The sequence below is a fragment of the Tympanuchus pallidicinctus genome, unplaced genomic scaffold (assembly GCF_026119805.1).
Source record: "Tympanuchus pallidicinctus isolate F22 unplaced genomic scaffold, pur_lepc_1.0 scaffold17, whole genome shotgun sequence".
In the NCBI taxonomy this organism is placed as follows: domain Eukaryota; kingdom Metazoa; phylum Chordata; class Aves; order Galliformes; family Phasianidae; genus Tympanuchus; species Tympanuchus pallidicinctus.
Window position 1 is genome coordinate 6,332,555 of NW_026294690.1, and position 115,019 is coordinate 6,447,573.

The 115,019-nt window shown below is 45.0% G+C and overlaps 3 protein-coding genes and 1 long non-coding RNA gene across 10 annotated transcripts; 1 reads left to right on the forward strand and 3 right to left on the reverse strand.

Annotated features, from left to right (window-relative positions):
- Window positions 1-1,331: 1,331 nt before the first annotated feature.
- Window positions 1,332-43,158, reverse strand: LOC128078484 (uncharacterized). The gene is made up of 3 exons (XR_008205674.1): window positions 42,684-43,158; window positions 42,493-42,579; window positions 1,332-4,911 (listed from the first exon to the last, which is right to left on the reverse strand). It is a non-coding gene; the product is annotated as an uncharacterized LOC128078484 (long non-coding RNA).
- Window positions 22,474-40,597, forward strand: NINJ1 (ninjurin 1). Of its 2 annotated transcripts, none has more exons than XM_052678740.1 (4): window positions 22,474-22,673; window positions 31,205-31,439; window positions 35,645-35,806; window positions 38,258-40,597. In XM_052678740.1, the coding sequence occupies exons 1-3, from the start codon at window positions 22,602-22,604 to the stop codon at window positions 35,788-35,790; spliced, it is 453 nt and encodes a 150-aa protein (XP_052534700.1). In that variant the 5' UTR covers window positions 22,474-22,601; the 3' UTR covers window positions 35,791-35,806; window positions 38,258-40,597. The 2 variants fall into 2 exon arrangements, with proteins under 2 accessions (XP_052534700.1, XP_052534701.1); XM_052678741.1 differs by lacking the exon at window positions 22,474-22,673 and adding an exon at window positions 22,744-22,925.
- A 1,335-nt stretch (window positions 43,159-44,493) lies between the features above and the next one.
- CARD19 (caspase recruitment domain family member 19) lies at window positions 44,494-65,605 on the reverse strand. Of its 5 annotated transcripts, none has more exons than XM_052678626.1 (6): window positions 65,486-65,605; window positions 57,538-57,680; window positions 56,020-56,173; window positions 52,307-52,366; window positions 50,271-50,342; window positions 44,494-48,873 (listed from the first exon to the last, which is right to left on the reverse strand). In XM_052678626.1, the coding sequence occupies exons 1-6, from the start codon at window positions 65,499-65,501 to the stop codon at window positions 48,761-48,763; spliced, it is 558 nt and encodes a 185-aa protein (XP_052534586.1). In that variant the 5' UTR covers window positions 65,502-65,605; the 3' UTR covers window positions 44,494-48,760. The 5 variants fall into 5 exon arrangements, with proteins under 5 accessions (XP_052534586.1, XP_052534589.1, XP_052534585.1 ...); XM_052678629.1 differs by lacking the exon at window positions 65,486-65,605 and adding an exon at window positions 64,248-64,393 and having other exon boundaries at window positions 52,325-52,366; XM_052678625.1 differs by lacking the exon at window positions 65,486-65,605 and adding an exon at window positions 64,248-64,388.
- A 3,583-nt stretch (window positions 65,606-69,188) lies between these two features.
- On the reverse strand, window positions 69,189-94,134 carry SUSD3 (sushi domain containing 3). 2 transcript variants are annotated; one of them, XM_052678805.1, is made up of 5 exons: window positions 93,996-94,134; window positions 81,161-81,349; window positions 79,559-79,706; window positions 76,758-76,925; window positions 69,189-69,580 (listed from the first exon to the last, which is right to left on the reverse strand). In XM_052678805.1, the coding sequence occupies exons 1-5, from the start codon at window positions 94,078-94,080 to the stop codon at window positions 69,367-69,369; spliced, it is 804 nt and encodes a 267-aa protein (XP_052534765.1). In that variant the 5' UTR covers window positions 94,081-94,134; the 3' UTR covers window positions 69,189-69,366. The 2 variants fall into 2 exon arrangements, with proteins under 2 accessions (XP_052534765.1, XP_052534766.1); XM_052678806.1 differs by lacking the exon at window positions 93,996-94,134 and adding an exon at window positions 82,334-82,593.
- Between the last annotated feature and the right edge of the window lie 20,885 nt (window positions 94,135-115,019).

Below are 115,019 nucleotides of genomic sequence, written 5' to 3' on the forward strand. Positions count from 1 at the left end.
AAACCAACGTCCAAATTATAAGCTGGAAAAGTAATTAAAGCATGGGGCTTTCAGGTCACACATCAGCAGATCAGAGGGGCGCAGTAATTAATTTTTGGCAGCCTTTGACAACGGGGCACGAAACATTCTTTAGTTCACTTCGGGTTTGAATGAACTTGAAAAATAGAATACTTTGTACAGAATTTCCACTGAACTGTTATAGACGAATTCAACTTACTTTTTTTGTTAAATAATGTAGGTGTTTGCTAAAAAAATAAATAAAACCAATTATAAAAATATATATTTTTTAATTTTTAAAACAAAATCCTCAGTCTTCCTTTTTGTGCACTCCCCAGCTACAGCTGAACCTTTGCAATTTCATTTGTGAGGCAGATTTCTCTGTATAAGGCAGTAAAACAATACCTCAGTGGGGAATTCTTCAAGATCTTTCACTTGAGCATTTTTATTCTCTAAAATGTTATTCCAGTGCTAGCAATACAGTCCAACTTCAATAAGTAATTGAAACAGTATCTGTACTCAGTAGATGGACATCCCTGATCTGCACCGCAGGGAAAGAAAAATATGCCTCTGTTCTCTGCACTGAAACCTGCCCATGGAAGCTGGCCCTTCTTGCTGAGCTCTCAGTATTTGCATCAGGATTAACTGTTCTGTGCCAAACCCTGCTATGGGGCACAGATCCCTTTGGATTAATTACTAAATAATAGGACTGTTGGAAAAATAAAAGATTCCAGTGTTATCTATTGAAAGATACCTGCTTGTCCTGAAGATTATTTGCACCAAAAGAGTTCATGAAGTAGATGCAGGGGACTCTCACTGCAAGATCACCTCTGCTTGGACATGCATTTTCCCAGTGTGACAAGTACTTGTTTTTTCTTGGTTTTTTTTTTTTTTTTTTTTTTTTTTTTTTTTTTTTTTTTTTGCTAAATCATAACATCATAGAATCATTAAGGTTGGAAAAGACCTCTAGGATCATCTAGTCCAACTGTCCAGCTACCACCAAAATATTGCCCTCTAACCATGGCCCTCAGTGACGCATCTCCACATTCCTTGAACAGCTCCTGGGACGGTGACTCCAGCACCTCCTTGGCAGCTCGTGCCAACACTCAACCACTCTTGCAGAGAAGTTTTCCCTGATACTCAACCTGAACCTCCCCTGGTGCAACTTGAGGCCATTTCCTCTCATCATATCAAATAACAGCGAGAAGGAGTGAGCCCCCTTCCTCCCTGCCCTGGGCTCCCTCTCCCACCCCTCAGCAGCCCAAGACAAGCAGGCAGAGCTGGCAGAGCTGTGTGTTGCTCAGCCCCCAGCCATGTGCCATGCACCACGGTGCAGCACGGTGCCCTAACAGGGGAGCAGGCAGGAGCTTGTCAAAGGAACGTCACGAACAAATAAGTGATGCTTTGCAGGTCCTGGCCTGCTCAGAGGGATGTGGGCAGTTAAACACAAACAACTCAGCACTCGTATGAGGGGACAGCTGGAGCTGGAGCAGCAATGAAAGAATACAAGGAGGTGGGGATGCCATGTGGGGTGCATACAGCAAGGCAGTTCGGTCCTGCTTGGGGAGGGAGGAGATTGCTGGGAAAGCAATATTCTGGCACAACGCGGATGCCCCAAAAGAACTCTCTGCTTTAATCAATGTACCCCAAAACATCTTAGCTGCACTTGTGTGGGTAGTTGCATGATATCAGGCTTTGCTTTATCAGAGCAATACAACACAGGCTTTGCAGAGCCGCCTGTTCAAGGAGATGCTAGATAACAGGCATTGCTCATGCAGTATGGGGAGCAAGGCAACAGTAAAGGCAGAACCTTTTGCAAGTACATAGCTGGATTCAGTGCCTCTTCAGACACTTAAAATAGCTCAATTTGCTTTGCTTTTCTTACAACAGTGCCTTCACTCCCATGCTGGAGCGGAAGAGTATTTTCTCACTTGAATAATGCCCCTCTAGCAAAATGAATTATAAATAGATAGAGAGCAAGTGTTGCTGAAGTGTAGAGGGCTTAAGTCTGTCTGCCACTTCTGGTTTCATAACCACGAACACCCTGCTTTCCAAGATTTAGCCCTCCTCATTTCCATTCTTCTGACTCAGAACTGGGCCTGTGTTAGATCCTTTCATAACCACCATATGGTGCCTAGAAAGTCTTTCAGATATTTACAGTTCCCCAGGGCCTGCTCTAGATTCAAGACATGAATTTGAGGATGACAATCATTCACGCCAGGGCAAGCAATTTTTAGAGGGCTTTTTCCCACTTCTCCAGTGCTCAGTGCATTTATCCAGAAAATGGGCAGCATCTCAAGACAAGCAGATCCTCAGTGAAACACTTCCCAACAGATCAGATGTTATGTCTTCTGATTTAAGATGTTTGCTCTTGCAATAGAAGTATATGGAAGTACAAGGTTTCTCATTATTTCTCTAAACATCTTTATACATTCCCTTCTATTCATATTTTTCCTACTTACCATTTTTCTGACATTTCTTCACCGCTTTTCTCAGCAAATTATTTCCAAATTCCTTCTGCCAACAGAATCGAATGCTGTCCTTCAGGTGAGGGTGTGTTGCTGATCTCAAATATTACATGGTCACATTTGCAATATTACTTATCTCAGCCATTATCCACGTTTTACCAGTTTATGAGTTGGCCATACCATCACACACTGATCAGCTTCCTTTAATTTCATCCAAACAACGATCTCCTCTCTCTGGTGACCAGTGGCAGAACCCAAAGGAACAGTGTGGATCTGTGACAGGGAGGTCAGGCTGGGTATCAGGAAGAGGCTGCTCAGAGCAATGGCCATGGCACCAAGCTGCCTGATTTCAGGATGTGTCTGGATAACACTCTCAGTCATATGGTCTGATTTTTGGGTGGTGCTATCAGGAGCCAGATGTTAAGATCCTCGTGGGTCCCTTCCAACTTGGGATATTCCACGATTCTATGGCTGTTATGTTTTTAGGTGCTCCGAGTCTCTCTTCATTGTGGTTGGTTTTAATGACCCTTAGTTCTATCAACATCATGCCTAGGTTTCTTAGTCTTATCTGAAATATTTAGGTTTTCCATTTTTCTAAATCTGCAAATAGAAGCCTCCTCTTTTGAATTACATTCTTTTTTCTTGAGCTTTTTAAAATGGGAGACATCCACATTTATTTCCTTGTCCTCTGTGTTTTAATAGCTTCTATAATTTCTTCTATTCCAGACAAGGATAATTAGTAACCAGTCTTGGATTTTATAATTTCATAGTACTATTGTTGCTAAAACGAATGTTCCCATTCTTCTGAAGGCATTTGGAGACAGCTGGAGATGGGCAAATTGATCTGAAGAAATAAACAACTGATGTTTCCTACAAAAAGATCAAAGATATACTTTGAAACTCAAGAAATGAATTTGTTTCTTCATGTTCTTTCTGAAAGTTCCACTTTCTCTCTGGTTTTGGCCTCCAATGGAAGCAGAAATGCTTAACAACAATTGCGTGAGCCAGCTTCCTTAAACCACTTAAATCCAAGGAGATGCTGCAGATGATGCAGGCAGGTGGTTTTGGGGAGATTTGTGCCTGTGTTATTGTCCCAGGAGTTTGAGCAGACTTTCTCCAGGTGTCTAATATGTTGCTGTCATTAGTTACAACATAAATGAGCACAAATGAGATTGTGGTTTTGCTTCAAAAATTGGTTAAGCCAAATACAGCAGCAGAAGTGATCTAACCTCCAAAAGCCAACTGATGGGATGAAAATCAACGGAGTGCTCTAAAGAGCATGGACTTACTGGAAAAAAAATTGGAAGCAGAGATCTTTTGCAACAAACTGGACTCTGGAAGTCATATTACATTTCAGATGCTAGTTCTGGAAGAGGCTTGGCAGCTCTCTAGCTTGGTTGGTTTTGCATAGCCAGGTTTAGATGCAGAGACCAATCAACTCTTGGACAAGGCCACCATCTGGCACACAGGGCTGTGGAAGTGGCTGCTGGTTGCAGAACCTCCTGGGAGCCAGGTCTGCCAGGAGTGCCTCACCAGGACGGCCCCAGTGAGGAAATCTGAAGCAAGAGCCACCTCTCATCTGCCCTTATTAAACGAATGCATAGGAAATGGCCTGTTTAAAGCATGCACCAATCCTAGATCATGAGCTGCTTTGCTGTTCTTCACTACTGTGAAAAATACCATGAACCAATGGCGATGGGAAGATGCAGCAGGGTCTTGCAGCCTCGCTGCCAAGTATTATTTCATAGGGAAATATGGGCAGATTCCAGCTGCTCATTCTGGAGGTGAAGTTAATGAACATAACAGCAGGAAAGAACAGCTTCAGATATGGAAAAAAAAGGAAATGCAGCATGGAAACACACGGGGAGGAATAAAACTTGTTGAAGCACACTGTGGCATTATTTCTGCTGACAAAAAAAGGATGTGCCTTAACAAATAGAGGCAGCAAGTGCCTCAGCAGACCGTTGTTTTCTGCTAGAGCTGGAAAATGATTCATGCTATTCAAAAAACTGCTTTGTGACATCAGTAATAAACAACATAGGGCACTTCCTTCAACGCAGTTCTATTTGTCAGAAGTTCTCTACTTTGTTCTATATTTTTATAGTGGCTTACAATGGTGCACAGCTTTATTCATAACCCATATCAACATTCTTCACACCTTTTTTCTGCAATTCTTCTGTCATTTCACACAATAACCCAATGGTAAGAGTTAACAGACCAGGTTATCAGGGAACCATCTCCAGCATCCATCACAGCCGAGGTGTGAAGTAAGCTTTGTGCGTTAGCTGTGCTTCCTCTACACAGATATTCCTACAGCATTTCCTGAACCCAATGTATAAAATAGCTGAATAACACATGTGCCATGAGGTTGCTGTATCTGTGAAGTGACATCAGTGGTTAGTCTGCTCCATTGCCTTTTCTGGGAGATGCACTACTCATACAGAATCTGAAACAGAAAAACTTTACTCAGAAACATAGGATAAGATTGTGCAAACACAAACATGTATGAAAAAACTTCTGCAGGCACTGATTGCCCAATGCTGTTGTTCTTGGGCTTAAAACTGGAAAATCTCCTTTGTCACATTCATAACCAATTGTATCAGTCCAGGTATCATGCCATTAATCAAATAACTGCTGATAAATTGATTTGTAAGAATGTTCCCTTATTGCTATTATTAAAATAAGACTGTATTAACACATGCAAAATAGCAAAGCTGAGTTGATTAATAATTGTGCAAGGATTTTTTTATTATTTAGATTAGATAGACATTCTAATTTCATGTCATTATTTTATGTTGAACACATTTTTAACAATGATGGGATACCTTACTAAGGATAAGAAGAGCTGCCAGCAGTTTCCATTGAATACTGTGACATTTCCAGAGTACTCCAAATGATTCCAGAAATCAAAGAATGCAATCACTTCTGGGCAAAATCCTTTTTGTACTGTTACTAGCTAACGATGGCTTACAAAAACAAACAAACAAACAACACTTTTTGAGGGTTCAATTGCCTTGAAGGGGAAGAAGAGAGCTGTGTTTTTGCTACATTTTGACCCCAGTCAGCCAAAGCCTGAATCAGGCCAGCTTCCTGATGAGAGCTCATGGGTTTGGGCAGTGTGGCTGGGGATCCTCTCCATCCTAGCTGTGCCTCTCAGGAGAGAGGGTGCTGCAAAGCAAGGGCTACAGACTGCTTATCTGCACTAAAAGATAGAGGAGAAAAGGCCAGGCTTGCTGTCTCCAAGCTCTTACTCCATGGGCCTGGAAATGCCTGATTCTGCTCTAGGTAATCTTTCGTTAGACAGTCGTACTCTGACCAGCAATTCAGCTTTAGAGACTGAGCTCTCCTTTATGCCAGATCTCTGACCCTTGAGAGCCCATGCATAGAGCACACAAGTACAGCCCCATGGCCAAGCATTCCTCCGTATTAGCATCAATTATATCACTTTGCTGCTGGCAGATTCTTGCTCCACAAATAAAAAGAGAAACAAAAATGGAGAGAGTTTTGATAGCTGTGCTTGTTTGGAGGGAGATTAACAGCACAAAAAGGGAAATAGAAAGTTTTTCCATCATAACTCCTGATGTATCAAAGCTTAATCGGGTTCCTTTGAGCTGGACAGAATGTATTTAAACAAGGCACTGCAGTAACATAACAGCACATCAGCCACTTTAGATGCTGTATTTCCCAGGCAAGAAAGGCCCCGTATAACTTCAGCCATTTTAAGAATCTGAAAGACTTGAAATTAAATTAGAACAAATTGCGATGCAAGCTTAAAACAAAGGATTTTCATTTCTGATGCAAACTCAAAGTACCATAAGGGCATGCATCAGTTTGAAGAGTTCTGTGATTCAGGGTTTCCTGGAAGAGATTCAAATGAAATTGAAGTGGATGTCAAAGGACCCACATGGAACCGAGCTAAGCACCTCTGTGTTCATCCATGTCCTCTGCAAGCCAAGGCATCTCTGCTCACCTGTTCAGCCACACCTAAGCTTGGAGATAGGCTCCAGGAGTCTCAAGAGTATGTTTTCATGAGAAAAGCACATGTTCTTTATTTTTAATATCCTTCTAGGAGTTGCACAATCCTCTCTGCTTCTACAGCCTGCCCCTGGGGTCTGTGTCAGCCTCAAGAGCCATAATATCTGAGACAAGAATGGAAACAACAATTTTGGGGGACAAACCTTTAGGTCTACTTGGAGACACGTTGCTTAGCTACGTGGACATTTACATCTGTGTCACTTGTCAAGCAAGACAAAAAGACTGCTATATTGGATCAGTAGGAAAACAAGCACTTGAGGGGAGGTCATCCATCCACACTGGTGCTCTGGGTCAGGCTCGCGGAGGCAGATAATGCTCCTGCCAAGTTCCACAGTGTTCCAGCCTGTTCTTTAAAAACCTCCAGTGGTGGATAATCCACGTCTCACAATGTGGGCCAATGGCCAGAGCCTTAGCAGAGGATGATTCCCTGCGTGAACAATGGTCCCTTCTATTATGTTTTGGCAAATGCAGAAAGGAATTTGCTCTATCTCGTAGATCAGGCTAATTCCCTTGCCTGGCTAGGTTCTGTCAGCTGAGCTTTGAAGATACCCAGTAATTTTAGTCCTAGGAGAGCATTATGAGCCGTTCTCTGATGAACGCATCATCAAGGACAACACTGTAATGGGTTTTTAAATTGTTTCCCTTAGTCATAGGCTTAAAATAAAAATTAAAAAGAGGCGGAAGAAATAGTACAAGCATTAGACAAATGTAACAGGAATGCTTAGGCACTGTGAAAACCAAGGGAGAACATAATTACAGACCATGTTTCACAAAGTGTGAGTCACTGGAGAAGAAAAAAAAAATGCTTTACACTTGTATACGATCAGCTGTTCGGCTGAACAGTCTGGAGCCTTGGGTACCTCTGATCCCTAAGCCCAGGAGCACAACCTTAAGCAGCAATGCTGGGAGTGCTGCTAGAACCACAGAGCATGCAGGTGGAAAACACCTGCAAACTCAGAGCATGGTGAGAGGAGCAGGCCAGACACCATAGCACATCATATTTTTAACTACAGGAACGGCTTTAGCCTGAGATATCATTTAGATATTGTGAAGACTGGGAGAAATACTATTTTTCCAAACATGCAAGAAATAGCACATGCACAGAAGAGCAGCATGGTTCAGATTTTTAACCCAGCTCCTAACAATGGGAAAGAATGAGCAAAGAGTAATATTAAGTGTTGGAAGATGGAAGTCGAGGTCAGAAACTTTGAGGCTAAAGCAAACAGCTGTCTGGAAAAACTGCCCACATCAGCACTCATACTTTTGCACAAGTAGCTCCTACCCTGCTGACTGCAGGGCAAATCCTCAGTGCCATGCTCCTGTCTCATGCCTCCTTACCAACTGCAGAAACATGAGCACATTATATTCAATGCATTACTCCAGTCCTTGTGCTTGGTGTGCTCCACACAGTTCACTAACTCAGCTGCTGCCAGATTGCTTGCTTCTCTGCTGATGGCCTCTGCGGGGGTTACATCAGTGTGTAATGCTGTCTGATGCAATCTGTTGCAGATTTGCATCTTGGCCAGAAAGTTATCCTACAAAACTTGCAATAGGGCTCCATCATGCCAGTGGCTGTGGACAACACTTCTTAGGTATGATGAAGACCACACATGTATACCTGTATGCAAATACACAGACCTGAGCAGCCCCAGCTGCACTGAAGATGCTAAGGCACCACACTGTGTGGGGCACAGCAATCCCTTGTGGGCTGCATTGCCCACCCCTTAGGAGAGCCTGGAGGATGAAGGAAACGATGTGCATGGGAATCAGCTACAGAGCTGTGAAAAGATCCTCCCCACTATTGCAGCCAAAGATACTAATCAAGTCCTCAGCCCCCTCAGGGCAGGCTCACAGAGCAGGAAAATGTAGCAGCAACCCCAACATACCCGACCTCCAGGCCACAACTAGTCACAAGGCATGGGCTCCCTCCTAAGTCCTTGTGCAGAAGTCTCCTGGAGGCACAGTTCTGCACAGCAGCTGAGGTCAGTTTTGAGCTAGCTTTGCACAAAATAAATTGGCAGATGACCACTTCAAGTTTTGTGCTTTTTTTTTTTTTTTAATAAATAAATAAGAAATTATATTAACATTACTTTAATAACTTCATTTAGTTGCACAATAATCTATTCCCTCCCTAGCTGCGTGCCAGAACTGGCTGAGACGTCACAGAGGTAAGTGATATAAATGCTGCAGCCATCTCTATGGAACTGCCTAGAGATATCTGACTCATGCTGTTCCATGCAGTTAATTCTGTCTTCAACCGCTTTTTTCTTTTTTTATTCATGGAAAGAAGCTTATGCATTAATTTCCTAATTAACGCCATTAATATTCTATGTAAATGAAATGCCTTTCTTTCTGTGTATTTACATGATATCTCAGGATGTACTACAGCAAGCAACAGACCAACCACTACCAAGGGTATAGAGCACTGCCTGGTGTGCCTGTAGTACATTCAGCATGTGCCAACACATCATCTACATTTCAGATCTTCCATTAAAAGGAGAAAAACTTGCCACAAAGCATACCAAAGTTCTACCTGCTTCTTGCTGTCTGCTGTACAGCTCAGCCAGGATAGACTCTGAACACACAAAACTCAGTATCTTAAAAAAATATATTCCCACTTACACTTTAAATTGTAGGATTGTTTATGTAGTCAATGCTTCCCCTGGCCTGGAGGCTGAAATTCCTGGTTTGAAATTATAGCTCTAGTAAGGGCAAAAGGTAATGTCAGCTTTGGGATCTTACCATGCCTCTCCCTATCACTGAGAAAAGTGAGGCAAGCAGTGATGACATCCAATCACTTAACAGGGCCATATTCCAGGTGGGTTTACATGGGCACCCACAGCCACACGTATGTTGTCTGTATATGGATGCAGACTGGAGATACACGATCCTTGAGTAACATAACAGCACATGAGCCTGATCCTTCCAACCTTGGCATGCATACAGCATACATATATAAATGTATGCACGGGTTAACTCTCTCAGCTATTAAGACCTTTCAGCTATCAGCAATAACTCAGAAAAGCTGCTCAGATTGCTTAAATTAAGTCACTACCATTTAAGCAGGAGTTACCTTCCAAGATTTTTTATTATTATACATCACTGTAACAGCACTGCAGAAGTCTCATGGCGTTCCTAGAAAGACATCACTGTGATGGTAAAACCTTCAAGATGCAGAAACCTGTAATTCCCTGCATCCCTCAGGTACCATTATTCCATGCGGAGAATGTTTTTATAACGTAATGGTAACTCGGTGGTACTGTTATTGCGTTTTAATAACACATGTTCAACTATGTAAGATGATGGACATACGTGCTGTGAAAAGCCATGGCACTGTAATCGTATTCAAAGCAACTACCCTCACAAAAAAGGAAGAAACTAGAAACCTGATTTTATGTATGTTAATTACAGTGGGGAAAAACTGATGGCAGGCAACAGAATAGTGCAGCAGTTAAAGCACAACAGTCAGGCAAGGGAAATTACAGATTTCTTTTAAAATTAAAATCAAACACCGGCTCTAGACACAAAATATGCAAATATCCCTACTGAAATTCAGCTTCTTCTCAGAACCAAATCTCAGGCTCCTCTTTGGAGCACTACTGCAGCAATCCTTTGTGCGTTTGCCTAGCAACAAGCCTGCTGGTGCCCGTACTCTCAGGAGTGACACTATTACCAAGACAGTCAGATCTCTACATTTTCCTGTATTTTTTTTCTGATGTTTCATTTATTTATTTTGAGGCAGGGCAGTGCTTGAATATTTCTCCTCGCTTGTTCCACCTGAAACAATGAGCAAGCCAGCATGCAGTGGGGCTCTATGCAGCTGATGCTGAGGTGTGTTTTTCACCTGCAGTGTCACAGAAGATATTGTGATGGAGGAGTCAATGACCTTGAACAAGCACTGTCTGCTCTACTCATGCTTTGGGCCTGAGAAGCCCAAATGCAATTCACGTAACCTGTAATTTGTTATACTTTTGGGAAAAGTAAACTGTAAGTGAATCCCAGGGTGGAACGTGCTGATTCTGACTGGGCCTGCAGCACATTGAGGAGGTAGCGATGCACACAACAGCTTCACCTGAGCAAATACAGGCCCATGCTGTGCTGCACAAACTCCTTGGGTGCAGGACATTCTCAGCCAGATCTCTCACCAAGTTCTCATGAGAACATCCTTTAGGAACAGAGTTGTTTTCTTGTAAGGAAGTCATCTATTAATCATCTAGAGTGAGCAAAAGGGAGAGCTTCTCTCCACAGAGAGGATCTGCTCTGCACAGTGCACTGAGGGAAAGTCTTTTCTGGGCTCCATCCGATTCCGCATGAACACAGGATGCTCGACATCTAAAGATGTAACATTTGTTCATGTTCTATACTCTTTTCATGTCTTATTAAAGCAGTTATCTCATTAAGCTGTTTGTTGTCAGGCCTTTTTATTACCGAGGTTCAGAAAGAACCCTGCACTGCCTCTCTTACCTCCTCACCCCCTGCGCAGGACAACAACCAGCACAGTGAGGAACCAACTCCTTCCAGCCCTCTTGCTTATGTTGATTTAGCCACTGTACATATTTACCAGAAAAAACTGAAGCCAATTTTTAATGTTCTCTCATTGTACAGTTCTATTCACAATTACATAATCTAATACATGATGTAAGCATGTTTACTGGCAAAAGCTGTTTTTTAAATGATGACCAAGGCACCTTATGGCTTTAATTTATTTATAGCAATGAACAAAAGATTTAGATACAACTCTTGTTCTCATATTGCCAAAGGCAATCATTAAATTTTAATGGACAACTTGAATCTGCCCCAAGAGATATTTCCTCATCCCTTCCACAGACTTGCAGGGTCCTGTTCCCTGGACCTGCCTTCTACTCACCCCGAGTTGAGAAGTGCACATGTAAGCACTAAGATTTTGGCCAAGCTTGATTCAAACCCTAAGTTCTAGAAATGATGAGTAATGCACCAAACCTATGTCTGATCCAAAGGCCTCACATCTTTAAATGATGGATTAGAATACTTGGGGCAGATGTTGTTCATTCCCCATGGGTAGGATTTCCAGCGATGCATTGCGCCCCAGTCTGAGCACAGAGAATCCTTCACTTACTGTCTCTGACAGTCACGAACCTTGTCCTTCAGCAGATGGGTTTTGAAAAGTTCTGCAAGGAAAGATCTTCACTCATCAGCCAAAGTGACAGCAGAACAAGCCTGCCACTAGAACCAGGGTTCTGCAAGGCTTCTAATGTAGGGTGGGACCTCTGTGGCTTTCCCTCAGCAGTGGCAAGGAAGAACCTGCAGAGGACAGCACACCACACACCAAAGCCTTGGCCCTGTAAATGTGCACCTAGCAGTACATCCCCAGACCATCACTGCCAGAGCTGCCCATGTAACTTTCAGAACACACATGGGGCTGCACATTGCCACACTGAAGCACTGCCTCCACGAACCAGTATTTCTGTTAGAAAACAAATGTAACAAAAGTGGCTGTCGTGATGTTATAATGTATTCTGGTGACCGACACATCCATGTCAGTACAGATCCAGCCATAGACTACAACTGATGCTTCAGAAGTTGGAGTGTTCTTTTTCCACCCTCTGCACAAAATACATGTGCATTCCATGGCCCATGTCTATTTCAGGATATAGACAGGTAATGAAAATTTAATTGCATCAACACTAGCATAGGAAATTATGACGATGAAGTTGTTTACATGATAAATACGATAAATAAATAAGGAAGATTGCAGAGAGCTGTAATATTGCTTCAGGTTGTGCTTATGCACTTCCATTTTTCACCTGAATATTAAAATTAGCTTACATTAAAAACTGCATAGAGAATCCAAGACCCACGCTGGCTGCAGCGTTTGAGCTTTTTCCACAGTAAGCATCTTTCTATCTCATGAATCCTTTTTCACAGGCCTGTTGATACAATAAAAAGCTATCACTGATGGTGCTGTGGAATAGGTTATGCTGCAAAGTTATAAAATCGTTGCTCTGGAAATGCAGATGGACCAAAAATATCCAAGCCCTCATGCAGGGCTGTGGCGCAGATCCTGTATACCATGCAAGCACAGATTTGCTGCTTCCATATTAATCTGCAGCTCCCTAATCTTAAAACAGCAAGCACTTTGTAAGGAAGAAAGAATTTTGCCCTCCATGGCGAGTTACCACAGGTGCTCAAAGAGCCGTGACGGAAACATTTGCACAGAGCCTACAAAAAGGAATTGTTCACTCTGCACACATAAAGGAACTGTTGAATATGCTCCAGAGGATTAAAGAGTAGTTAAAGCACTAGGGACAGCAAAGAGATCACAGTAAGACAGAGCAGAAAAACACTGCGTGGCAAGGAGGGGTCAAAGACAGATAGTCTACTTAAGTAACATCAACCCTATTGAAAAAAAAAAAGCAAACAAATGGCCAAAAAGCTCCAGACCACACCACCAATGACAAAACAGATCAATATGGACACTAAATATGTTTTTCCCAATTAAGTTGTAAAGGCAGCTGGAGCAGTTGGCTCAAAACAGTCTGGCTGTCCCTGCTGCTGCTGTATTTTTTGTTTCTACAAAGGACTACAAAGTTAAGGAGAGAATCTCACAACTACAGACTCTATCAATTAAAAGAGTGACATCCAGAAAACCTAAAATAGGCAAGGTTATGAAAAGGTATGGCAAAGGGATAAAACAGGTAAATTACACAGCAGGTAACAATCATCACCTTACATCATTTACTGCAGGCTTGGTTGGTTTTGAATGCACTCAGCAAAAGCTCACTGCAGGATTTCCTTCAGCTTCAGCAAGGGCTGGATCAGCTTATGAAAACCTGAGCGTTCTTCCCTGTATCATAAGGATGCACAGAGCACAGACAATATTAGCAAGGTGCTCAGCCATGCCTCTACTACTTGGAAATCACATTGGTATCAGCTCCATCCCCATGAGCTATTTCACTTTAAAAATCAGCTGTCTCTTTAAAGATGCATCAGAATGATAGCTTGGTCTCAGTGGGATTGCACTAGCAGGTCCAGGAGTATTGTCTGGCAGGCAGAACACACGGCTATTTTCTGTGTTATAGTATTACCCAGCTAGGATATAAATGGTGAGTGGGCGAGATAGTTTATGTTTCTCTCCCTGGTAAGTCTTACTGTATATGTTAATGGAATAAAATACAGCCCTGTGCCTGTTTGCTTCTTAAATTACTGGAACCATGAAACTAAAGCAAGGTGGGAAATAGTGTTATTAAAATTAGGCATGTATTCACTTACTGAGGGCTTCTTCCTTATCCTGGCTCTTGGTCATTACAGTAACATGAAGCTGCTTTCCACACCAACTTCATACTGAATTTTATTTGAATAGAAGGGTCAAGATATCATTCAACTTCCAAAGCAAAGAAGACCATCTCTAAATTTGAACATATGTGTAGAGAGACAGAATACATTTTAATCTTTCTCTCTTTTAAATTAAATTGCTGGCTCTACAGCTGCGTAACAGGAAAGCCTGTTCAAAAGCCTACAATTGCATGCTGTACTCATACTTCGACAGAGTAACCCAAAGTATCCTCGAATGTACTGCCTGCAGTCCTGGCTTACCTTTAATAAGAACCCTTTTGTCCTCTCTGAGTAATTTCTGAAGGCAGGTTTCAACATACTCTCCATTTCTGGCTTTTAACTTCTACTAGAAAGGCTGACAGCGGCTTTCTTTTCAGCACAGATACCAGCATGGACAGGAATCTCAAGGTATCGGATGGCCCCTGCAACAAGCTGTGCATTGTACCTGTTACCCACCATCCTCCAAAGGGATGGCATGCAGGTCCTGCAGCAGGACAGCCCTCAGCACACTGCTGCACCCCTCATCCTGCATCTGGGCTGTGGCTGCTGCAGGCAGAGCAGTGAGGAGAGCTCTGCCACATACCCTCACCTCAATCTGGCACGCTATTACTTACAGGAACAGTTTTATGGCTTCCTTTGTTTCCAGCTGCTCAACCAAGGTTTAACTCACAATTCTGCTCCTTCCTCCAATTACTCAAGAGGGTTTAAGAGCTATCTTTGTTAAAAGCCTTGAGAAAAGATAAACAAATCAATCACCTTCATCAGCCATTTTTCAGTCCCTCTGAAGAATGAAAGCAGATCAAGAAACTGCAGCATACTCTTAGTTAAATTGTGCTGTTTGGGCTTCCTTGGGATATATGTATATATATTTCAGGTCTTGTGTAACTGTCCTTAATTATAATTTTGATTAATTTCCTGAATGGAAAGTAATACCACATACAACGAGGTGCACCACTTAAAAACAAAAGAAATCATTTGGGGGATTGTTACTACAGCACAGTAATACGGACATCTATTTTCTACCCTGAGCAGCAGTGAGACAAACTTCCTCGTTGCACTGCTTGTTGACAGCCTTGTTGTGCTTCCCAGGCTAAGGCATAAGCACCTCTCTTACGTGTCACCCAATTGTACAGCTCCTTCTAAGTCCACACTAACGCTTTTATTTTATGTTATCTTATTTTCCTAGATAGGAAGATGGCAGAGCAGCAACAACTAAGTACTTCAGAGCAGTTTCATTTTCAGCATTTTGTATTCGTCCTGACAGCAGTTGCTTAGGAAGCTATATATTCAGAGTAATAAATGCTTCGCTTCCCAGATAGCCAGCACCACTGCAGAAGCCTTTGCTGAGCAAACTTGCACATTATCACCAAGACACTAACCATAATTGCTGACAACAATCTAAATATGCAGACCATACCATAAACTGAGGCTGTAGAACACTGTGACTGCTTAACAATATTAGACAAAGTAAGGATTCCAGATTTCCTTCTTGCCTTCATGATTAATTTCATCAGGTCACAGATATGAAACAATGCAGCATTTCTAAGCTAACAATATTATTTTTGCCCGCATCCAGAAACCCCTATTTTGTCTTTTTTTTTTTCATTTTTTAACCATTTCAAACATACTGTTCTGTGCTCTGAGTTTCTAGCAGTCATGCCTTTAAGATGTCCTGAGATTGCCCAGTGTGCTGGCATAAGCACCCATTATTCTTACACCCTACCATTAGAGTTTTGCTTCTGAAATGAAACCCAAGTCCCTGCAAGTGCAGCATGCAGCAATATCCAAACCACAGTTGTCTTGAGCCCAGCATTAGAATGTTTCCTGTCTCGCAGTCATTGATTATCTCTTGTTTGTGTACCAATAATCCTGCAGAAAAGAATGCCGGAGAGAAAGATAAATTCATGTCTCACCCCTTCTACCTGCTTAAGGAGCCAGAAAAATGATTTGGTGGTACTCAAAGAGGAAATCCTCAGAAGGGACTAATGACTTCCCCTTTGATTGTAACCCTTTTACAATCCATCACACTGACTGGTAGATTTAGGGCTTCACAGTTAAACCTGCTGGCAACAAGCTGCACAGCAGACAGGATTCACACACAGTCTGCAGCAGAGACGGTTCTCACCCAGGGAATTACAGCCTGCCTGCATCAGGGCCTTCAAAGCAGCTTTCCCTGGGACCACGGACCCTGGCACAGGGCTGTAAATGAGAACAGCCAAATGTACTCTGTGCTTAGGGTTGCTAGAACGTCCCTTAGAAGTCAGATCATCAAATCACAGAATGGCTGAGATTGGAAGGAGGCTTAAAAATCATTGAGATCCAACTCTCTGCCATGGGTGGGATGTCAGCTTCTGGAGCAGGCTGCTCAGGGCCCCCTCCAACGTGGCTTGAATTCACTAGACAACTTACGTATTGAAACGCTTCATCCTGAAGCACCTGATCCCAAAGCAAATCTGGGGATTCTATGGGCTCCAGTCTTGTCAGCACAAGCTGCATGTGCTGTGGTGTACATGGTGAGCAGAGATCCAGATCCAGAGCCCTCAGGGAGACAAATGGAACGGCCCTTAGTATTCAGGCTCCAGCGTGGGCAGCTCCTGACCTTAGATAGAAGCACAGCTATTTATTTTCATCTCCAGCTAGACAGAGGTTTTAATATTTTTGCATCTAAATCTCACCCACCTGTGCTCCACTTAAAACACTGTTTATCAGTTCTGGTTCATTCCCTCCACAGCTCAGTATTTCAGTTTGTAGCACTGAACTGATGCTCAGCTCCTTCACAGGAGCAGTGCAAGCATTAAGCAGAGATGCTTGCAGTGCAGTTTGGCAGATGTCACAAATGCCACAGTAGACGAAGTCCTCAAGAGTCCCAGCTGATCCAAGCTTTAAAATTAAAGCTCGTGCATCTCAACAGGGCAGTTGCCCTAAAGTCACATCTGTCATGTGCCTCACAAAGCTTACAAAACAAACAGATGTGAATGAATTAGAACAAATTCCTCGTAAAAACAGATATGTTTTCATATCTGTGAGCTGTGTAATTGACATCACAATATTCTTGTTAGCTTTTTATACTTCTTTTATGACCTGCTAATGACTTATATATTTATAAATTGTAAATCAGGCAAGATTATTCACATCTCATGCAAACATCAAGGTTTAATAAGAATATAAAGGTCACACAAGTAAAACTACAAAAGCCAACAGTGGGGAATCTTTGCAAGCATAGGCACCTAATGAAGTGAAAACACAGTGCTAGTAAAGTGGCTGCGCTGGAAATTATTCTCACACACAGCTTCAAACAGTCAGTCAGTAGAAGAAACAAAAAGCCAGATGGCGCTGCTTTCGTTAGGCTGCAGGCTGCTGACGGCTTACACGTCTGTGCATTCCTGGAAATAGGAACCACATGAGAAAACGAAAGCGTTAGCAATGTATTCCTGAGGGCTGCCACACCAAGCTGTGTTTCCATAGACACCAGGAACAGCGTAACTGCAGAGGGGAAAGAGTGGCTGAAGCTCATACGTGCAATGAAAGCATCTGCAAGTTCTGCCAAATGTGCACAGCACTTTCAAGCCTAAGCTGATTAAAAAAATCAGCTTATGTATTATATTTTATTGCTTTAGTTCAGCCTCATCTGTAGGCTGATCACTGACTGTATCTCAAAACTGTTGAGCACGTTTATGTCAGTTTTAAAAGCAATGCAAAGGACTTACAGGTTTTCTAAAGCACGTGCTCTGCCACAAGCTACTTGGCAAACTAAGTGGTGCTGAGTGACATTCAAGCAAAAGGATCACAGTGAAGATTTCTGGCCTTGAAATGTACATTTGAGGTGGAATTTCCTGCTGATACTTTAACCTGTGACTTGGTAATAAAGACACAAGAAGAGCAATCCAATTGTGCAGGCATCTTATGAGGTGATACAGAACTACCTAAAGATTTCATGGGTTCCTCCAACGAAAAGAAAAAAAAAAAGAAAAGAAAAGATAATCAAAACAAAACTATGCTGCCCAATTCCCGACTTTCCAAAAACCTGCCTGTCAACGTGATAAAAAGACAGGTGTGAGTGTGAAAGGAACATAAACTGCTGTTTGTAAATTGATATATCAGAATACCATCATGGCAAAGAAGCTATAAATAAAGTCTTAAAAACTGAAGATCATGAGCCAGCAGTGTGCTGTGGTAGCAGTGCCTGGTCCCATCCTGGACTGTATTAACAGGAGTGTAGCCAGAGATGGTAGGAAATGAATGCCTGAGTACTCTGTGCCTTTGGAAAACTGCTCCCAGGGTTGGGCTCCCAGAGCAGGACAGACATCACTGCCAGTGAGAGTTCAGCACAGCGCCAGTGAGGTGGTAAGGGGCCAAAGCAGTCACCCTGTGAGGAAAGGCAGCGTGAACAGGGTTTGTTCAACACTGAGGCTTTGAGATCTGGTCCCTCTTTGAGTGAGGTACTGGACAAGAGAACCTACTGGGGCCTTTCTGCTGTAATTCCATATACAGAATTCCATATATACTTTCCATTTAATCAGACTGTTCAGGGATTGATTTTTAATCAGTAGAACTTCCATGGTCTTATTCTTTTCATATTTACACTATTGTCGACAAGCTGTGTAAGGATGTACAATTCAGATTCACGCCTGTACAAAACCTGGCATTTTAAAGAGATGCATTCTCCACTCCTGTCTATAGATAACCTGCCACCCTCTCTAATACAGGAGACTTTCTTTTTCATTAAACTCATTGTCCTGTAAAGTAGCACTGACAACACTTGTGTGTCTTTACATGGAGAACATCTGCACTGCATTCTGGCATGCCATTCACAGACAGCATCGTGGAAACTCCTTTTGGTCTATCCTCTCCCTGAGCACTTCACTTAAACACAAAGAGCAAGGTGGTTAGATCAGTGGAGCACAAGAAAACAACTAAGTACATAATCCAGGTGAAAACAGAAAGAAAAAGATAAGGCTCTTCCCTAGGCTTGCTAGGAGTCATGCTCTAAGAAGAGATCAGGGACAATGAATAGCTATTTTTTTTACAGTTAATTTAAGCTTGTGGGAGAAAGGTTGGCATGTTTCATAAACTAAGCATTACATACATTATTTATTTTTAATGTTAATTCTAGAACAACGGAACACAAGAATGTAATGCAATTTTTGGTGGGGAAATGCAAGTTTTTGAAGGAATAACAGGAAACCAAAAAAGGAAGAAACAGCACAAAATAATACGCTTTTGCCCCAAATAGTTGCAGTGATACAACACAAATCCACCCCTTCCCAAAAGAAATAAACTAACTACATGTCTTTCAAGAGAGGAAGCCTTTTTTTGCTGAGGATAGCTGACAGAGCAAGGAAATAAAGTTTCATGAACATAATAAATCTACAAGCCATTAAAACAAAGCAGAATGTGCTGATGGAGGCAGTTCTACCTGATATCAAACACTGTTTTTTAAATCACAACCTCTCCATTCATGTCAGTTAGTTTAGGCTGTCTCATTTCTTCAGTACCAGTGCTCTCCTCCTTACACCTTTCTCTCATTTTACTTTATTGAATGGCTGATCTGTTTTTCTCATAGAGCGATCTTACCAAAAGCCACTTTGTTTACTTAAACTTGTGCTCTAGTGCAGAAGTACCAATTTGCAGTTACTTGTTTTAATAGTGACCACAGAACAGGCAGTGCCACATACTTTTTATTCTGGGCTTCCTTACACTGACTCCATGCACACATAATAGTAATTGCTCAGGGAAAATGAAGGCCTAACTTGAAAGTAAAAAAAAATTTTAAATGCCATTGTAATTTTAGCTGCAATACAAAATGCTGTTCTCTCTCTGGTTAGGTTTCATTAGTATTCTAGCATCATTTCACACCTGTCACATAGAGTACATTTGGAACAAGACCAAGACCAAAACAGTTATCCATGATATATGGCTCAAGTGCCAAATACTGACTGTAACAACCAAGTTGCAAAGATGGAGAACAACACATCTTTTCTCTCTTGAAAACTGCCATCCAGGTTCCAATGGCTGCTGTTACAGTGGTCCCAAGGACCCTCTGCAGCCTCCAGTATGCGCTCTGTGTAACGCTCATCAAAATTCCTGACTCAGACCCATGTGGTGACACTTGCAGAGTTCTCATTTTATAATGACTATGCACAAATCCACACAAATAAGAAAGACCTACCACATAGTTTTGTCATCACACAGCTGCAAACCGATCGCTTCGCCAGCCTATTAACTCTTCCGCCACCAGCTTGAGTCTGCAACTATTTTTCTACGTGGATCACAGCAAAATATAATGGTTGTTATTATTATTAACCCAGCAGAACTAACCCAAAGGCTGGGTAACAGGAAAACTTGTTGAAGTTTATTGTTAAATTGACACTGAGCTGATGAGCACAACAACATAAAGATGCAATGCAGAATCAACTGCTGCAGACTGTACACAAATGCTGGCTTGCAGGTAATTTCACAGACTCACACAGCACTCAGGCTAAGCTGTTTCTCTGTTTCAGAAGGATTGCACCCATTTCCTAAAGGCTAACAACGGGTGCTGTTTGCATAAATCTCTTTGGTACGTGGCTGTGCAATGCAAATGTGAGATAGGACAGATATCTTCCATTCCAATATACCTTCCATTCCTAAGTGACACCTACAGAGAGCAGATCTTTAATTTTTTAGGCTTAACGGCAGAATATTTTCATCAGTGTCAATGAAACCTCTACAACTACAAACGGAAGTGATAAAAATGCATTTGCCAAGAGCTTTAGAAGATGAAAAAGGGGCAATTGGAAATATCCAGTATCTCTGAAAACATCAATGGACAGTTAATGGAAAGGGTTCTAACCAGCTCCTCTTGGCAACTATACCACAGCAACCATGTTCAAAGATTTTTAAGTTAACTGGTTAAGTGTCTGATTAAGGCCAGCCTTGTTGAGTTCATGACCAGTATTTGGGCACTATGAACCATAAAACTAAGGGAAGTAATGTGCTTTTTCAAGCACTGGACTTCATAGCAGCTGACATCATGGTGTAGTTTATAGCTTTGCTTCAAAGTGACCCTAGTGTCACCTCTCACTGTCTTACTCTATCAAAACAATTGTGCCCACCCTGACAAACTGTACCACCACCCAAACAACTAACATAGAATTCCCACCCTCTAGAAATGCTGCAGGTAAGGTGACCACACAGCAATGGATCAAAATCATGCAACAATGTTGATTTTTCTTTTTAGAGCTTATTTTATTATCTGCTTTTATTGTATATCCTCCTCACTGTAAAAAAAAAGAGGTACAAATATCTTTGCTCTCATATATTGCTTCTTCCATTTTCTATAAGCTATAATAACAAAACTTCCTTTCTCTTTCCAAATAAGTGTATTCCAGCTGGCTTTTCTAAAGAGAAGCAGAGAGGGCTGCAAGGAATCAAGATGCATGAGGGCTTCTTAGAAAGTCCAATTCAATAATTCCAATTGAAGACAGTAACTTGTAACTGCATGCTTCATCAAGGGGATTTTCTAAGAAGAAAATTAATTATTAATTCAATGCATTTCTGAGAAGAGTTGAACTGGAAACTTCTTTGACCTTTAGCATTAAGACTGGAAGCCTAATTTGGGCCCAGTTTGTGACTACCCACATCTGGTTGCCCGTATGCTTTTCCATGAAATCTAAAAGCGAATTCAGCTGACAATTATGCTTCTTTAAACTAAAAACATTACTGTAAGCTCAAAAACAAAAGTCAACAGTGAGGAGACATTGCATCTCAATGCTGACATGAACATGAATTTTGGAATTCCAGTGGAGGAAGTTCAAAGGACAAGAAAAATCACAAAGACTCATGAAATGTTAAGGCCATCACCACAGTTTCAGCCTCCCATTTCTCAGTAACGCTCTCATATTAGATGAACCATGCCTATCTATTGCATGAGGAAAACTGCAGTCATATGGCATGTGATATTTTATCTGATGTGCCAAAACAGCCCTAGATCTGCATTTTAAGGCAGACACACAGCAGGGCACACTGCTGTTCAAGACCTCACACACACCTTCTGTCCAAAGTTGCACCCCTGCACAGCTGAGCCCCCTACTCTGTGCGCTGTCTCAGAGCACAGTTGTGAAGCTCAAACTAAGGACCAATTTCCAAGCACACACCTGATGTAAAGTGAGAACAGCCAAGCGCCCAGAGCTCTTTTTGCAAATGCAACACGTTCCTAAGTGTAGGTCCTACAGCTCTGCATTTATTGCACCAAGCAGTGCAGCCACCTCTTCCTCCTACAGGAGTTGATGATTGAAGAGCAGAAAGTAATGCTTCCACATTGTCTCTTTACGAGTATGGCCTAGAGGAGCCGGGTCTGTACTTCGTTTTCGGTAGGTGTTTATTTACGTTCTGTAAAGTATGTTTCAGCACTATTCAGGGCATGAACCAAACCCAGCGAGAACAGTTTGTAACACAGACGACCCCGAAGGCATTAACCTGCGGGGTACGTTGTACCTCAGACGCCGGCACGGACCTCTGGAGAGCATTTTCAGCGCAGATGCAGCGCTGCCAGCCCTGCTGCCTACCGAGGAGCTCAGCGGAAAGAGCCTCAGTCCCACACAACGCCAACGGCGTCCCGCAGCGCCGCGCGCACAGCTCGGCTCAGCCCAGCCCCGGGGCGGTGTGCGCGGTACCGGCCCTCCCTCCTCCGCGCCGCCGGAAACTTTCTCTCTTAACCGCGGCCAGAGGGGGGAGCCGATACAAAAGGGGTTCCCAGAGGCTGCCGGCAGCAGCCGCCGAGGCCTCTCCTGCTCCGCTCGGAGAGCCGAGATGGACTCCAGCGGCGAGACCCACGAGCTGAACGGGCGGGCGGAGGGAGCGGAGCCGGCGGTGGTCGAGCGGGTAAGGCCCGCGGCGCGGGGCTGGGGCGGGCGGGCTGCCCCGGGGCTGTCACCGCGGAGCGCCGTGCTGCCGGCGATCCCGGCTGTTGCTGCAGCCCGGCGCTCCCCTTTCTGCGGGGTACGGCGCGCACCTCCCGTTTTGTCTTGGATCAAAGACGGGCCGGGGAAAGACTGGAAGATCCTTTTCAGGCCTGCAGAGCTCCTGCGTTGCCCAGCGCTCAGCCATCAGATGTCCTCCTCACCTAAAATCTCGGTACGGAGACAGATTTCTGATAGGAATTTTGATAGGGCAAGAGGGGTTGGCCTTAAACTGAAAGAGGGGAGATCTAGGGGGAAATTTCCCACTCAGAGGGCGTTGGGATGCTGAGCACAGGCTGCCCAGAGCTGCCGGCTCGCCATCCCTGGAGGTGCCGAGGCCAGATGGGATCGGCCATGGGCAGCCTGAGCTGCTGGGGGCAGCCAGCCCACGGCACAGGTTGGGGCTGGATGATCTGCAAGTCTGTTCCAACCTACGCCATTCTATGCTTGTATGATTTCTGCCTGGGAGGGATTTCGTGCAGGAGCTGAGCTGCCCTAAAGTCCAGGACTGCACGTTTGCATGCAGTCATCACATACCAACAAGGGAAAGCACAGCTTTTCACTACTCCATGTAGTCAAAACACGTCTAGAGATGTACACTGGAAAACATTTCATCCATATTATGTTTACATATAAAGGGTATTTTCCAAGCATGCTGCTTTTCTAAAATGCCAAGCGGCTAAAAGAGCATCTTTCATGTTCTTGTGAAAGAGACCAAACTCTGAAAAGCTTCTCTCATTCTTACCGAGGACTGCCACACAGGAACAGCTGCAGCAAACCACAACCCACATTGCTGGCTGGTCACAGGTGGTTGCAAGACCGTGCCTTCCCTTCCTAGAGCCCTTGGCATGGACAACAGACCAGAAAAATAAAAACCAATCTGGTTTTAATAAATCCTGGAAAGTATCTAAAGAGAAACAAGGGATGTGCAAATCTGCTGGCCTTTAAGCCACTGAATTCTCAGAATTTGCATTTATTTTTTAACAGCCAGACTCATGATTGCATCACAGTACATGTAATGGGGATTTTTTTTTTCTTGGTCTGTTCTAAGAATTTTTTTATGGCTTTCCTGTTTTGCTTCATCTCCAGTTGCATGCGATTATTGTTTCATTATCGCTTTCCCATAAAAGCTGTGTAAGTAAAAGAATAAGCAGAGAGACTTCATATTGTATTATGCATACGCTCTATTTAACACTTCAGAGAACTTCCCAAACACCTTTTCATTTTCTAAAATATATATTAAAAAATTATACACACAAGATGAAACAGGCGACAGATTTCTTAAAAAACAAGTTTTGAAGAGTAGATACCTTAAGAATATGATCAAGTCCAGCATTCACACAAACAACCCACAGGGCCTCAACGTGCAGGGACTGGAGCTGGAGGTGTTTATGTGCCTGCTGTGAGGAGAGCTTGCTGATATCTCTGGCAGCCCTGAAGTTCTTACTGCCCATCCTAGCATCAGCCCCGCCCTCAAAATGCATTCTCTTGCACATTGCTCTCTTAATGGATTTCTCTTATGCTGATACAAAATGCAGGTACCTTCAAAGGAAAAATGGCTTGCCTTCAAAGCAGGGTGGAAGCACAGTAATTTTGTTATGTTGAGCTCACTGCAATTCTGAATGAGTGGTTGCATTCACTCTCAATTTGATTTATTTTAACTTGGTCATTAACTTGGATAATATTTTTCACCAACTGTCACTCTTTTAGAAAGAAGCTGGGCATTTCTTCCAGTGCTGGCCTGGCACACCTCGCTGACTAATGGCAATAATTACGGCTGGAAGCTGTGCTTGCCTTTTGTGCAAAGGATCTGTTCAATGCCAACAGTAACTGTTTTTTCATGCTCCTGTGTTTGCTTCCTTTGTTCATGCCCCGTATCGAAACAGTCCAGGAGCTGCTTTGCTGTGAAAACTAGCACAGCTTGGGCTTCCCATGATGGCAAGGAACGCCAGTGGAAATAGTTAAGGGTCTGTGAAAAAGTGAGCAGCTATTGGATGGTTGAAGAGAACAGCTGTGGAATATTTGCTTTCTATAATGGTCACATTGTTGCTAAAAACATATTGAAGTTTGTGTACTGATTCCTAAGCACTTTGGGACATGTCAGTTTCTTGGCATTGCAGCACAAGTAACAAATTTCAAAATTTGTAAGAACTTGTAATAATTATCCTGCGCACAGAATGACACGGCACATTCCAAAGAGGTACGGTGTACTTCCCATCCAGTCTGCCATGGTGGTGCTAGCCTCACAAGCAAGTAGCTGGGACAAACAAGCAGTGCCTTGGCAACACTGGACAGGCAACCTGCTGCCCAGTGGTGAGGAACAGCTTCTGTTCCAGTTGCTCTACAGACAAGTCTCATTTATAACTTCACTTTGAAGTCATCAGGTATGCTGATTACTGATGCCATCACAGCTTTAGGAAAACAGTGCTCTGCCCTGAGCTAACAGGACCGTAACGTTCCCTTCTATTTGTGCAAGGTTTCTAAAACTCAACAATTAACACAGCTACCACTTGTTAGCTTTTTTTTTTTTTTTTTAAACATAGTTGTATTTTCATTTTCTGTTTTCCATATACAGTGTGGCTCTTATTCAGTATAGGCTTTTAAAGGTGCTAGGAAATTGAACACAGGCTGAAGTGTTGCTTTGTTTGTTTTGGTTTTTAATATATATTTTCTAGATTACCTGCAACCACACTGCCTCCAGACGTGACTGCAGCAGCCTCCTAAGCTAAGTAGTGCTGTGTTAGGTTGGTACTGGAACAGACACATCTCCCCCAAATGGAATTCCTACAGGAAGTGGCACTGATGATTCAGAGCCAGATTTAGGGATTTTTTTTATGAGTCAGTGCTAAGTTGAACAAGTGGTCTAATGTTTTGCTGGGGGGGAAGGAATCACATCTTCCCAAGGAGGTGTACACAGGATCTAATATTCCACTGTATGACTGGCACAACTTGCCTTGGGAGATAGTGGGGGTTTTTTTTGAGAATTTTTTTCCCTATTTTCTTTCTATATCAGAAAATCACAGAATTGTAGGGGTTGGAAGGAACCTCCAGAGGTCATCAAGTTCAACCCTCCTGCCAAAGCAGGTTCCCTACACCAGATCGCACAAGAAAATTATTTGAAACAGGGGGAAAGTCTGATTTCAGTGGCCATATACTGACCCATTCCATTTCTACTACAGATATTTGGGCAGAAATTCTACATCCATCAGCATCATTAAATAACTGTATAAAGTCAGTGGTTCAATTCTACAATGGCAGGGTTAGTCTTAGAAAGAATAAATTTAAAACCTCTGAAATTGTGTTTTGTTTCAGTTCTATGTAATTTCTTTTATGTCTGACCCTTCTTTGATATAAGTGGAATTTTGTGCTGGATGTTTTCAGCTTATGTTTAATTAGAAACACTACTTCAAAACACAGCAAAGAACCATTGACTCTGAGATCTCCGTGACTCAGCCTTATATTTGCACAGCCTTGTTATTACTTAGCAACTTTCCATCATTTGAAAATAGGGACTGTCCCTAAACACAAGGATTTCAGAAAACTCACTCTGTGATGTTACAAACCCAGAGGTTCTACTGGCCAACAACCAGACCAAAAGTTCATCCCGTCTCATTTTAAAGCAAGGTTGCTTGGCTTTTAAGTGTGTAAAAACTACCCTGCAATTGCAGTAATCACTAACCTAAAGTAGGAAGAGGAGTGCATACAGAATTAGAGCAAGCCAAGGGTTTTGAAGATTGTTTCAGAGTAAATGTACTCAAAGGCAAAAGCAGGTGTCACTAATCAGACACACAGTTCTTAGAAACCTTATTCTTAATATATCAGCAATAATCAGTGCTATCTGCCCAATCATCCTGAACAAAACCATGGGCCTACTGTGTTTAATAAGCACTTTCTACTGCAAAATGATTTAAAATTACAATACTGTGAATGCCTGTACTCACACCAAAATGAGTGTTAAGTATTAATGTTTTAAGAACCAGGCCTGACATGCACTTCACACAGAGCTCTGGGTCCTGCAGTCCCAGATGCTGCTAGGCAGCTGCTGTGACAATTGCTAATGAAGGCCAGACCTCTGACTTATGGTGTGTGTGTAGGATGCGTGCAGAATGTTTGCCTGGCTAACTGCAACACTGGCTTTCTAGGTTTTTAAATAAAAAAAAGGTAACTGGTCCTGTGCTACTGCAAGTACTTGCTAATTTCATTCACAAGAACAGTCACACAAACGTCAGTGTTCATAGCAAATCTCAGTCTTAGCTTGCAAATTTCAAGGTGCTACCAGTTCAGGCAACATTTTTCTCAGATGTGTTAATTTGTAAGAACTTTCTTAACATAATCCCTTTAAGAAAATCTGCATATGAGGGGAAAAAAATTTAAGAAGCTAAGTGAAGTACCTGGGTATATCCCAAAAGGAGAGAGGTGAATTCTCAACATTTGCACTCAAATTTTATCTTTCCTCCCCCATTCATAGGGCAGTGACAGAAACAAACATAACTAAGCTTTAAAATATTCTCAGTTTTCACTACTGTTCTTCTCCTCCACCTGTCCCAGATGACTGGCATGTGAAAAACTCCACCTGCCTTCTCCTGGCAGACTGACTGGTACCATTCTGGGCAACTCAGAGTTCAAGCTGGACAAGACACCAAAACAAGACACCAAATTGCTCCTGCTCTTCCTCTTTCTCAGACTTCCAGCAGACTAACTGGACTGCTTCAGCAGTCACTAGTGCCTGACAAATACCCCGTTCAGCAAGCAGCCATATAAACTTTGTCACACGAAGCAATTTACTGTCATAGTAGAAGCATGAATCCTTACCATAACTGGTCACTGCATTTAACAAAGATACTTTATGATTTGTTCTCAAGGGTTTCCATTTTCAGCACTGTTTCCTGCCTGTTAAATCAGCAGGTGTGCCTTGGATCTGATTCAACTCAACATTTAAGGACATCTACCTCAGTGCCGTGTCTGTTTTTTAATAAATGTAGTGAATAAATCCTTTCTGTATTTCAGGGGGACTCAGTTATTCTGGGCGTGCCATTAAGACAACTAGTGAAGCAAAGCAGAGGCAAAGCCCGTACCCACAGAGTTGTCAATAAGATGACGTATTGTAGAACTCAGTTCCCAGTGTGAAGTAAACACAAGGTTTATTTTTGTGGAAGCAGAAAACGTCAGCTTCTGGTGCAGCATCCTGGCATCACCCCGGGAGCTGACGGCCCTGTGGGCACTAAGTGCTGCTGCCCGGAGACAAAGCAGCTCCATACAGCCCTTGTGCAAGCACCTGTGACTGTGTGCTGCCTTTCCTTGGACTCGTTTGACAACACAAAGCACACTGATCACTTAATCTGTACCAGGCAGTTGCTGTGATTACATCACAGCAGAAATAGGTCACGGGACTCCCCTTGCCCAGCACACATGCTGTCCTGCCAAGTGGCACCTACACATCTCACAGGGAATCTCCAGTGGTTTCACTCTCCCTGCATTCCAGCAGGTGACAGTAGCACGGTAACTGCCACTCAGTGCAGCCATTTGGCACCTCCCTGAAACCACAAAGCCACATAACAGCATCCCCGTGTAATTTCTTCATGCAGGACTATCATTAACCAGAGGTTAAGGCAGCAGCTCTCCTTTCATTGCCTGTCTATATATTGCCGTGCAACACATTGTCTGTTAAAAACTGCTTCCAGAGTACTGCCTGCATTTGTTTTGATCCTTTGGGCAGTTGTCTTCAAGTTCTACCCTGAGTCCATGCTAATTTGCATTCTTTTGGTTTTATGGTTTTCCATCACGAGACAGGAGGCTCCATGTCTTAAGAAAAGGGAAACAATCATTTCTGGGGCTTCCATGATTGCACTTCTTCCCAGCACGAGGCACAGCTGAGGACACTCTGTGCCACAGATCTGGGGCCTCTGCCCTCCCTGTGCCCAGCTCCAACTGTGTCTAGTCTGCTGGCAGCAGCGCTGGCTGGAAGCCTCCTCACAGAGTAAAATGCCTTCTATTAGACTCACACCTAGTAAACAGCTGACTTGGGATGCTAGAAGCACGAAGTTTTACTTCTTTGCTAAAGTCTTCTCTGCTTATCAAAGTCCAGAGGTGACCCAGCTTTTGCTTCCATAGCAATTCAAATGCCATTGGCTGCTGTGTGCTGGCTGGCCATGCAGAAACGGGATTAGCAGACTGCAAAGTCCTGACTGTGCAGTCCTGTACTTGCCCCGGAAAAGAAAGAGTCTGCATTCTGCTGACTGCATAGGAAGAGCCCTGTATCTCATAGAGGTAACTAAAAGAAAGATGTAGTCCAGATTGTTTATTCTTCAATGTAATTTTTTTTAAAAGTAGTCACCTCAAGCTCATGATCACATTCCTAAGTAGAGTGAAAGCTGTCATCAGTACGCTATCAGCACAGCTCCTGCTGCAGCATCCTTCCATCAAGGTTAAGACTACAGCATAGCTACCTTTGCCTGTGTTACATACTGAAGCCTTGTGAACTCAAGGAATAATTTAGAGGTTTGGATGTTTTGGTTTTGGTCAGGAAATAGTTAATTAGCTACCAGACATCAGAAAATATAATTTCATCTATCAGGAAGTCACTACAAAATTCTGACGTTTGCTGAGAAGAGTTTCTTTTTTAAACTCATACCCAGAAGTCAAGTTTTGCTGTTCCACATGTAATTTCACATCCTGTCTTACATATTATGTAAGGTAAGAATAAAGCATCTTAATCTTTTTTTTCTGTGCAATTAATAGTGAAAAATCTTAGTCTGGATTTTTGTAGTGAGTACTGCCAGTGCATCTTTCCTGCTGCTCTAGGTAAGGAAATGAGCATTCACACCTGCTGTGGAGCTTGTGGCAGGGCTGCACTAGGAGCAGACACTAACTCTAAATATCCCAGTGCTAGAGCAGCTTAGTGCAACCGGGAGTGGAAAGAGGAGACTGCGTGGGGAGAGGAAAGGTGATGAACTGAGGCACAGACCCCTGAGTCACAAATTTCATTTTTAGGCTGCAGAACACAGACGAAAGCAAACTCATAACTAGCTTCCCCACTGAAGCTGGTATCAGTTTCAGAGCCATTCTCTTCTCTGAGCAACGGAAGAGTAAACAAGCCATCTGCACGAAGCTACGGTTACATGGTTTAATTCCCTCAGCAGAAAGAAGTCTGCTGCTGCCCCATGACATTTTTCTCTCAGTAAAATATTTAGACTGTGGTTGGTTACGGCATGTCTGGTGAAAATAGGTCAGGTTGGGCATTTGAATGCCCTGGAAAAACTGGGAATGTATTTGCTCTATGTATCAATATCTATCCTACTAATAAAATGCTTTTAAGTCTGGTTAGTGGCAAACTTGGCTCTGGAGTTGGAAATTTGGTGGTTATTAGAGCCACTAAAGAGAGCGATGTGAGGGCGTTTTCTGCATTTCTCTTTAAAAAGAAATTTCCCTCACAGTATTTTCTGGCAAGCACAACATACTTGTGCAGTAAAAACATCTCTCAGAAGCAGGTTTGAAGCAGTCAGCCAAAATAAACCGATATTTGAATATTATTTTTATGAAGTCTACAAGTAAGATCCACAAGAGTGAAATCCTAACCTGTCTGGAGACTGCAGAAGAGCAACACCTCACCTTCCTTCATCTAAGGGTTAGGCTTCCACACCTACCCAAGTTACACACACTGCATCTACCCCATGAAAAATTAGGAACCACTGGAGACACGCTGCCAAATTCCAGGTTAGGTCACCTGAATCGTCATCAGGAAATGCTCATTTTATCCAGCCCTCCAGATTGACCAGCTCTGGCTTTGCCCCACAGTAGGCTGGTTTTTTCCTATTTGTTTGCTCAGGAATTCAAAGACCTCTGCTGATGGGAAAATAGAAAAAAAGCTACCCTTGTAATTGGGCAGTGCTTGGCAACCACGAGTCATACGATATTTCAACAGAAACCGTTGTCTGTGTGAGGACCTGGACGGTGGTACAGCAGAGTGAAAACAGCAGGAAAAGAGGTCAAGCAAAGCTCATACAGTGAGCAACTCCCATGTAAATCCTCAAAATGAGACTCAAGACTAATGATTCTTCAGAATCATTAGAACAGGCAGATCTGCGATGTCCACTGAGTGTGAATTTAATAAATATTTGTGGCTTTAAGTATGTCTTTGGGAGTTTCTTCCTTCCAGCCTTTCTCAGTGCAAGTACTGCAGATTTTCCAGTCCTTACTTTTCTCATGGTAGAAGCAATTGTTAGAGTGATCCTTCAAGATGGACAAAGTTTATCTGCCCAAGTCCAGTACAATCACTACAGTTCTGCCATCAGATGGAGGGCAGTGGTAGCAGTGAAGGAGAGGCATGTAGAATCTTAGTCCTACCGTAACTTTATCAGTATCCCTACAGAAATCAGTTGATGGGCTAAGTCATCTCTGACTCTCTACACTAACTAAAATAGATACGAATAACCTTTTTTCTTCTCCCACTTTCAGTACAGACCATCACAGTGGTTTCAGAGAAATGGACCTATGAATATCAACCACTACGCAAACAAGAAGAGCGCTGCAGAGAGCATGCTGGACATTGCGCTGCTGATGGCCAATGCATCACAGCTGAAAGCTGTGATTGAGCAAGGACCTTCTTTTTCATTCTACATGCCCCTTATTGTTCTTATCAGCCTGTCGCTCACAATGCAAGTTATGGTGGGAGTACTCCTGATATTCCTGGGTATGTAGCAACTGCAAGAGCCACTGATCTGTATTTTTCTTACAGAATGAAACCTGAGTATGTAGACTCCGTTTATTTTTAAAAATTGTTGTTTTTGAATGCCTTGATGTCGAAATTGATTACATTTTTCTTTAAGACCATAGAGATATTACAGCACAGAATCACAGAATCACAGAATTGTAGGGGTTGGAAGGGACCTCCAGAGATCATCGAGTCCAACCCCCCTGCCAAAGCAGGTTCCCTACAGCAGGTCGCACAGGTCGGCATCCAGGCAGGTCTTGAACATCTCCAGAGAAGGAGACTCCACCACCTCCCTGGGCAGCCTGTTCCAGTGCTCCGTCACCTCACTGTAAAGAAGTTCTTGCACACATTTGTGCGGAACTTCCTATGCTGCAGTTTCTGGCTGTTTCCCCTTGTCCTGTCTCCACTCACCACTGAAAAGACAGCAAAAGGAATAAGGGCAGCTTTATGTGGAATCTTCAGTTTTGATTAAGATCCTCATATTCATTTGTGAAGAGCATGAATATTCCTCTTTTCAGAAAGTCTAAAGGAGGAAGGAAACTGGTGAAATACCATAAATGAAACATTAGTTGGTCAGATATGATCATGCAGTCTGCCCAGTTTCATAATACTGTTTTTGGCAAGACTTGTTACTTAATCTTATGACCAAGATATATTTACTCCATATCAGTCATATCATAAGTAATATTATAAGAATATATTGTGAATATAGAACTCTGGAACAGAAATGGAGGTTGGATTGTCCATCTTCACACTGGTGTTTTATATTATCATCATTGGCTTGCTTGTATTTCTGCAATCAAGTCGAAGCTTTGGTAACACATGTTAAAAATTCCTGTTTTTAAATTTAGGGAATTATTCAAAGCATCTTAAATCTCTGGGGAAGGAATCATAGAAATGTACTTATTGCTGGTAATAAGCTGGTGATAAGCTCTCTTTCCTCGGTAGGAGCAAGATTTTACCCTAAACGCATTCAGTGACATTAGTCAAAACCATGACATAATATCAACATACAGCTTCCTTAGCCTACTACAGAGTGATAGCCAGTATTCACATAGAGCATTTACTAAGCTATATGGGCTACCTTGGGCATTCTGATGCTCTGTTCAGTGTTCCAGTTTCACAACTGAACAGCTTTGTGATCAAGGAGGAAGTTCTCAGGAAATGAGGATACATCTGGCTTGTAATATGGATGTGCAGCTGACATAGCTTTTTTATTCTTACGAAAGAGACTGAGAACATCTGTCTCTGCATTTGGCAGAGTTGGCACAAGGGCAAAATCCAGGTCCTGGCACAGGGGAGATTCCAGAATGGGACTGGAAAAAGTAAGCTCATGGTACTGGGGAGTGTGGTGAGAGTCACAGAAAAATGAGCAAGAACAGCAACAACCACTTATCTGTATCATGGTTGAAGGCATCTCCCTGGTGGTTGTGTTAGTTGTTTACAGCCTAAAAGCCTGCTTAAGGACTCATTTATCATTTCTGCCAGGCATTTCCAAACTGGCTTCCTCCTCAGTAATTTCTTTGACAAAATTAGCAAAAAAAAAAAAAAAAAAAAAAAAAAAAGTACAGAATAACCCTAACTCCAAAGCTGTGGTTCACAGACTGCTTTATGAATAGGGAGATGCATCAGGAACCCAGCCTGGGCTCAGCAGTGGCTGTATGTCTGGGTCTTTGAGTACACCAAAGTCACACAGTATGCTGGTTGGGGTAACTTTTGTAGAACATACTGTTTTGCTAAGCTCCAAAGGTACTGAGGATAGGAAGCAGGCACGAAGGTACAAAGATGAAGGCACTGCAGCAATAGCATGCTTTCTACAGTGTGCATTTGGTAGTTTTGGCCTACAGAACAATTTGCTGTTGCCTTAAGCCCTCTCTGAAGGGCACACAAGTCCCAACAGAAGTCCAAACCATCGCCTGGTTTCTTACCTTGAGACACTTTCATCCCAGGAGCTACAAGTTCTCACTGTTCTTTATTAGGGATTAAAAGCTTTCCCTCCTTCAAAATAGCATTTTGTGGTACTCATAAAAGCCCTATTTTTGAGCTCTGACAAAGAAGGCAGGCAAACGTTTTGTATAACACCAAGAGGCCCTTTTCCTCTCAGAGCTTCCCAATTCAGCCCATGGTTCTCTCCTAGCTTTTACGCAGACTTCCTCCCATTTGTCTTTCTGATTCGAGACAACTCTTCCAGAAAGTCACACCAATACAGTTGTGAGCCTAAAATAAGGGGTGCTCACAGTCTTTTTTTATGAAAAAGGAAGTGTTGGAAATTCCCCCTCAGACTAAAGCAGCACTGAGACTCCTCCAAAGAATCTCTATGTCCTTCTACAATCACATGTTCAGAATATGTAGCTTAAACTGTAACAGATTTTCCAAAATTGGTATTTTGAGGAATGTTCAAACACGTCCCTGAAAGTGATTTGGCAGTCCTAGCATTTTAAAATAAAAGTAAAGTATGTGTTGAAATAGTAGAGTTGGCATGAAATGGCAGTATTCTAATTCCACTGTAAAACAGAGAATAGCTCATCATTTTTGCAAACAGTATGATTTGAAGTACTGTAGTAACAGAGATAGGATTGCTGCAATCCTGCTTCAAAATTTAAAGCCCCACCTCAACTACTAAGCTGCCTTTTCTGTAGTCCTCATTTTGGACAAAGGGACAGCTCTGAAAGTGGCAGTTCTCCTTCAAGCATGATTTCTTCTCACTCACAAAACATGTTAGGCCATTAGAGCCTTTTTATTAGTGTTAAAGCCAGCCAGCTGTCTGAAATGTCTTTCCTACATACTTAAGGATTAATGTTCCATTTCATTTATTATGCTTCATTTACATGAAAGCACCGGATTCTTTAGTGGCACTATTAGGATGCAAATCTCCACATAGCTCCCAATGCCTTACATTCACATAGAAAATCATTTTCAGGTTTAAGTATTGCTGAGCTTAAGTTATTCCAGGTCAACACAGGCGTGCAGTAGCTTAAGCTGTTGAAGTTGTTCCCCCACACTGTTTGTCAGTGCTTTGACCACTCTGCCCAGCCATACAGCAAACAGGAGTTGAGCAGGTGCCCAGAATTCCTTCAGACCAAAACAGCAGTAGACTTCCTAATTGGAGACACCAAGGGAATCTGGCTTTTAATGCTTCAGTATCTTGGATGTGTTTATCACCACTTTACTTAACTGATTCAGAGTGAGCATGCCCTGGTTCTGTGGTTAAGTTCCACAGTGTTGACAGGGACATTTTATTAAAAATAAAGTTTACTTCACACAGCAGAGCTGTAAGCATATGTATGCACCTATCATTAGAAAAAAAAGTCAGCTTTATTTATGTTGCTGAAAGAACCTGTCAGGTATAAGCTTTTCCCTGCAGGAGAACAGAGGCAGAGAAAAATCTTGGCTTTTCACATGAAGACAGCCAGGCCCCCCCATTCTTCTTTGCCTTAAATAAGCACATTTTAGTCCATCAAGTCTGTTATCAGTACAGTGTAGCTTATCTCTGTGTTTTCACAAGGCCTGGAATCAAAGCTTAAGCTAAATTAATAGTATCTGCCTTGTGTGGTCTTCCCTATCTTCTATTAGCAGTTTAACCAAAGAACTGCAAGAAGCAGAGAAAAACATTTACACAGCTGGTGCTGCCTGTGACAAGAACTGCAGCTACACCACTCTGAAACCTTCCCCTGTTTAACAGAGAGTGCCTTCTGAAAAGTCAGTGCAAGAACTGGAGAGGGGAAAAGCTGTACAGCTGGAAAAGGCACCAGGACAAAGACGTGCAGCACTTGTTAGGAGGGAGGGCTGTCTGGGAAAGGCCTGGAGCATCTAACTGTAGGAAATGAAGCCCGTCAGGGCTTCAAGCTCCATAACTGAAATTATTTTTAAAGGTTTGAAATCTAGTTTTGTTGCAGACTTTAAGAGATCAAGAACTCAGAAGGTTCCTTGTAATGTTGTGCATGCCTTTGTGCATTCACAGAGATTAGATGCTAATTACTGGAGGCTATTAGGCGCCTTGTGATTAAAGATCTTCTCCTTAGCTCTTTTACTGACAGTGCAAAATCGTCCTTCCCTTTTAAGTATGAGTGCTGCAAATAGCTCCTTGTAAGAAATTCTTTAACTACATGAATAATGAAGACTTTTATTCTGGATTTTGAAATATTCATATGCTTAAATCTCTCTTTTCTCCTTTCTCTTTGAAGTAAAATATGACCTTAACAACCCTGCAAAACATGGCAAGCTGGATTTCCTCAACAACCTTGCAACTGGACTAGTGTTCATTATAGTTGTTGTGAACATTTTCATCACTGCCTTTGGAGTTCAGAAGCCAGGTACCAAGTCAGAGTAAAGGCAGTAAGCACAAGGTGAGTATTGCCTCTGTGCCATAAGACAGTGGGATGTAGCACACAAGAACACACTGTCCACCGTGGCATAACTTGTAAAAACAGCAGTGAGTTTCCCTGTGTCATTCCAGGCTTTGCAGATAAATGAGTTGTCTTTAGACTGCTGCAAAAGCAGACGCTATCCTGTAATAACAGTAGGAGTTCCCTGCATTTGTAAACACAGAGTTCAAAAGTTGACAGCAGTGCTTAACTTTGCGAGGGACCCAGTGTGTGTGTCACAGATAGGAAGTGACAAGGCCTTCCTTCTGGCTTAACCACTCCTTTTCCTCATTGCTGACTAAGCCAATTATGAAAGTAATAATATATTGCTTCCTCCAAATGTCTTTTTTTGTTTGTTTATTTGTTTTTGGCAAGGAAAATTCTGCAATATATGGCACCCAGTCTGTGAGGAGGATTCTTAATCTTTAGTCAGGGAACTGCTAGGGCTGATAAATCCAAAATACAATATGGACCTCATGGGAGCCCTTCAGTACCTGTGCAGATAAAGCGATTTCTCCTTCCTCCCAAGTTGCAGAGTTTGTTGTTTATGTCAGATTCAGCCCAAAGATGGACACTATTTGATGTGTGGACATAAGGATAAATATGGAATTGTGAGAATCAAACTGGGCATCTTCCTGGTGTCATAGCTATGATGAACAATTTGAGAAGAAGTAAAACCTAAACTGCAGGCTTGCAGTCCAAGAAGCACTGTGTTCCAACATCTGCCTTTAAAATAGCACTGCTCAGTCAGCACAGGCCAGCATTGTTCTGGCTCTGTCTTCCAAATCTCAAATCACAGATCTCCAAATCACCTTCAGAGGACCTCCTGAAGGAGTTGCTTAGTTTTCCTGGCAAGCCCAGGTGCTCTGGCCAAGCCTGTAATATTGTGTTTGAGTGAACTTCCAGGCAAAGTCCTCTCAAGATACTACCTGCTATGAAAAAGCAGCTCAAGGCCTTACACTGAGACTTTCAAAACACATTCTGCTGGTATTAACACTTTATATGAAATGCAAATTGCCCTTACACCTCTAAACTCATTCAGTCAAAAAGCAAAGTACAAAGCATTAAAGCCTATTAGTCTGAAGAGGAACAACAACAGAAATCTGTAGCAAGAATGGAAACCAGACAATAATCTATTGAGATGCTGAGCAGGATGGGGAGCTAGGATGAAGAGTCTGCTTTCACCAAGACCTGTGCAGTTCTGGCATAGAAATGAGATAGTTTAATTGCAAGTCCTGGCCATCTTTTCTACGAATATTAGGATTAGTTTTAACAGTAGATGCATGGATTCTCTGAGACATTATCAAACAGATACATCCATCTTAGCAGCACACATGAGAACAGCACTGAAACACTGGCCACAGAATTACACTGACAAGAAAAATAGGCTGAAAAATTGCTGGAGTTTTAGCTGTCTTCACAAGAAAAAAAAACACAGAACTCAGTACCAAAGGGCTTAACAGAACCCTGCAGCTGGTACAGACTGATGGAGAGCTTCGTGCACAACAGGCCAGTTCATCTTGGGGAGGCATTAATGCACATTAATTCTGCATGGGGCTGGGTTCTGAACATCACTGTCATGAGCTGTATAAATGTGCAGAGTGCTTCCCCCTGAAAATTTTGCCAGCTGCCCACGGACTTTGTCTCCTTCTCGCACAGCTGAGTTGTACGGAAGCACCAGTGGGTTTGTGGGCTCCTTCTGTAATCCATATACTCTCAGTCCAAAGGATGTTATGGTCTAATTATGAGTAGGACCATGGATCACTAGTTAAGAAGTTATACTTTAGGTGAGATGTCAGTTTCCATGTAACTCATCTGAAATCAGCATGACAGCATGAAACAGTTGTGCCTAGAGGCTGGTGATAGCTCATACAAAGCTGTATTGCTTTGCACAGCCAGAGCATTCTTCTCATAGAGAAATGTGATCTGTATCTACTGCTGAAAATGGTTTAATAAATTTGCAATGCCTTGATAAAGGGGAAATAGATAATTTATGTAATCTGGGGTAAAGACAAGACCAAATTTTATACCCTTAAAAAACAATAGCTGCATCTTCCCACCTCACCACGCACATGGAGTTTCCTTACAAAATGGCTAGATGCAGTGCCTAGAATTCATGATTTTTAATCCAGATTTGTAAGATTAGGAATTTATTAGTTTGGATAATTACATCTGTTTGCTAATTTGTACACATTGCTTCTGCTAAAAATACCTGTATGTAATGATCATCTGAATGGGATTTGAAAGAGAAGTGTTTTTCACAGTGGGCTTCTGTTACCTCAGAGCCCTAAGAAAAACAAGCAGTCATTTGCTGGCCTCATTTCTACTACACACTCTTTTGAAGATAGAGCTTAATCCCCCCCCAAGGTAAATTTGTCATTTACTATAGTTCCTGAACCACTAATATCTCCGTATCTTTGTTTCTAATTTCAGAGATCTGAAGCATTCGTTCTTCCATAGATGCCATCTGCACTTGGGCCAGCTACACTTGGACACACTAAAAAAAAAAAAAAAGGACCTGAAGAAACCAGACACACAGAGCAGCTTTCTCAGGTTTCCAACAAGCAACACATCATTGGAAAGCTGGAGTTTTCCAATGTGTTAATACTTCAGTTGTTTGGCATCTAAGAAAAGATTGCTTTTGACCCAAGGACACTGCTTTTCCACAGACTGGCATTTCAATTCATAGATCATTTTTCAGAAAAGCAGCATAAGCAGGTAGTATTGACTGATGGGACTTCACACATTTCAGGACTTTCAATTTCTGTGCCTTTTGCTTTTACAGTGACTTGACATTTACACAGTGGTAAAAAGCTGCAGGCCTCCAGTCTGGCACGTTCCCATTGTCCTTCATTTCACTCACTTGACACCTATGCTGTCCATAGCACAGCAGTTTTCCCTTGCCTTTTCCCAAGGTAGCTGTGTCTTGTTCTCTTTCCCTCTCCCAGTTCCATTCTTTAATTAAAGCAGTGCTACAGCTACAAGCAGTAGACTGTCTTCTGGCCAGTTTTTCCTCACAGGTAGTCCTGCATTTTGTTTCTTCATCTCTGGACCACAGTTAAAGCTCTCTTCTGTGTGCACAGACACAGAAGACCTCACTGCTCCATTACTTACTGCTATCCTCCATGTTCTGAGCATTAGACATATTTCTAGGAATCCTATCAAAATAGCTATGTATTCTGTGTCCAGCTGGAAAACTAGAGGATACAGGGTAAACTTCACCTGCTGAACTGGTGCTGAGAGCCTGCCAGCAGCTCTAGTAGGAAGCTCGTGACTTGCTTTGTCCTCTTTGAGATAGCAATTGCTGCAGTTACGCTATTTTTATGAATTTATAGCTAAAATAATTTTAAATACATACATACATATATATGTATAGATATATATATATCTTTCAGGTTATTACCTGCTGGCTCAGGGACTGATGCTTTTTCTAAATACAGTATTGCAAGACATGGTGTATATTAAAAAGATGGTAGCAATTTTTACACTTTCAAAGAATCACATCTGCAGTCAGAAAGTCCTGCTTTACTACATCATACTTTCTTGCTGTTGCAGATTCGTTCTAATGCATTTTCTTACAATTAAGTTTTAAATGCTGTCTTGCACATATTAATAGAACTTTGTCTTCCATGTATCTCATCTCATTTCTGTTTTTATTATGTTCCAAGGTCCATTCATGTATCATATCTTCATTTACATGCTCTATGGCAGTTATTGACAGGAAACAGATCAGAAACTTGTCAACTAGTAATAAAATAGGCCACATTCTTTTTGATTTCTTTTTTGTTGCTTTTAACTTAACATGCATTTAACCAGTATTTGACTAACAATGGTTTTAACTACGTGCACTGTACAAATTTAAGCATAGCTCCAAACAAATACCGCATGAGGTATTCAGGACCTCAGGACAGTTTTGTTTTTTCTTTTTTAATACAAACCAGTGAAGTGTTTATGCATGCTTGTGTTGCAGCAGTGTCAGTGCTGCACTGCAGTGAACTGACTGACCACACAGCACTGCAGAAAGCCTTAAACATACTTCCATCTTGGGAAAAGGTGACTGTAGGCAGCAGCCCAATGTGTTTTTGGCAATTAATGCTCTAATATTCTGATCTGTCCTCACCACTCTAAAGGCAGATGTAGACAAAGGCCCTACTGATGCATACTCTATTTATACATGGTGATAACATGGCCTGGTTTTGAATGGAGCTTTCCATTCCTGCACCACTTGTTGCCACTCTCTCACGTGCACTAAAGGGCTGCAGTACAGATGTATCAGAAAGACAAGGCACAGCAGCAAGGCTCCCTATCCCATCTCTCAACCACCTACACTGTAGCAAAGTAACAGTGTGCAGAGCACTGGGGTGTGAAGCATTCACCACGTGATATGTCAACTACTGATTCCAGTGGACCCTTCCAAGACAATTTTGGGGGCATGCAGGAGGAAAAGAAAAATACTTAATGTTGAGTGCATTGCTGAATGCCAAGGGCTAATCTGTATTTAGTGGAGATGCCTGCTCACCTCTGCTGGAACCAGACTTAGCACAAGAAGTCCTTCAGTCATCCTGAGCTGCTGGAGGTGCAACTGCAACAGCAAAACAGGGGTGACTGCAACTTCAGAAGGCCTGATTTCTTCTAATCCTGGCACACGAAAGCCTGATCTTAAGGCCATCCATCTCTGCTGGACATCAACAGTATTCAACTTACAACCAGACATCTGGGTTTTTTGTTTGTTTGCTTTCTTTTAAAAATAAAATTTAAAAGGATGATGGTTTATTACTGCATGTTTTGTTGTGCTTAAGTAGAACATGAAACATTTCTTCAGACATGCAATCTGGGTTTTAAGTCTCTGAAGCCTCCAGAGGTCATGTATTTTTTATCAGACAAAGGCATCTTCAAGTTGGTTTCAAGTATAAATAATTAAATCTCATGATTACCATTTTTTAACATTAGGTACTTATTTTAAATCTTAGTATGCATTTCCTAGGGACAGCAAACAAATACATCAGTTTGAATGAATCTTTGGTTCACTGTGCTTCTCCAGAGTTCTTGGTTGTAGGCAAACATTGCACTTAAAAAGAGGTCATCAATAATGAAGCGAAATGAATCTTCGCTGGCTCTCTCAGGAAACAGTTCATGCCAGGTCATCTGTTTACTTGTGTAATTCTTACGCTGCCCAGCAGCTTATGAAACATGCTGCTCTGGTTGTTCTCATTAGTCCCTCAGCATCAAGGCCTGACAATGCTGAAGTTTTCAACATAGCTGTATTTACTTTAGGGGATGACAACAATTATTTACTGGAAGTTAACTGTAAGCGTTTGTCTTCTAAAACAGGTCACTAGCTGACAGCTGAACACAACAGGCTGAACTAGCAATATAATCCTGCTCACTGCTGCCCTTGGCCATCACTCAGGAGGTTTTGGCCACTTAGTTTATCCAGACAAACACTTTATCCTGTTTCTGCTATGTGTACCATGCCTGCTGAGCAGGATGTGTGCAGGAGGAGGGACATGGCCTTCTGCCAGCCGGTATCACTGCCCTGTGCTCAGAGGGATACTGCATGTTACAATAAAAGCTCATACGGTTTTTGTTGGTAGCAGCTGTAAGAGTCATTACAACATCAAGCATTCAAATATTTACAAAAGAATTATCAGGAAAGAGTGGCAGAACCCAAAAAGCTGTACATGCTTTCCTTATTTGCTAGCTTAGAAGAGATGATGGTGCTGCAAAGTGTATCTGGTTCAGTAAGCACTACACGTGGCACACATTCATGCACTATTTTACACGTTTCCAAAAAAAGGCAAAGATCCAGTGTGGAAAACTGGTCAAACTGGTCATCCTACAGTGTAATCTGTCAAACCACAGGAAATGAGGCTCACTGGAAACGTGCTTCCTTGGGCAAGAAGAAGCTGGTGGTAGGCATTCATATGTATAACTCAGTTCTGATAACCCGCCCACTTAACTTGAAAATAAACACTCCTTGTAAATCTGCAGACCTCCCTTAGGTTAGAGGCAGCACACAGCATGTCAACTGCATTGCGACTGACGGGAGCAGGGCCTCTCTTGGTTTGGATCCATGGAGGGAAAACCACAGTGCTGCCGTAGGACTCTGTTACACTTTCAGATCAGTGATTCTGAATTTAAATAGATGTTATTTACATTATAATACTAAAATGTGATCCCGTCTTTACATAGCCAATACCACAAACGCTTCATTTCCATTAAGAAACGCAAAGCCAGTAGTAAATCAAGAGACTCGAGACAGCCTCAGCAGCATTGTTGCACCACACACAGAGCAGCAATCTAAAAAAGCTAAAGTAGTGCTGTTTAGTTCTTTGGACAGCAGCTTTGTCACTGTCATACCAACATCCAGAAAAGGATACCACAGGAGAGTACCACTGACATTGCATTTCACTTAGAATAACCTCCGGAAACAACTGGTACCCCAGAAACCAACGTATAGTAATTATTTACAAATTGCCACTTTGTAGAGGGAGTCATGGCTTGACACTACTTGAATACACATAAATACATCGACCTTCCCTCAACGTGCCCCACAACACTTGGTTCCAAAGCACCTGCTCATGCTGGGTATGGAGCTGCAGAACTGGTGACCAAGCACAGCCCACACCCCAACTGCCTGACACCTTCAAGCCTTCAGTACAACATACCTGGTAACAAGGCATCCTCCAATGGGTTTGTGCTTGTTCATACAGCCCTCCAGCCATCACACAATCTTCTTATCAGATCCTCTCAGCCTAGACAAGAATCAAACATCCTTTCTCACTCCACTGTTGCCCATATATCACCTCCCCCACATTCAGTTACCCATCACATCCCCAGGTGAGAAAGGAGAGCCTACCTCCACAGCTGAGGTACATAACGAGTGAGGCAGGAGGGAGCCAATCCCAGTGCCCCAAGGGAAGCCCCCACTCATGGTCCCATTTCTCACAGCTGCTGGTGATCACAAGTGTCAGGAGAGGAGCCACAAGTTACCCAGCATACATCATAGCAAACAGTGGAAGACATGGAACATGATCTTCTAGAGAATCCATAACCATCTGTGGCGCAACCTGCCATCTGGGTTCTGTGTGGGAATGGCAAAAAGATGCCCTTCCTTGTGATTGCATGCAGGGAATGAGTCTGAACTCCCTTTTTCCTCTCTCCACAGACTGTTGAAGCAGAGATCAGTTCTCATGGCGCTCTTCTTCTTGTATTACTTCCTGGCACACACTGTTTGGTGCCTAGCTGCTGTCCTGGGGCAGTGCCACAGCCCCACGGGAGAGGCAAACCTCTTACTGGTCTCCCCTGCAGCTGGTCTAGGAGTTCTTCCTCTGTTTTTTGGCAGGATAGGACTGAATTATTTAGGAGAAGAGTTGTAAATCAGCAGCTACAATACACAGAGCCACACCAGAACTACCAAACACTGCCAGCTGTTTGCCCTGGCACCAAAAATATATGAGAGGAACAATTTCATCACCACCCAGTATTACCCCAACTGTTTGGCATCAAGGAAGAAAATTAATTAAGCTGTTGGAAATTAATTAAGCTGTTGATTCTCACATCTGTGCTGGAACTGTGAAAACTATGCTGATAAAAATCACGTGGGAAAGCCCAGCAGCAGTCCTATCCCATGCCACCTCTGAGAGCACGACTGTGGCACAGGGCCGCAGTCATCCAGCCCAGATGCTGTAAGCCTCCCATCTGCTGCCATGCCCTTTGTTTTCCATAGGTACAGCAGCAGTGTGCTTGTTGTTTCTGGGTCTCACCTTCCTCTTTAGGGGCAGGTGAATGCCCCTCTTTGGGAATGGCTGCTGGCAGCATGGGCAGCAGCAGCAATGAGTAGGGCAGGAAGCCCCTGCTTGCTGTGGGAGGCTGCAGGGTAGGAGGTGCACAGGGCTTGGGCACCCACCGCCATGGCTCACAGCCGCACCAGCAGCCTGCATGGAGCAGCCCAGCTCTTAGAGGTTTCTGCTTCACTGGTATTTGCAATGCTATTAAAGATTTAGCAGCACCAAAATGTAAGAAAGCTTTTTCTTGCAGCTGCAGACTAGCATGGCCTGTGCTCCAAAATGGAAAGGGCAGTTTGGGACTCACCTGAAATGCTCTCCTGCGCATGCAGCAAGGCAGGGCCCCGCTCTGTGCTTCTGCTCCATCAAGTCTGGGGTATAGAGCTGCTGAGGTTTGTGCAGCCATGCCGGTTTGTCACACACATCCTAGCTGTAGAGATGACCATGAGAACAGCTCCTTGCCCTAAGGAACCTCATGGAGGCTGGCATGGGAGGCCTCTGTCCAGCACACCCAGCAGACACACTGCAGAGGAGCGCAATGGCTCAGCCACAACCCTCTTGTTCATTGCCAGACTTATCAAGACTCCTCTTGAAGCTCACACAGGAACGGGCTGCTAACAAGTCTGTCTGCGTGCTCTTTCCACCTTCAGTGCCTTTAGGGGTGGTCAAAGTAAACCCAGGTGAGCCACAACACAGCTGTAAGACCCACACCAGCCTCACTAGGCAATGATTCATAGGGCTGTCGAACCGACACCATGCCAGGGCCTCCCACGTGCCCCACAGCAAATCAACCACTGGAGAGCAGCAGGCAGACAGCCGCCATGAGGACAAGGCGTTGGGCCCTTCTGGGAGGGCAGAGCACATCACACCACACAGCAGCGCTTTGCTCAGTACAGACTTTATTACAGTTTATATTGCCAGCTTCACATAAAAAAAAGAATGTCATTAATTCTTACAGAATTAAAGAAGACCTATGTGACAATAAATGATTACAAAACACAGGCCCTGTGCAGTACAGCAAACAGTTGCTGTTTCTTTGTGTAACAGCAACACTTGATCACACAGCTAAGGCAAGACACGTTTTCAGAGTAACTTCTGATTATGAGAACAGCAGTACAACACATCTGCAACTGCAGTTTTTAACCAAATGTTTTCAAATTATTACAGTATAAGAAAAAAAACAAATGAAAGAACTTAAGGAAGACAGCTTTGCCTAGGCAGTTGCAGCAGCAGCTATCAAGCAGCCCCGCATGCTCTGCAGTGAATGATCACCTCATTAGAGCCCTCGCTAGCAGGCATGCCAGCCAGCACTGAAGCACTTTAAACAGCAGGCTGTCTGCACACGGGGCTGTGCACACCGATAGTGTGAGCTGTCACCTCGCCTCCCAGCTCAGGATGCAGACGCCCCACTCTGCCTGAGCTGCTCGGCCTGCCTGCTCGCTGCTGGGAGCTGCCCAGCAATCCTGCTGGGACCTCGGCAGCACGGACACTAGGGCTGAGACAACGGCGTGCAGTTCAGCTTTGCTTTAAATCAAAATGCCCATTGATGAAAAAAAGCAAGGAAGGAAGACTTTGGGGGTAGATAGTGGGACAGCAGTGAGGGGCTGCACTCCCTGGAGCTGCAATGAGCCCTGCTGGCACAGCCCTGTGGGCACTGTTGACATCCCGCATGCTTCCACTCTTGTCTGTCAGTCTGTTAGATGTCAGTCCTCCTGCCCACCTCTCCCCAGTGCTATGTTTGCAGACATCAGAACTGCTGGGCTCCTCAGCCCATGCTGCTCCTTATGCTGCAGGAGAAAAGCAAATATTTTTCTTCTCCAACCAGAGCTGCACAATGTGAGAGGTTAAGCTGAAAACAGGACTGCTTTCTATTAGCTCCTCTATGTCTACCGTATGTTTACCACAGCGTTTACAAGAACATCCTCTATCCTCTGTGCGCTCAGCCACCTACTGAATTTTGCAAATGCAGGACAACTTCCCCCCACACACAGCTAACACACTCCCAAATACCAGCACAGCTACAGCAGCAAACACAGCCTGACTTAACAGGGGAGCTGGGAGTCTGCAGCAATACAGGCTCATCCAGGCCCTACATAATTTACTTTGAAGTGAAGAGCCGTGCTTGCCCAGAAGGACCTGACTCCCAGGCAGGTACATATGTACCTCCTCCAGGAACTAAGTACAGCATTGTCACTTCATCTGCCTGCACTTGCTGCACACTTGTGAAGAAGTGTATTAAGCCATGGCATTTGTTCCTGAAAGAAAAATCTTCAAATAAAATGCGTATCTCCCAACAGTCTCACCTGCAGTGCTCTGTTCTACCCCAGAGAACTACAGAACACCTGCTGCAATTCTGCCTGACTTCTTGAAACCTTTTGTAGGGATTACGGCAGTGAAGGGAAAAGGAGGGAAAGGAACCAAGTCATTGCTTTCTCCAGAGACTACACACTACACAAACCTATGCACATAACAGTTCTAAACCTTGCCTCAATTCTCACACTAAAAACTAGCACTGACAGAGGAACGGATAATTTTCTGTTCTTTGCTGTCAGGTCATCACCAGTGCTGGGATGAATCCGAGCTTATTCTTCCTCCCAGCCCTAGCCCTGAGGATTGCTTGTCCTGGCATTTTTTTCCTAAGAGACATTCTCATCTTAAGCAACCTAAGAAAAGGAAGAAATACAGCCACAGCCTTCAGTAAACTTTCCAATTCTCATTGTTTTCAAGGCTCAAGGAAGCCTCTTGGCATAAGGAAGTGGGAGGGCCGCATGCAACCTCACAGCCACTGCTGCTGCAGTTCAGACAAGGCACTGACAGCTTCTGCAGGCTACAGCAACAGTTCACAGCAATTTGCAACCTGTTATTTAAGGGTGAAGTGCTGGATAACCCCAGCAGAAGGAACCTGCCTAGCAGCATCATAACCTCTGGCTTTGCTTTGAAATGAAATGTGACTGTTGAGAATATTGTGAATAATATTTCCACGTAAAATGGAATACTGTTCCTGTGATGATGTTTCAGAGTTGGCTTTAAGGCAAAGATTTAAAACCCCTTTGGATTTCAAATCTATTTTTTCTAGCCCCCTAAAAAGGTGCTGCTTAAGGGATTTAAGCAACAGAGGGGAGCGTAACAGTTAATTCCAAATGCTATAAATTACAGATGGTTTGTTGGAGGAAAAAACAAACAGCAAATACAACAGGACATAACTAAAGCCCATCCCAAGATGGAAGGCAGCACAGCAGCAGCTCATGGTGCAACTCAGGCAGCAAAGCTGTTTGGCAGTGCTACAGGAAATGCTCTCGTCACCGTCAGAGTTCTCTCCCTAGTAAGATTCCCAAGGAGATTAGATCAAGGAGACATGAGAGATGGTGGGATGGAGACAGGGGAAAAGTAGTCTAAAACTGCCCTGCTGAGTGTTACTTTGCCTGGCATTTGTATGTTTTCATCAATCAAGCTGTCAAGTGTGTATCAAACCCTGTGGCCCACTGCAGACCTTGGAGTATGTCCACCTACACAAAACACTGCCCAGTAGGTTCTCAAGATTTCACCTCCTGCGCACTGTGCAGGAGGCAGAAACATTGTCAGAAGAGTAGAATCAGGAGCTGTTGAGCCCTTTCATCTCTCAGATGCTTCTTGAAAATATGCTTTGGGTCTTTTATTCGGAAGCTTGGCCCTGTACACAATTCTTCTTTTGGACTACACCCTTGCTACTGTGTCTGGTGAGTTGTCCTGGAAAGAAATACAGCTACTGTGAGATGATTTGCTTGCGAGAAAATGTTGACATTTTTATAGCATGAATGAAGCTTATAGCTTCAAGGCAATCTTCAATCTGAATGTTTTGAGAAAACCACTTAGTCTTCCATGGGATGGCTGCCTGAATAAGTAGCAGCTACAGCACAAGGCACCATGCACTGAAGGATCCCAAGAGAAATTCTAACAGCTTTCAATTTGATTTGGAATTTTCATTCCAGTGAAAGAAGAGACAAAGCATCTTTCTCACTACATCACACACAGTCCCATCCCCTCACCAAATTCTTTACACTCTTGAGCAAGCAACTGAAGAACTACCCCCTGACACTGCCACTTCCCACTGTACTGAGCTAGGCAGGACCATGGTTAGAGTCATAGACCCTGCACGCTTAACTTGCAGCCCTGTCTCCCTGAACGACCCTCAAGAACTCTGATCTTATTCTGTTTGTTGAAGATGCTATTTGCAAGTTTTCCAGGTTCCAACTTACAGACGAAAAACATAAAACCAAAATGGCATTATGAGCAACCTCAGGCTCTCCAAATAGGTAGACATATTTTTGGCCATTAAAAAAAAAAAGTCAAATTTGACGTCCTTGCAAAACACTGTAGATTTCTTGGATGTACAGTCCCCAGAACACCCCACTTGGAAAAGACAAAGCCAAATCTGAGAAGTCTCCTTAGTAATTTCAAGTGCTTCAGATCTGACCTTGCAGTCCCCCAGAACATTCCTGGGCTGGGTGCTGGCCTGCATGAGCTCCTGCGCATTCAAACCGTGGTGTACAGCTGAACACAAGCTGAACAATGCAGGTGGAAGGATGCACAAACAGGAGGACTGCAACACATGGCAAGGACACGTGTATGACTAGGCATATAGAGGTAACTGGCACTGAAAAGCTTTGCAGGAGCCAGTGCCCACCTGAGCTCAGGTAGTAAATATAAAGGATTCAGACAAAACAGACAGTCCTGAGATAGAGATCAATTTCTTAGTAAGGCTTTGAGTGTGTGTGGTTTTGGTTTTTTCTTTTAAGCGCTTTTCTTAAATTAATTACCATAAAAGACAGGCTAGCATTCGTTAAACAGTTGTGTTCCTTCATTCCAGTATAAAATACGCATATGCAAACCCGTGATCAGATAGGATATCGTTTCAGAGTTTGTATTAAAAATACTTTTATCCAAATGATAAATATTTTAAAATAAGCATTTACAAAAATAAATGGTCCATTCCCACAAGGAAGGACATATATAGCTGCAAATCTAAATACATCTTGAGGCAACACAATTATTGATGAAACTAGTTAATAAAATCTTTGGTATGAGAGTATAGTACATTAATATTCATGCACCGTTGTCTTCCCTTGGCAGACACACTGTACAGATGTCTAAGCGAAGAGGCAGCTTTTCCTCAATTTCTTGAGATGTCTTCCAAATACAGCATACAAATTTTTCTAACATGTCTTCCTATGATAATAGGAGAAAAACCCAAGATTCTCCTGGATCTTCCTATTACTTTTGCATCTAAAACAGAAATGAAGATGGGAGGAAAAAGAACACGAACACAGTTAAATTTCATTCTAGTAAGTGAGCAGCATCTACAAAAAATAAAAATCAATACAAAAATTACTCTAGAGGAAAGCCTGTTTCCTTCAATATTGCATGCATCAGCTGCCAAGACAGGATAACGATGAATACCAGCGTTGCTGCAATTGCAGACACACAAACAGGAGCCGACTGAGCTAGGGATGGCAGCAGCTCTGCACCCAAGCATTGCCCTGAGCACTGTGAGGACCTGGCTCTGGTGGCCATTACTGCTGGGGAACAGAGACACTGCATAGGTACAGGAAAGAGAAACAAAAGCTGAAAAGTCTTGGAAAAAAAGACCTGGGGAGCTCTGGGGACCTGGGAGCTCTGGGTAATTAAGTGGGATCAAGGGAAGTTACAGGAAGTTGTCTGGGGTTCTTTTTGAAAATGCTGGTGCTAAAACAGGTGAAGGAAGACAAAGGCAGCTAAGAAAGCAGTAGGGTTAGCCTATGCTATGGCCTAATGGTTCCCTTTTAGTCTTAAATCCTGACTCCAGGGAAAGTCCTGCTGAGGGACTCAGATCTGGGAACGAAAGGGAACACAGCCCAAACATCCATGAGCTGGGCTACAGATCAGGGTCAGCAGCCCACAGCTCCTGGAAAAATGTCAGCAGCAACACCCAACTGTGACTGCTGTGAGCAGGAAATGAGGAGCAGACGGCACCGATCCAACATGAAGTTTGAGTTCTGCTCCCTACCTACCACACGAAGACTGACACCTCCCACACTGCAGAGGCACAAGAGGATCCCTCTGCACCAGCTGTCCGCTCCCACTGGTGCTTGCTCACCAGAGTCAACCCAGGATCACATACCAACACCTCTCTGCTAAGAGTCACCCTCTGGGAGAGCAGCAGGCAGGACTAGGAAATGGAGCAGGTATCTGCAGCGTGATGCAGAAGCTCCCAGTCACCAGGCATGGCAAACACCCCGCACTGCAGGGTGAACACTGCAGCTGCTAAGGCTCAGTTGGCTGCACCAAGTCCCAGCACTGCAGATGGTCGTGGCTCCCCAGAGGTGTGGGACCAGCGGGTTTGGGCTTCCCTTCTGCCTCCGCCTCGTAGCTGCTGGGAGCCGTGACCCACTGCCATAGCAACAGGAGCTCACATGATGACTGACTTTTAAAAGAGCCCCTGTTTGTGGCATCCTCTGTCGACAAACAATCCATTATTTATATCTCGGCATGTCTGAAGTGCAGTTTGCATCCTAACCTCATTAATGAATGATGACACCTTGACCTGCTCTATTAAGTAAGCTGTGTTAGACTGAGAAGCGCATTGCTCTCCCCATCACGAGCTGAAGTAAGGCAATCAACAGGAAAATACCAGGGTAGATTACCTGAGTTACAGCAATACCAAAATAAGGCAAATCCTGCTGCTGCACTGAAACAGGCGAGGAAAAACACTGGGCCTAGAGAAAATGGAAAAGGGGACTCATTAAGACAGAGCAGAGAAGTGAAAGTTTATCTCAGTTCATAAATCATCAATTGCTGTTCATATGCATAACTAAGTGTACTCAAATGAGGTTAACACATTCACAGTTATGTATGTGCTGTAGCTAACGTACTATGAAGAACATTTATTGTACTGCAATTAGTTTTTATTACAGTTACTTTGACACCATTCATTGTTCATCTCTGTTCACCTGTGTTCTAGTCAATGGAAGCAAGAGTCTTCTGAGGCATTTTCTTAGCCTAAAACTTGGTGTAAAGAAACCCTTTAAATACTACAACCAAATAGTAAGCAGATCACTGGGACATAACCCACACAGTGCAGTGTCTTACTCCAAAACTCGCCTCTGTTGAGTCAGTGTACTGCCCACAGGGAAGAAGTATTGTGAAAATACACCACAAGATAACTACAATTCCATACAGTTCCATTCCAAGCAAGTTGTTAGGGTTTTGTATGTTCCCTTTCTTTGCTTTTGCCTACCACTGAAATTGCTGCTTTCTCTGAATCCTGCTGCTCCACTGGCTTCAATCACACCTCACCGTCCTTCTATACAAAGTGTGTATGATCAGGCTTCATCAAAACAGCAAATGCCAGAGAAGGAGAACAGAGCTGATGCCAGAAGCCCAGGCACTGCCAAGCATCAGCTCCGTTGCCTTGTTTCCAATTAGCACACAGGACTCACTTGATTCCTGTGGCTCACTTATTCCAATAGCATTTGTGCATGCCTCCATATAAAATGGAACAGGAAAGAACTGTGTGTGATTATATATATATGTATATATATGTATATATACACAGATGTTCCACAAATGATGCTTTCATGACAAAAGCAAATATTCTTGTTCCTGTTCACGATTCTGAAATGCAGTGCCTCACACATACCTCAAACAAATCTCTCACTGGAAACACTGCTTTAATGTGCCTGCCTGGAATTACACACAGCTTAATGCTGATGCTCAGTATTGATGCTCAATGGAACCTTTCTAATTCATGCTTATCCATTAACGAAGACCTCAAAGATGTATATCTGCCTCTTTATCATCTAATCATTCCATTTGTATTTATGACTTTGCCATGACTACACCTACATTTAAACTGCACCTGTCAGTCCAGACTAATGAGTCAGTGGAGCCAACCACATTAGAGTATTCAATAAGCAACCAAACAAAACCACACAATGAGTTACAATGTGTTCATTTCAGCCTTCTTCCCAGGCAAAAAACTGTCACAGAAGCTTATATAAGACTCTCGATCTCTCATAATCAAATTTTTAAATAAAACATCAACTAACATTTAAATGAGAAAAAGGTCACAATGAATTAAAAAAAAAAAAAAAATTACATCTTTCTTTCAGTTTCTTTCATTCTTCAATTCCTTTTCAAAACATCTTCTAGTGACTAAAATTACTGACCTCCCTGTAAACTGGACATTGAGAAAGGAAGAGCAAGTAAGCTTAACATGTTATTCTACAGCAGATATACCTAAGTTTACTCTCGCTCATCTGTTATTTTGTTGTTTTTTGTGTTTTGTTTTTTCCCCAAAGGATTTGTAATTAAATTGGAAGCTTAAAAAAAAATAAAAAAAATCTGAAAGCTATAAAAAAAAAAATAAAAAATCCCAGCAGCAGGATAGCCTTTATTATTCAAGCATTGGAGAAATCATAGTAAATGAACAGCTTAGCTAAAACAGCACAAGTAAAAATACCACTGTAAATATTGATTAAACTCGTCTCTTGAATTTCCTGGCACTGGTTGCCTCAGCAGCAGCTCAGTAAGCTTCCTTCCATTCATTCTGCTTAGATGGTGACAGTAAAGACATCGTAAAACAAACTATGTTACATGAAATGCAAATTATATAATAAAATAAATTGCATCATAATCTGAAAAGCCATTCCGTAAAGTGACACTGTGTGCATTTATTTACCCCTGTCATTTAGCATACATTTCTCCTTGTCAGTGTCTATCTCTGCGGAATCTGTGGTTTCTAGAAACAAAAGCAACATATCAGAAGTTAGTATTCAGCTCAAGCAAACACAAACATAATAAGCACATGCAAAATACCACACGGCCAAAAAATACCTCTTTTTGACATGAAATATTAGCCCCTCTAGAAGTAAATCATTGCTACACTTACACCTGGGTGTATATTGATCAGAAGACAGCCACAGGTCATTTGAATGCACCATGAACAGCTGTAAGGAGCTGCAGCAGTACCTCCCATCTGCTTAAGCCCTGCCTACAGAAGGAACGTTACATACAGCAGCTCTTGGATTCACACACGAGGGACACCGACTGAAAATCCCTGGCACACTTGATTACTTCAGAGCAGTCAAACTGCTTCCCAAGTGAGGAAAGCATGAAGTACTCCTTCTGCAACGCCAGAAACTTGTAGCGTAACACATACAAAACATTTGTGGGCCAAAGCACACGCTAATCTGAGAACAACCTTCTGATTGAACGTACCACCACCCTTCTGTTCTTGAGTAAGTCTCTGGGCATTGGTGCATCTGGCAGACGGAGCCCTTGGAACAAACTGCTTGGCACATATTGCTTACCCAAATTCTGCTCTCGGCTAAATACACATACAGTCTCTTTTGAAATCTGGAGGGACTACATACTAACATTTGGCATAAGTAGTTTTGGCCTCTAGATGACATTTTTCTGTGAACTCAAGTAGAAAAGGAGGTTGACCTTAAGCTTTCCAAGAGTTAGCAGCAACGAAGCCATTTAGTTGAAACAAGAATTCAGAAGGCAGCAGTATTGCTAGGTCTCTTCTTTCACTTAGAGACCTGCCATGAAGGTGTACTCCAAGCTAATCCTCCGCACTTGTAGGACGAAGGAATAACAAAACAGCCTCTTGAAGCACCTGAGACAGGACAGACATCAAGGCTCTCCTCAGGCATGCCAGGATGGGTGAGAGGACACTAAGGAAGCTGCTGTGGAGTAAAGTACCCAAATAGTATCTGTGCTTCACTGGAGCAGGCCCAGCCTGATTCTCCTCCATTTCTGCATGTCTCCCATCCCGTGAGGGGGGACAGCATGGCTCTCCTGCAGAGCAGCAGCATTGCAACCACTTGGCTGCACACTTGGGAGCCACTGAAGGAGAAAGAATTGCTGCAGAGCCTCCCACAACGTACTCTGTCAATGGCAATCACACATGCAGACTGCGTGTTTTGAGGGCAGTCTTCTCCAGATAACCTAGCACACAATTCCTCACGCTTCCAGCTCTGCACTCCTGTCAAGCTACCATTGGGCAGAACTGAGCGGATCCTTTATCCTTCTAGTTCGTGTAAAAACATTCTCTGAGTCACATGGAAAACTCATTTGGCTTCAGTAGCTGCGTCAGGGTCTGTGCCATGTGCCTTCTCCACCCTCTAGTGGGAACTCGTAGACATTGCTGAACATCTCACTTCCAACACTGTATTCGAGGCAAAGAAACTTTGTTCTTGCACAAATTTTGAAGGTTTCGTTTGTTTTTTAAATAAGAACAAAATCTTTGAAAGATTCACCTGTGTGGAAAATACTTTTCAGATGCACAGCTGCATGTAATCTATGGCATACAATCTATTTTGTCCAGGCCACAGATCACCAGTGCCCCAAAACATTTCTTACAAGCCTGCTTGCTTCAGTTGGACCTGTGTCCTTAGAACAAACTCCCCATGTTAGCAGTGACTGTTCCCTGGGGTCCCTTTGCATAATGCAATAGCAGCCAGTGCTTTTGGGGGACCACAATCAGTCTATTTTTAAACTAATATACTGAGCTCTATTGCTAAACCAGCTTGTATCAGTCACCAAGGTGCAAAGCTGAGCATGCTTCTGCTCTGGCTAACAGCACTGTGCAAATTTCCTTTCTGCTGCCTGTCCAGCTGTGACAAGAGCAAATGCAGTGGGAAGAGTCTTTGTCTCAACATCACACAGCCTCCAACAAGGGTTTTATGGGTACAGATGGCCTTGGGCACAGCTATGCTATTATGAGCACCCAGCTAACTTCTCTATGGGATGTAGGCAGGACTTGGCGAAGATAACTTAAATCTCATTTTCAGAAATGGCTCAATAGTCAAAAGTATTGAATGTTAACAGAACTTAAACCATCAAAATACTCTTAAAATTACGTTCTTAGTTGCTGTTAATTACTAAAGACTGTCATTCAGTCAGTTTGGCAGAAAAACCTGTGGCTCTACACCTCTCCCTCAGGTGAAAATGACAGATTCACAGCTATTTGATCGAGGAGCCTGTTCCCTTCCCCCTATGGGCATGACTTCTGCAAGGTGATCAGCAAATTACAAGCATGCTTTAAAGCTGCCATGAGGCTGATTCCATAAGGTCTCCCTGTTCAGTATGATTTGGGTATGGAATTTGGAAAGCTGGGGCAACTTGGCAGCCTGTCTGTGCAGGCAGTGAAATGGTGTAGTCTCCCAGCTGTTTTCTCTTTGTGCTAGATAGACACAAACCTTTTCTTTCAACACAAAAGGCTAAACAAGGCTAGAAAATGTTGTACATCAAAAAGTCATTACAATTTATTTTTTTTGGTAATTAATATGCCACAGTCTAGAAATAAAGGAGATACAATTTTTTTGTTTGCTTTTGTTGGTGGTAGTAGCTTTTCTTTTGCTTGTTTGTTTTTAAAACCTGTTGACTTTTGGTGCAACACTTTGAATCTAACTGGAGCTTCACCCACATTGCTAAAATTTCCCCTCAGCACATAACTGAGTTTCTAATAACTAGAGATCAATTGTCCAGTGAAGCAATAGAGCTGTTAGACCGTTTATAAGGACTTTTTATACTACAATCCTTTTGCAGTATCATTAACTTAAACATAGACCTTTTCCTCAAGCTGCTCAGGTCATTTCTGTGTGCTGGAGGCCTGAACATACTTTCCATGCATTTGGAACACCGCTCTTTTTCTCCAGATCTCTAGATGATAAAGTAAAACCAACACATAGGAAAGTCAGGCTTGATACTTTTCTTTAGAGAAATGAGCTCCTTTGTGTATAGAGTCAAACTTGTATATATGTATGTACCTCAAAAGCATTGAGGCCCAAACACGTACATATTTTTGGTGGGCAATTTTATGGACATCAGTCAGGCACGTGAACTGCACAAAATATGTCCTGCATTTAATGTCACAGAGATTGGTGTCTCTGTTCAGCATCAGAAGGACCTATGAATGAAGCATGATTTAACAACATGGTTGCTTCATCTTCAACTGGACACAACTGGACGATCTATGTATTGGGGGAAAGGCAAGATTCCCAACCATTGGGTTTTTGTGATTAACAAATCTGAGGTTACTTTGCTGTAATGTTCTGATTTGCTACCAATTAGAATAAGCATAGTGAAAATAAAAAAGCCAGGAGGGGCCAACCATTACGTAGAGGAACTGTCCTTCATATGAATGATATTGCTAACTTACAAGTAGAACTTGAGCTGTTTCAAAGGCACAGACTCGTATTTCAAGGCTATCAAAGAATTTCGAACAGCCTACACCAGCCAACAAAGAACAACTATGCAGTCAAATCCACATATGGGGGATAAATAAACAATCATTTAAATAATCTGAACAGAAGAAGTGAAATGAGGTTTCATAATTCACTGATGAGGAAATAGACAACTCAGTCCAGTTACAAATCAACTTACTCAAGATTTTCCTGCTTGGCAGGTCATTATAGAGCTGTTCAGCATTGATCTGTAGAGCCCTGTAAAATTCCTGACAGTGTCTCTCTCCTTTCTTCTGAAGGTGCTTTATCAGATCTGAGAGCCTGGTATGGAGTGATGCCTTTGGATTCCTGAACTGTAAGAGAAAAGCACTCATCAGAAAAGAGATTACAACAGCTAGAGAACAATTTCACATTATTTTATGGTATGACAGAGAACTGAGCCCATTTTATATTGCCAAAAACAATGGGCCAGAAAATTAAGGGAACCTATGTATACGTTGCATGGGACACTTCAATACACTGAGCTCCATCTGGAAGCATCTCTTGATGGTGAGCACATTTTCTCTGCCTTTCCTCTTTTATTTTTCCCTAATAATGTGACAGCTACTCCACATTTGATGTTTCTCCCCATTCTATTCAATACTTGCCACTCTACAATTTGATTCTGACAGCAAACAGAAAACATGAATGTACACCCTACGGAATTCTGATGTTTTCAGGTTTTCCCTTAGTTGCCTAGTGGTGATCACCCAAAAAGGTATTTTATACTGATGACATTAGTCACAATATTGGAGTGTTCATCATCCCAAGACTACACATTTGATTGCTTCCAGCACTGCTGCATACCCAATGCAGTGTTTATGAATTCTCATTACTCAAGCACCATGGCAAGCAGCTGCAGAAGAAAGCTTTTTTTTCTATGGTCTAAAATATGATGAATTCTAGAAGACATTACAAAGAGAATGAAAATGTGCACTCTACCCACATCAAACTGATCCCAGAGTATCTGGAAAGCGACCAAAACCATTCTCAGCAGAGCATTAGATTTCATACCAGTGCAGCAGATAACATTTGCAGTACATTTAGTTAGGATCAATTCATTCTCTAGGGGGACAGGAATACAATGTACCTGATACAACACGCCTTATTCTGACAAAGTTCTCACAAGGTCAAATGGATACGGGAGGATGGTAAGCTTCTCAAACTGTCAATAGAGTTGACAGAAATTTCCCTGGACCTATAGGAAAGCAGTACATTTATGTCTGCTAAGTGTAGAAATAAAATAAAGATATATTCTTTTCATATTTATTTTGAAGCTCCTGAGCAAAGGAGGCCTTTCTCCATATACAGTTACGTTAACTCCATCCATTTCTCAGCTCTCACACTTATAGCTGGGAAAAGGGATCAGTGGGGTGAAGCAGCAACTCAGCACATGCACGCCAAATCCATCTTTGAGCTGCTACCTACAGAAAAGAGGTGATCTTATCTGAAAAGTTAGGGATACAATTTTCTTAACACAGAGGCACGCTATGTGAAGACACATTTACTAATCCCAAAAGTGCTTAAGGTCTGCTAATATCACCTCCAATAAAGATGAGTAAGAACACCCAAGGAGATGGGGCAGACTGTGTGCTTTTTTATATAAGTGGACAAAAGGGTCCTAGACAGCTCGCAGAAAAACAACAGAACATTCAGAGATGGAGTAAAATTAAGTTACCTTTTCCGCTTCTGTATTGGTAAGAATTTGGGGGTAGACTCTGTTAAGCTGAAGAATAATTTTATCAACCACTTGCTCATTCAGTCGGCTATTGCTTGTAAGAAAATACATGTCGTGTTGCAGCCGGTGACAATACGACTGATCTAGAGACAGAAGAACACAAAGAACAAACCACAGTAAGTACTTAGCAAGCCATTTTTAAATCGTGTACATTTCATTTTTCTAAGAGTGGTTAAATACCTAAAATACACTGAATTAATACCTAAAATCCAGTAAATTACCAGCAGATAATTTTGGAAAGCTGACTTGCAGCACAGCTGTGTGCTTCAGAGATCCATGCACTCAAAATTACAGGTACCCAAATTCCTGGCAGTCACCTGAGCATCTCTGTCTTCCCAAAGGAAGAAGCTTCTAAACCACTTGATGTCAGGTACTGATGGATACCTCAAATACCTTGACAGTAACCATACAGTCCTAAAGTTAAGCCACTGAAGGTTTTCTACCATTTATAAATAGAAAGTTTGACTGCATAGTTTAAAAATAAGATTTTATTTTAAAAAAATGATGGAAATGTGTTTCATACAGTAAGGTTCTCTCAGATAGAATGGCAAAAGGTCCATATGTGACTGGAACATAGCACAGGGCTGGTCTTTGCCTGCTGCTGAGGACCTGATGACAGCAGGGCTGGTGGTACAGGATGGGAGGCTGGGAAGCTGGGCACAACAGGGTGAAAGATGCACCGGTATCACCCCACCAAGAGTCAGTGATGCCTTTTGTCTAACAGGAGAAATCAGCAATTTGCCCTGTGTAAACAACTCAGAACATTAGGAACAAAATCTCTGCTAACATGCCATGAAACTGTTCAAAGAAGGCAAACTTCCCTTCCACATCACCTGGGAGAGGGGAGAACAAGCATTCAGAAAGCAGTAATTTTTTCTTACCATGACAGTACACTCAAACACACATCTCACTAAAACACCTTTTTTATTTATTTATTTTTTATTAACCTGGACATCTGCAAATACATGAATCAACACTTGCTGTCATTTTGGACACAGTTTCTAATTTGATAATAATGGATTTTGTAGGAGTTCACCTCTTAGCTAATAGCTTTCCCTACAGCACAGTGTTGTGCCACTATGAAATTAAAGACACAGACATGTTCAGGTAGGATTACTGTGCTCACATTAGATTTAGAAACAGAACCATCTGTTACAATGCCTGAAATAAGCATTAAAACACCCAACCTGCATGAGTGTGCTCCACCAGCTCCACTGGTCACCAACCCTGGAAGCACACACATCACACCTGATCGGCACAAACCCCTCCATCCAAACTGAACAGAATAAGAAAGCAGTGCCTTCCCCATACTTAAAGCACATACACGGGTTTATGGTATTTTATGGCATTTTATGGTATTTTTTATGGTATTTTTTATGGTATTTTGGCTACCAGAATAGACCATCATCAGCTCTCTGTGCCCTGTGATTTAGGGAAGATAAACAAAAGAATGAAGGGGAAAAAAGCCAGAAAACAGACACGTGATGCACTGCACCTTTGCAAAGCCCTTGTCCTTCCTATATCATGTTTGTTAATTTTGTTACATCCCCCTTTTTTCTGCACATTTGTAGCCCTAACTGCACTTACAGGAAAGGGTTCACAAGAATCTGGCATCATGATCACTGTGAAGTTACAACTTCTCTAGAATCAAAGTTGCTCCCACTCAAATAAAGGCACGTGGCCATTGATACTGCACAGAGCTGCAATTCCACAAGCACAAAAGTACTTCAGTTCCATTCTCTCTTTGCATACAGACACGTCTCATTTCCATGTGTTTCTAATTCCTAGCCTTTCTGCTGCTGGCTCTCAAGGCAGCCTCACAGCATGCCGTTAGAAACACACCGCGCTATTTGCTCTGCAGTTCCCTTTTGATGCAACAAGTTCAACACTAGCCTCACTCAGGGCTGAGATCAAACGTCTCTTCAAACCCACTCATCTGGATGCACTACAGGCTGAGGTGGGGACCAGGAGACACTGATAGGGCATCAGGCTCTGTCAAGTTGTCTGCCCATGCCAATACATTGTGGGGAGTGAGGTGCACCTCGCTCGCTACCTCCTCCCTCCTCTGCATCACTTGCATGATCCACAGCGACACTGGATGTCATAAACAACTCTGTTCTTTCTGCAGCCTTACAAAAAGCATGTGTTAAATTGAGGTCTAACAAGCTAGAGAAGAAATTTAACTTCAAAAAACACCTTGACATTCAATCAACAAACCACAGCAAGTACCAAAAGAACAACAAGGTCCCGACAGATTGAATATATCTTAGTTTGTAAAATAACAGCAGCCGTGATGTATCATCTCTGCTTCCCACACACTCCATCGCTGCCTCATCATGGCTGATTCCATGCAGGCAGCACGTGGAAATCTATCAGCAGCAGCCACAGCAGTGAAGCTAATTGTGACCTGCTGGAGATCATATTTGAGCTGACACTCTTTTCTGAGCAGTCAGGAACGCGGTGTGTCCTCATGGCACATCTGTACAGATCCACTGAATCATCACTGGTCTTATCAAGGGCTTTTTGCTGCCATCTGAAACCCGTGCGCTCACACACTGCAGATTGCATTACACTGCATAAGCCTCACTCAGATTTTCTGGGTGTCTCCATTTTCCTTTGATCTAAGCCAAACACACAAGCAAAGAGTGAGTCAGTGCCCCCTGCAGACAGTGCTACCTGTGCCATCTGAGGACATGCCTCAGGCCTGGCTCCAGCATCTGTGTGATGCGCCCCAGCCTCATGGGATGCTCCATTCTCTGCATCCTGCAAAGACACTTCACACACCTGGACCACTGCCTCCCCACGTTACTTCACTCTGGGAGGAGGGACTGGGCACAAGGTTTAAAACATTCTAGTCAGATGTCATCATGCTCAGCACCATCAGAGCAAAACCAAAACCCAGCTCCTCCTCTGCCTCTTCTGAAGCCCGCCAGCTCTCCTCTAATTGGAGAAGTCTTTGCTCAAAGTCTTCGCGACAGGAGCAATGGCTGTGTTCAGCTTCTGGTACATACACCAGGGAAGAGAGAACACACCACAGAACCACCAACCAGTGCACCAGCTGCTAAATTACAAAATAATAACAATTACATTAAAAAAAAAAAAAACAAAACCAAACACAACACAAATCGTCACTGATGCTAATGGCTGAGATGCAGCACCCTGCCCAGGGGTGATAAGGATATCTAGGAAACACACACGTGCATTTCAGACTCCCACGTGCTGCTCCACAGCCTTGCTTGCCCCAGCCAGCTCCTGTCCCCACCAGTGCCACCAGCAGCACAGTGTCCCGAAGAGATGACAGCTACTCAAAGGAAAATTCAAAACCATGCTATGACAACTTTGTTTCTAAGCCGTAGCCACACCAGCATTGCAAGGACCATCAGTCCTTCAGCCAGCACTTGCCTGAGCAGCAGAACTGTGAGACTGAGGTCTCAGCCACAGAGCATGGCACTGTCAGCTGTCTGAGGCCACGGCCTGCAGCTCCACAGCCAGCTGCACAGCCCACAAGAGGAGCAGGCACCAGTGGGGGGCAGCCAGCCTGCAGCACAGGTTGGAACTGGATGGGCTTTACGGTCCCTGCAAAGCCAAGGCATTCTATGACACGCCTCTGCTCCTCCTTCCAAGGGAGGCTTTCTGGCTTACCAGCTTTCTGTCAAGAGACATCAGATGAATGCTGGGGACACCACTAGCATAACTATCAGGTTACAGTGGCGGTCAAGAACTGCTTGGTAGCTTTGTTTTTGCTTATTCTTTCCTTAGAAGACTCCAAATAGCTCTCTGTATAAGGAACAACAAACAGGACAGAGCACACTGGATTTTTGTCTTTGTGTACACTCTTCCACATCCTACTTTTGCTGCCCTTTCAGATAAAAAAATGCGTATTCCTATGGACACATCACCCTTAAATTGCACCCTTAAACCTACACCTAGCATGGTTTAAACAAAAAACAAGCAGAATTTCAAACTTGCAGGCCTGCGCTCAGCCCTTCCATGCTCGATTGCGGCGGTGAACTGTGCTCCCTGCTCCAATCCCAGCCTGGGCCCAGGGGACCTGAAAGAAGCCAGAAGCTGTGCAGGTGGGCATCCCCAGTGAACCACCATATTGATATTTGCATAAGGACTTGTGATACTGCCTCTTACCACTGTATCTTTATTATGGTGTTGATCGCTGGTTATTCTACCTTAATAGCCTGCCTCCTTCAAATTACCAAGCAGACAGATGAGATAAAGCAGATAGAATTTCAACACAACAAACAAAACCCCAATAGATCTTCTTGTTCATCATGCACACCATTCATAAACATTAGTTCTAGAAACTCCAGTGGCATCTGCTGGGCAATGCAAGCTCAGGTTGCAATTTCCTGCAGAAATACCCAATGATTTTCATAAATGTCACAAAGCTGAGCTGATAATTAAAACCTTAAGGCATGCGACCAACAAAGTGCACATGTCTCTGCAGACTCCCTGCTAAAGCATCTCAGCAAAATTTTAGCTTTCACACTCATCTAGTTGTTGCTTTCCCCCTTCAATAGCTCAACAAAGGGGCGTGGAGGACTTAAGAGAGGAAATCTGACTGCACGGAAGTTGCCTGAAATGATGAAACTTCACTGTTAACCAAACCCCTTCCCCAAGAGGAGTGATGGCTCTGCTCCCCAGGCCTGGAAGTGCAGAGAGGTGGGAGGCACCAGGCCCCCTCCAGGCCAACTGCTTCTAACTGTGAGTTCGTCACCAGACAGTGAGAGTCCTTGATAGCAACCTCGGTAACTCAGCATTATCTGACTGTCTTCTAAAAACAGAAAAAAACAAAGCTTTAAATGGCTCTTGAGAGTTGAACGTGGTGTTTCCTTAAACACTTTCCTGTACTCCATGTAAGAGGTAACCAGTGGGCCTTTGGTAAGCAGGAGCACGGTGCCTTGCAGCTGCTCGATCCTAATGAGCAGGAGACTGCGACCCAGTGTCAGTGGCACACTCCCCTCAATCCCGTGTGCCAGCTGAGCTGTGGGATCTGGCACACAGCTGCTGCCTCGAGGTGCGTTCTTCTGCCCACGTCCATTACAAATTCCCCACTTGCAGTGGAAAAATGCATACGCTTAAGTTCAAACCCACGCCTATTTCCATTCAGCGACCGCGAGCCTCAGCACAAGCTCACACGTCCCGTAGGGATGGAGCCCTCGCGTCCCAGCACCAGGCTCACACACAGCCCGGCATCGCCGCGCACTTGCCAAGGGCTTGAGGTTACGCAGCACCGCCGCTTCCCGAATGCCACCCGCAGCCCGGTGACTCACGGGCTGTGACTCACGGACGAAAGCCAGCTCCGAAGCTGCAGCAGCTGCAGGGGTGGCCCCAGCGCGGGGCTCCCGAGTTTACAAAAGACGGCGTTGAGAAACGCGCGATGGCACAGGTGAGCGGCTGCACGCCAACGGAGCGCCCCGTGCGCTGAGCCCGGACACGCAACGACGGGGCTTCCGAGAAAAAAATACAAATAAACTTCCGAAAAACACACGAGACCGCCAGCAGAACACCCGGCACCGCCGCGCCGGGAGGCGACTATCGGGACGCGACCGGCGTCCCCAAAGCGATGCTCCCGCAGACCCCACAGCCCCGCACTCACCGAGCATAGCGGCCCAGCCCGGGGCTGCGGCCCTTCCTGCCTCCGAGCGCTCCGGGGCCGCCCCGGGGCCGGGCAGCACCGCCCCGTCCCGCCCCGTCCCGCGCCACCGCCCCCGTGCGGCCGCCGCTGTGGCCGTGCTGGAGCTGGGGACTCAGTGCTGCGAAAAACACCTCGAGCCGGCGTTAAGCGCCTCGTGAGAGCCGAGAGCAGGAATTCACACTCCCAGCTGTGAGGTTTGTAACGATTAAATGCAGAATGAGCACGGCCACGATTTGCTTTTTCCTCAAATAGTTTAACTGTTCAAATCCCGGATATAACTTCTTCACGAGGAAGCACAGGAACTCTGCGTGTTTTAAAGCTCTCATTAGCACAACATTCCATAAACATTTAATTACCCGTTGACTCATGGAGGCAATGTGCCATTCCTGGCTACAAACCCTGCAGAGAAACAAGGCTGAACCTTGACTTTGCAAATTATGATAAGGAGATACATTATTTATTACTGCAAGCTTATTTTCTTTTACTGAAAAATCTGATATTTTTCTAATGTATGGGGAAATCCTGCATCCTCATATGGCAAAGGTACAGAATGAGCTGTGAGCAGCTCCCAGCACCACAGCAGAGCCTGGGACAGCTCTGATGAAGGCAGCACATCCCAAGCTCTACAGTACCCCCAGGCATCACCCATCACTGCCTGCCCTTCAGCCTGAGGCTGTCCCCTCCCTGTGTTGTATGGGAGCTGCCTGCAGCACAGGGTTCCTGCAGCCCATCTTGCCACGAGTACCTCCACTAACAAACAAGCCCCACGATATGCATGCTACAACTCCTTCCTAAAAGGGAAGCAGCCTCCTTACCTTTAGAAAGATTAAGAATATAGAATAAAAAACTCATTGAAGTATTTTTAATATTGCAAAATACGGCGATGTTTATGGTGCCTGTTCTTGAGAAAATGGAGAGGGTTCAAGCATCCAGAGTTAGTGCCATTTACCTTCAGGAAGGCAGATTTTCTGAGCAGCATGAAAGCAGATTTTTGACTTACCACTATTATTACAGCACATAGCACAACCTTGACCTTGTTGTGGCAACAGAAAGAGGCACTGTCACTTTATGTCTCCTTTCACCACACTCTTAAGGCTATTTCACCTCTCTACTGATATACTGCAGCAGTGGGACAGCACACACGGTGACATATGGCCGTGTCACACAGCCACTCACAGCACTCTCCTGGCACCTCCACCAGCACCTCAAGGGCAGAAATGGAAACACCCAGCGTGGCACAGAGCAAAGCCTCCCCTACAAGTACTGAGCACGGGGTGAAGCGGAGCTGCCAGGAGAGCTGCAGCATGCACTGACTGCAGGTATTTTTGTCCCATCAGCTCTGATGATGATACGGGAACCGGTGGTTAAATATAGCTCCTGCTCACACCCATGGCATGTACGCCTCTGAGCCTCCCCTGCACAGTGTGGCTTGGGCTCAAGGTGCTGGGAGAAACGTGGCCATGCCCCACTCACACAGCACTGCGCTGGGGTCCTGGTAGCACTGCCCACTGCATCCCCTCCTGAGGTCATCCTAACGTGGGATAGTGTTGGTCAGAGGGGACCTTAAAGGCCACCATCCAGCTCCAAGCCAAGGACAGTGCCCGTGGCACTCAGCACAGGGCTGCGCCCCGTCCTCAGGACCAGCAGCAGCGATGGGCTGGTACAGTCAGCTCCACAAACCCCTGTGCTCTGGGCGCAGATCCCGCGTGTTCCCAGAGCACCTGAAGGCAGCAGCTGCTTCCAAAGCACAGGGACTGCTGGAGCTCGGAGCTGGAGCTCGGCTCCTTGGCAGCCCACCCCGAGCTGCTCCCGCGCGGAGGGCAGCCGTGCATTTCCTGTCGGCTGATCCCAAAGCCGCGGCTGTTTCCTCCTGCTTCTTCCCAATCTGTTTATTTATGGAGTTATTTTATTTGCTAAATGTTATACCCTTGCCGAGGCAGCCCCAGCACGCAGTGTTTTCTTATTTATCCGTTAATTGTTACATCGCAATCCGACTTGTTATTTTCCCACGACCGAACGGGAACGGATCCCTGGCAGTACAAACTCTCGTGCTTAAGGAAACGCGAAGAGACGCGCTTTACAAGCTTCAACTGCACGCTGTGCTCCCTCCGCCAAGCCTGAGTGCCCGGCACGCAGGCAGCCCCGAGCAGAAGCCCCAGAACCCCCGGCTTCACCCCGCAGCCCCCGAGCAGAAGCCCCGCAGCCCCGGGTCGGGTCGGCACGCCGGTCGGCACTCACGGCTCCGGTAGAGCATGGCCCATGGGCGGCGCGGAACGGATCTCTCCTTGCGCCGAGGTCAGGGCGGCCTCGAAGCGAAAGGAAAAGCCGGGGGGGGGAGCTGCAGAGTCGAGTCGAGCCGAGCCGAGCCGAGCCGAGCCGAGCCGCCCCCCCCCCGCCGCCTGCGGGCTGGTTGGGTTGGGCGCTTTTTTTTTCTCTCTTCCTTTTTGGCTCCGCCGCAAGTCTCAGCTCTTTGCTCCCTGCCCAGCCCGGCTACTGGCTGCAGGAGGCTTGTTACACAGCCTACGAAGATGCTCCGTTGCTTGTACAGAGGATAACAGTCGGTCTCACAGTGGTCTTCAAAACCACACAGCTCAATATCTGATCCCTTTTAAAATAGAAATCAAATTATACATGAGAAAAATGCTCAGCCCATTATGTTCTCTTTTTTTTTTTTTTTTTTCTTAAAGCACTGAATTGAACAGGTTGCCCGGAGAGGTGGAGGTGCCTCATCCCTGCAGACAGCCAAGGTCAGGCTGCTTGAGCTCTGAGCACCTGATGGAGCTGCAGGTGTCCCTGTTCAGTGCAGGGGAGTGGGACGAGATGGCCTTCAAAGGTGCTTTCCAACTCAAATGATTCTGTGATGACTCTATGAATTCTCTGAAGGCAGGAAGCAAATAAGGCCATTTGGGTATCCTCCCCTTAAAACAGGTGAATAAATAAACTGAGGCTGAGAGAGCTGCTAAAGTGAGATGGAGCAGAGTGCTGAGCACAGAGCACAGCCCCTGCCTGAACTGTGCTCACACTGCAATTACCACCTTGCTGAGCTCCACCTGACTCGGGGCCAGGGAGGACAGAAGGGTGCTGTGCAGTCATGGGTTTGGGAGCGATGGGCGCAGCCTCCAGCTGCAGGCACCTCCTGTGAGGACACCAGCATGCACGGCCATGGGGCTGTGACCTTGAGCACACAGACAGCCTAAGCGCAGACGTGCTGAAGTGCCAGGGACCCAGGAACAAGCTGCTCAGCTCTGCCTTATGTCAGATGAACTTTCATTCCCTGCTTGCTGCTCTGCCAGAAGAGTTTCACGTTTCCCCCACTGCAGTGCATTCTAGCCCTAGCTAGCACAAGAGGAGACTGCTTCTGAAACATCCTGCCTTGGAGAGGGCTGGGAACTGCAGCATTCCCATCAGCTGATGCATTCTGGTTGTGGCCCTTAGCCATGGATAGTGGTGGGGTGACTGCATGAGAGCCTTTCAACATTGACTCTGTAAAGCAGCCTTCTTTGTAACAGTCCTTAAAATATAAGTAAGAAAGATCACCTCTCCCTGTTACTGAAGGAGGGAGTGGCTCAGGTTCCTTGTATCACACAGAGATGTGCAGAGGAATCTCAGAAGCTACTGGCTAGCATGCTGCTGAGCTTTATGCTTGGTCCTTTTAAGCAGAGGATTCAATTAAAGTTTAAAAGTTGTGCTGTGTGACATTGTAGATATAAAAAACAAAAAGTTGAGCAAACAATTTCTATCTGACACTAAGGTTTAGCAGATTCACTAGTTCCTGTGCTTCCAAAGCCACACTGATGACCAGGATGTTTGTGCCTCTTGCCTGCTCCACCCCAACCCCAAGCTGTCCCAGCCCCCAGGCTGACCCCCAACAGTGGGTACCCAGCTGGATGCTGGCATTTCCAGTACCCACGTGGAAAGCCCAACAAAAGCAACATTCACTCCGCGGCAGCACTATGGTGTCCATCCATGCTTCCTTGATCCACGGCTCCAAATGTATCCTTTGCCTTTTCCCAGCCACAGCAGACAGCTCAGGGCCATACGGGCAATGACAGGCAGTCTAGCAGCAGGAGCCAGGCTTCCTCCCAGCCAAATCAGCATCATCAAGGAAACCAAAGGGACTTGTGATTGTTTCTGTTGTTGGATACCTCCAGTCTGAAACTCCTCCCATCAAACACGAGAGTGGGACACCTACATATTTTCGTTTGGAAGCTCCGATTTTCACATCAAACTTACATTGCACGTTAAGAAAACAAGCAGTGAGAGCTGTGCCAGGGCTCACAAAACCCACAGTGCTGTGCTGTGCTGTGATGAGGGCTCCCCATCCCTGTGACCCCAGGAAGGGCTCTGCCAAGGGCGGGGTGCAGGGCTCCATCCAGCACTGCATAGACACTGAGCCTTCCCAGCATGGCAAACAGATTCTTTTTCATTTGTTCCAAAGAGTGGATTTTCATTTAAAAGGATGTCAGGATCAGAAGCTTTCCTACAGCAAACAGCGTGTCAGCTGGCTTAAAAACCAGTCCCTCATCAGTACTTAGCTTAAGATCTTAAAAACTATCTCTTAGTTTTCTGCAAGCAGCCAAAGCTGAGCAGAAGAGCAGTGCAGCAGTCCCAGCAGAGCTGTCTGCTCCAGGAGAGCAGCCCTAAAGCCCAGGGCAGGGAAAGAAAATGAGCAGTACTCTGACAAACACAGCTGGCAGGTTTTTCATCTGCAAGGAATTATCCTACCATCAAGGAATTATCCTATCATCCTGCAATGTGCAACGATTCATTTCTGAGCACCTCTGCAGGGAGGGGGCTGCACTGTGCTTGCGTGTGCAGTTCGGGGTGTTTCAGTTGTTCCATAAAATGTGCATGGAAATGCACTTCCTTTGGAGCAGAAATGGGAACCTGAACCTGAGATCACTGGCTGCCAAGCATGTAAGGGTTAAAAAGCATGTGTACTTAAGCCTCTATTATAGGTTCTCAGCTGCTTTCATCTCCCTGCACAGCGCTCCTTTTCCTCCTGACAATAAATAATGTTTATGTGAGCAATAAAACCAACTCCAGGGGGTGCAGCTGTCATAAACTGAGCACAGACCCAGAGGGAACGGAGCCACAAATCGCATGAAAGACAGCATGGGTGTTGTTTCCTTATCCTGTTGTAACTGTGCTGCCTCTTGGATTAGACACTTCAATAAATGCCAGTGACTGGTGCTCTGCGCGGAGGCACTGAATGCACCCACCTGCACTGCTGCTTCCTGTGGCCTTCTGTGCCAACTGATACTTCAAGCATGCATCCTGCGCTCTTTGTGGCTATCAGAAGCATCTTTTCCCTGGCACTTCTCGTGCTTCTCAGCTCTCCCCTTATTAAAGCCCTTCTGCACGTTCCCCAGCCTTCCTCGTCCTTCACAATTTCCTGAAGCTGCAGCAATGATGGTTCAAATTCTGCTTTGCTAACTCATTACTACTTTTACTTCCATCATGGAATCAGATTTACCTAAACACCTGCTGTCTTCTTGCTTTACTCTAGGCTGCAATGTCATTGCTGGGTGAAAACTCACTGGGTGCAGCAGCAGCAGCTCCTCAGGGCTCCTAGACCAGCTGGGGGTCTGCGGCTGTGCCCTGCTGCACCACTCCATCCATGGCCTCTAAACACAGAGCAGTGCAATTAAGCAGTAAGTCCTCCCTTCTGCAGAACAAGAGGGGCTTTTAATTAAAAAACATCTTACTGTCATTCTATCATACCACTGTGTAAAAATATGGGGGATTTTTCTTCCTGATATGTTTACAATAAACACGGGTTAAGGAAGGCATAATGAATGTGTTATTATGAGCAGTGAATTTCTATGAGGCAGAGACACAAACCAGCTCCCATTCCTCTCTGGAGGTACACAAAGCCATGGTGCTCTGCCACAGCCACAACACACAGCGCACTGCAGAGAATGGCTGCTGACGGCCAGCCTCAACATTCCTTATTTTATTTATATCAGACCTCAAAGTATTCCTGTTAAATAACCACTTTGTAATATATAAAACTTTCAGATTCAAATGAATAGTTAACTTCCTGCGTTATCTTTAAGGCACATTATTTTGATCCACTTCTTTTTGGTCCAGAGAAGCAAGTGCACTTCAGCCAGCAGCTAGCCAGGTATCTGACACCTGGGTTTATTGTATCTGTCTGTGTGTCCATAGACCTCAACCACATGGACCGAATTCACTGTGTGCAGAGCAGTGCTGTGTCCTGGCACTGTGGGTCTCTCAGGTGTGCTGCTGCTGCTGCTGAGCTTGGGCAGCCGCTCACTGGCTTTGCAGCGCCCCGAAGCTGCCGTGTCCCGAGTCCACTCCTCTTGGAATCTGTAGGCATGAAGGGAAAAGTTACTTCAGTTTTGCTTGCTCTAATGAGAATACAGAACCTTCCAATCTGTTTTATTTGCATATCGGGCACTTTGCAAACTGCTTGTGCTGTAACACAGGGACTCGCCTCTTCCAGCATTAAAAGCAGTAGGTGGCAATGGTGCAAATAATTGAGTTTGTAAAAGCTGGTGCAGTCCTTGGAAAGATCTGTAGAGTTGGAGCAGATGTCATCTTTTTATTTTCAATAAAATGAGCTTCCAGGTTCAGTTTAATGCAGTGCTAACTACAGAATACTACTAAGAGCACTTGAGTGCTGTGAGTGGTGCAGAAGGAACGCCCTCGCTTGGTTAGAGGGGAATGCAGCAGTCCGTCCACTTGCATTCTGGACAGCCTGGCCCTATCCTGTGCACATCCTATGCAGCCTCTGAGCGCTGCTTGCATTGGCTGCAGGAAACCAGCAGGAGCGCTCGCGGGAAGCATGCTTCTTACAGGAATGCACAGAATCACAGGGAAAGGGCAGAAGACAACAGCACTGTTACAAGTAACTGCTCTGGTACAGACACTGCAGATACATCTGTCTTGTAGAGGGCATTAAATCTCCTCCTTCACTGGAAAGCTGTTACGAAACTACTTGGGGCATGAACTACAGCCAGGTAGTGTAAAGCATCTGAAACCACCTCTGCTTTCAATCCGGGATGGCACTGATCAGCACAGAACAGAACCCAAGGAGGTGCCCAGGTTAGCAGGGAAAATATGACCCCTTTTGGCCCCCTAATGCTAGTTTCCAACTGGGCTACTCCAAACCATCCTAGTCAGAAGGTTAGAATCCCTGTGTTCCTAGCTGGAAACATGAGAGCATCCAGGAGTGTCACGTGCTGAATATCCCACCAAGATGCAAATACTTGACATTTGAGAAATAAGCGCAAATTGCTGACACAAAGGAGCAAGGCTTTGGTTGGTTGGTTCTGCTTTCTCTTCCACTGCATTTTTATTTCTCTTACATTAAGTAAACAGGAAACGTGCCCTGTAACTCCTGCCACTGACACAGGGCCCCAAGACTAAACCACAGCCCACTTCCCCCGCCTGGCAGTTCTGTGAAATAGGTGCATCAGAAGGTGCTGAGACTTCAGTGGCAGAGAGGTGGTGGAGCACAAAGCACCATGATAACTGATAAGGGGAAATGAATAGAGAATCTCATGTTGGGACAACACAGAGTGCAGCTGTCTATATAAAAAGCACATAAAGGCCCCTCGGCTGTGCCAGAGTCTGCTTCCCCCCTCCTAAGAGCTGCACAACCAGACAGCCCTCACACAGGGAATGGCATAGATTGTGCACTCTGTATGAGACACAGTCTGTGTTGTTTGCAGCTGCTTCACCAGATGCTTCTTGCAGTGGAGTCAGCCCTGCACTGCTTCCTGCAGCACTGCTGCTCTCCACACACAAGGATGTCATGCAGACTGCATCCCTGGGCAGTTGGATCCTCACACCAGCTGTGGGCTCAGACAGAAGAAATGGAAGCTCAGAGGGAGAAATGAGCTCAGCTCTGCCCCTTGTGCAGCCAGCCTGGTGCCAGGTCACGGCATGCAGAGCTCAGGCACAGCCAGAGATCCAGCTCGGCGTGTAGGACAGCAGCATCTTCAGCCAAGCTCAGGCAGTCTGACTTCTAACATGAAATCTAATGAAAATGCAGAATCAGTGTGAGCTCCCACAGCCCTTCATGGTGCACCAGGTGCAGAAGACACTTTGAGGACCCCGACTGTCTTGCAGGAAGTCACTACTGTAGAAGTTTTGGAGCCTTAATTATCCCTCTGATGCACCCCCTTGCTCTGCAGCTCCTGGTGGGGGGCTGTGACAGTCACTCAGGCTATTCTGGTGTCTTCTACTACTGTTTGTGTTTTCCATCCAGCCCTGCAGCACTTCGTCTCTCAGCATGAGCACTGCCCCTCATTGCAGTAAACTTGCACCACAGCATGCTGCCAGCAAAAGGCCATCAGATCCTTCAGCTTTGCAATCTCCTCTACTAACATGTTTAGAGGGGGAAAGCAGCTGGGAAACTGCCCCGATGGGACAGAGGGAAAGATGGGAACGTGGCCAAGGGTCTTTCCCCCTCTGGCCAACAGCCATGTCCTCCATGGGCCTGGGCACACGCTGACACTGTTCAGAGCAACACAAGGTTCTGATTTGCACCTCCGGTGGAACCCCTTATAAAAGGTAGTGGAAAACTTCAGCCTCACTACATCAAAGGGAAAAAGAAAATACACTGTTTCACTGTGGAGGCCAAAGCTATGAGCTAATTTTGCCAACTCTGCACACTGCTTCTTGAGTCGACTCAAAACGCCAAGCTGCCTCTCCTAAGAGCACGTTAGCTTTTTTGGGGGAAATCTTTTCACTTGGACATCTTTTGTGTTGGATTGCCCTTACTTACTCTATGCCAGGCATGCTGGTAATGCATCTTATAGTCAAAAAGGGCTCCAGCACAAAAATTCAGGTGCTAAAAATATCTTCTGTGGGAGATTACACTAGCCTCTTTCTCTGCAGAAGAGATTTTTTCTTGCTGATAATATGCTCCAGCTGCAGTGGATATGTGAAGGAGGACTTGAAGCCTACCGAGACGTGGGCTTTTCCATTTGACTCACTCCTGCAGTCAGATCGCTACTTCACAGAGAATGCTTTATAACCTGGCCTAGAGCTGTGTAAAATAATTCACCTCAAGAATAGTCCAAATGTTGCTTCTTCCAAAGGCTTTCACAGCGGGGGGAAAAATCACTAAGTTTTTTTGCTGATCTTTACATATATTTTTTGAGTGAGGCTGGTTTCTATCTGGTTGTCCTCTCAGCTGACAGAGCAGTAAAAGGAATCATAGAATGGAATCACAGAATGGCTTAGGTTGGAGGGGCACCTTGAAGCCATGGGCAGGGCTGTCACCACCAGCTCAGGGTGCCCAAGGCCCCATCCAGCCTGGCCCTGAGCACCTCTGGGGATGGGGCACCCCAGCTCAGGCAGCTGTGCCAGGTCCTCACCACCCTCTGAGTAAAAGATTTCTTTCTAACACCTAACTTAAATCTCTTCTCTTTTAGTTTAAAGCCATTCCCCTTATCCTATCACTATCAGACCATGTGAAAAGTCAGTCCCCTTCTGTTTGTAAGTTATCCTCAAGTACTGGATGGCTGCCATGTTGTCTCCCTAGAACCTTCTCTTCTCCAACCTTAACAAGTCCAACTCCCTCAGCCTTTCTTCAAAGGAGAGCGACTCCAGGTTCTTGATCATCTTAATGGCCCTGCTCTGGACCCACTCCTACAACTCCACATCCTTCTCATGCTGGAGGCACCAGGTCCAGACACTGTACTCATAAGAGCCAAGGAGAATTGGAAAATCACCTCCCTTTCCCTGCTGCCACCCCTCTGGTGACGTAGCCCAGGCTACTGCTGGCCTTCTGGGCTGCAAGAGTACAACTGCTGGCTCATTTGCAGCTTTTTGTCCAACAGGGCCTCCAAGTCCGTCTTTTCCAGTTTACTCTCTCCCACTCTGTAAGAATGTCTGCAATTGCCCCAACCCAAGTGCAACATTCTGCACCTGGCCTTGTTAAACCTCATTAAATTGCCATGTGCCCACTTTCTGAGTATGCTGAGGACCCCCAGAATGGTGTCCTTTTTTTCTGTTGTGTTAACTGCACCACAGCTTGGTGTCATCAGAAAACCAGCTGAGGGTACACTTAATCCCACTGCCAATGCCTTTGATAAAGATGTTGAAAAGGAGTCAATCTCCAGGTGAACTCAGCTCTCCCTCAGCGTGAAAACACTGGACTGTCCATTCTCCCTTGGACTCTCACTTCTACTTCCATGCCTTTCCTGCATGTCAGTGTGTAACTGTGCCATTGGCACAGCCACGTCTGCCTTTACTGCCCTCACGTGCCAAAAGCAGTTTGCTGCCTGCCACCACGCTGGCTTTGTGAGCTGGTGCACATGTTAGTGATTTGTCACAGAGGCACCACTGCCTCGTGGAGAAGAGGTGGCTGCTGGCTCAGGCTGCCTAGCTTTCCTGGCTCCAGGCAGGGATCCCAAGGCAACAGACTCAAATTTACTTCAATTTACTCAAATTTACTGCTCAGGAGCTTACCCATTTGAAAAACAAAAACAAAAACCTCTTAAACTTAGAATGGCACTTTAAGTACTGATGTCTGATGTCCTCATGAGACCCATGGTGACCATCTAATCCAAAGCAGCGTGATGCTGTCTGCCGTTCTGAGGACGGTCTTTCACCTTGGACGGACGAATTTAACATCCTTGGTTTCGTTCTGCCACAATTCTGCAGGCATTGCACCCTGGCTGCCAGGATGCCCATGGGCTGCTCTCATCTCCTGCAGCTGAGGATCAGCCTTCTGCTAATCTCCAGCCCTGTTTCATGCAGCAACTTGCTGCCTCTGCTCCAACCTTCTGGGGGAAGCATATCCCTCCCAGTACCCTGTGCCTTGTAACTTGCTGTTCCTACTCAGTATCAGTGAACTATTCCAATATTATAAAAGAGCAAATAGGCTTACAGCTCCTGCATGTATGAGCTGCTGCTAAAATTTGCTATTTTTAACCTCCTTATGGCTCCTTATACCCAAGTGAAGCAGCAGCATCAACAGAGACTACACAGCCATTAATGATCCCAGGTACTTGTAAACATGTTTCTCAGCATTTTAAAGCAATTTGTTCACACACCCAAGAAGCCAGAATGGGGCTCATTATAGTTACAGCAGCTGTCATTAAAATTCAGTGTTTTCCAGTGAAACTACATATTCATCACATTTGTTCCACACTTCAAACATGAAGGGATGAGGACCTCGTTTTAGGGCAGACAGGATCAGAACAACACATTGGAGCCTGAGTTGTCCAACAGCCAGGTCCTGCATTATTTATAACTTTCATGTCAGCATTTTGGATCTCTGTTATGGTACCTCATTACAGTCAAAATGATCTCATCAGCAAACTAAGACAGATGATAGCGTTGTGCTCCTGAGTTACTCTACAAAATATAAACTGTGTCTTGCCTTGCCTGAAAGAACTGGCTTTTCATTGTATTTGTTACTAAAGCACATTTGTTCCTTAAAGCAGCAAATCAAACCGTTTGGTAGACAATGTACATAGGCAAGATCTGGATCAGTCTGAAAGGCTGTTCTCATCTGAACAATGATCAGCCAAGACATCTCTGGAGCACAGCATGCTGAGACCTCACCTAGTTGCGACACACACCATTCTGTCCTGCAAGGGGTGCAGAGCTGACAGACCACTTGTTGTCTCTGAGACTTGGCTCGAGACACGTTAGCATCATTTCCACACCTCATCCTCTGCGTATATCCACTTAACAGAAATAAACAGGAAAAGGGAACAGCTTTTACTAACCCTGATTAAGTAGACCTTATTCGGGTGAGAAAAGAGAGTGTGGTAAGAACTGATAACAGACCACGCTTCTTCCTAGAGCAATACCAAAACCATTTTATTTGGCCTGTAACAGTTTGGATACTATGTCCGATTAGAAACAGCATCTGTTCTTTATGAGAGAAACAGCTAGACCCCTTCTCTGCTGTGCACAGCATGATACCCCTGTTCTTCCAGCTGATTTTTGCTCACCGGTCATTAGCCAAGATCACATCACCTCTGCATCCTGCAAAGCAAGCTGACGTGGCTGACAGTGGCCTCGTGCATCAGGAGGTGGGTATGTGCCCCAGTGCCCAACACAGCATCTCTACTGTTCAAGCAGTAAAAACAGAGCTTGCAGGCATTATCCTCCTGCCCTCTGCGTTTCCCCACTGGGGAACTGCACACCCTTCCAGTTTTCTAAAGAAATAATCAAACTGTTTAGTTCTGGCCCCAGAGAAGCTGCTTATCCAGAAGAATTGTGTATTCCCTGCTCGTTTCAGTTAAGAAAAGATGTACAGAATTTGGTAAACATAACACAGCAGCTTCTGCCCTGTGGAGTGGTGTAGATAAGCAGCAGAAGGAACTGAGACTCCAGCAGAGCTCTAAGCCCTGTAGATAGCCTTGTGTTTATTTATCCCTGTTATTTTAAAAGCAGATTACACTTTTTCAAAACATTTACACTGTGAAAGACCGAAGTTGTCCAAAGTTAAAAACTGCATCGTTATGACTTCTGAAAACTGTTAAGGTTATAAATTTCATTCAATTAGCTTTATACATCTTTCTGAAAACACCCAAAGCTAAGAATTGATTAAACAGCCATCAGACTTTCATGTAAGTGCTCCATTGGAACAAAATTTCCAGCTGCACTGTGACATGGAAGCAGGTTTGCAATCTGCATAAAGCTGTTTTCTGCAGGTAACCACTACAAATCACAGGTATTGCTGTTCAGAAAAGCTCTACAAAGGAGCAGTGAATTAAAAGCAAACAAGGATCGTGCTGTATATACCATACACAACGACAAAGGAGCACTTAGAGGTTATCAAAGACACAATGATATGTATTTGTACAGATGGCACAAATTTCTTTTGCTGGTGACAACACATCCGGACACATTCAGAGGTGTTTTTGAACCAATAAATACGCCTCTGCCCACCCCACATGCATTCACACCACAGGGCACACCTCGTTTCAGCATGGACATTTCTCTGGGCAGCCACAGGGTCGGATTTCCACCATGGTGGCATTTATGGGGCAGTGGCACACTGCAGCTCAGGATCCCACTGTGCTTCCTTGCACATACTGACTGCCATGTTTCTCTGGAGAGCCCTCCAGGCAATGAGGAATGGGAACACCCTGGGCTGACCCTGGTTAGCTCCTCTCCTAAGGCTCTTAGGCAAGCTTGCTACCACGCAACCACACAGTGTAGCCACTTACCTGCTGCTGTTTAGTATCCACTTAACAAAGCCAATTAAAAAACCTTTCTCTACTTAACCTGGCGCAACCTTCTCTGCATGTCAGGCTTCACCAAGCACTGCTGTGAATAACCATGTGCTCAGCTTTTCTGCTCTGCCACCTTTGGGCAACACAACTCCCACAGCACAAGCAAGCTCAAGGAAACCCATATGTTCTGCCCCAGCAGGTGAGCCTGCCTACTTCAGGTCAGTGCTGCTGCCATACCCTGACCTCCTCAGAGCAGTCTGCTAAGCACATCTTTTACAAATACTAAAATTTCTTCAACAACCTCATTCAAAACCACTATATTTTAACAACCTTACCTGTAGAAGCCTTGGTTGTCATATGCCATGTTAGTCACATCGTCAAATACAGAATTATTCCTGAGTTTTTTGTTGTTGTTGTTGTTATTCCTTCCCTTATAACCAAAGTAAGCAGCATGCATGTTCTCCAGTTCTTCAGTTCTGAGCTGATACCACAGCTGCATGTCCCTGTGAATAAAGCAAGGAGTAAAACAGCACTGTGATGAACAGCTGCATACCTGAGCTTTTATCTGACCACAGATCTACAGGAGTTTAAATCTAAATCCACGTCTATTATCTCACTAGCCGTGAGGGGGCTGTGGCATGTGTCATATGGGGAGCAGCTGAGGGAGCTGAGATTGTTCAGTCTGGAGAAGAGGAGGCTTGGGGTGACCTCATTGCTCTCTACAGCTGCCTGATGGGATGTTGTGGTGAGGCGGGGCTCAACCTCTTCTCCCAGATAACAGCAATAGGATGAGAGGGAATAGCTTCAAGTTTCAACAGAGGAGGTTCAGATTGGGTATTAAGAAACATTTCTTTTCCAAAAGAGTGCTCAGGCACTGGAACAGGCTGCCCAGGGAGGTGGCGGAGTCACCATCCCTGGAGGTGTTCAATAAACATTTAGATGTCGTACAAAGGGACCTGCTTTAGTGGGCACTATTGGTGGTAGGTGCACGGTTGGACTAGATGACCTCGGAGGTCTTTTCCAACCTTAATGATTATATGATTTTATTGACTTCTTTAAGAGAAGAACGTGTTTGGTTGCCTTCAGAATTTCCTCCTGGATGTGCCCAAGGCACTTGTCATACTGCTTTCTCCAGCTCTAGGGTTAAAAAAAAAAAAATCACAATTGCTTTTCCTGTTTTTAAAAGAGTTCCAACATTCACAGAGTCACTAACAATCACATTGGCTGCTGGGATGAGATTAGATTGTGAGGACTGGCAATGCTCATTTCCATGACTTCTCCATCCTCTCAGGATGCAATCCTGCTTCTACCAAAGAAAATGGGTGCTATGCTTGTGCCATGGGGTGAGATCTGTTAGTAGGCTATGCTATGGGAGGGTATTTGGATGCCTCTGTCTGACATCTCCCCAAATGCAGGGACAAAGCACAGCATGGCACGTCCTGTTGGATCATCAGAAACCTTACAAGCAGGCTTGTAGGCAAAGGTGACCTTTTTTAGCAGATCTACTATGAGAGCCAGAAAAAGCAGACAGGTAGATTTCAAAGCTGAAGGGGAGATGAGGACACATTCCCTGCTCTGCAGATACAGACTGCCTTTCCTTTCAGAGATGGCCTAAAAGACACTTATTTAACCAGCCTCCTCCTAAGTGTTCTCACTTTGTATTACCAAACCTGCATCTCCTCTTTGGATCAAGAAACACTTTGTGCATCCAGAAGTTGGTCCTCATTTTCCCACTACATCAAGTGATCTAACAGAAGAGGCTCCCTCTATGTGCACTTGCTCAAGCTCTCAGACACCCAGCTGCAGTAAGGCTACTGCCACAGGACAGAGGGCAGCAGTACACTGGGAAGCAAAGGGAACCATTTGGTGTCCCGGGGCAAAACTGGGTAAAAATGCCCAGATTAAAAGTCTGTTTCTCTGGTAGGAGAAAAATAACAAGACATCAAAGTCATGCGGATGGCTAATTTTGACAAAACTTCATTTTAAATAAATGAATAACAAGGACTTTGATATGAATAGTCTTATCAGAAAGAAAAGCAGCAATCCTGAAAATGCCAGTCATCCTTTTCATTTCAAAATTTATTTAACGCTGTGAGTGAAAACCTAATACTATGAATGACACCAAAAGCTTCTTTGCCATGCAAAATCCTTTCAAGGGAAATGAGGAAAAAAAATTCATATTTTGGCTTCAGTCAGATTTTGAAATTACAGAATTTTTCCCCAAAGAGAAGGTCTGGCTCCCACCCAGGTCTGGATAAAACACAGCTCAGAGCACAGAGACCTTCACTTGGGTCCTCTCCGTTACCTCACTTCAAATGCTTCTTTGAAGAAAGAGGTGGCTAAAAATCAACAAGAAGTGCAGCTCATTGGCTTCAGCTGGGAGCAGCCAGCCCACTGGGAGAAGAAGGGAAAAGTGAGAAGGAAATGAAGCACAGGTGCACATAGAACACTTTTTGCAGCAGGTAAATTTGAGTGGATGCTTTCATGAACAACAACTGCTTGAATTTAGCATTCAGACACATTTGGTCACTCAGTCATCCTTCACAATACGTTTTTATAATGGACTGGATGAATAAGTTTTACTTCTTTCCTTGTCTGTTTGTAATTCTGCCCACTGTCTCGTGCTTCAAGCCGCATGACAAAATCCTAAGTCTTTCCAGCTCTCGTTCGTGGCATCTGTGTGACAGCACTAAGCACACTTTGCAGATGGTGAAGGCTTTGATGGTTTTGACATGGTAGATTGGATTTCCCAGAGGAGTTAGATGAGAGTAAAGGAATAAAAAGGAAGAGAGAGAAGAGAAGTGAAAATACAGCCAAACTTAAGTAATTCAAGGAGAGAAAGACTGGGCCAGAGAGCAAAACTTGTATGTTCAGCTCCTGCATAATTCTGGGTAGATCTAGATCTGTCTAGGTCCACTTTAGTCATTCAATATTAAAAAAAATAGGCACCTAAATACTTTTGATTTTACATTTTCCTTTGCCTAAGTTCTCCTCTATAAATGAAGGATTAAGTAGTTTACATCATCATGGTGTTCTAAGCATCAAGTCCTGGAAAGGAGCTCTGTGCTATCACACCAATGGAGTGCACATGGCATACACCTTTTATGCCAGGTCTAAAAACCTTCTCTTGACATACCTTTCAGTCCTTCTCCTTTCACTTTTCTTCACACACTTGATGAGACAGCAGGTTAAAAAAGCCATGGACATCAGCAGAATGATGGCACAGCTCACGATGGAAGCAATCACTGCAACTTTAAATCCAAAAGTCTCATACTTCGATATGGCTGCAGCAAGGCAAACACAGGAGAACATTTCTGAGGTCAACACATTTACCTCTCATATTTTCATTAAACCATGCTGAAAACTACCTGCTTTACACTTATGCTAATAATAGCTCAGTGTTAAGCATGTGTTATAATATTGAAGTATCTTGGCTTCAAACTAAAGCTACACAGATCTTAAACTGGGCTAATTAAAAATTCCTGTTTATAAGTCATTGTTCACAAGTATTTTAGCATTGCAGTTAAACACAATGCCTTTAGCACTGCAACTAAAAAGCACAACTTGGTCGGTCTAACAAATGCAGATGAGCTACCAGACTGTTTTAATCAATGGTTGACAAGGAGTGGAAGTGCAAACACAAACACTGAAGGGTATGTGGGTTTAAAGAAGCCTTTTATACTGAGGATGGCTCTGTGTTTTGGTATGCCATATGCCAGGAAGTGACCAACTGGTCTTCCTCTGTTTGGGGATGGAAGGGTGGTATCTGTAAGGCTATGTATTCAAGTGATCTGACATCAGAAATGAGTTTATCCAGACAAAAGAGGAGTGAGAATGCGGTATGACAAAGCTTATGCAGACCTCTGCCACCTTGTTTTGAGCTCTAAACATATCTCACTTCAGAATTCATCTAGTTCTTCCAACACGAATACCAGCACAAGGAATGGTTCAGCTCTACACAAAGTGGAGGGTTTCTGTCATTTATTTTCTTTACTGGAGTCTCTTAAATCAGAGATATGAACACCTGAATTTCAGAAGGACTGATAAGAGTCTAAAGAGCTACCCAACTACCAATGATTTAAAATGATACAAATCTGACATACCAACTGAGCTCCCCAATTCAGATACTACAAAGCTCAGCTCAGAGTACCATGCAGTAGATTTTTGCTTGAGTCTACTTCCAGTCAAATTACTGTTTTATAATAAATAAGAAGAAACACAGCATGAAAGTTAATTAATGATGTGCCATTCAAATGCTATTTGTTAATATGGTAACTTTCCCATGCAGCTTCCCACAGGCAACAGCCTGATATTGTTGAAAAATATTGCTGTGTTTCTTTTACAGCAAGTTATCTTCAGAAATGAAAGCCAGCAGATTAGAGGTCTGCAAATACATTTGCAGATTAGTTGGTCATATCTCTACAAGAGATGTTCGTAAAGAACAGAACACCCTGTAGTTACAGAGCCACGTTTGTTCCGGGTGCAACTCTACCAGAGCCGGTGATGTAAGATCAGGCAGAAATCCGATGGAGTCTTTTCTATGTCACAATAATTAACGATGTCAGAACACATATGGAGCGCAATTACAGTCAGCGGGGGCAACTTTGAAGGAAATTGAATTTGTCTTTTTTCTTGCACAGATGTCTAGAATTAATCCTCAGGTGGTAGGAGGTACACAAAGCTAAATAACTACACTGCAGCCCAGAGGGAGTGGGAATGGTTTCTGGAAGAGCCTTACGCTTGCAGGAGGGCACTTCTGCTGTCCACTGGGTATCGTTCCCCTTCCATATGCAGGTGATGACGCCGGGCCCCTCCAGCTGGTGCTCAGCCGCACACTGGAAGGCGATGACCGTCCCGACGGCTGTGCCATTGCCATGAATGATCTGCAGGGTGCCCAGCTGGGGAGGGGGTACATGGCTGCACTGCCCTGCAGAACAAATACACGAGGCAACGCAAAATGAGAGCAGAAAGTGGAGGTTCACTTCGGTTGGTTGATCATAATCATATTTTAAATCAGCCCAAGTTAATGGGCAAAGCAAGGAACAAAGCTCTGCACAGGCAACGTTGCTTGCACTGCCAGGTGCCAGTCCATAGCCAGACCCTGTAATGCCAGCCAGAAGCTCCTCTGCTCTCCATCCCATGCAATGTGGTTCACTTATGATGCTACACAGCTTCTTTTACACAATAAACATTAAAACCAAACAAATAAAACCAGGCAAACTCAAACAAAACAGAATTTGATCTATGAGTGGCATGGTCTCATTGGACACGTTCTCATATTGCTGGGCTCTGTGTTTAATTAAGTGCTCAGGATGGCATTTTCCATTCAGGAAACATTCATCACACATCTCTCACACAAACTTTCCAAGACCTAATGGACTGACCACATCCTCCAGCACCCCAGTCTATATGGTAGCCTCTTATCACAACCTTAAAGAATCTTCTCATGTTCAGAGACTACTGTACCTCTGCTAGCCCTGGCTAAGATGAGCTGACAACTCTTACAGCCTTTGCACATGGAGGGGAAAAGGAGAAAAGTGGCCAAAGAGAGACATCACATCTTCATCTCCATTCACAAACACTTCTGTATCACTCATGCGTTACACTTTTTTTCCTTTTGGCTTTTCTCTTTCTATTTTTTGCAGTACATACAGCTGTTCTTTGAGTTATTCTCCTCTCAGCAACATATTGTTACCCGCTAGCTTTATACATCAAGTTTTGTTGCCACAATATTCCTTGTTTCATTCATTTTTAACATAAATGTTAATGGTCAGTCATGAAGGCAACACATAATATCCAACTATACTTCAATAACAACAACTGCATTTTTCCATTCCTGTACCTGTGCACTGACAGAACCTGAGAATTGCTTTATTTATTTACTTATTTATTATGTCTAACACTCACTTACTTAATAGCACCATTGCTTCTGCATCAGAAACCAAATTTCCCGTCTCTCAGCTGATTTCCAGATGACTTCAGCAGGGCCACGGGCAGCTCAGAGGCAATGGGATTGCTCTTGCAAGGCCAGAGTGGCAAACACCAAGATGGCATAGAAAAATAATAAAGGAGAGAAAAATATGCTTTCCACATGTAGAAATAGAAAGAAATTGAGAGTTTTAATAGCCTCCTCAAGAACACTTGGGCAGAGCTGCAATGTTGATATCAAATCTATTTCATTTTTTCATACCAAAAAACCCTCCAGTCATTAATTAACTCTAAGCTGCTCTGATCAAACTGCAGGAGATGGGCTTACTATTGACTCATCTTCAGTCTACACTCTTAAAAAACCCAATCCCTGGAAAACCAAAACCAGAGGAATCTCAGCAAAACACCAATAAAACCACAGAGTCAATTACTGGTCTAATCTAAGTAAATACGCACTGAGGACTGCATTTTAAAAACATGCCTTTCTTAATTCCGTATAGGTTATTACTGCTCGTTTTGCCTTCTCTTTCAGCCCCTCACAATGGCAGCAACTTGCCTTTACAAGAGCAAACCTTTTCTAGAGTGTCATTTCCCTTATCTCCTGTCCTTCCTTCCAACATCTGACGCCGGAACACACTGATGTGTGAGCTGGACCATCTTCTACCTCACTTTGGAGTGGGACCAGCTTCTCTCTTCACCTTAAACACCCAAGACGCCTTGAAAAGCCATAATCATAAGCTGCAAAAGACCCACATCATTGCATTTTACAGTTTCAAGGCATATTTAGGTACCAGATCACATACTTAGAGCTCATACAGTGACACTTCTAGCTGCAAGAGATGCAGAAAGTATCTCAGAGCCAAGTCGGATTTCCTCAGCCTCCTAAGCAGTCCTCATTAGACTCTTTCAGCAGACGTGCCATTTTACCTGGAATCATGACAGACCAAAGAACAGATAATTTATCTCTTGATGTTTTCTTCCAAGTTCTTTTTTTTTTAATCTTTAATCCACCATTGGTCATTCTGACTAACACATGGCTGTTGCCAGCACTTTTACACTTGCCTGCATTGTCCTTGCCCATAATTGCATATGTTGAATGATTAAAACCTCAGAATGTCAGTGACCTTTTGTCATTATTATTTAAAAATACTTCCTTCACTTGATCACTGCAGAGATCTGCAACAGCCACTCGTTTGCCAGAGTGCCATTAAGCTGTGGTTATTTCCTTGCTTTGGCCAGGGCTGTAATAGCATTATGTCATCCCCAGATGACATTCCTGCACAGATGTAACTGAGGCTGTAATTCTGAGTCTCCTCTTGACAACATCCAATAAGGGATAAAATTTTGAAAGCTCCTATGCTTGTGTTTACACAGAACCTTAGCTAAACGTTCATCACCTGTACTCCACATACCTGCATCTGGCCATACAAGAAATGCTGTTTCTTCTTCTTCTTAGAGCTTTTCAATACCATTTCTTCTTTGGCCAGCACCAAAACATTAAAGGCTTTTTTTTTTTTTTTTTCCTTTAAATAAGAGCTTTTATTGAAAGACACAGATGGGATTTTTGCCAGTACGAGCTTCTGAATTTTATCCAAGTTCAGATTTAAAACCACTGGATCAGATTTGCCCTAATTTTCTTTGGCAATAGTCTTCTAATAATTCATTTGTGAATCTCTCTTGTGAGCTCCAGCATCCCTTTCTATTAATGATCCATGAAGTCCTTGCAGTTACTCATTGCACCCACTCTTCTGCCAGCTTACTTTTATCCTTCCACTTCTTGAAAATTACTGTTTTAGTGTGCTTCCACCCTCGTATCTGTACAAGGAGATGTTCTGCATGGATCTAGCCTTTGAATGCTCTCCAGGCATGCTTGTTTGACAACACCTGCTACAAGGAGGAATTTTTGTTTTCAGCTGAGGTCTGTGATGGAGGCTGCATTTTCTGCTGAAGTAAAACACCAACACTGCACAGACACTCGCACTGGCCAGGTTTACATCTCGATTTGTATTTATTTTCTAAATATCTAGAAAATATCAAGCCTTGGATTGCAGTAACTGTCACTAGTCAGAAATGTAATGTCGAATAAGAGCCATAAATATTGCTTATTTCACTTTTGCAACAGCTGAATCTCAAGCCCCTCAGAGTGATGCTTGGCAGGCAGCACTTACAGCTGGGAGGACTGTGCAAGGCATTACCGTGAGCCTATCAGCCATGTGTGAGCAGTTCACAATAAACATCCCCAGCCATGATGTGCTGTTCAGTTTTGATTAGCTTCATGGCTTCCCTCCTAGATTTGATGTGTCTCCCAAACCTAGTTCCCATGACTCATAAGTTGTTCGCCAGTCCCAGGTTGTGCTCTGCTTACATTTTCAGAAACAGGCTGCTACTTCTAAGCACAAGAAGAAAACTCACTCACCCCTACTAAGCAAAGGGTGAAAATCACTTCTTGATTTTGAGCTCTAAGAGAAGCTGTGAAGAGAACTGCTGGTTCATTCACTCACTGCACAGGACTCACAAAGCACCTCATCCATGCTGCCCACCACCCAAAGCATTGCTTCAGCTGCAGTCATCGCAGACCAGAGGCCATCAATGGGTCAGTTTGGGCATAAGGAGCTTTAACTACCTTAAGTATCCTATGGGCACACATGCACGCCCTCGTAAAGAAAGAGATCCTTCATACCATGCATTTCTTCAGTTCACACTAAGAGGATATTTGACACTCAGAAAGTGTCGGAATCTGAAGCTGCTGTCTGACAAGACAGGAGGGCACTGGCTGTAGCAAATAAACACATTATTTCACATGACAAATAACTGCCCCCAAAGTAAAAACACTAAAGTTGAGCATGCTCTGTTAATTCTTAATTCACACAAACCACTGAGTTCAGAAACATCCAAACATATAATTTCCAGGTGCTGAAACTTAAAGAGTAATGTGAGAATTAAGACAAAATAATCCAAAAAGCCTCTTTCCATGCAGACACAGGGTCGTCTGTATTGCAAAATCAATTCGTCAGGAAGAGTTACCATATGGTTTCATTGTCAGCATGCTGCAGATTTATGTTTTGCTGATAAGGAAACAGAATGAGAGAGTAACTGAAGAACGCTTGCCCATTACACATTGCCTGTGCTCCTTCTCCCTCCACGCAGCAAAACACAGCAAATGGAAATCAAATACATTGCATACATATATGCCAAAATGATCTAAAATACAGCAGCAGCTATCTGAAAGCATTTTGTTAAGATAGCCACTTGCTGTCTGTGCAGAAATAGAGCCATCCGTGACTTCGCCTCATTATTTCCATACGCGCATAATTCAAGCTTTTGCTTTGCTTATTGTTGACTACTTAATGCAACTAAAACATGCTGTAATAGCCAGATGCCAGAAATAGACAGAACATTAGGTTCTATAAAACCCGAAGAAACTCAGCAGGCTGATGATATTATTTCTGCAAGTCTATTTTCTTAGAAAAGCACGCATTAGAAATTACTGTTCCTAAAGTCACAGGCGTAATGTCGAACATCCGCAGCAAGCTCGCAGAGGAGCCCGTGGAAAAGCTTGCCATGGGAGAACGAAGGAAGAGAGGGAAGAGAGGGAACACACCCATAGCCCACACACCTCCAAAACAGATGAGGACCAGGCAGCATTCCCTGTTACTGTGTACCAGCAGCTAAAGATCTGGTTAGCAAACTGTAATTAGAGATTAAGTTGACCATTTTGCAGCCAACAGACTCTAATTGGATTGCATACGTAAGAAGAGCCCATTTGCCATCACATGCAAGCCCAAAACTCAGGCTTGCTCCTCTCGATGGCTTTCCCTCATTCTTTCCTGCTGAAAATTGACTTTTCAACGCACTGCTTGCAACAGCAATGATGGCAGAGCATGGTGGCACAAAGGGAGCTTCCCTTTTGGTGGCCCATTCAGGGCTATGGAGAGCTGAGATCCATTCAGACCACAGGACCTGAAGGGTCGGAGCAGGGACAGGAGAAGGGACTGATGGGCAGATTCCCTTCTGTCCTCCCAGTATTTTTCATCTAGCTTTTTTGCCTTGGTGCATCAAACAAGCTGCAGTGAGATTTAGGAGTCAGCACCAAGCACTTCCCAGCTCTGAAATGCTCCCTGTCTGCAGGGCTGTGAGCAGCTTTAATCCATGCCAAAGCCAAGTCACACATCACCGAGATGCTAGGTTAGGGTGTGCTGACAGCACGCACAATCCACTCCCATTTCAAACATAAATAACATTTGGAATTGGTGTAAAATGATTCTTATTTGCGTCTTTCATGTTACTCTTAAGCGAGGATTTGTTCCAGTCACTGTACTGCCATCTCTGTGATTGATTTTTTTTTTGCCAATTTACATCAAAGTCAGGTTATTCTCATCTGTAGATTTTACTCTGGGATCTAGCAACAAGGACAATACTGAGTATGTTTCTTATGGGAAAGATTAATTGAGAAAAAAGAAGTCGATGGAAAATGAGGTATTTGATGAAGGCCCCAGTAAAGCAAGAAACAAGAACAGATGGGTTTTCTGCACATTATTACCCTGTTTTCCAACAGAACTGAGAAAGTGGGTTATGGCACTTCTGAAGAGTTAACAGTTTAACTGAACAGGAAGGGTCCACAAGGCAAATGTGAAGCATTCATCTCTCCCTCTTTTTTCCATATTAAAAAGAATGAAAGTGGAAAAAATAATAATCAACCAAGCATCCACTATGGAGCACACCAGAACTGTGCCTTGACGTGAACTGTTCGCAAACAAAAAAGACCCAACAGCTGCTTTTTGACTGCTCAGTGAATGGAGCTAATGATGGGCTCCTCAATTTGTCACCCCAAAGCAGGTGATAAATAAACAATGCAACTTGCAGAACACACAGTTTGTGCCCTACTTTCTAAAATAAAACTCAAAAGGGGATAAAATTATAAGGAATAATTTGAATTGAGCTTTTCACCTGCACTTGCTCAGACCCCGATTGTATAAGATGTGCTGAGGTAGATGGAGCTAAATAAACAGAATAAACTATAGAGAATACTCTACAGAATGCTGGGAAATCCACATACCAAGAGCCCAGCTTAGTAGTTAGCACCTCACTAACATGGATCAGGTATTGGTGGGAAAGCAGGCAAGCTTTAGGAGCCTCCAATCTTCAGCAAACCATTCACTATGCTCTCCTTATCTCAACGCCCTCCCTTCTTCCAGAGATAACCAAGAGCCCATGAACGCTAGCAGCCCTGCCAGTATTTACAAGCAGCTTCATTCTCTTTACCAGCAAGTAATCACAGGCCAAAAAAGAATGGGTGAACACAGCAAACGGTGTGCACACCTCGGGCAGGAAAGCAGAGCTCAAACCATTCCTATAAAAGGCTTTATGGACAAAAACTGATGATGCCACAATGTCAGAGCTGAGCACTTTTTACATTACATAAATATATACATATATTGATTGACCATGTTGCTGATAGGCATTTCTGAGGTCTGGAGACATCTCCAGGCGCTTTCTTGTAGAAATCTGACAACCTGAACCTTCTGACTAAAAGCAGATGCTCTGGTGGAATCAGCCTTTCACTTTTGTTCCCTTTAAAATGCCAAAACCACATCGTCCAGTCAGTTCTAACACAAATACATCACTAGCATCAGTCCTACCAGTGGCTCCAAGACAAGGCCTTGCTGTCAGAAAATGCTTAATCTCTGTGGCTTTTCACCTGCACAGTGATTTAGCACCCCTAAGGAGGTGCTAAAACCTGCAAAACCATTTGGCTTTTTCTCTTTATAGGAGATGAATTTTTTAATTTTTGTTTTACACACCTAACTTCAGCGATTTTACATTGAACCTGCAAGCAAGCAGGTACAAATCCAAATCCTGCCATACATTTGGGCAGGGCAAGGGCTGCTGCTCTCACTGCGTAGCGCTGCCAGGTCCCCCTGGATCTATATGGCAGTGCTGTGGCACAGCCCCAGGATGCCCCCCACTCACTACTAAGTGCAGCCACACACTGGGCACACCTCACTGCAGCTGAGGGCTATCTGCCTCGAGCAGCTGGCATTGTCACTGATAAGAGCAGATGAAGAAGCTGCTCACTCCCACATGACAACTGCCCCATGACAACCTCTGCTGGATGGCACTGGAACCTGGATCTGAGCTAACTGCAAAACCCACCCCAAAAGGAGAGCTTGGGAAGATGAAAAAAGCTTTTTGCCTTAAATAGAAGCATTCACTTTTGGCCCTAAACAACTGGGCATAAGAACTCTATTTGCACAAAACATTTATTTGAAAAGAAACCTTCTGCCCATCCCCATGGCTTCCAGCTACAGGAACCCACCTGAGCATTGGATTTGCAGCCTGCTCTTCTCCCCTTTACTGTTCCTTTCTCAGTTTGCTATTTGAAGCTGCTAACTGCACACCAGAGAACTGTGTCCTGACACTCACAACTGTCAGCAAGAATTTCTGTGAATAATTGATTTTTTTAGACACTGGTCTGAAAGAGTTAGCAATAGCACGCGATTTACTGTGCTGATAGAAATCATTCATGAACTGAGAAAATAACAGTCAGACTTAAAAACCTCCTGCATGGTTTCATGGCTTCTGGTCTCTCCCATCTCCCTGCTGCCAGGCCGGCTCTTCTGGCCAGGTTGTGCCGAGGGCAGTGATTCACAGCGGCAATCCATCAGCACAGCTGCTCGCAGCCTCCCCAGCCCTAGGAGCCAGTGGAAGATGACATGAAGATGGATGGGGACAGCAGCGTAAGGACAAGGAACCACTCCATTGTGTTTATGGTGTCGATTAAAGCAGTAAATGATTGCAGGTGGGTTACACACAGTGACAACTGGCTGAGGCAAGCAGACCAAAGGGCAGCCCTCCTGGCACGGCACACATCCGCGACACTGCGGTCTGAGCCAGATACACTGCTGGCAGCTCTAGGAAGGCTGCATATCCTGGCAGCACAGCAGGCAGGGACAGCCCATGGCTGTATTTACAAAGAGGGAAAAACTTAGCTCTGTCTGCTTTAACAGTGATGGCTGTGCACTGCAGCTCCTCCTTGCTTGCACAAAACCACACTGTCCTAGAATCACAGTTTGAGTTAGAAGGGACTCTTAATGTTCACCTGGTTCAACTCTCCTGCAACAAACAGGGACACCCACAGCTCCATCAGGTGCTCACAGCACCATCCAGCCTGACCATGTGTCCATGGGATGGGGCACGACCACTTCTCTGGGCAGCTTGTGACAGAGCCTCATCACTCTTAGTGCAAAGAACTTCTTCTTCATGTCCAATCTAAATCTCCTCTCTTTTAGTTCAAAACCACTTCCCCTTGTCCTATTACACAGACCCCACTAAAGAGCCTCTTCCCTTCTTTCTTACAGCCCCCTTAGATACTGACAAGCCACTCTCAGTTCTCCCGGAGCCTTCTCTCCTCCACGCTCAACAGCCCCAGCTCTCAGCCTGCCCTCAATAGGGGAGGGGCTCCTTTACTGTGGCCCGTTAATTGCTTATGGCTGCACTACAGGAAAGGCAAGCAGTTAACCTGTCCTCTTCCCCTACACAGCAAGAAGCGGGGTGCTGGGCCGGCCCTGCACCTGCATATGGCTCTGCTGCCAGCAAACTGCTATCAAACCAGGCACCCATTGATTTATTTTGGTGAGCACTTGCTCTTTCTGCAACTTCTGCATTTCTCACCGTCATCTGAAGACAAAACAAAAAGCAAGGCAGGCAGGCTTCCTGCAAACGCAAAATCCTCTTCCCATCGCTCTTCAGGCCCACGGCACCAGTCCAAACTGCTTTGCACAGTAGCACAGCTGCTTATCTGCAACAGCATTTGAAAGACAGCATGACAATAAGAAGGCCAAGTGCAAACCAGCAACTATCCCATACGCTGCCTTGTCCCTGTCAATTGATTGAAGGCAAAATGCTGTGGTGCCGGCTCCATCAGCACTGACCAATAGGCTGAGTACATTGTGCTGATTTCTGATGGGAGCCCATGGGCCCCCAGCTCAGCTCAGCAGGAGCAGCCAGGGCTGCAGGCCCACCTCAGTCTTGCCCACATCCAGCCCAGGTTGAGTTTGGGTGGTTTGGGCTTTATGGTGTGAAGCTGACTTCTGATTTGTGAAACATCAACGTGCTGGGTCCAAGACATTCGGCTCATTTCATTCCCTCACAGAAAGTTGTAAGCCTAGACATAATTCATCTCTATATCTAGGTAATTTAGAAGCAGCCTGGACAAGGTATTGGAGAATACAACAGGGAACAATCTTGTGCTGTGGAGGACTGTGGTAGACAACCTCATAACTCTTCTCTATTTTGCACCATTCTAGAGTTTTCATGACAAGTACAAAAATCATTCTCTCAAAGCAATAACAATGCCTGGTGCAAATGCACAGCCACTGAGATCCGCATCCTGCAGTACAGGAGCTGAAGTGTGGCTGGAAATCTGTGACTGCCACTTCAGGTATCTTATTTAATAAAAGGTTTCACTTTGATCTCATGGGAGAAAAAGGAAGTGGAGGTTACAAGCCTATGCACTCCAGGTCACCTCACCTTCTGCCCTGCAGGATGGAAATTCAGGATGAACATTTTCTCCGCCTGCCTAAAAACTGAGGTAGGGACCAGAGCAAGGAGCTGGGACCCAGCTCACCACCATGTGCAGCACTTGTAGCTCTGAAGCACAGCTTTGCCTTTGCTTTCCTGGAAGAGCAACCAGAAGCTCACAGTGACGTGTCTTCAGTTGCTGCACCGGCAGAGATAAACTCAGTGCAAAAAAACCTGCTTGTAACAAAAGAACCGATACCTCGAGGGACACCAAAGGCACACCCAGCCCGGTGCACACCAGCAGGGCCACAACAGCCACCCAGAGCACGTACACAGGGATATCTCCCCCAGCAAACTGCAGCCTAAGTCGGTCCCAACCCAGAGACAGGGCCTTTCCCTCAGAGCTGCCTGCCAGGTGACCTCTCCCAGGAGCCCAGCGGGACGCACTGCTCACAGCCTCCTGCAGCACACTGCCCAGCTGCACTGCAGGCAGTCTCCTTCCTGGTGCAGGAAGGCAGAGGGACAAAACTGAACCACAGCTGCCAAGAGTTCAGCAGCAAAAGACCCATCTGGGCCACAGTCCTGCACAGAAATATTTCCAGCGTGTTTTATGTTTCTTTCCTCTGTTGGCTTTCTTTGTGGCAGCACTGATGTGCCGGCTCGGGTACCACCCAGCCGGAGCCCAGCACAGCCCCAGCGACACAACCTGCTCAGGGCTCGCTGCGGCTCCGCAGCCACGGGGCCGTCCCTGCCTTCCTGACAGGCAGGAAGCCTCAGTCAGCCCTTACATGAGCAGTTCTGCTGTTTCTCCAGACAGAGCCTGCAATCACCCTGCTGGGTCTGCACTCAGTACCCTGCGTGCTCTCAGGGTGAGAGTGAGGGAGGCAGCAGGAGTGGGAGGAGCTGGGCACACCATTACCACACATCTATCCTGCACGAGGCTGTCGGAGCCCTAAGTGGTCAAGTATCAGGCTGCAATGAACTTCTCCTAACTTCTTTCCCATACATAGACTAATTCAAATGGAAACCTTGAAGCATTTCTGTTCATCCGCTGCAGGAGTGCATGAGGGCATCTGTCCGTGCTGCCATTCCGGGCTGGAAATATTAGTCAATCAAAGCAGCAATGAAAAATGATCACCAATAAGGACACAATAAATGAAAAACACAGTAGTTGTCATCAGCTCTCCCTAGAGGTCACTTCTCCTGCAAATATCGCTGCATGAATAACATGTCCCACTTTAAATTAAGCATCCCAAGCAAGAGTTTAATTTAAAACTATACAAGTAGCTACAATTTAGCAATCTAAAGCACTCAGCCACATGCAGCAACCAACTGAGAAGTATGCAGACCTCCAGAGCGGTAGGGTGCAGAAGGAGCACTTGCAGAAGAACTGCTGACCCACTGCCAGCCAGCCCATTGAGCCCACAGCTGCAGACCTGCATGCAGGCACATCTATACCCTGCTCCTTTCAGCCCTTTTGACTCCAATTCAGCACCTCTCTGGGTCCTCTGGCCCACACCACTGGTGCAGCAGGTCTGGGGAGGGCAGTGCTGGTTGTTCTGGTTGGACCCAGCTGGGAGAGCACTGCACAGCCATCCCTGCCCTGATACAGGTTTCTCCCTTTCAGCCTCTCCACACAAAGCCCCAAAAATCCTTTTCTTTACTAACGGGAGAAATGTCTCCTGAACAGCACTGCAACACACATAATGCTATATTCTCTTCTTCTAGCTTCAAAAGTACAGACTGTAAAATGCTTGTGTTTTCTAGGTGAGGAATGCAGTGATGCAGTTTGACCCCACAGTCAGGTTTGCAAACACCCAAGGCATTAACTGAGGGGATTCCAGGCTGGCCGCCATTTGTTTGTCACGGATCCCACATCTCTGGGAGCCCTGCCACAGATCAGCACAGGACAAGATTATGTGGGATCAGAGGGCTGAGCACAACATGGGCCGTGCCCTGCCCAGTACTCCTTACTGCGGGCACAGCAGGGCACAACCGACACGAGCAGCCAACGACACACGATTTTACAGCAGACAAAAAGCTCAATAATTAGTAACAATAGCAAAAATTAGAGCAGCTCACATTCGAATTGTTAATTCTCAAGCATGTTTTCCAGAGCCCACTCCATATTTTCAAAATGAACTGCTCTATTAAATTCAAATTAAATGCACAGTTAAGCACATTTAAGCTGATGCGACCTAAAGCGCCGCTACGCCGTCAGCCCGGAGATGTTTGCTTCTTTTTGTCGACGTAATAAAACCCGGCTCATCGACAGCGTCCGTGAGGAGCGCACAGACAGATGAGACCACAGCCAGACGGGCAGTGCGGGGACGGCTCCGCGTTCCGGCAGCGCTGCGTGGCACGGGGAGACGCGGAGCACCGCGCGCAGCAGCGCGGATGGGCGCGGTGAACCCCGCAGCCGCTCGGCCCCGCTGCCGCTTCCCCCCCCATCTCCTCAGACCCCGCGTCGTGCGGAGGTCACGGCGTTAGGGCCGGACCCTCTATCAGCTCCCATTACCATCAAGTTAATCGCCCCCAAAGAGATTCACAGAGGCTGCTGGGCTCCACAGGATCGAGTTGAGTAACGAAACTGGAGGATTGGATGGGGGACGTGGGGCGAAGAGGAAGCAAAAAACCGGTGATTCATTTCCCATTTTACTCCTCGGTGCAGCACCCTATTTCATTAAAACACCGATATCTCCATTTTCTCCCCAGTCAACGTGCCTCTGTTGGAAGCTCTTTCGCTCCGCGGGTTCCCGGCGCAGCGCTCGCTACGAGCCGGACCTTTCCCTCCGAGCGCCTCTCGCTTTCACGCCGCCCGACCCCCGCAGACCCGCGCCGCACCCGGGCGAGCGAACTCCCACCCTCCGGAATTCAGCCGCTGTTGCCCATTTGGGGCACCGCAGCCTCCAGCGTGGGCCGTATCCCTTGACCGCGATCGGGGTGACCGCCGGAGCGTTCCTGTGCCGGGGGCTGAAGCGGGGACACTAGCCCCCGAGCGCCCGGCCCGGCACCCGCGGTGATCCCCCGTTCTCCGCCCGCGGCCCTGGCGAAGGACTGCGCCGTGCTCTGAGAGCTCCGCATCCCCACCCGGGCTGGGGTCCCGCACCTCGCCGTGCCCATACCTGAGTACCCGCGGGGGCCGCCGCCGTCCCGCCCGGGCGCAGCGGTGCGCGGCTCGTCCGGCCCCGGCGCAGTGGCTGCCGGCATGGCTCCTCCGAGCCGCGCCGCACCGCTCCGAGCCGAACCCAGCCCAGCCGCGCAGCCCGGCAGGTGCAGCCCGCGCCGCTTCCGCCCGCCCTCCGCCGCCGGGCCGGGGGGGGTCGGAGTCCCGCGGGAGCCGCCGCCAGCCCGCCTCGCCCCGCCCTGCCGGCACCCGCAGGGCTCGGAACGGGAGGAGGGGGAGGCGGAGGGAGGCGGCTGCCAGGGCGCTGCCCCAGCTCCTACCCGCGGGTTGACCCCCCCCCGGGCTGACAGCCGCATCCCTCTGCCAGTTACCGGGGGCTCGGCACGTCCTGCTTAGGGCTTGTCCTGCTGTTACCCTGCGGAGCTGTGTGCGTGATCACGTACGTGCGGTGCTTGGTCTTCAAAGTTGTGGCTTTTTTGCAGTAGGATCTGAAACTAAACTTGGGAGGTAGATAGATGACGTGAAGGAGCACCGGAGGCATCGCCCTCCTGCCTGCAGCCGGGTGAGACAGCGGCTGCTCACTGCCCTCACTGCAGCCACCTGTGACATCCTGCTCCCATCACCCACTTGTTAGCAAGCAGCACGCAGTGAGGTTGGGGCTCAGCAGTGCTCAGAGGTGTTTGAGGGGCTGATGCCAGCAGCTGGCCACAGAGGTATGCAAGGTACACAGTGGAGCGAGGTGCCTGTGCAGTCAGGGGAGAACAGAGAAGCACAGAGATGCTTTTCCCCTAGGCCATCACCACTGTGCCTGCCATGCTAATAATGAACACAGCTGTGCCACAGGCATGGGGTGTGGGCCTGCCCTGAGCAGAACTCTGACTGCTGATTGCAATAGGGAGGGTGGGCAGTAATGCTGACCCAATTTCTGCAGTCCTGCAGAAGTCTCAAGTCTGGCTGTAACAAAAGAGAATTTTCCCCAAGTAAGGAGCTGCCATCTGCCTCTGAACACCAGCGATGTGATCTCACTTTCAGAGCCACCCCTCCAGCATAAATATGCTTTAAATTTAGTAAAAATCAAAATAGTGGAAACAAATATAAGAGATAAGGGGAGAGAGAAGAAAGAAAACAAACAGCGTGTATCAAAAACGAAGATGGCTTTGACACAAAAGTGCCATTTTCCACACTGCACCCCTCACTTGGCTGTCAGCAGCGGTGGAGCCGCGCAGCCCCAGCCGGATGCTGCTGGTGTAGGGGCTGGTAGCTGCTGGATTTCATTAAGCTGCCCTAAGGCACTGTACTCCTTCTGATCCCAGCTATTAGGGCTGGCTCAAGGCACTCCAAGGGCACAGGGCTGCGGCTGAGCTGTGGGCCCTTCAGCAGCCATGTGCTGATCCCCAGCTCTCCCCTTTTCAGCCAGCCTGCCCACCTTCTCCTTCCTTCCTGCACCTCTCCTGACTCCTGCTGTGCATCAGCCCCTCGTTGCAGAGCCAACAAACTTTGCTAGGAGCCCTGAGCTGTGGCGTGGGTTAAGCAGTAATTCCATAGAAGGACAGTAGCTCTCAGCTACAGGTTGCTAATCTAATCAGATAACACATGCACAGGTGTTATAGCTGGAAGTCCTCCTTGGGCTCAGCAGCTGGATTCCTGAAAGAAAAACTTGACCCTTTGAAATGGTAGTGAGATCATCCATTGGGTTATAGGAAGTGTCTCCATTCCCACGGTGCTTCTGAATCAGCACATGCCCCTGCTGAAAGGAGGTGCTTCCTCCTCCAGCAGCAGAGCAGCCCTGAGCACAGCACCTCCAACAGCTTCCACCTGACCCCACACCTTTGCAGAATATCTCAGAAATCCTCAGGAGATGTGTAAAGGAGCCAACAGGCCAGGATATAGGGAATAGCTGGTTGGGATTTTCATAGAAGGGCTTTCAGGGTGGGATATTTATGATATGAAGAATACAGCAACATTGTTCAGCACTGATCAGTCAGTTGAGCAGACACGGCCTCACAAATTTGTGTTTGGTTTGGGATTTGGGCAATGCTGTGGTAATCTGGCATATGCCACACTTCCTTTCCCATCTCTGTTTCTTAAAATTATAATAGAAAGCAAATAACAATAATTCCATTTCTCCATTTGCATTGTTTGAGCAGAGTCTAGGAACCAGAAAACAAAATAAATGGTAAAAACATGCAAATCCTCACATTATGAATATGTAGAACACAAAGCACCAGGGGTTCAGCAGCCCTGAGCCCTGCTGTCAATGTGCACGAGTGCACTCCGGAGTGCTGAGCTTCCACTTCCCCACTTCACTCCAATACCAGCATCTGAGATGCTGAAGATGGTTCCAAGAGGAACAGCATTGGGATAAACACACGTAGAGTAAGGAGAAACAAAGAATCTTTGGTGGAACTGGGGAAGAGGAGACAGAAAGCAAGCGGCTCATTCAGAAAAGAAAAGCGTGTTTAAGAAGAAATGGGCAAATGTCAGGTTCTCCCATCCCAGCTTCTGGGAGATGGACACTTCTAAGGAGAACTGCTTGTGTTCACTCCGGATTTGGAAAGGAGCTGCTAACTTCAAGAGTCTAAACTGTGGGGTGTTCATTGGGGCACCTCTCAGGCTGAAAGGGCTCTGACAAGATTTTTCTGTTCTTACATTTACGATCCAAATGTGAAAGCAGTTCCAGAAACCAGAAGCTGCTGTACAGGAAAAGACGCTGCGTGGCACTGAGTAGAGGGATTATACGGAGGAATAAAAATGTGAGCAAGCAGTGGGATTTTCCTCTCTGCTTAAGACCCAGAGCTCTAGGAAAGTAGATCTGCTGTGAAAATCGGAGCTGCAGATTTCAAACAAAAGCAGCTTTCTGCAAAAACACCTCTCTCAGCGCTTGGCATCATTGATGTGTAGCAGAACTCTCTGTGTCAGGGGAAGAGGGTTTGTTTCTTGGAGAGGATGACGCCTTCCCTCCTTGTGGACCACCAAAACCAGGCGGGAGCATCAGGTTGGCCCTGCTCAGTGACACCATGGTATCAATATTGAGAACAGTGTGAGGTTCTGCCTCCCACCCCCCTCACCAGGGCCTGCTATGCTATGCTGCCATCGTGGGAGCTGGCGTGGAGAATGTCATAGAATCAAAGAATGATTTGGGTTGGAAAGGACCCCTAGGATCATCAAGCTCCACCCCCCTGCCCCATGCAGGGCCACCAACTTCCATATCTAATACTAGACCAGGCTGCCCAGGGCCCCCATCCAACCGGGCCTTGAACAGCTCCAGGGATGGGGCATCCACAACCTCTCTGGGCAGCTGTTCCACCACCTCACCGCTCTCTGGGGACACAGGGTATTGATGCCCATGGCACAGCCAGCTCTTACAGAGGGGCATCACCTTCTTGGCACAGCGAGATGGCCTTTCTCAAAGCACGCAAAGAGGGGAACGTGGGCAGCTTGACAAATAAACTCAAGGCTCAAGCAATGATTTTTAAACTATCCCCAAGAAGATGGACAAGGCTCGCTCCTATTACATATCAGCGAAAAAATGTTCAAGTCAGCAAAAGCTTGGCTTCAGTTTGCCATTGCATTGGAGCCTGGGCATCTTCCTCACACACAGCGTTTTTCACCACGGGGGGTTTTAAGCAAAGGCACGAGATGTATTCCTGAATGCACCTATTTTGCTAAAGCTGAAAATAAACGCACACTTCTACATCCTGTTTTTTCTCTCCAAACAAAAATAGCCAGGACAGACACAATGTGTGCCCAAAAGCTCACGTTTATACCAGCGAGAACAAGTGCAGCACTCAGCACCTCTGCGAAGGCTCATTAAAGGAGTTATTTCTCCCCACAGGACTTGTCAATCTGATTCCACAGACAAGGCAAGTAATTATTAGGATATTTATGCTAATTTTATTTTCTGACCGCAAACTAACCCCTGGAGTTACAGCCCTCCAAAACACACTGTGTGATCTGGCAGCGCTTCAAGCCCTGCTGACTTACCTCCCGTAATTAGTGCCCTTACCTCAGTGGGTCCACTCAGTCCTGTACCCTGGCGCTCTGCAAAACCCCAGGTGCTTATTTTTAATGAGTACAACCATGAAGAAAATATATTCGTGACACAAGTTGTGAAGAGAAGCACCAGCAACTCGTGGAAGTGCAGGCTGTACGTATGCTGGCGGCTGGAGTGAGATCGAGCGGATCTACCCATCCCCTCACTCCCTGTTCATCACTCTGCGTACAAAGCAGTTTCATTTATGGAGGTGGCTCTCTGTAGTAACTATTTGTTAGAGCATACCACGTAGCAGCATGAGCAGAAGAGCCATAGCTTAAATATTTTGCCCAAAGCAAAAACCTCTTCTATTACTGATGTGTGTGGTTTCTTATAACTGCCTGTGGATGAAATTATATTCTTGAGGGCTATTAAATGAGATGTCTCAAGTCAGCCTCATTCAACTGAGAAATATCTTCTTTCTAATGAGAAAAGCCAAGAAGAGCAGCAAACTTTCTGATAGAAGCCTGTTAGGTGTACAGTTCACATAAAATATTTCATTCTCCAAGTCCCATCACCTGGGACTGCTTATTTTGGCTTACTCCAAATTGCTGACCTCGGCTCCAGCTCACCAGCAGCCCCATTCTCAAATAGACAGCAGGCACAGCAGAAGGTAGGAGCAACTCCTTGGGAGTAAATAAAGGAGGGGCATCGCTTTGGCCAGCACGGAACCCCCCAGGGCGTCCTGCAGCCCCATCACCCCACATGAAATCCTAGCCTAGATCTAGAAAACTCCAGGCATTCCAGGCCTTACAAACGCTCACATTGGGCTGAAGTTCTTCTTGCAAATAGTAGGCTTTTTACCCTTAGGAAGTCCTAAGTGTTTCTCAGTTCTCAGCTGGAGTGTAGGGTAGAGACACAGCTGGGATGGATCTGACTTGTTCATCAGGAGAAAACTCAAGTAATTCATTGGGCAGCAGCCATATGAGATCCCTTATGCATGGTCAGCATGTTTCTTTGGCCCTTTTGTCACAGCTGCCCAAATTGATCCCTGCAACCCCAAGAGTCAAATGGGAACATGCTGATATAAAGCAATAAAACACCATCTGCAAGCATGCAGGCATGTATGAAATACTGAAATGTGAATAAGGCAAAAAATATCTTTTGAGAAGCTAGCCCAATAGCCTCCAGGAAAACATTCTTGAGTTTCAAGCAAAGCAGCCTTGGACTCACCTATTTCTAGTGTAGTGATCTCAACTGCAATCACATTGGACACCCACAGGATCTTCAACATTACCAGCATGAACAACAGTGATGAAGTATATAAAAATTTACATGTGTCTATACTTATATATATATGTATATATACTATATATACACAAGCAAATCAAATACTGAAATGAAAACTGTACTTGTCTGCATTTTTCTCCTGCAAATTCAGACAGGCCAGAAGGAATCGCTCGTCCACACTGAGTACCTCTCAAGACTGTGAAATGGTTTGTGCTGCTGTTGTCAAAAAGCCAGAATTGGCCTCAAAGACAGAGAAAAGGAGGAGTAAATATGTGAAACTGTGCATTCAGTTCCTACGCTGAGGTTCAGGACAAGCTCGCTGCTATAGAGGTCAATGCCATCTGAAGCTGGTTGAATAGCAAAGTACACAAACAAATATAAAAATATTTTCTTGAAGTTGAATAGCACTGGTTCAGCAGCCTGCTGATGCTGCTCCTGCTCGTGGGGCTTCCCCAGACAGGTGAGCTTTGTGAAACTCTAAATACGTACTGTGCTCTTGAGGTGGTACAAAGGCCTTTCCAGTGAAAACTGTAATCCAGAATATGTCATTTGCTCTTTGTTAACTGTCTCTGTGGCGTAACTGACACCAAAAAAAGGACACCTCATAGGTCACTATTTAAATGAGGGAGAGGAAGATGGGAAAATGAGAAGCATTCCCATGTACGATTTTTCATCTTTAATAGAAATGGTTTACATCATTTTAAATTAGATTACAAATAGCTTTTACTCTGTGTCTCTATGATAATTGCAAGACTCTTTTCTCAGCACAGTCAGCTGCCTGATTACTGGAACACATCATTTTTGGCTGTCTTCAATATCTAACCTCAAGTGAAAAAGCAGTGCAGTTGTGCCATTCCTTTGGAGACTACTCATGATTGAGCAGTAAGTGATCATGTCCTAAGAGCACCAAGGCCTGGACACATTTCAGGCCATCCAGACAAAATGATGAACCTTGCATTTAAAGAGCATGTGCAGCCCACTTAGCACGTTCATCTTTCTTTCTCCCTGTAAACACACATCAGAAGGGAGAATCATTGACTGGCACAGTGGCTTCATCGCAAGAATTATGATCTCAGGCTGAGATCCTCATCTCTCCTCATCCCTAAAATAGCTTATATTTAACCTAGCTGCTTGGAAGGAACTAAACATTAATCTGAAGGAGTTGGGAGAAGTACTGGACGCATTGCTGCCACTGAAGTTAGAAAATACAAGCAGAAAAAAACAACTTGTTACAAATCCAGAATTACTTGATCCCAGTTCTAGACCCAATGGAGTCTAGTGGTGTTTCATTCTTTTAAATTCACTTTCTTGTTTAGGAAAAGAAAAGCTGGGAAACTGAATGAAAAGCATAGCCTAAAAATAGAGAGGGTGCATAGGATGAAGCAAAAAATTCAGGGAAGGCAACATCTCTCCAAATGAGAAAGCTGCAGAGGAGTTGCAAGGCATCTCTCCTCTTTGTATTGGAATGGTGATCAAAGAGTGCTGTGCATTTCTTCCCAGAAGAAATATTCGTATGTTGTTGGTTTTGCTTTCCTGCAGAAAAACGACTGTGAGAGCTCTGACTGCTGTAGCAGCAGCAAAATTCAACCACCTCCACGTGCTCAGCCCCGACCAGCAGGGCCTGTGCAGGGCCAGCCATGGGAACCAAAACACATACAAAGAGCTCAGTAACATTGTTTGATAGAGCAAATTCTCAGCTACAAAATGCTATTTTTCAGCACAGTCACTACCATTAGCGATGCATTTTCACCAGAGGTGAACCACCACCTGAGCTGGGAACTGTGCCTCTTCCGTGGCAGCCAACCAGAGCCCTTACACCAAGGCCTCTCCGAGCCACAAGGTTCAACCTCCATCCCACCTGTAACAGGCAGATTCTTTTTGTAATTTTAGCTTCTATATGAGAAACAGATTTACTCCTGTGTGCTCAAAATACCATTTGAAATAGAGAAAAAATAGTTCTCTGGAGAGATAGATGCACACGCATCCATACAAATACAAATTCGCATTGCAACATCAAATAGGAGTGTGGCATCTAGATTAAGTGCATAAATATAGTGGTATTTTGTGCTTGCTTGGTTTTTAAACAGCATAAGAGCAAATTCCCTCCAGCTCCAGCATAGATATTCTGTAAGAGGCTGTTCTACATCTGCAAGAAACAGTAAACTGAAGAGAACAAGATGATTTCGTATTTTACTTTAAAGCCAAGTAGAACATAAAGCGAGTATTTCTCTCAGAAGAGCTTTCTTGGTTTTAACTTATTCACTACAGTAAAACAAAGGAGAAATAGATAAAGTTCTGCATTCTGTGGGAGCTTGTGTACTCAGGCCAACTCCCCCAGAGCCCTGCGCTGGCAGGGAGCATCTCTGTAACCAGGAAGAGCAAAACAGGAGGTTTGCAAGGCTTTCACCAGAGGAAAGAGCAGTGCAGGCATTCTGCACACTCTCGCAGCCTCGCAGCATTTGTTTGCTGTACTTACTTGAAGAACTGAAAGAAATGGGGCTTAAAGGAAACCCCATGTGATAACTTTGCTTGCGCGGTCAGTAACGGCGTTTCCATCCTGGCATTTCCGTCTCCCATATACAAAAGCAAGACAGTTCTGATGTGTGAGCGCCAGTGAGGTATAAGAAAGGTTTCTAAAGCAAAATGGCCTGACTTGTCTTACTGAGACATACATTTAACACTAGCAACAAAACCCAACACCCCCAGGGGATCAGTGAAGCAGCTGTACTTATCCTTTCCCTTCCTTCTGCTGTAACTCTGACCCCAGTGTCACCAAACAGAGCTGTAGTTGATAGGAAGCCATTGCAGAGCCAGAGACCTTTTGAGGTTGCAGGAAAGAGCTCTCCAGTGCTCCTGCTTGCAGGCAGGCAAACACTGCGTTCAGAATCCAGAAGTGCAGCCAACTCAAACTATAGATACCACCCAGCAACAAATGCTGGAACAAACAACAAACCAGACCCATGCCTGCATCCGAATCCCCCACTGCTTGCAGCCTGCCTGCTCAGCACCTCCAGGTGCTTTCATTCACCCAGAGTTGCCCTCCAAGGACCCCTTCCTTCCCACCCATTTCCTTTCTGGCTCACGCTGCTGCACACACCTTCCCACCCAGAGCTGCACACACTTACATTGGCTTCTATGCCTATGCTGAGTTCTGCTTTGTTCAGAGCCCCACTGGGGGAAATCAGTACCACGATCGCACACGAAGCCGCTAGAAACAGTGTCATTAACCAGAGCATCCCATAACCAGAATGCCAGCAACAGACACGCATCTCACCTCTGCTTCAAAAGGCCACCCTGGAACTCTGTTCTGCCCACGAGGCTGGGGATACTCCAAGGTGCCGCTGTGCTCCAGCAGTAGAACGAAGGGAAGGAATCAGCAAAGACAGAGGCTGGCATTGTGCTGCTGCCTCCCAAAGGGAGCAGCGTCTCCGGGGGCACCACCATGCACACCGCCACCGCCAGCTGCACGGGATGAAGGCACTGATGACAAAATTCCTTCCTAAACATTCAATTTGCTGCTATTAGGTTCATAAGATCCATCATTGCTCCCCTGATACTGCTGCCATAATTATCTGGAAACCTATCCATAGCTCCAGGTCAGGAATTTCAACTGCAAGTAGGATGAATTGGAGGTAAAAAGAATGAGTAAACGAGGACATTTTGCTGTCTCTTACAAAACCCCTGCCTTCCTTACAATGGGATGAGTGGCTGCTCCAGCAGCTGGCACACCTGCAGCACAGCAGCTCCAGTTACTTATATTTCCCAGTGAAAATTTTCCTTAGATTCACAGGCAGGGAGAGGCTTCCTCTATGCAAAGACCTGCTTGCTCTACACAGTGCCTAACCTTAGCAGCCATCATCCATGGATTTTCCTGTGAGCATTTTATCAGTTTTAGATATTAGCAACCTTAATCAGAAAGCAACAAAACAGCTAAGAAAGCCTCTGTCTCCCCATCTGACACAGATCTAGAAATGCTAGCTGACAGGCTCTGGCTCTGGCCTCTATTTAGCGAGCATCACATTGTAGCACAGCAATCATTTTTCTCCTGTTCTCTGTAAAGGGGGAAGTGAAGTCACCATCATTCTCTCAACAACGTGAGAGATTAAGGAGTTCATTTCCAAATTGCTGCAATAAAACACAATTGGCAGGCAGGAGGAGAATGAGAATTAAAAAAAAAAAAAAAAAAAAAAAAGAGCGTAAGAGGAGCAGGAAGAAGGAGCAAATGGCACTTAGAAGCAAGGCATGGCACTTGCCTACCTGAACTGCACAGAGGGCTGAGGAGGGGGAGTGTGACATCCCTCCCCTTTCACACCCCGACAGCTCCTTCTCACTGCCTCAGTCAGTCTATAAATAAAAGTGTCCTGTCATCATCTTCTCTGATCCACCCCCTCTGCTCTCCTTCAGGCTGGTTCTGCCTTCCCTGTGCTCAGCCTTCAGGATCACCCCTTTGAGCCAGAGATGTCCTGGGAGGCCTGGAAGCCACTGACTGAATGTGCAATATTGGAGAGGTGCTCAGGTGAGGCTTAGCACATCCTCAGAACAGAGCACGGCTGTGCCCTGCTTTCAGGTGGGGTGCAACCTGCCCCAAGGGTTCAGTTAAGCACTAGCATCTCCATCCAGCTTCATCTTCTCCTTTTTCCTTTTTCTTTCCTTCTTAAAACACAAAGCAAAACAAATCCCAGTGTTTATGTAGGCACAGTGTGAATGTATGTACATTTGATCTACGTTCCCCCTTGCCTCATCTTCAAACTCCAGATTTTTATCAGGAACAGAAGAAAAACGTTCTTCCTGAGGCACATGTGATTCAGCCCCATGCTCTTGCCTAACCCTAGAAGGGAGCTTCCCTCATTGCTGCAAGAAGCAGGGTCACTTGGTACCACTTGGATGCAGGTCTGGCTGTCAAGCTTCTAGTCCTTCAAAACACAACAATATTGGGGAAATGGCAAGAGACAAAGACTAATGTGCCTCCCTTTGTCCCCATTTGCCTTCTAATTTGCTATCTCGCCCATGCAGAATACAAACCCTTCTGGGCAAAGGCTCTTTGTTCCCACACAGTGCAGTAACACAATGGGACCCGAACATGCCTACAGAAGTTGCCCTGATATATTTGTATTACCCAGTATGTCATCCTGAGGTTGCTGACATTTGTATTTCTGTTTTTAACATGAGAATCCAGAAAAGTGCCCATAAAAGAGTAGAACCACCTCAGAATGCATTTTAAAACCGTTTTCCATTTCACACATCCCCATCTTCCTTGGGCACGGAGAGCTCAAGGGAGGTGAGATAAGAAGCAGAGCCCTTCAGGTTCCATTCCCTCCCAACAGACACCAAACAATTTAACTCCCTTCTTTTCTAGATGGCTGCATCTGCCCGGCACAGGCTTGATTTATATCAGGCACTGCAGCACTGTGCTCAGGAGCTTGCTAACCTTCCAAAAAACCCTTTAGTGCGTCAGCTCTATCCATACACATATCTGTGTTTCTTTCTTTAGACCTTTCTTTTTCTCCCTTGTGAGAATGCAGTACTTTTGGCACAGACTGAAACTATTATTCCAGTTACTGTGGGCAAATGAGTGCAATGGACAACATGAATAACACATACCAAGTATGTCACTGAGTCAGAGGGCTCTGAGGACACACTGGAGATGCCTCTGCTGGCTCCCACAGAAGCACTCAGCAGTTGGTACAGGGTCTAAAATTTCACTTTTCATCACTTAGAGCTCTGAATACTGAAGAATACTGAAGAAGTTGGAAACCACATGTTGTGTTATGGTTTGTGTGCCGGGACAAAGAATGGAGGAGCTCCTGAACCCCATGCAAGTCTACACTGGTACACAAAGCTTCCTGGAGATGCAGGTTACATAAAAACCAAGTGACAAAAAAATGAGTCATCCCTTCTTTGCACTTTTGCAATTTGCTGGAGGATGTGGTTCTGGGGTTTATTTATAAAGAGATAGAAATGCGTTTCAGTTGAAAGCACTTTGCTCTATGCCCTCGTGCCCATGTCTCACACTTGTAATAGTTTGCCACTGAAGTACCCACAGCAGAGGTGAAATGGTCAGGATAGTAGCTTGGGGTCTAGGAAAAGGATGTTTGACTTCTTGTAGTTCTTCCCTCCGCAGACAAGATGAATTTTGGCTTAGATACATAAAGGTGTTTGGATCCTTGTTCTACGGAAGTGCCTAATTCTTCTTACATAGGAGCTACAAATATGAACTCCTCTTCCAATATGGAATCGACTATTTGAGCTCCACACAAATAATTAAAGGCACGAGGACCACGTGTGTAAGTTAAAACACGCGGGTTTCCCCCATGACCCCTCTCCTACAGTGAGCTGCGCTCCTGGATCCCAATCCTCCTTCCAGAGGGATTAGCAGGGATTGACTGCAGGCAGGCTGGCAGCTTCTGAGCAGGGATTGTCGCCTGTCTCTGTGCCCATGCATTCCTGTGGTGACCGCTGCTGGGCAATGAACTCTTCAGTATTGATCCTAATGACCCGGAATGAAGTATGAGCTCACCAAAGGCAAAGTTCAATGGTTTGGGATGAAAACAAGAAATTTGGGTTAGATGTAAGGAAGAAACTCTTTACTCAGGGAAGGGTGAGTCCCTGGCACTGCTACCCAGAGCTGTGGGTGCCCCATCCCTGGAGCTGCCCGAGGCCACGGGTGGGCCCTGGGCAGCCTGAGCTGGGGGGGGGCAGCAGGGCTGGATGGGTTTTAAGGTCCCTGCTGGCCTAAGGCATTCTGTGAGCCTATCAAAATTTGCTAATGAAAGATGGTGGAAATCTCAGGGAAAAAACCACGAGATCTCATAGATCTGCTGGAGGGAAGAGAAATGGGATTATTTCATGTGCAGTTATAAATACTGGAGCTCACAGACAGCACTATTTTATGGCTCTTTGGTTAAACACACCACAGCATCACCAGACCTGAGCTGAGTTCGCACGGCATGACATTACAATGATGGCACACAAGAGGAGGGGGATGCTCCCAGTGCTAAGCACAGTCCTGGAGAATCCTTACTCACACAGTCACACTGCCATTAACTTTCCAATTAAAAGAATCTCTTCTCTCCCTTGCTCAGCATTTTACTGAGAGCATCAGACCTGCCCTGTGCAAACCAGAGTGCTAAAGCTTCAACTGAGGCAGTCGCATCCCCCTGCTGCCGAGCTCCTTCACTGACACGTGTCACTGCTCTTGCACTGTTATTCACTGTGTGTTGTCCTGGATTCCAATTTCTGTGTGTTTGAGTGCCAATTTGAATGCATTAATAGCCATTTTCATATATTTTCTACTGAAATTGAAAGTATTTTTTGTGTTGCCTTGAATTAGAAATGAGGATACATGAATCCTAAATAGTGTCAGGGCGATACTTTCCTCTACAAATGGAGTTCTTCATAGGAGCACAGACATCTTTCTAAACAGCACTATTTTTCTAAAGCAAACGCATATGACCTCCAGCAGCCTTGCTCTTCCACCAAAATTTGGTTGCAGAGCACTTTTGTAACAGTCGTATCTCGGAAAGCTGTCATCCTGTCACATCAGGGACTATGGTCCATATCTCCATAAATCATTCTGACACCAGCTGACAAGAAATGTCCTTTTCGTTATTATTATTTCTATATTTTTAGAGAACAGAACAGCTATCTGTCCTTTTGAACGAATACACTTTGAAATTTTGTGTCCGGCCTGAGTTTCTACAGATAATCCATATGAAAACAGCCCAACCCTAAGTTTGTGACAGTGCCATGTAGCCTTCAGACACTGACCTTCCTACTGCACACCCAGCACGCTGCCCCTGGCCTGAGTGAAGGGCTGCAGGGGTCACCATACCTCATGGCTTCTAGAAAAGCTTCCAAGTGTTTTGCTCTGCAGGAGCAGGGCAATGGCATTTGCCATTGAGCCAACACTCTGGCCCTGACACTCACTGCTACGGGTCCCGGTTTTACGTACCTACAACATACTCTAATGTCAGGTAACCTCTCCCGACTTCAAAGAACAGCTGTTCTCTTGGTGGAACCCACTCCACCTCCAGACAGACCCATCCAGGCCCAGCACTGACTGCTGTATGCATCCCAAAGCCAGCCCACATGGGCGTGCAAAGCCCCGGGTCAAGCGAGTCCTGGGGATTTGGATCTGCGTAATGAAGAAGAGGATTGGACCCATGTGATACCAGCATCTGCTTTAGACACTTTCACAAGAGGCACATTGGATTTGCTTTATCCCTTCAAAATGTCACCAGGAAGACATCTCTAAGAAAATAGGAAAGTGTCTGCGTGCTGTTTCAGTGTGATTACACCATTATACAAGTACTGTAAAACATTACTATACCACGCCTAGCACTGACTATGGAAATCAGGGAAGAAGTGTCAATATGCTACACATCCAACACAAAAATGATCCCTCAGGCAGAAATACAGACGTAACTGCAATAATAATATAGTGTCTGGCTGCCTCTGTGCTGATGGAAATTGGGGGAAATTAACTAAAGAGAAAGAAAATGAACTAAAGAGCTATTTGCAGTCAAAGAACAAGGGAAATCTGATGAGATACAGTCACTCTGCCAGGGGAGGCAGCACCCGTGTTGTAATGATGTGATACTATCACATCAGTTAGCAATTTCTATGAGATAAGCTTTGCTGCAAGGAAACAGGGCCACAAAACGGAGCAGCAGCACCGGGCTTCTATGAGCATCAGGGCAGCTGAAGTCACAGTGTAAATCCCTGATCAGATGGAGCTTGAGAGGAGGCAGAAAGTATCTCATGCTGAAAGATCAAACTAAGGTATGTGGTCAGATCCTCAACTAATTTAGCAGAGCTGTGTCTAAATCCATCTATTTCTATGGCCCAGGAACTGCTTGCTGCCCAGTTCTACAGAGATGGTTTTGGGCTGAATGCTCAGTGTTTGTCAGTGCTGCAGTCCCCCAGTGTGGTTGTAAAGAGGTTATTACAACATGTCATCATATTAAGCCATCTGAACTTTAACCTTTTGCCTTTTTCACTTCACACAATGGATTTATCAGAGTGGTGTATTCAAATGCAATAGATGCTGTGCGACATCATCAGTTTGTTCATTTAGCAAAGGGCAGTGCCTGAAGGATATGCACACATGGGCTAATTCCAAGCTCCTAACTGCACTCACCTGGCAGGGCCTCATGTTGCTCAGCCTCAGCAGAAAGCCCCACACGCTCACAGCAAAGCTCTGAAAGGGTGAACAAGTTCATACTGGTGGCAGCTCATTCCAGGAGTGCCACTACTTTCCCAGCCATTACTGCATGCTACTCCTCACCCTCATTATCTCCTGCATTAGACACCTGTCAAAGTCCATCCCATTTTGAGGGAAGAGAATAAATAACTGAATGCTCACCATGCCTGCTTGCTTTGTTGCTTCCTTTCTTTCTTGCACTTGGCAGCTCTGTCATTTTTGATTTGCCATTGCCAACCGTTCTCTCTGCTGGCATAATGTTACATTTTGGGAGGATAGGAAAATTAATAGAAAAGCACTCATACTGAATGCTGCACTGGGATGATATTAGGAACACCTAATTGACTTGTTAATGAATGCCTCGTGCAACAAAATCATTTTGGTTCCAACTTCTTAATCTGTGATTCTCTGTTAAAAAAAAAAAAAGGATAGCAACAGTCACCAGTTCAGTTAAGTGCAAAAGAAGGATGGTAGGCAACTCAGAAATAGGCAGAGGCTCTTAGGGACATGGCTAGTCAAAGAAGGGCCTCACCTACCCAAAGTGCCCATCCCCTTCATCCCCTTGGGGTAGGGCAGATGGAGGCAGCTCCTCACCACGCCATGTGTCTGCCAGGCTGCAGGTAGGCTGCAGTGTGCAGCCCGAGCTGTCTGCCATCAGGGTGCCCCACACTGCAGCTGTTACATCTTTCAGCTCCACTTCACTTAAATTTAGTCCCTGTTTGGACTTGGCTGCTGCCACCCCAGTGGTGTTCACTATGCTGGATCACAGGGCTGAAGCCAATGAGAGGGAGTTCAGCAAGACCAACTGCTGGGTCCTGCACTTTGGCCACAACAATCCCAGGCAAAGATACAGGCTTGGAGCAAAGTGGCTGGAAGACTCTACAGAGGAAATGGACCAGAGGATATTGGTCAATGCTTGGCTGTACATGAGCCAGCAGTGTGTCCAGGTGGACGAGCAGGCCAATGGCATCCTGGCTCGTATCAGAAACACTGCAGACAGTAGGACAGGGAGGTGACCATCCCCTATACTCAGCTCTGGTGAGGCCACAACTCAGTGCTGTGTTCAGTTTTGGGCCCCTCACTATGAGAAACACATTGAGGCCCTGGAGAAGGGCAGTGAAGCTGTGAGGGGTCTGGAGCACAAGTCTTACGGAGAGTAGCTGGGGGAGCTGCGATTTTTCATTCTGGAGAAGAGAGGAAACCTTCTTGCCCTCTACAACTGCCTGACAGGAGGTTGTGATGAGGTGGGCGTTGGTATCTTCTCCCAGGTCACAGCAATAAGATGAGAGGGAATGGCCTCTAGTTGCTCCTGTGGAGGTTCAGGTTGGATGGTAGGAAAAACTCCAAAAGTGTGGTCAGGAACTGGAATGGGCTGCCTAGGGAGGTGGTGGAGTCACCACTGTCCCTGGAGGTGCTCAAGAAACGTGGCACTGAGGGTTGTGGTTTAGTGGGCAATATTGGTGGTAGGTGGATGGTTGGACTGGATGATCTTAAAAATCTTCTCCAACCTTACTGATCCTGTGATTCTACAATTCTCCATTTTCATCATGGCCAGCATACGAAATTTGGCTCCATACAGAGAGCTAGAAATGGACTATTAGCAGCATAAATCTTATTTATGCACTAATACGAAAGCATAAGTAGGATTTAGGTGGTGCTTAATCCCCGTGCTAGCCCTTCTGCACAGAAACAAGCTGTACTTAGAAGAACAGATTTTAGGACAAAGGAAAGACTTAAGCTTACAGCCTTTTTGACAAACACTGCCAGTGACTTCTCTATCTTCAGCTTTGGAAGCCCCACTTCATTACAAGTGATGATAGAAGATGAAGAATGAGAAGAAGACCAAGGTCCCCATGCACTTCGGAATCATAATCATTTCAATTGGAAGGGGCCCTAACAGGCCATCTGGTCCCACTCCTCTGCATTGAGCAGGGACACCCACAGCTCCACCAGGTGCTCAGAGCTCATCCAACCTGACCTTGGGTGTCTCCAGGGATGGGGCACCACCACCTCTCTGGGCAATCTGTGCTGGTGCCTCACCACTCTTAGTGTAAACAACTTCTTCCTAGTATCCAATCTGTATCTCTTTTAGTTTGGAGCCATTTCCCCTTGTCCTGTCAGCACAGACCCTGCTAAGTTCTATCCAGTCAAGGTTGGGTGCTGCTGTAGATTTATTCCAAGTCCCCAGTGACCTGCAGTGACAGCCTCAGAGGAAGGCAGCACTGTGCCCTGGGCTTCTCATGCAGCTTCTTTAGTACAGGAAATGGATGCAGACTGAAACAGTTTCTACTACAACAGCACTTTGACACACACACCCTTTCTCTGGGTGTGCTTTGCTGTTGGAAGCACAACTTGGTTGCACCAGCCTTCAGCCCTTGTGCCATTACCAACATGATTTTTTTTTGTTTCCTGAGATGTTGCCTGAAAACAATGTATTTTTTTTACAGTTATCTTATAATCGAACACTTCCTCATAGAAAATGCTTTGAATAACTGAAAAACCTACCTAACAAAGAAAGCTTTTTATTCTAGCTAATGATTACAAAATCCATCAGCAAAGCAGCACAGATCTGAGCTCAACCTTGGTCAGCTCATGTGACAACTGGTGAAATGAATCTGCTCTCTTTGGCACAGCTTGCTGGAGAGATACCACTGCTCTTACACAGACCTGGCAGTGTGGGTGGGTTGTGGGGAACCCCAGTGAAAGAGGCACCGCCTGCACTGCGTGTCTTGTCCGATGCTACATGAGATACACAGTGGTACAGATCAATTTCAATAGCACGGCTGCAAGGAGAGATAAGAACGGGCATTATTAACACAGCAAAGATGATAACACAGGGAAAACCAAACCTCACGTCCAACAGTTTGCTACAGGGTTATGAATATTTAGTATTTATTCTAAACATGAATGCCTCCTTTCAGTTCAAGTTTATCCTAAAGAGAAGAATTGCCTTAATCCCACAGTTTTACTACTTAGAGCCAGCCATAAAATGGAAACGGCACAGTGCATCTCCACAAAACTTGAACTACTCTTCTTTTACCTCTCCACAATTTCTCCCTCCTGCTTGTTCAGTACAACAAACTCATGTCCCTGGGGGAGGAGAAGAAGTGGGAAGGAGATCTTTCCTCCTCACTGAGCACCCAAAAGCCCATTTAGCAGCCATACCTTTTCCCAGATAAGAGGAGGCTCTGGGGAGGCCTGAGAGCAGCCTGTCAGTACCTAAAGGGGCTGTAAGAAGGAAGGGGGCAGATTCTATAGTAGGATCTGTGTGATAGGACAAGGGGAAGTGGTTTCAAACTAAAGGAGGGGAGATTCAGATTGGACATGAGGAAGAGGTTCTTTATACTAAGGGCAGATATGCACTGGCACAGGTTGCCCAGAGACAGTGAATGCTCTGCCCCAGAGACACCCGAGGTCAGTCTGGATGGGCTCTGAGCACCTGATGGAGCTGTGGGTGTCCCTGTTCGTTGCAGGGGAGTGGGATCAGATGGCCTACCGGGGTCCCTTCCATCTCAAGCAGTTCTGTGACTCTATGACACACCAAGGAAGGCTGATGGTCCAAAAGGAACCTCTGTGGCACACCTTGGTGCCAGAAATAACAGCCAGGAGAGGGGCAGATCACGGGCAGATTAGAGAGGGGCTGCTATGCAGGCACTGCGGGCAGAATATCCCTGAGTTTTCACTGATGTATTTTTATTTGAAGTGGCAATAAATGCAGTTCCTAACAGCAGTGTGAATCTGCAGCACACAGCACTGCGATCAGGGAGTCTGAGTATAGGGGAACCCTGGAAGAGACATTGGTTGAGGAGCTCCAATTCCAGCTCAGTCTGAATGCACAAACCTCACAATGAAGAATACATTAAAAAATAATAATAAAATATCCCTGAAAATCTGATGAAAAAAAAATAATATTTGACAAAGAAAAATAGGTCTAAAGAGAGGTCAATAGGAATTTTACCACCTGATTTCTAAGCAGCTAGGACGTGGTTTCAAACTGTGAAAACACAAGGAAGGGAAATTCCTCCATTTCCCCCCATTTCAGAAAACAAACCCATTATTTGAACCTGAACCGCAGGGTTCGGCATGGCTGCTTCCTCCCGGCGTTCAGGCTGTTATCGCTGCCAGCAGCCCGCGCTGCTCGCCACGCTCTGCATGAATCAAACCAGCATCAGACTGATGCATTTCTTAGTAACAGGCAATTAGATCTATCAAAATTATTATGAAACACTCTGCTCGCAGCGCTCGCAGGAAGGATACAGATGGTTTGCGATTACAGCAGGGTTTTACAGATCTTATTCCAACTTCAGCATAGCGGTGAACTGAAAGCTCCCTGTGAGAGCCCTGGGGCACAGAGGGACGCCTGGCCTCGACACTGCACCGCCAAACCCAAGGAGCTGAGGATCAGCACGTTCTTTCTGCAAATGCTAAGAATGTTACAAATCCAGTCAATACAGCCCGAATCCCAGCCCTGCTTATGAAAAGGCAGCACTCATTTATTCTAGTCTGCTGAAGGTAAATTCCAACTAAATTGCATTCTGAATTAGCGTTTCATTACCTATAATGCATGCAGAAAACTCTTTTGGAAGGGTAATGCAAAACAAAGCCTCACGCTTTTTAATTGTCGCTATTAGCGTTCTCGCTGCCAGCTCTCGTTTTGCTTTCCAGTGCATCTGATGCTTGTGCAGAATCTGCTAAATCTGCCATTACAGAAAGTGCTAACGGAGGTAATTAAACTTAAGGATTGTTGACATTTACTAGGAATCACTGCTGGGATTATTGACAGTGCTGTGCTCGGTCCTGAGCTCGTATGGAAGCAACATCCAAGAGCTGAGCGCCCCGCTCCTGTCTGCAGGGCTGGGCGGTGGCAGGGCACAGGACATCTGTGGCACGCTGCGGTGGCACTGGGCCTTCCTTGAGCCCCCCAGTGGGTGGCAGAGCTCTCAGGTATCAGCCACGCTTTGTAGTGGCACAGACAGAAGGCTTCAAGAATTAACACGTTTGGCCTACAGATAGGCAGCTGCTTTCAGCTTCGCTGCGCAGAGCTGGCATGGCCATCGTGTATTTTTATAGACACTGGTGATTGAAACATAAAAATAAAGGAGATTGAGCTTAAACAGCCTGTCAGGGTTTGCGTGGCAGGATGGCTGTGATTAATACCCAAACAACACGTTGTTGGTTCTCACTAGATCAAAGTAGGATAAATCCATAAATTTGAAAAAATAAAACCAGTGTCATAATACAATACCCAAACTCCAGCAATTACTCATTTTCAAGGATGGCGCTGCTGAATAATAGAAGATTTATAGGCATCCAGTGGAAGTTCTCCAGTTATTGTAATGAGGGGCTGTGAACATGACAGTACAGAGACGGGCTGTACCAGTCAGCACCAGTTAGGAGCTGCCAGCTCTGCAAACAGATCCTGCTTTTGGCCACAGGTACTTTTTGTTAAGGCACTTTGTTCAGCAGGCACTGCAGAGCAGCACTCTATTCCAGGATGAGCTCGTTAGCAAGATTGTACCAATCTGCAAGCAATAATTTTGTGGGTGTAGACACACAAGATGTAGGAAAGGAACTGGGATTGAATTTAAGACTCCTGATGCTTAGAAGCTGCCCATGCTGAAATAGCTGGAGCAGGCCGGGCTCCTGACACCCCATGGCAGCTGAATAAAGCCCCAGTGTGCTGCACCTGCCTGCATCTCAGCCAGCAGCCCCACGAATGGCATGATAGTATTGCATCTTTTTGCTGTTTTCTTTCCTGCTTGGCAACACAGAAAGAACATGGCATCTTCTAGAGGACTTTTCATCATCTTTGTTTCCAGATTTGTCTCATCAGCAAATTTCATATTTTTTTGGCATTTGCTTGGACTACTGCAATTTTGTTTTTGAGGGGACCCAGATGTGCCTGGTGGAGCACCAGGCCCAGCACAGAGCATCCTTCCCTTCTTGGAGAGGACGTCAGTTCTTAGCTCAGCAAGGCAACTTCTTGACTTCTTTCTATATTTAGAAAGACTTTTAACTATCACCATCACCACACATGGCTCCTATTTGGGCAATGATAGCAAAGGGCAAACAAAAACAAGCAAGTAGGGAAACGACAGTCAGCGATGTACGAGGCTGCTTTTGAGGAAGGCAAGGAGCTCCAGCCTCTGGACGCCAGTCCCTAAGCACCTGAAGCAAGCAGGTTGCAGGATCAGCTGTGGAACACACCTGAGGCACTGGCCCTGCATGTACAGAGAAACTGACGAAAGCAGGCAGGCTGCATCTCCCTGCATTGCACTCAGTCTCAGCGCAGTTGAGTGTGGATTTGTGCGCCTGCTGCACTTCAGACGCCTGTCAAAACAGCTCCAGTTTGTGAGACAGTGAGCGCTTCAGCGTGGTGTGCTTCTGAAGATGGGAATTCAATTTAGAGTCAACGCACCCTGCTCATGCTTTCAGATGGTATTTTTCCTGTCAACCAAACACACAAGCAAGGCTAAAGTAGCATTCCAAGGGGAGGAAAGGCGCTCCAGAGATGCAGGAAAAAGGATGAACTTGAAGAACAGGAGGCTGTTAGATGT

What these genes read in the sequence shown, in the direction of transcription:
- NINJ1 (XM_052678740.1), top strand. Translation starts at nt 22,602, where the DNA reads ATGGACTCCAGCGGCGAGACCCACGAGCTGAACGGGCGGGCGGAGGGA. An exon ending in AGCCGGCGGTGGTCGAGCGG is followed by an intron (nt 22,674 to 31,204) that starts GTAAGGCCCGCG and finishes TCCCACTTTCAG; the next exon opens with TACAGACCATCACAGTGGTT. An exon ending in AGTACTCCTGATATTCCTGG is followed by an intron (nt 31,440 to 35,644) that starts GTATGTAGCAAC and finishes TTCTCTTTGAAG; the next exon opens with TAAAATATGACCTTAACAAC.
- CARD19 (XM_052678625.1), bottom strand. An exon ending in ATGTATGCTAAATGACAGGG is followed by an intron (nt 50,343 to 52,306) that starts GTAAATAAATGC and finishes CATTTTCTCTAG; the next exon opens with GCCCAGTGTTTTTCCTCGCC. An exon ending in TTGGTATTGCTGTAACTCAG is followed by an intron (nt 48,874 to 50,270) that starts GTAATCTACCCT and finishes TTTCTGTTTTAG; the next exon opens with ATGCAAAAGTAATAGGAAGA.
- SUSD3 (XM_052678805.1), bottom strand. Translation starts at nt 94,080, where the DNA reads ATGCCGGCAGCCACTGCGCCGGGGCCGGACGAGCCGCGCACCGCTGCG. An exon ending in GAAAGGAGAAGGACTGAAAG is followed by an intron (nt 76,926 to 79,558) that starts GTATGTCAAGAG and finishes CTTTATTCACAG; the next exon opens with GGACATGCAGCTGTGGTATC. An exon ending in GACAACCAAGGCTTCTACAG is followed by an intron (nt 69,581 to 76,757) that starts GTAAGGTTGTTA and finishes TCATGCCTACAG; the next exon opens with ATTCCAAGAGGAGTGGACTC.